Source organism: Mercenaria mercenaria, chromosome 3 (genome assembly GCF_021730395.1).
Source record: "Mercenaria mercenaria strain notata chromosome 3, MADL_Memer_1, whole genome shotgun sequence".
In the NCBI taxonomy this organism is placed as follows: Eukaryota; Metazoa; Mollusca; class Bivalvia; order Venerida; family Veneridae; genus Mercenaria; species Mercenaria mercenaria.
The window spans coordinates 74,861,758-74,976,653 of record NC_069363.1 but is presented as its reverse complement, the minus strand read 5'-3'; the positions used below and the strand labels follow the sequence as shown (position 1 = coordinate 74,976,653).

General features: G+C 34.9%; 3 protein-coding genes and 2 long non-coding RNA genes across 7 annotated transcripts; 2 read left to right on the top strand and 3 right to left on the bottom strand.

Moving 5' to 3' along the window:
* Positions 1 to 20,854: 20,854 nt before the first annotated feature.
* On the bottom strand, positions 20,855 to 55,114 carry LOC123543436 (steroid 17-alpha-hydroxylase/17,20 lyase-like). The gene is made up of 8 exons (XM_053538917.1): positions 54,978 to 55,114; positions 54,526 to 54,595; positions 40,713 to 41,100; positions 24,677 to 24,815; positions 23,599 to 23,767; positions 22,865 to 22,966; positions 22,363 to 22,542; positions 20,855 to 21,221 (listed from the first exon to the last, which is right to left on the bottom strand). Exons 2-8 carry the CDS (start codon positions 54,586 to 54,588, stop codon positions 20,901 to 20,903), a joined length of 1,362 nt encoding a protein of 453 aa, XP_053394892.1. The 5' UTR covers positions 54,589 to 54,595; positions 54,978 to 55,114; the 3' UTR covers positions 20,855 to 20,900.
* Positions 55,115 to 58,919: 3,805 nt separating this feature from the next.
* LOC128555713 (uncharacterized) lies at positions 58,920 to 61,815 on the top strand. 3 transcript variants are annotated; one of them, XR_008370283.1, is made up of 5 exons: positions 58,920 to 59,349; positions 59,508 to 59,581; positions 59,874 to 59,929; positions 61,038 to 61,210; positions 61,498 to 61,815. It is a non-coding gene; the product is annotated as an uncharacterized LOC128555713 (long non-coding RNA). The 3 variants fall into 3 exon arrangements; XR_008370281.1 differs by having other exon boundaries at positions 58,921 to 59,349; positions 59,874 to 59,949; XR_008370282.1 differs by lacking the exons at positions 58,920 to 59,349; positions 59,508 to 59,581; positions 59,874 to 59,929 and adding an exon at positions 59,957 to 60,449.
* Positions 61,816 to 73,967: 12,152 nt separating this feature from the next.
* Positions 73,968 to 77,929, bottom strand: LOC128555712 (uncharacterized). The gene is made up of 3 exons (XR_008370280.1): positions 77,486 to 77,929; positions 76,716 to 76,823; positions 73,968 to 76,109 (listed from the first exon to the last, which is right to left on the bottom strand). It is a non-coding gene; the product is annotated as an uncharacterized LOC128555712 (long non-coding RNA).
* Positions 77,930 to 96,554: 18,625 nt separating this feature from the next.
* Positions 96,555 to 101,188, bottom strand: LOC128555931 (uncharacterized). The gene is made up of 4 exons (XM_053539760.1): positions 101,167 to 101,188; positions 98,245 to 99,288; positions 97,713 to 97,814; positions 96,555 to 97,305 (listed from the first exon to the last, which is right to left on the bottom strand). The coding sequence occupies exons 1-2, from the start codon at positions 101,186 to 101,188 to the stop codon at positions 98,342 to 98,344; spliced, it is 969 nt and encodes a 322-aa protein (XP_053395735.1). The 3' UTR covers positions 96,555 to 97,305; positions 97,713 to 97,814; positions 98,245 to 98,341.
* Positions 101,189 to 103,224: 2,036 nt separating this feature from the next.
* LOC128555930 (uncharacterized) lies at positions 103,225 to 104,340 on the top strand. The gene has a single exon (XM_053539759.1). The coding sequence runs from the start codon at positions 103,225 to 103,227 to the stop codon at positions 104,338 to 104,340; it is 1,116 nt and encodes a 371-aa protein (XP_053395734.1).
* Positions 104,341 to 114,896: the final 10,556 nt, after the last annotated feature.

The window sequence follows — 114,896 nt, the reverse complement described above, 5'->3', positions numbered from 1 at the left end:
AAGACTGCGACTACAGTCTGAAAGTACATACAATTATCTGCAAATTGATATGCATAAGGCTTACGTTGAATATGAATTAAATTCAACACATGAAAATTGCAAAATCTAGTCGAGATGTCACAGCCGTGAAATTAATGTAACGTCAACGTTACGTTTGAAAACTAAATAACGTATACGTATTACACTTGTATCTGAACATCGCAATATAATTCACTGTCTGATAAATAATTTGATTGAATAAATATTATATGCACATCTATATCAAATATTTCCTTAAATATCGAAACAACATGATTTATGAAAACTGTAGTCCAACCACCCCAAGTAACCCCTGTAACGTCAAAACGGCTAAAAACGACAATAACGTCAATTACGCTAATTACAACAATGAGCGTAACGTCTGGTCGATAACACTAAGATCTCGCGCTTTTTGATATTTCTGGAAAGACTTTCTCGAGGTGTTTGCAAAAAGAAATCGACAGAAAAAGTTGATCCAGACGCGAAGGAAACAAAGCTTGAAGATATTGATAATAATGCTGAAGACGATGGAAGATTTTCACCTGTGGAAGATACAGATGAAGCAGCCCCTTGCATATGGATGATGGTTGTTGCAGCCATTGATAAAATTGCTTCTATTAAATTTTCAGTCGTTTTCATACTGGGTACGACTGTCTTCCTCTGTGTCATGGCTTTGGGACCAAATTAAGTATCACACTTTCGTCATGTTTCTTATTAATAACATTTTTAGTAAGTTTTTGTCGTATTTTGCCTTTGATAATGGCGTTTAATATATGTATACTTTAATCTAGCCGCGATGTCACACGTGTCAAAAAATGCAAAACATAAAATTGCGAAGTTGTTACGTCCCGAAATATTTAAAAAAATATATATTTGTTTACAAGACTGCGACTACAGTCTGAAAGTACATACAATTATCTGCAAATTGATTTGCATAAGGCTTACGTTGAATATGAATTAAATTCAACACATGAAAATTGCAAAATCTAGTCGAGATGTCACAGCCGTGAAATTAATGTAACGTCAACGTTACGTTTGAAAACTAAATAACGTATACGTATTACACTTGTATCTGAACATCGCAATATAATTTTTAGACTTAAAATTTTGACTTCATATACTATACATTTGTTTCTGGTTTAGATACTTTTATGTACTTTGTTTTAAAATATCTGTAAATATTATGATATAATTATAAGTATGCTCAGAACTAAAGGTTTAGATACTCAATGAAAATCTTTCTTATGACTGATGCTAGTCAGTGAATAAATTCATATCAAGTAAATAAAAACATATCTTTTTTCAAAGAATGCATCAACTTTTTGTTTTACAGAAACTATAACTGTTGTTAAAGTAAAACCGTGTGGAAAAGTTTTCACACTAATTAAACTTCAAAACTATCTGAGTCTTTACCTATTCAAATTTTTGAGCCGCAAATGAGAAAACAAACATTGTACATTTGCGACCAGCATTGATCCAGACCAGCCTACGCATCCGCGCAGTCAGGTCAGACTTCATGCCGTTCGCTTTCAAAGCCTATTGCAATTAGAGAAACCGTTAGCAAATTGCATGAATCCTGACCAGATTGCGCTGATGCGCAGGCTGCTCTGGATCCATACTGGTTGCAAATGCACTATGTTGGTTTTCTCACGGTGCGGCTCAAATACATTTTAGATTAAACAAATATACCACAAGAATGTGTTAAACTGTCAAACGAATTTGATTTTATCAAATGTTCCCGTACCTAGTTTTCCGTTCTTTGCAAAAATTGATGTTTCTGATTAATTTTGAAATGTTTATGGACATCGCAGAATATTTTGTTCTAACCGGCTAGTTCTAACCATTTATTATGATTTTATTCCTAGATCTGTGTGTTTGGTTTAGATTCTGTCTGCGATCGAGTTACCTTTATATCTTATGCTTCCTGCAATATAATTATTATGTTTCTGATATTATAAAAATCAATTTATGATCGAAAGATCATGTTAAATATTGCTCAATAATATTTTAGGCTTCTCAGAGTGATCGTAATTTAGCCGACGTAACGTAAAAAAGTATGAGGAAGTTAAAAAAATTATTGTACTTTAAATAGTCTTTTGTTCTAGTAAAGCTTTAAAGCGAATAGTAGTCCATACATAATTGTAAACACAAACTTCAGCGTGCATTTGTTCAGCCATAAAAAATGTTGACACTTATGAAATTGTGATTAAGCATGGTCAAATGGTGCGCTTTTCGTGAGTATATTCTTAGTTTAAACATAGTTTATTTCGAACAATAGTAGCAAAATTTACAATTCATGATACATGGTACAGAAGATAATTCTTGTAAAAGGATCAGAGCCGAAAGCAAAAGGTAGAGTACGACAGTGTTTATGATCTTGTCTGAAATATTATCTTTTAGAAATATAATTAAATTGATTGTTTAATCAAAGAACTGTAAATTAGAACATTGTGATTAAATGGATACTAAAGTAAGCCAAGCACACGTGTGGCAAGTCAGTGTGTAAGTTGAAAGTGAGATAAGCAGAGGAAGAAAGAGAATAAATCAAAGGATTAAGAGTTATTCGGATTGTAAAATGGTGGCAGCAAGCATGTAATATTATATAATCTTATATAAGCTCATGAAAATTTTCTACTTTTCATCATGTAGTTTTGAACCGCTTGAAATATTTGGATGTTAATATCATCGCTGAGATTCTGGTCTTCATTCAGTAAGGCGTGAAGTGCTACGGTACAATAGATGGAAGTAGCCTCAAGAAGATGGACTCTGATGTTAATATAACGATAACATTCAACGGAGAAATGATGATTACTCTCCGTAGTACCACATTGACAAAGAGGTGATGGATAAATGTTTTTCTAAATAAGTGCTGGTTTAGGGAGCTGCATTCAGTACGGAGACGGGTATGATGGACTTGCCATTTCCTGTCGCCTGCGTAGAAGTATTAAGGACATTTCGATACGTTCTGTTTTAGCTGTGTTTTGAAGGAGGCCAGGCACGGTGAATTTTGTAGCTCCATTGGAAGTTCGTTCCAATCTCTCAGAGCCGATGGCAGAAAAGCGTGATAGTAAATGGATGTTATTGTGTGGAATAACTGGATGTCATCAGGTTCTCCAAGAGATGGTGGGACTTAGGACGAGAGATAATCAGGAGTTAGGCCGTTTTTCATTTTGTATAGTAGAGTTAGTTTGTGGTTTTGTCTTAGACTGTCCAGGCATTCCAAGGAACTTCTCTGTTGAGTTCATTGAGGAAACTCACTGTTTAGTGCGGATCATGATTTTTGCATTATCTTACTTATTTTATACCTTTATTTTATCTTTAGTGAAAAAGTGTCTAGTAATGATTATTTCAATTATAACTGAGTGGTCTTTTAATGTAGCTGATCCGAAATGATAATTGCCAATTATCGTTGTAAACTTATTCGATATTCTCCGGGGGTTGAAGTCCCGTCTATACATATCGATATGAGCTAGATCGGAAAATCGGAAAAAATATGTATATTTCGTGAACCAGAATCAACCACTCTGCAAAGAAAAAATACGTTCGAAAACAAACATAATGACAGTTTTTATTTTGGGGTCGAGTGACATAAAGAGCGAAACTCTAGTACATATACTGAGTACATCTAGAAACGCAACATTTGGTCCACGGTCAATATTTTGCAACCTGATAATTGACAAAAAACTGCACTTACTTGATTTTTTATGGATTTTGGTTTTGGATGATGATCAGTTTTCTACTCGATTTTGCAATACTACTACACAGACTTCAAATATACATATACAAGGAAAGTATGAAAAAATCGAGGGGATTCTGGATGTACTGAGCAAATATTTACAGTTGAAATCAGCACGCGGACCTTCAAACGTAAACATTATCAGTCGTTACATGTAAGACTGTATTTAAATACAAATAAAGTTGCTGAATGTAATACTTATATTGCAATTTTCATTACTTTTATTACACATCACTTGTTTTCTATCAGACAAGTAATTCTGCGGAATCTGAGTTATAATCTATTTTTATTACGTTGAAATGCGCATGCTCCGTGGGCCATGTCATAAAGTTATTTGTCTTTCTCGGGATGCAATATCAAAATCTAACGGTAGTAGTAATTTCTCGTAATTTATGCTTTTTGGACCGATTTTGACTGCATTTTCAATAAAGAAGGAAAGATGGACTTACAATGGAACTTTATTTGATATTGTTGATAATTTCAATTATCTTGGTGTTGTTTTTGATTCAAATGGTAAAGTTAGTCGCAATGCTCAAATGCTCATAGATGAAGCATAAAAGAAATGAATTGTTTGTTAGCAAATATAAATATATTACACCAAAATCTATTTTAGGTTTGTTTGATTCATTTGTTTCATCTATTCTAAGTTATTCAGCAGAAATATGGAGCTATTCGTAGAATAGAGATATTGAAAGAATCTAATTGAAGATCTGTAAAAGGACTTTTAACGTAAAACTTTCAATGAGCAACGTTGCAATAAATTGCGAATTATGTCGCTACCCTTTGTATATTGATAGATATGTGGAATGTCGAAATACTGGTTTAAAGAAATTAGAGCTAATTATTGCAGTAGAAGCACTGTATATGAACTGCTGAAAACTGATATGTTTAATAATAAATAAACTGTTGTTGCTATGTAAAGTATATGTTATACGTTAATGGTTTTTGTTATGTATGGGAAATGCCAGCAGTAATAAATGTTAAACAGTTCCGATGATACCGTTTACACAAAGGCTTATTGACAATTTCATACAAACCTGGAGAAACAGTGTACAACGTAGCTATGTGCTAATTGTATATAAGCATTTGAAACAAGACTATGAATATGCAAGTTACCTTAGTATTGTACGTTATAAGAGATACCGAACAGTGTCAACCAAGTTCAGAGTCTCGGCACATTGTTTAAAAGTTGAAACTGGACGTTATGGTCAGAACAGAACTGGCAGAAGCGAACGAACTTGAATGTGATGTTTGTGGTTCTAGTGATATAAAAGATGAGTTTCATATGATACGTGTTTGTCCTCGTTATATGATATGTGTTTGTCCTCGTAATATGATATGTGTTTGTCCTCGTTATACAATGTTGAGAAAACGTTATTTTGATAGATGTTACTACGAACGACGAAATGTGTGGAAATTTATTAAACTTTAATCATGTACAAACGAAGAAACATTAAAAAGATTTAGCCCGTTTTATTAACTGTGCTTTGAAAGTAAGAAGAAATACGTTAGATAAATTAAATATTTATTTCAAATTGTGTATGTCCAAGTGCATATTATTTCTCTATACCTTCAAATACCTTTATCTTTAAATTGGTTATATTGTGTTATGTATTTCTGGCACATTAATTGACATTTGACGTATGAAAACAATATGGGTTTGCGACACATATGTGCGTGCCAGTCTATATGTGTTCTTAAAGCTACGGAATAAATTTTAGAATGGTTGATATGCCAGGTGGTTGATGCATGGCAAATTTGTTTCTATGGACTATTGTATTGTTTCAATGTTAGTAAATAGTTTATTTGATGATCTGGTTATATGATGTATGTGTAGGATGAGCTCATTGTTCAGATCTGAATAAAGCTTTCCGTGCTTTTTCTGTATAAACAATACTTGAACGAATATTCAAAATATTTGCTTTTTCAATAAATACCTTAAGTTATATATAAATTGGTTTCATCTGTGGAAAGAAACTTTAAAACATGACTATTTGTAACGGTTGAGAAAGCCAAAATCGTAAATGAAATGGAAGTTGCTGATTGTGATTACTGATCCACTACATTCACCAGCTGATATTTTATACATGTAAATAATCACCGAATTTTGATGTTGATTTTGTTGTTGTTGTTGTTGTCGTTGTTCATTATTGCAAATTAAACGGAAACAGCTGACAAGCTTTGTCTGTGTAAGCCCCAAGAAAATCAGATCAAAATTCCGAAAAGAGTTATGAGCATATTGACTGGGAAGCAGTATTGTTGAAATATTAGGTAGATAGGTAGCACATTACACATTATGAATGGATTACCGGATACTGACAACATAACGTATACCGATGATTGTTTGAAAATATGTATATTATTACCTTATTACCACGCGACGTAATTTGGGGAAGGACATTTTGAATTTGACTGTACACCAATATACAACTATACGAAGAGACAGTATGTCTGAAGCAGGGCAATTAAGATTGGGATAAGAGTGCTAATTGTAATCCCCCTGATCATCCGAATATATTGAAAGTTCAAGTTAGTGCTCAAATGGAGCTAAAAGCTTTGAACTAAAGTTATTATGGTTAGGCAAAATTTAATTTTAAGATTCTCTGACACTCCGCATTCATTTCTATGCACCGGATTTAATTTTGCACATCTTCGAAAAAAAACAGATATAAGAGATATTATGCCTATATACGCTGTGTACAAGTTTAGTGAAAATTTGATAAGGACTTTTCTTGTCAGAGAGTGGAAAAAAACTGTGCAAGTCGCCCGTCCGAAGCCAAAGTGTTCTTATAGAACGTCCTTTGAACATAGGAGTATGAAAGACGACTTTCATTTAATTCATAATTTTCAGGTAGCGTATTTCATTTATCTTCGTTATTTAAGAATTCCTCATCTATTTTATCATTTTATTTGGCTTTTTAAAATTATTTGTGTTTAGCTTGCCCCGCTTTTTCGTTTACTAGTACTTGTTAATTTGAGAACCAGGCCAATGTAGAGGACCGACAACGGTTAAGGTTTCTTGTAAGCATGTATACATGTATTGCTTAATAATTTTTAGGAAGAAAAGTCCACGTAATACCACGGGTGGTAAACGCGCAATCCAATTCCCGCCGGGAATACGCTTAAAATGGGTTGCGCAACGTCCGGTGTTGGTGTTGCGCGTAAAAAATGACGAAATTGCGGTATGTGAAGTTATGATTTTGCTTAGTATGAGACAAGAATAAATTTTCTTGAAAAAAGCAAAATGCTATTCGACACAAATATGATAATACATCATATATGTGAAATATCTGGTTTGTAATTTACGATTCGGCTCTATTATCACAAAAACTCGGGCGACACGAAGCGTGAAAAAAAGTATGAAATCAACAAAAATGGAAGTTTCTGACCTCATTTGCCTAATCTGAGGACATCTGATGCTTTTTATGATGACTCAACTGATATAAAGTAATGAATATCAAAAACATTTGCTTCAAATCCTGCTTACGGGGACATAATAGACAAAAAATCATCGGGAATAGGGTTGCGCACCGGGAATGGAGTTGCTCGTATACATCATAATGTATATAATGTATACGCGCAACTCCATTCCCGGGGCGCAACCCCATTCCCGATTATTTATTGCCAATCTTTCCCCCAAAAGCAAACGTTAATTCAAGTGTATGTAATATTCATGACTGTTTTACACGCGTTTGATCATTAGAATCGTCACATTTCCAGAAAGAAGGCACAAGAGTTATAAAATTTGCATTTTTCATGATTCCATGTTTTTTTGACAGCTCGAGCCAGCAGAGTTTTCGTGATAACAGAGCTGATTCTTAAATTAATAAGTTAGAATTTCACACATATGATCTTTATTCATTTTTGTGTCGAATAGCATTTTGCTTTTTTTCGAAAGCACTTTTAAATGTGTCATTGTTTACAAAAACAAAAACCCACCTACCTCGATTTTGTATATATTGATGCGCAACACCAGCACCGGAAGTCGCGCAACCCATTTTTAGCGTATTCCCAGTGGGAATAGGATTGCGCGTTTACCACCCGTGAATACTGGATCACCAAGTGTAAAAGATATGAAATGACTACCACTTTGGCACGGAATTACAAGAGTAACCTAGTATATACACCCGTATCATAAATTCATGGCCCAATTAGTTTTGGCATTAAAAATTCCATGAAACTTGTAGCTCAGTGTTAGAAACAGATAAAGCAACTAGCAAAAGTATGCATTATTACCTTATCAGTTATCAGTAAAACACTTTAATATGAACTTATAAATGATCAGAGTGCTTATGGGTAGAAATGGTAAAAAATGGATTCTGCTATGCGTATCAAATATTCAACTTTTGAGAAAAGTATTTTGAAATACGAGAAAACTATTATCGAAAACGGCAATTTAAGGTTTAGGAGTATATCACCAAAACACAGAAATTTTTGATAAACGAACAACATCGATCGTTACCAATATTTTAGCTGACCATTACATGTTCTGTCGTACTGTCCCGAACTTAAAATATTTTGAAAAAGTTGTCCCCCTTTGAAAATGAATGCCATTTGTAAATAAATAAAAATAAACAATTGCTGAAAACTGTGTTCCACCTAGTTATGTGAAATTTCAACACTCGCACGCTATATTGCAATGCATTAAAACAAACATGCGTAACAGTTCTTTGAAAATGGTGAGTTTTTGAAGGCGTTTGACTGTCCGGAAATGGGGCCCCTTTAGGCAGTCCTTTTTCAGAATTAAATGTTTATATCAGTATACTGACACTGAGATAAATATAGACTGTTTTGATATCTAAAATGTGGCAGTCACACTATATTCTAAGTCATTATGTTATAGTATTTACCGATACAGTAAGTATTTTAGTAATTGTGAGGAAACCATTTTTTTCCTATTTTTGTAACAATGACCCTGACTTTGACACCAGTAACCAAACTGTATATTTCAGTTTCCAAGGAAACTACGCAAGCACTATGCCTGGTCGCAATATATCACGGCAAAATAGACCTATGCTATTTGCCAAAAAAAAAAAACCTATGTAGAAAGAATTATATAAGTACTAAGGGTCATAACTCATTTGTTCCTCAAGCAATATCATTGAAACTTGTAGGGTGCCTTATTACAAGGTTTTATTGTAATACTCCTAACCATGTCTAAAAGAAAAATGGCAATAACTCTTATCTTCTGGCAATCGTACTGAAATTTTTTAGGGCTACGTTCCCTACTTAACATTGCAACAATGTCTTAACTACTAGTATGCCTTAATGGAATGATACGATCATAAAATCGTATTTATTTAACTACTGACTTTTGAAAATTAAATAAGATTAGATCGTAAATTGACTAATATTGTTCGATGTTATCGAAATTTTGCAAAATTTCAAAATTTTATTTTTTTAAATTAGTAATTTTAGTAGTGCGTCTGAAGATTTTTTCAGGATAGATAATAGTGAAACGAAACATATTGATGGTATTGAAACAAAAACCAGTAATTGAAAAATGGCAACATGTCAGACGATGATTAAGTAGCATTTACCCAGTTTTCTGAGCCAATGATGATTTTTTACCTAGCTTTAAATCTTGTTTTAAGTCCAACAGAGTTTCACATTGTTTACTTTGGTTATATGGCCACTTTTCCCCCAAAACTCCTGCCTGTTTATATTCCCCTTACTTCCCTTTCTTGTATTTTGCCGTTTCAGTTTCCACTTGTTAAGGGCCTAATTTGCGATACATGGCTCTATGTCTGTGTTTGGAGTGCTCTGTACTTCCGGGAAATCTACCCTTACCTTTCATCTTTTACTGCATTTACAGGGTTTTTAATTTAACTAAATTATATGCAAATCTCTCCAACATGAGAAAATGAGGATCCTATTTACTTGTTGTGTTAATGGTATTTATATGATGAAATATGATGGCTTGCTACAATGCGGTACCTTTGCAAGCTGCTTAAAATCCGTAACAGCAAACGCCGAGTCTGACTCCTTTTATAACAGCAAAACATTTAGTGAAACACTCTCGGGGTCTTCGCCTACATTTGTGTATTTCACACGGTTGTATTGAAATGGGTTATCATCTACTGAGACGATGACTAAACAGAAATGAGCGGAGAAATTAGAAATAATTTATAAGACAAAAAAGACATGTTCCCGCCCAACAGCAGGTACAGGGTGTTTTTCAGGCAGCGCCGATATGTTCAAGCTTGTGTACCTTTCTGAAACACACCTGTATCTTAGATTTATACGTAACACGTTGAAACTTGAACGTAAAAAAGACAGGAAAGACAGGAAACAATATTGTGCGTAAACAAGGTGGTATGAGGAAACCGCCGTTACAACGTCAGAAGCAATGTCCGCCATGTCTTACAAGTTTGAATCATTAATTGTGGAATGTAATTAACACGGTCGTACACGAAAAGGGCATTTATATAGTTAATGCATTCAGCCGTCAGTGACTTTCACATGCGATGTCTGTAGAGATTCACATTAATATGGAGTTGGCTCTTTTTGTTTTCCTGAATCCTCTCCACTTTGGAGTTTGTGGATTCATAAATGAAGGTAATTTGTTCTCTGCTTTAACTTTTACTTCAGCCTATAAACTCTATATATAGTCTTTAACCTGGTGCACAAACAAGCACTAATCTTTCATTAAGTTATGTGCTCGGTTAACAAAAGAAAATTCCTATTTTTAAAGCAAGTCTTGGCTACAACATTTACGAACTCAAAATAGCATATTTTCCATAAGTAAGCGATATCTTTAGAATAGTGTTGTTTTAATAAGCGTTGTTTTGTGCGATCATTTAATGTAACAGATATCTCCGGATTTCTAGCTATAGTTTTAATTAATTTCTGCAAAAGTAACACATGATTCGAATAGCTGTAGACAAATAACGAATATGTACAGGTCATCCGGAATTCGAACTTGTGATCTCCTGATTGAAAGTCGTGTTATCAACCTATTTAGCTAACATGGGATATGAAATATAAGATTTAGGTCAACCAGATTATTTGTAGATACCCTAGGTAAATTGAATTATGAAGAGTAGTGTTTAGGAGTAGGACTGTTTGAAATAAAACCTAGTTCAGTCAGAATATCCAAGTGATAAATATATACGACAATGCCATTATGGCAAACTGGTCTTTTTTCCTGTCATCTCATAGGGGTGATTACCAGTCTGAGAGCAGATCAGTGTACTAATCATTTCCATTTGTCAACAATTGGAAGATTACTCCAAAATTTTTGAAACATTGTTCTGAGTGGCGGAAGGAATATTGCCGTTTATTTACATCTGCAGGTTTTGCACAGTATGGCGTTGAGATTGGCGTGTTTTCCGGACTTCCAGCCCGTCTTGGATTTTAGACAGGAATAACCCTCTCTAACTCCGGATAGCGGCTAGAATCAATAGGGCAAGGTCAACAAGGTCAGCCATCTATATACAGATAAAATATAGTGTATGCACACATTCTGCGTAAAACATATCTGGCATTCATAAATCTCTCCAATATATAGTAGTGTTTCAGTAATTTCGTTCAGAAATTTTATAGGAAGATATAATTGACTCGGTTGCGAAGTAGTTTGATGTTTGACTCCTAAACAAGTAGCCATAGGTTCGAATTTTGGGCTATGAATGTTTTCTTTCTTTATTTCAATGTAATATTATTTTATCTAACTTAGTTTATATTTTAGTTGAATCTTCTTTTTCCCTTTTTCCTAATAATTCTTGGATACGCTGGCGATAAGGAATATCCCTTTTAGATCTTAGGTGTCTTAAGATTTGTTTTAAATTTTCTGCAGTAGTTCGCGTGTACATTGAGAATGCTGGAAAAGATCTAGTATTTCTTCCAATACATGAACATTCCAAAACCCATGCTGAACGAGACATTCCTCTCGCTACTAAGTTACGCAGATAAAGCATGAAAAATAATATTTGACATTGCCAGACATAAAACTCGGCTCCACAACCCCAATTTTGGCAGCTAAACGCTTTACCCACCAACCACTGCTTGTTAGATATACTGTGCGCAATTTTCTAAACTTAGCCTTGGTTTTGCATGTTTATCATGACTGCGCTCTCGTGTTTTGAAAGGTATCATGTGTCACGGTACGCACTTGGTCACGTAAGGGGAAAATATGCGCCAGGCAGCCTTTTCGCTCAGTTGGTAGAGCACTCGCCATGTAAGTGAGGGGTCCCAGGTTCGAGCCTGAGCTGACTGCACATTTTTTCTCAACCTTCGACATTTGACGCTATTTTGATGGATCAGCCAAATGCTTGTTGGAACGAGTCGTCTGGTTGGTTCAAATAAAAATAGATTTGCGAAAATAAAAAAAGTAATATCGGAAGTTCAAATAATATATAGAAAGATGAATCTGAATAGGTCATCCTCAGATCCTCGTTTAGAAGATCAATTGCAAGTACTTTAGTCAGATTGGTCATGTGGTCTTAATACATGGGTGATCTTGTTATTAGATTTTCCTTTATGAACGTCATGTACCTATAAAATGCAAATTTATGTATGTAGCTTCTGACAGCATGTAGAAATTAATAAAATGCTTTATTATTGTTTTGTTGCAAATTATTTTGTTGTCAGGAAACAGAATAGTAATTTATAAATGAAATTTACTTTGATATTGTCCCGAAACCAAAATTATTGTAAAACCAGTTAAGATCCATTTTATACCAAGCCTTCAATAATAAAAAAATAATAATTGAATATTTCATTCTGTAATTTGTTAGTATTTGTGAATCTGTTCAGGTTTGTTAAATCCAAAACGCTGGGGAAAATGAAAACTTTACACATAAACTGACTTAATCTTTTTTCTTTTTTTTTCATTTTATTGTTTTCTTCTCTACAATATTCATACTAAATAAATTAAGTTAAACACAACATCGTCCTTGCTTGCACTAAACGCAGGTTCACACCATTTTACAATACACAGGACGTTTTGAGCGTTATTAAGTCAAACAGTGGTCTTAACAGTACATGTATGTTTTAAGCGAACAGCTTATGGTCTTGTTAAAGGCCACCGAAATATGTAATTTTTGAACACGGTGATCTGTAAAGTGTAATGGTCTTGATTCATTGGTGGCCTTTAATACGAGATGCGAAGTTTTTGGAGTGGCTATACCTAGATATGACATTAATTTGTGATTAATGCTCTACATACACAATTTAAGGTTAGATATGACATTAGCTTGTGATAATTGCTATACATACACAATTTAAGGCAAGTGTTTCAAAGCAAATTTAATGTTTCTGAGGATAATTTCCGATCTTATGAGAAAATACTGTGTAAAAAAGCATTGCCTTTACTTTTTTCATTACATCATAATACCACGCCGCTAACAAAACCCTAGCTTGTTTCAATCCCCCCCCTCTACACACACACCCAATTAAGGTTAGATATGGCACCAACGGCCCCCGCCTCACATTCTGTTTGATTTCATAATCTCCAAAGTAAAGTTCAGGTCTTGTATATACTGCAGTTAAACAACATTTGTATCAGTTACATAAAACATGTTTGTGAAATTAAAATTTTAAAATTAAAACATTTCTTTTGCCGTTACATTATTTCATATCGCAAATAATTCCTACCTTCCCATCGAAACGCTTGTTTTTCTTTTGTTTTGTTTTTTTATCATGTTGTTATTGTTGTTGCTGTTTTTGATTTGCTAAAATAAATTGTTCGTGTAAAACGTTGATATGTATGTTTTTCAAAGGCGATATCAGTACAACTTGTTTATAGCGATGTTTAATTGATGTGTAACAAATTAAAAGGTGTTGTGCATAAATTTCAAGACGTGACTGTTAGGTCTAGCGTTTTTTTTTATCTGAATCACGTATAATTGGAGACGTCAAACAATTTCCTTGTCCAGATGAAATGGACGTAGTATAACGATCAACTCGTGTCTAAGTCGTTTTAAATAAATAACATCAGTTCCGCGTATCAGACCATAATTATTTTCTTCGCTTAATTTATTTAGACAGTGTATAAAATATATACAGCATTTTTCTGCAATCCAAACCAAAAGATACCTTAAATAAACAGAGCTATTCAAGATGAAATCTTGCACTAAACTTGTGGTTGACCGGCCGCGTATGAAGAATAGTCTTTGAATGGCCGTAAACAGGTCAAACTAGCCCTACTTAAAGACATGTTATGTGTATTCTGGCGTACTAATTCCATCAAATTTTAGATGTACCTACTATAGGAGAGATCGCCGTGACGTCACACATTAACACCTGTTTATCTGGTGGTGGCCAAAACAAATGTTCTTACATCGTTTTTGTATAGGATCGGAATTTTTAATTTTTGATAACTTTTTCGCTCATTTATGGATTTTAGAAATTCAAAAAGTTTTGAAATGCTTACGATTTTCATATTTTCTGTTTTAAATATCTTTTAAAATGAATAACCATTTTAATTGACATATGATTTTAATAGTGGCGTAGCGATGCTCCAAACTTTTAGAAAAAAAAACACTGTAAGTTAAGCGTTCAAAATTAATCCATTTTACTTCGAAATAATAATTAAAAGTAATCAATAAATTGCTTGTTTTATATCCTTTTCATTGATCAAAACATTATTGATATCACTTGTGTTTTAAGAAGGTTTAAGCCGTAAGAAAAACATCACTAATTACAAAAAAAAAAAAAAAACAAAAAACATGGACGCTCGGCGTCTGCCCACCCGATCTTTGTCTTATCAGTTCTAAAAATTGAAAATACAAGGGATTTGAATACAAACACGATCTACTCTATATAATATCTCAGTCCTCAAACATGTCATTTTATTGCAAGGGCAAATAAGTATGACTTGGTGCCATTTGTCTAATCTTTATTACATTCAGGATGAGCGAAAAGCTTGGATACAGTGGTTTCGTCGTAGAGATGAAAAATCCATTCGGACAGCGAGTCTTCAACACAGTAGGTGCTAGCACAAATCCTCGGCTAGAGTTGTTGTTACTAAATTCATCACCTTATCCAATCGAAAAAGCCGTACGGCGTCACGTGATTGACACCGTCAGGAAATCGGTAATGTATCGGCGGAAATCATTTTGATTATCAAACTTTGCATGAACGAATTGACAATAATAAAATGTAAGGACATTAATGATGCCATATCGTTAAATATTCATTCAAATGAAGTGGTTCAGGATCATCATGGTGCATGTTAATTAAAAATATTGCGCGTAAATTTGAGTCTTATTGATCATTATGGTGTTTTGTAAAAGGTTTAGGCAAATATTTTCCATTCTTCTTCATATAGAACCACAAATTGTATATAATAATGTTAGTTTAGACTAGGTAATTATCATGTATACTTGATTTTAGAAAATAAGGGCACTGACCTCCAGATCATTCGAAAACAATACAAAAAAGGGATAGTTTAGATATCTGAAAAATAAATGCTGTATTCCTAAAGAATGCTTTGAAACTTAATTTCTGAAACACTTTATTTTACGGAAACACATGAGCATTAGTTGTTTTATTCAAGTTGCGGTCAATTGTCTTGATTATAGATATCCATGTTTAACGCGCATTGAACACTAACTCCACTATAGTCTTATTAGTAACGACAACGGAAAACTTCTTTATTGCATCAGGGGTCCGGGCTCGATTCTCGCCGCTGTCATCATTCTTTTCTTGATTTTGGCATCTTTTAAAAAAAGATTAGAAACAAAAAATCATATTTTAATGGTTATAATAAAAATTATGACCAAACTTCAATTTGAACTTTAAATTTTGTTTTAGCCTTGCTGTTTTGATATAAATGACATATAATGTTTCATTATCAAACTCAGCTGAGACTAAAAATGTTTTGTGAACACGGGGCGAGGTCAATACGTGAGAGCCCCCTGACCCCCTAAATTGAGGGGTGTACAGCCACCAGCAAAAGCACCAGAAGCCACCATTTCATACCTGTATTTCAAACAATTTCCAGGGGGAGAACCCCCAGATCCCCCTTACATGGGCAAAGACACACTCTCCAATATCTACCAACTGTCAGCGCTTGCTGTACTCCTCGGTGGTGACGTCTTCATTCTAGACTGGTGACCTCCCCTCTTCCCCCCCCCCCCCCCCCCCCCACAACCCTCCATCACACCAGTAAAAATTTTCTGGATCCGGGCCTGTTGTAGTTTTTGTATTAACAGCTATTAACGTAAGCATTGTAAATTTAATGTTAATAACCTCCTACGTTTCCTACTTTTTTCTGCAAACCTTCTGTTTTTTCCTACCTTTTTGTGTAGGAACCTCCCACTTTTTTCTTTCTTTTTTGCACGGCCATGTTGGAAGGCCTGCGTCAATGAAATAATTCATTTAGCCAGGTCAGTACGTGTCAGCTATAACGTCAATAACAAGAGCTGTCCGTAAGACAGCCAAGCTCGACTATTCGAAATATTGTCACAGAAGCAGGAAATTATTACCCAAAATGTTAAATATCAAAAGAGTTTAAGTTCGAAAGGGGACATAATTTGACCAAAATACATATCAAAGTTATGGGACTTGATGCTATCAACTAGTTTTATAACCCCGAAGAAACATGTTAGGTTTAAATTCAATATCTGCATTAGTTTTGGAGATAGTAACTTGCACGTAAACTTTAACCAGAATTTTCTAAGTCCAAAAGGGGGCATAATTTGTTCAAAATACATGTTAAGAGTTATGGAACTTGACCTAGTGAGGCTGGTAATTGACCTAGAAAAGGAATAAATAAGATTCAAAGCTATATGCCTTTTGGTAATAGCTGTATGTACTTGCACGCAAAACTTTAACCAGAATTTTCTAAGTCCAAAAGGGGGCATAATTTGCCCAAAATACATGTCAGAGTTATGGGACTTGATTCTATCAACTAGTTTTATAACCCCGAAGACACATGTGAAGTTTCAATTTAATATCTATATTAGTTTTGGAGATAGTAACTTGCATGTAAAACTTTAACCAGGATTTTATAAGTCCAAAAGGGGGCATAATTTGCCCAAAATACATGTCAGAGTTATGGGACTTGTCCCAGTGAGGTAGGTAATTGATCTAGAAAAAGAAAAAATAAGTTTCAATCTATATGCCTTTTAGTAATAGCTGTATGTACTTGCACGCAAAACTTTAACCAGAATTTTCTAAGTCCAAAAGGGGGCATAATTTGGCCAAAATGAAGGTCAGAGTTATGGGACTTGGTGCTATCAACTAGTTTTATAACCCCGAAGACACATGTAAAGTTTCAATTCAATATCTGCATTAGTTTTGGAGATAGTAACTTGCATGTAAAACTTTAACCAGGATTTTCTAAGTCCAAAAGGGGGCATAATTTGCTCAAAATACATGTCAGAGTTATGGGACTTGACCCAGTGAGGTAGGTAATTGATCTAGAAAAAGAAAAAATAAGTTTCAAATCTATATGCCTTTTAGTAATAGCTGTATGTACTTGCACGCAAAACTTTAACCAGAATTTTCTAAGTCCAAAAGGGGGCATAATTTGGCCAAAATGAAGGTCAGAGTTATGGGACTTGGTGCTATCAAATAGTTTTATAACCCCAAAGACACATGTGAAGTTTCAATTCAATATCTGCATTAGTTTTGGAGATAGTAACTTGCATGTAAAACTTTAACCAAAATTTTCTAAGTCCAAAAGGGGGCATAATTTGCTCAAAATACATGTTAGAGTTATGGAACTTGACCCAGTGAGGTTGGTAATTGTCCTAGAAAAAGAATAAATAAGTTTCAAAGCTATATGCCTTTAAATGATAGCTGTATGTACTTGCATGCAAAAACTTAACCAAGGTGTGACGCCGACGCCGACGCCGACGCCGACGCCAGGGTGAGTAGAATAGCTAGACTATTCTTCGAATAGTCGAGCTAAAAATGATTCACTTAGCAATGCCAGTACGTGTTAGCTATTACGACAATGAAATAGTTCATTTAGCCAGGTAAGTACGTGTCAGCTATAACATCAATGAAACGGTTTATTTAGCCAAGTCAGTACGTGTCAGTTATAACGTCAATGGAATAGCTCATTTAGCTAGGTCAGTAGATGTCAGCTATAACATAAATGAAAAAAAAAATCATTTAGCCAGGTCAGTACATGTCAGCTATAATTTCAATGAAATAGCTCATTTAGCCCGTTCAGTACGTGTCAGCTATTACGTCAATGAAATAGTTCATTTAGCCAGGGCCAGTACGTGACACCTATAAAGTCAATGAAATGATTCACATAGCAATGTCAGTACGTGACACCTATAAAGTCATTGAAATGGTTTCCTTAGCCAGGTCAGAACGTGTCAGCTATAACATCAATGAAATGGTTCATTTATCCAGGTCTGTACGTGTCAGCTATAACTTCAGTGAAATGATTCATTTAGCCAGGTGTGACAGCTATTACGTCAATGAAATAGTTCATTTAGCCAGGTCAGTACATGTCAGCTATAACGTCAATGAAATATTTCATTAAGCCAGGGTAGTACGTGTCAGCTATGATTTCAATGAAATGGTTCTTTTACCAATGTCAGTACGTGTCAGCTATGATGTCAGCGAAATGGTTCATTTAACCAGGTCAGTACGTGTCAGCTATAACGTCAATGAAATGATTCACTTGGCAATGTCAGTAAGTGTCAGCTACATCGTCAATGAAATAGTTCTTTAAGCCAGGTCAGTACGTGTCAGCTATAGCGTCAATGAAATATATGCAGCTATGACGTCAATGAAATGATTCGCTTAGCAATGTCAGTACGTGTCAGCCATAACGTCAATGAAATAGTTCATTTAGCTAGGTCAGTACGTGTCAGCTATGATTTCAATGAAATGGTTCACTTAGCAATGTCAGTATGTGTCAGCTATTACGTCAATGAAATGGTTCATTTAGTCAGGTCAATATGCGTTAGCTGTAACGTAAGTGAGGAAAGAACATGCTATAAAGCTATAACCTTGGTGTGCTTTACGCAGTCAGATCAACGGAACGTGTTTGCCAGTGATCTGTTAAGTGGTTTACCTAGACATATCAGTGTATGTAAGTATTACGTCCACAAGGTGGTTTGCCTCGGCATATATGTTTAACTATGCTACACAGAGACTGACACAAACTTTTGCGAATACATGTATGTGTTCACGTAACATCACACTCATGTTTTAATATGTTAGCTATGATGTCACTTGAATGGTTTACGCAGTCAGATCAGTGGAATATGTTACATAGTGATCATTCATTGATTGGTTTACCTAGGCATATCAGCATGTTTAAGTATAAAGTTCATAGAATGGATCCCCTAAACATATCAGTATGTGTAAGTTTAGAGTTCATAGAACGGATTACCTTAACATATCAGTATGTGTATGTATAGAGTTCATAAGTTCATAGAATGAATTACCTAGGCCTATCAGTGTATGCAGTATTGCGTCTTCAGAATGGATTACCTATACATAACAGAATGTGTACAGTATAACGTCCACAGAATTGATTACCTTGACATATCAGTATGTGTAAAGTATAGTGTCAAGGGAGTGGATTCTCTTGGCATATAAGTGTATGTAAGTATAGCGTCCACAGAATGGATTACCTAGACTTATCAGTATGTGTAAAGTACAGCGTCCGTAGAATAGATAATCTAGACATATCAGTATATGTAAGTAGAGCGTAGACAGCATGGATTACCTAGACATATCAGTATGTGTAAAGTATACCGTCCACAGTGCGGATTACCTAGACATATCAGTATGTGCAAAGTATAGCGTCCACAGAGTTGATTACCTTGACATGTCAGTATGTGTAAAGTATAGCGTCCAAAGAAAGGATTACCTAGATATATCAGTATGTTGAAGTAAAGCGTCCACAGAGTGGATAACTTAGACATATCAGTATGTGTAAAGTATAGCGTCCACAGAGTGGATTACCTAGACATGTCAGTATGTGTAAAGTATAACGTCCTCAGAGTGGATGACCTTGACATGTCTGTGTATTTCATTATAACATCTACAGAATGGATTACCTAGGAACATCAGTTTGTGTAAGTATAATGGCCACAGAGTTGATAACCTTAACGTATATTAAGTTCAGTGTCCACAGAGTGGATAACCTAGATATATTAGTGTATGCAAGTAAACGACCAGAGAGTGGATTACCTAGATATATCACTTTGTGTAAGTACAGCATCTGTTGAACGGTATACCTAGACATTTCTGTTTGTGTAAAGTATAATATCCGTAGAGATTACCTTGACTTATCACTGTATGTAATTATACCGTCCACAGACTGGTGTACCTGACATAAGAGAACTTCCACAGAGAGGTTTACCTGAACATTTTGTGTGACTCATTCCGTTAATCTCAAGAACGCTTCATAATATTGTGTCGCCATGTTAAAATGGGCCATAATGCTGTATGAAATTTATTTGAGCATTATTTGTGTAAAGCTAACGTCATGAAATTTTCACATACTTTTTACGCACGGATCAACTGCAGAAACGGTTATCATCATTAACAAGTTTAGATAAAAAAAGACAAGTTCAATACTTTAGTATATTTTTAGGCCGCGCGTCTGGTCGAGATTTCTCCAGACCCGTGACAGCCCGTAGTGTTCTCAGCGCCACATTGCGTGATGGTTTGATTCCACTGCCCTTCTTCAACCCAAGAATGTTCCCGGGAATATGTTACATAGCTTTGGCCATCTGGCCGTTCACAGACTACCATTTCTACCGGCTAGCAGTAATATGCTTTGGTCCCATAAGCCTGGTAAAACCATGGTTAAGAATACCGACAATAGCGGTGACCTGATTGTTGACCCTAGACTTGCCGACAGAGGACAATATACAATATTTGCTGGTTACCTTGGAAACCATCCCGGTGTTAGGGTTATTTAAGACATGCAATGCACAATCATGTTGCTTATCAGTATTATTGTAATTCGACGGGTTATTATGTATGCTTCTCGCTTTACACATTTAAATTTACACGTCTGATTTATCTTTTCTCTATATTTTTTATTAAAGTTAAAAATGAAACAAAATAAAACTAAATAATTTTAGTTCGTTTAAACAACAGCTCGTATGTCATAGAGGTTAAGTGCATTACAACGGCGCTGATCTCGGCATTGAGAAAATGAATAAAATGAAATAAAGACAATCAAAAGATAAATTTTCTGAGATTATTTCAATACAAATTATCTGACTTCAAACCGAAACAGCAAGTCTTTGTCTGGATGAACAACAGCGTGAGCCCAGTCTGTCACAAATCTGAGGGTTCGAGTCTCTTGAATCTTCGAAATATTGAATCTATGAAGCATGACAGCTGTGGCAATTTTAAGTTCCAACCAGGCGAGGTGCTGGCCTATGCACACTCTCGAACCAGCGCCAAATGGTATGTACATTTTAGAGGATACCCGACTGGAATTGTCCAAAAACCTAAACGGAATGAATTCTTTCGATTTCGACCACTGATTCTTGGAGCGATGAATACCCCATGTGAACGCTTTAATGTCAGTCTGCAAAATATGAAATAATATTTCTTTGATAAACCGGGGCTTCTGGCAATCAGATATTAAGCATATCACACAGAAGATTTAGGAACCCATTAATGAAAGGTGCGACAAAATTCTGAGCTGAGTTTGTTTTGCCTCATTACCCATACTTGACCCAACATTTACTGTCATTACTGAATACTGAAAATCTGACAACGTTGCAGTATTTCTTGGTGTAATTTTCAGCAGAATTCACATAATATTATTATATAAACTGCCCATGTGAATGATGCTGTTAAAAAATTTGTTGGCACTACAACACGAAGATCACCGCTTCGGACCCTAATGTGGTTGCCACTTAGCCTCAAAAATAAGCGCCGATACAGTGCTGTTTTCCGAGGCAAAATCAACTTTGCTGCAATCTCTATGCTCGAACAGGACTTCCAGCCACAACAGCAGCCTTTAAATATAATATGACTCAATACTGTTTACATTTCTGGTCCTTTTGGATCACGGAGTCTATTAAGTATGTTTTATAATAGAATTCCGCTCAAACGGCTCTAGGTGGCATGGGCGGTGTTGCACATTTCATTGCCTTTCATGAACAGACTTCGTCAAACTGAGTCTGCTATGATTTTGCTCGATTGTGTTCTATGCTTCCAAAGGATCCTCCTACAGCCAAACCTGTGTTAAAGACCATCTCTGAACAGAGACCACCTGCCTTTATAGACCACATGTTTTGTTTCCGATTTGAACAGTTACAGTGTATTTTAATCTGTGAATAAAGACCACCCCCCAATAAAGACCACATTTTGCCTCTCCCAAGTGTGGTCTTTATAGACAGGTTTGACATATTTCAGTAGGGACGATTCAAATAACCGTCATCAAAACAAGTCAAAGTACTCGATTAAGGTATTGAACTCGTAATGATATTCGGCCATTTTCGTGTTATCACATTTTTATGTATCCTCCTTCGGCATTCTTCGGCGGTCTCAAGAACATTTCGTACCTGTTGGAAAACGCCGGAATCACATCCGGAGGAGATATTATGAAACGTAATTTGCCGATTGTTATTACCAGTGCACTGCTACCTTAAAGATAAGTATCACATGGTACGTTTTACTTATCCAAGAATGTCTAGTGTGAGTATCTACATATAACGTACATTTGCTTCGAATGTAAAATCTCCAACATTGACCTCTTCAAGCGTCTGTCTGCTGATGAAAGGAGCTATAGGGTATACACGTAAAACTTCTTTCAGGACGGCTTCAAGTTTTGGAAGTGCCAGTGAGGGATCTTTATACAGAGCGTCGATATTTTCGTTAGCCTCTGCCCGCAGTTCCTCCTACAACAGTTTAAAGTGTAAAAATACTGATCACTGACAAAGAAAATCTTTCAAACGACTCGTTTTTTTTATATCTTATTAATAAAAACATTGAGGTGAGGGTTTGTAATACACTAGGTCCTGCAGCATCTGTTATATACATTCTGTCCTCGTGTGAGATACGGAAGCAATGGCTAACAATTCCAACAATTAATTTTCATTTGAGTTATTTCATGTGCATATTGTTACCGGCGACCTTCTATCACAAGTCAGATATTATTCATATCTAGATAAAAACTGAATTACCGCATTTTTTTCTTTGTTAATGCACCAATAGTATTACCTGTACATCTGTATATGTGGTTAGCAGATAAAGCAGCACTGGTATTGTAGCAGCAGTAGTTTCAGAACCTGCCATTAGGAACAATTTCATGTTGTCTCGAGCCTGTCGTTGAAAACAATATGTTTAAAGGTATTTTGGTCAAAGATTTGAGAAAAGTCTCTAATTATGTAATAGTTTTCCTTTAAATTAAGAAATGATCATATATTTTAATCATAAATCATTCTATATATCTCAATGGGTGTTAGCATGGTCAAAATGCCTTTATCCTTTAAGAAATTTCCCGTGCAAAATTTTAACTCATGAAAATACCGCTTTTTTACATGAAAAGGTAAAAACTGAAATTAAATTACAATAATAATTAAATTTTGTTGTCCAAAACTACTTAATTTTCAATGGAAACAAAAACACTGCCAGAGTGATTTATTATGAAAAAATAAGAGATCAAAAGGAATCGATATAATTGAAAAACTAAACAGTTCTTATCACCATTATTTGTTTTTGCTTTTTGTTATTTTAAAATTCCCAGATTTGTACGCAATAAATGTAATTCTATTTTTGTTGGGTTTACTGTTACACAGACAACAAGGGTAAAATATTTCAGATTTAACGGTAAAATTCTGTTTCAGATTTATAAATGAGTAAACCCACCGGCATTCTGCAAATCAGCAAACTGACTTCCTTGCGTGTAAGAGTCAAACATGATGAATACTAAGTATAACTGATACTATACTGACCAAGTCAAAACCACACGCCTCGTGCAGTTTAACTACTAATCGTTTCTCATCGTGATGATCTTCTATTTTTAGAGCGTCTGCTAGGATTTTCGTTGTAAGTTTTTCAAATTTGTCGTTTGCTTCTTTGAACTCCTTACTGTCAGCAGTTATCTCGCCTAACGCGTAGCATCTGCAATTATTGTTTAATCTCTGTTAAACGACACTTGTACAAAGCGAATACCTCCCTTAAAAAGGCAGACAATGCTAGTTTATTTACAAACCAACCTCACCAGAAGAAAAACATTTGTAAAGTTGATATTTTTGCGAAGACGATTAAGCTTTCTTTTTAAATTAACTTCTTAAGAACAATAACCTTTGTACAAAAATACATTTCAGTTTTCAGCGCAATTTTTAGCTGCTCTGCAGAATATGCATTGTACATACATAATTTGTATTTTATATAAAAATAAAACAAGCTCCTCTTTCAAACAAAAACACAAAATCAGATGAATTGAAAAAAAAAACGAAAGGTACCGTCTCTACAAAGACCATGGGGTTCACATTTAAAAAGATAATGATGCATAATGGGCAGCAGCTGACAACAGATAATAAATCTAGTTTTGGTGTACTGGTACAGTCAAGCGTGCGAAGCGTACAGGAAAATACTTTTTTTCAAGAAAGACCTGCCATTCTGTCAGAAAGAAAATGCCCAGAGTAACTGAATGACTAAAAGGCATGAAAATAAAAATGTTGAGGGAAAGATCATACTCAGAAGTCAGAATGAGCGATTCTAGGTCTTAACCTCTTGTGTGTAAAAAATGATATGTACTTAAAGACGCACTACGCACAAATTAATGTCGTAAACAGAAATATGTACGAATATCGTTTTTTCATTTACTATAAATTACCATAACATCAGATCAGGAGGATTTTGAGGTCCTAATGCTGAATATAAAATGTTAAAAAAATCATAAGAAATCTCAGTTGTCATACCGCAAAGAATTATGCTGTCTCCGGTCGAGGTGGGGGATCGACTTATGCTGTAATCACTACATTTTCGTTACCAGTAGTCTTAAACATAAAACTGGCTGTACCCTACCTGTGTAATATTGTCATAAGACATTCCAGTAGTAGCTGTTGTTGTCCCTCAAGCGCGTGCATGTCTAACTGCAACAACATATGTCCTACAACATCCATGGCCATCCTTAATGACCAATCCGTAACATTCACAAGCTGGCCTGTTAAAATTTATTTAGTTTTTCTTAACTAGAAAAAATCTAACAAATCTTACACTGCATGAATTGAAGTGAATGCGTAAGTTTACCTTACAAGTAACCTAGACACATACTACTTAAAATACATATTTAACTCAGATTTACTAAATGACAATGTTTGATGAATTCTACGTGTTTTTCTTATTTTCAAGCAATATAAATATCATCAAGAAAATGAAAATATTATACGAAGAAAATTGTAAACAGATGTACGCTTTTCAAAATGTACCTGTACGAAAAGTCCAGACGGAAGGCACGTTATTGGGCAAGAATTGAGCAGGAATTGCAATATATTCCGTGTAAAATTGACACGGACAAGGATTTTTTCTGGAGTCTGTACGGAGACTTTCATTTTTCCGTGCGGAAAAATCAGTTTTCCGTGCGAACTCTCATTATTTTCCTGCTGCAACCCACACATCATTTTGGTAGACACGGACTTTTTCGACTTAGTCAAATTTTGTAGACGGACTTTTTCCACTTAGAAATTTGTACACTCCTACAAGCCCCAAAACAAGAGTAAAATGAAGTATGGATACAAAGAAATAATGAAAAACATTACTTTGAAATCTAGTCAAGTTTTAGTCTATATTTGATCGCCCTTAGCTAAGATTTCCGCACTGCATTTCAAGAAGCGGAGAAAATACGGAAAAGTTGCGGAAACCTTCAGTTTCTGCGGAAAATAATTTTTGTTTTACTGAAAACATGCAGAATAATGACACTTAAACATTTCTCAATTTCGTAATGCGGAGAAGTTCTACTTAGACATTTTCAGTTGCGGAAATTTTGACTCTGACTATTACATAAGATAGAGACATTATACTTTGAAAAAAACTTAGTGGTCAATTTGACTTTTTCTGATTTTTCTTTTAAATAAATTAAATATTACAAGATATTTTTGCAGTAAATGTTGGCGGACCTCTTTAGGAACAAAAAGAGTTTCATTAACTTTCTTTCAGAAATTAAAAAAAAATGTGAAATAAATTTAACTGGTTTGCTGGCTAATGGAAATGTTTTGAACAATCTTGGTAGAGGATCACACAAGGACCATTTGTGTAAAATTATTGTAAAATCTGGCTAGCAGTTTCACACAAGATTTCTTGTCACTTGAATATTTTTCTTTGTTTAGATATCACAGATATCTCTAAAAATTTAGATTTACCTAGTTAGTTTCTAACGTGTATACTTTCTTTTAATGTTGTTAACAGCAACTGTGTTATTTTTTTAATGGGTGCTGTGTGAAAGGCTCCAAAGAGGCATATTCCAACTGATTTTACTCCAAGATCCATTTTTTCTCCAACTAATCATGTTTTAAACCACCCAGTGACCCTTATGAAATAATGAGACGTACTACACCTGATTTTGAGGCGTAAATCAGGCGTAATGGGTTGTTATGTGACAAGAACCAGGCGTAAAGGTGCAGGACAGGTAATTCTATTTTACTTACGGACGTAAATCGCAAGAAAACCAGGCATAATCTTTAAGATATCAGGCGCAACCAATTCATGTAAGACAAACAGAGGCGTAAAGTTGGACTTAGAATTTTTGTTTCTTCGTGAGAGGCGAAAGTTTGACTTTGAAATTTTCTTACTTCTAGAAAAAGTTTGACTTAGAATTTGTTTTCGCTTAAAAAAAAATTTAAAGCAGACAATTTGACATTTCTTCAGATGATTTTTTTTGGAAATCAATTAGATATTACAAGATATATTCAAAATATTTAAATTGGAGTAAATGTTGGCGCATATCTAATTATAAATCTCAAAAGTTTTTTTGTTTGCTTTTTTTGTTTTGTTTTTTTGTTCTTTTTTTAAAGCAGACTTGATCAAAAAACTTAACTATTAGGTGTGATGCCATTGCTGTCGTGAGTATGACTATGCTTTAATTATTCTTCAAATTCATAGTATGCTGAAAATGAAATAGAAAATAAATGAATATTAAATTACAAATATTGATCATGTATTCCTCGGAAAAGCTAGGATAGTCGATAAAACTTGCCAGTTTATTTGTTTTTAACTATTTTGTACACATTGTATAAAAACAATGTTTAAAAGGCAGTATGTGTAAATTTCTACATGGAGAGTCGGACCAACTGTCAAAATGGGAACGAGTTGAACGGGGACGAATGAATCGTAAGACAACATTAATAATTTACGTGTATCTTTTTCGGACTTGCGTCAACTTTACATATAAATATAATCAAGAACAGTAAAACTGTACCATTTAAAATGAAACTTCATATATGTTACTACCAGTTTTAATTGAAAACGCCTAAATATTGAGAAAGTACAGTCTCCCGATTGCTATTAGATCACATGCACCGCCATGTTTGTTTACCGAAGATACCTCAGCCAATCAGCTTTACAGGAAGTTGCTGGTTACCTGTCGAATTATTCAAAAGTTGGCAATCGCAGGAGATCATTTTGTATTGGCATATTTGATTTGTTATTGTAAGACCGAGGGTCAACTGATTCGAGTATTTCTATTGGTTTCCAAAGCTGCTGCAGTTATGCGCCATCTTTAAAAAATTTGTGAGATGTTTGCTGTGACTATGTTTGTGCCAAATTGTGGTACTGTAGTAGCATGTACCATGCTGACCAAAAAATTCAATCGTTGAGAAATCCTGCGTCTAAATTCCGGAAGCAAATGAATATAGGTAAGGGTAGACTTCTTGGGAAAAAACAAAGCCCCAGAGCCACGCATTTGCAAAGTAGGCCCATAACAAACAATTTACAGTCAACTCGCCCCCTAGTCAACTCGTCTCCCAGTCAACTCGTCCCCGATTTGGTCATTTCGTCCCCCTTGGCGGTTTCAAATTGGTCATTTCGTCCCCCTTTTTCGGCCCCCCACCCCCACCCCCCATTTTCAAACGTATTTTTGGGGAAAAAATCAAAACTTGATAAATAAAGTCCATTTTTTTGTTCATTTGTTCATTTCCTTTTTTAAGCACACACTGATTTTGTTTACTTGAATTTGCCTCTGAAATCTGAATACAGGCTGTAGCACCTACAAAATTTTGAGTATTTTTCCCACAGGCACGAGTATCGGACCTCGGACAAAAAATATGACCAGATTGATAAAAATCCTTGTTTTCATCCTAAATGTGTCGAAAATTAAAAATATATACAGTAAAATATGAGTCCCCTTCAAAAGATACATATGTCAACAGTAGACATATGTATCTTTTGAAGGGGTATCATATTTCACTACATATTTTTCATTTTTGACTCAGTTTGGTCATATATTTTGTCACAGGTCCGATACTCGTGCCCAGTCTCTTCAAAATTTTACACACGATTGAAATTTACAAATTTAGTTTAAATTTACCTTAACATGATCTAACATGTAACTGTAATTTCAGGCTTATTCTATTTGTTAAAATGCTTTCTAAAGAATATTTAACACTTTGATTTTGTAAATTTTATTTGTTTTTCAGATAACTCACAGTGCTGGATATATTCTCAAATGTCTCATAAACCGCAAAGATCAATAGAACCTTGTTGATGGAACATTTTAAAAATAGAAAATGGAAACTCCCCAGTTGCCTTCAACCAGACAAAATCGCAATTGTACTGTGTTTGATGAGCCTTGTTTCCTGGGACAGTAGTGTAAATGCAGCTCTTGCCCCCAATGATCAAGAAGATAAACAAGTCAAATTGTTTCTTCGCGTCAGAAATTTGTACAACAAAAACCGGACAGAATTGCGATTGGTCATTTTGTGCATGGAAAGAAGCGTTTACTCATAATGTCGCATACTGCCAGGTAGTAGGTTACCATGCACGTACATCGAGGCCAATTTTTCTCAAGGGGTCCGAGTCCCCTGCCCATCCCCAACCCCCCCCCCCCCCACACCCTGTAAAATTTTTGAATTAGCACTTTTCATTTTTGCATGCTGTGACAGTTTTGTTGACTCACCTGTTTACATTTGGGAAATTGCTAAAACAAGCTTTTCTTGAGGTTAAATTCTTAGTTTTCTTTTTAGATCATAATATTAATTATGTCGGGGGGTCGTATGTTAGCAGCAGCCGCATATACTCCTTACATGCAGTCCTAATGTTGCCTTTTTCGAAAACATTTTCTTTCCTTCTTGTCTTCTTTTCCCTTCCTTTTTAAAGTTTTCCAGAGGGGGGTCAGACCCCCGGTCCCCACCCCCCCCCCCCTGGATCCGTCGCATGGTGACATATCATGCTTGTTCTGTTTATGCAGTTAAACTTGTGTTTGGTTAAATTGTCTGAACAGTGTACAAACTCTTACTGTTTTTTTCGCAATGGGGGCAAACAAAAAGTGGTAGACAATGAACGCAGTAACATTTTTTTAAAAAATAAACAATGAGACACCTTTCACCATTTTTTTGGAAGTTCAAAAATCCCATGTTAACATAATACGAATACAGCCGAAACGCGTGAAATGTTCCGAATGGTAAATCGGGTGAAGTAAGCGCTCTATATAGGCATGAGGGTCAATTAGAGCCGGATATGCCTCGTGTTCCACTCGAATGTAGTTCCATATCAATATAAGTGCAATTTTCTTCCTGCCTAGTAAAGGGCCATTTTCATGCCAATCATAAGCTTATTGTGCTGATTGTAAAAGGGAATTCCGCAGATGATTTAAGAAGCGACGTTTATGCTTCCGAAATGATTGGAAGCTGCCTTGTAATGACAGTGAAAGTAGATAGTTCCTGACTGTCTACCTACGCAATATTAACGTTTTCATCACGTGTCTCAGTCGTGACCATGGTTTTCACTGCATTATGAGTCAACCCATATTTTTTGGGTATCTTTTGATTGCCTAAAGACAGACTTCAATACAAGGGTAGTTCTCGCAGGAAGTGAAGGCCTAGAAATCTTGATAAAAGATGTTTGAGTTCTTTAATTTTTAATATCGAAAATAGCATCGTGGTGCTTTAAGATACCTTCATACCTAAAATTAAAAATTCGCACTTCGGGAGAATGCTTCAAACCGATGTACAACTTGTATTTTCTGATCAGAATTGAGCATAAAAGCACCATTTTAAGACAAACATGGCATACATTAGTTGCATATTTTTGGGTCAAATTTGAGATTTTTTCGGAAAGTAGTTTCGGTCATTTGCTTCTTGTCTTTGTCTCTCGCAAAATTCGATTTTTTAATTAGCAGGTGATTCCGCCTCTTCCTCATGTACCACATTTGGCTTTCTCAAGTTTGCATCAGCGTCAACCATTTTAGGTAAGAATGACAGAAACTCGATTATTTTCGTGTACTTTTCTATATCTCCCTGTTTCTTCTTGCAAACAACTATAATAGGAAATAAGGATAAGGAGGTGCGGCCGTATGATACTATTTACTGAAAATTGGTAATAGATCTATGCCCCTGACAACGTTTTTTTGCAGGTGTGGAGAACTGTCTTCTGAATGGGGCATAATTCCCAACATACCTTTCTTTTCAAACTGAAATTGCAAATTTGTTGACAATTGACTTACGTACAATAATGACTGCAAAGAACGATTTTGAAAACTTTGATATTTCTTATAGGCATGACGGGGGCAACTTAGCCCGGATATTCCTCCGTTTCCCTCGAATGTATTCCCTATCCTACTATATATTCAATTTTCCCGCCTAGTAAAGGCCATTTTCCATGGGCCAGATATACACTTGTTATTTGTGCCTTGATTGTAAAAAGAATGTCTCGCAGATGATTTTAAGCTACGTTCATATGCTCTTCAGAAGATGATTGGAAGCTGGCCCTTGTAAAATGACAGTGAAATTCGATATTTTTTCCTGATTCTACCTACGCAATAGTAACGTTTTCATCACGTGTCCTCAGTCACTTACCATGTTTCACTGCATTATTGTCAACCCCATCTTTTTTGGGTAGATTTTGATTGCCCTAAAGACGACTTCAAGACAAGGGTAGTCTCGCAGGAAGTGAAAGGCTAGAAATCTTGATAAAAATATGTTATAAGTGTTGTTAATTTTATATAAAAATAGCATTCGGATGCATTTAAGAAATTACCTTCATAACATACCTAAAATGAAAATTCTCACTAGCAATTATTCTTCGTGATGAATGCTTCAAAATCACAAACCGATGTAAAACTGGTATTTTCTTATCAGGAATTGAGCATAAGCCCCATTTTAAAGACAAACACTGGCATATTTTTGCACATTTTGGGCAAATTTGAGATTTTTTTTTTTTCTCGGAAAGTCGGGGCAAACTTCTGATTTTAGGTGATTCCCCCACTCAGTTTTGGGCATCCGTCCCATTTTAGGTAAGAATGACATGAAATCGATTATTTTTCGTGTACTTACTTCTATTCTATCTATCTGTTTCTTGCAAACAAATAATAGAATAAGATAAGGGAGCGTATGCTACTATATTAATGAAAAATTGGTATAATCTATGCCCTGACACGTTTTTGCAGGTGTGCTGTCTGTCGATGGGGCATAATTCCAACAGTAGCATTCTTCAAACTGAAAGTTGGCAAATTGTTGACTAATTTGCTTACTTACAAAATTGACTGCAACAGAACGATTTTGAAAACTTTGATATTTCTTATAGGCATGAAGGGGCAATTTAGCCGATATGCCTCCGTGGTCCACTCGAATGTATCCATATCATATATAGTGGCAATTTTCCTGTCCCGCCTAGTAAAGTCCATTTTCATGCCAGTATAAGCTTTATTTTGTGCTTGATTGTAAAAGGAATGTCCCGCATAGACGTTTTTTATAGCTACCGTTTATAGCTCTCAGAAGATGAATGGAAGCTTGCCGTATAAAATGACAAGTGAAAGTTAGATATTTCCTGATGTCTACGCTACGCAAATTACGTTTTCAAATCATTGTCTCATCACGGGGACCATGGTTTTCACTGGGATTATTGTCAACCACCAATATTTTTTTGGGTATATTTTATTGCTAAAGACAGACCTTCAGAACACTTGGAGTCTCGCAGTAAGTGAAATTCTAGAAGTCTTGATAAAATCTGTTATAAGTTGTAATTTTATACGTAAAAATGCAGCGGATGCTTTAAACCTTCCATACCTATATAACAGTTTTAGCATTATGCGCTAAGACGATTAGCACGGGCGAGTCTACTTACTTATTTACGTAAGGATGAAAACAAACGGTTTTAAATGTTGCTCTTAAACAATGGGTGGCGTTAACTACTGAAAGTACATAACACCAGTTAATTCACAACAAAATCGTACGGTCTGTTTTTATAAATGCAGTAAAGCTAAGTCGTTTTTAATAACGCCCCCCCTTTTTTTTATGATACCTGTTCAACCCACAGTAAGATTGCAGGTCCATCATGAAATATTTCCCCCGCGTACAAATACTTGTCATCGCCCGCGATCAATAAATCGACATTCACAGTCACTGGGAATCGTCATCATACATAAAAAATGTGTAATTAGTTAACAATAACTTGACCCGTTTAGGACTTTTTTGATTTTGTTGATCATCTGACTACTGAATTGTGTTTTCAACCATTTTTCACGAATAATTGTCAACCAACAACTTAATTATTGGGGCATTCACATTGTTCTTACATTTAAAAGGATGGTTGAATTTGTTCTACAGAGCAGCATGAATCATTGCCGATTTGATATGTCTTTGTAACAGCTTGAGACTTTGGCTTAGATAACATCTTACTGGTTTCAGATAAATAAATTTAGACTACTGTATTTATCATCATATTAGTCTGTTTATTTTGCATTAAGTATGCCTATTTTCTAATTCATTTATGTTTTTAATAATACAAATTTCAGGCATTAATATGCTTCACTGTGTATAGCTTATGTGTGAAAATATATTTAATTGCTAATTAAAATTGAAGAAAGAAATAATTTTAAAGATTTTAATATGATATCCGCTCCATTAGAGGCGAAATGTTTTTTGGCAAGCTATTGTGACCACCCCTGAACCAGTCATCAAACTTTCATTCTAATTCAAGCTTGTCATCAGTGCCGTAAACCAACCTGAAAAAAAAAAACGAGGCAGATATTTTTTCGAGAAAGAGTTGTAGACATAATACTAATCGTATTATCACCATGGGTTATAATGACTTATTGTTTTGTTCTTGATTTTATGACTTTTGATACTATCTTTGAAAATCCGTGATTCTAGTTTATAGACATAATATAATTTGCATTTAAATTTTGTCTTAAAGGTTCTACATGTAACCAATAGTCGGATCACGCATTACTCGCTTTTAGAAGTTGTGTAACGACATATGATATCTGGAGTGCTCCAACTCAGTTTCTTAGTAACCATTTGTCTTAAATCCCCTCACGTATGGTTTAATTCATATTAAATTTTTACAGAAGAGTAATATGTTAATTAAGAGACGTGATATATATGAATGTCTATCAAATTAATATTCTAACTGGTGTATACGTGGGTGTGGGTACTATCCTGTTAGCCACCAAAGTAGGATAAAACACTAGAGCTGCTTTTGAATAAAGCGCATGTCTCGATCGACTACCTCATCATCTGAATAGTAAAAAAAAAAACACTTAGGGGAGGCGTAAGTTTTAGGATGAATGGGTAAGTGTTTAGTGAGTCCTAGGTAGCTAGGCTGAATGGTTCGATAATGTTTGTAGCAAAGTTTTAGGGTGATTAATGTCCCTTATTTTTATGATTCTAGTGATGTTAGGTGGCGCGGGACGTCATGTCATTAGATACTTCTGTGTTTTTGGCAAGTTTTAGAATGAAGCTTCAGCATTCTTATAAGTCTAGGTAATTAGGATGAATATTCAGTAATTATGGTCAGATGGGCCATAATTCCAAAGTGCCCCCTGCCGATTTGGCTGCTTATCGAACTTGGCCGAGGATTTATGGTCACACCATTTGTTTGGTGAGGATCGGGTGAGACCACATTGTGTGCTTTCCGTTGCTCCTGTGCTACCTTCTAACCTAGAGTCTCCCACTAGTCACTCTCACCTATGCGTGGTTCTTCGCAATATTGCCTCAGTACTGTTCTCTATCGCGCACAATTATGTCTCGACGGTACTCTTTACCCCTCCTTTCTGTCGCCCGTCTATGTCCCTCGCCTAAACGGGACGGAACTTGTTCTCCTACCGACGCCCGGTCTCGTGCGCCGAGGCAGGACAAGCACCCTCAGCGTCCTGAGCTCGTCGGGTTCCACAAACCGCCGAGATCGGCCTGGCTGGATCATACATCGCCCCGGTATGACACTAGCTGTGACAGACTACACAGGAGCAACGTAGATGGCAGGGTGGCTGCGGTGCTCGAGCCGTTGGAACACACATACATGTGGGTGCAGCCGAGTGTGCGGGGGCATAGGCTAAAGGCAGGGTGACAGGGGGCCAAGCCGAATAATGTAAAGGCGGAAGACAAAGGGGGCAGTGTAGGAAAAGCAAAGGTAAAAAAATGAACAAAACAGTGGGAAGGTACGCAAGATGGGAGTACAGCGAGGTCCGAGGCGAACCTCCGGAAAAGAGGGGACACAAGACAATATAGAGCGTGCGCATTCAAGCCGAGGGCACAGACAAAAAGCTGAGCACATCAGAGAAAAGACACGCACAACACGCTGGGCCTAAGTGGAGGGAACACATAGTGGCTGGGTTCGTGGGTCCTCCCCGAGAAATTATGCATTTAAGCCATCCTTCGACAACATTTAAGCAAATAAGTCAAAAGTATGGCACTTACGCCGCAGAAGAAAATACAGTAAAGAAGGGTTTTTTTCAAAATATCCTCTCCGAGAAATTTTGATTATAACAAACAAAGCTGCAATTGTAAAGCATCCTCGAACATCTGAGTACAATAGGTTAAAATGTGGCACTAGTCGTCCCTGCATAATTGGAATACAGGTAAGATGGTTGTTTTCAAGGTCCTCCCGAAGAAATCAGTTTTGAAATTATAAAGATAAACTGGTGGCATTTTAAGATTCTTTGATAAAAACAGTCATCTGAGAGATCGGGCTGAAATGTAACATTACCCAGCCTGCCTTCAACTCGAGTACAATGAATCTGAGCAACTCAGGTTACAGGTTTCCATACTAGACGGTGCTTGAAGAACCGGCAGTGGGCTCAGAACTTGTTAAGTTCTACAAGAAAAATGGGTACATTATTCATTTCACATTAAGACATAAATTTGTTAAGCAAGACGTAATGTGAAGCAAAATTTACAAACATTAAGTGCTTACTTATATAGAAATGCTTGGACATGTTAGGGAATATGTTACATATTTATGAGTTACCTGTTAGATTCACATCTACCACCACACAGAACAAAACGCACTGTCTCTTCTGTAGTCAGTATAACAATAAATCACATCTAGATTGCAGTTCCACAAACTAATATATGTTTGGGCATTTCTTAATGAGACACATCAAAATGACTTTTTCGTACATACAGAAATCCTAATATAGACAAAGCAATATATACATTATTACAAAGGTAATTCCACGAAGGATTTGAATAACAATTTATAAAATAAATTTGCGTCATCGGACCTCAATTTCCTATAAGAATATATGGACTAGATCTCTGCTAGACCTAGTAGTCTCTACTGCACTTTCGAGAAGACAGAAACAGAGGACAATGATGGTCCTGAATCGCTCACCCTTTCCACATGACCCAGTTTTGAGTATGACGGGTCGTTTTTCTAGTTATGTGACATCGTGACCCTAGTTTTTGAGCTTCATGGGACCCAGTTTTTGAACTTGACCTAGACATTATCAAGATAGAAAAATTCTGACCAATTTTTCGTGAAGATCTACTTGAAAAATATGGTCTCTAGAGGAGGTCACAAGGTTTTTTTCTATTATGGGACCTATTGACCATAGTTTTTTAAGGGCACGTGACCCAGTTTCACACTTGATCTAGATATCATCCACAGGTTAACTGGTTCGACCGAATTTTCATGAAGACCATCAAGTATAGGCCCTCTAGAGTAGATCACAAGGTTTTTTCTATTTTAAACCTCTGACCTAGTTTTTGACCGATGACGCCAGTTTCAAAACTTGACCTATATTCATCAAGATAAACATTCCTGCCACTTTCATACAGATCCCATGAAAAAATGGCCTCTAGAGAGGTCACAACATTTTTCATTATTTGACCTACTAACCCTAATTTTTTAAGGCACGTGACCTCACTTTCGTAACCTGACCTAGATAATCATCAAATGACACATTCTTGACCAAATTCTTTGGAGATCCTTCACAATATGGCCTCGTAGTTAGGTCCCCAAGGTTTTTTCTAGTTTTAGCAGACCTACTGACCACCTAGTTTGCCTCACACATGACCCTGTTTGACGTGACCTAGATATCTCAAGATGACATTCAACCAACTTTCATACAGATCCTCATGAAAAATATGGGCCTCTAGAGAGGTCCACACAGGTTTTCGATTATTGTGACCTACTGACCTATTTTTTTTGACGGCACGTGACCCCTTCAACTTGTCTAGATATCATCCAAGAATGAACATTTCAGGACAAATTTCATACAGATCCCATGAAAAATTATTGCCTCTAGAGTGCACAAGGTATTTTCTATTATTTGACCTACTGACCTAGTTTTTGATGGCACGTGATCCCGTGTTCCGAACTTGACCTATATATCATCAGGTGAACATTCTGACCAATTTTCATGAGATATCATGAAATATATGGCCTCTAAGAGAGGTCACACACAGGTTCTTTCGTTATTTTTAGACCTACTGACCTAGTTTTTCTGACCAGCACCGTGACCAAGTTCGAATTGACCTTAGATAATCATTAAGTGACAGTCTGACCATTTTTATGAAATCCATTCATAGTATGGAGCTCTAAGAGAGGTGTCAACATAAGGTTTTTCTATTTTTTAGACCTCTGACCTGTTGGGTTGAACCGCACGTGACCCATTCCGAACTGAACCTAGCATATTATCAAGATGAACATTCAGACTAACCTTTCATACAGATCCCATGAAAAATAATGGCCTTTAGAGAGGTCACAGAATGTTGTTCTATTATTTGACCTACTGAACCGTACTTTTGATGCCCTGACCAGTTCGAACTTGACCTAGATTCATCAAGGGTGACACATCTGTACCAGTTTTTCATTAAGATATCATGAATATATGGCCTCTAGAGATTGTCCAAGGTTTTTTTCTATTTTGACCTACTACTGCGCTAATTTTTGACCGCAGCGTGACCCGTTTCGAAACTTGACCTAGACTATCATGCAGGTGAACTTCTGACCAATTTTTATGAATGATCAATTATAGTAATTGGCCTCTAGAGAGGTCACAGGTTTTTTCTATTTTGACCTACTGACCTAGTTTTTGCCGCACGCTGACCCTCAGTTTTTCGAACTTGAGCGTAAGATGATTCTCAAGGATTAACATGTCATGATCCTAACTTTGCACACTTTTCATACAGATCCCATGAAATATGGCCTTTAGAGAGGTCACAAGGTTTTTCTATATTTGACCTACTGACCTACTTTTTGATGCACTGACCCCAGTTCGACTTGACCTATATATCATCAAGGTGAAATTCTGACCAATTTTCATGAAACATCTTGTGGAAATATATTGCCTCTAGAGAGGTCACAAAGGTTTTTCTTTTTTAGACCTACTGACCTAGTTTTGTGACCACGCACGTGACCGCAGTTTCAAACTTAACCTAGATATCACAAGGGAACTTCTGACCATTTTCATAAGATCCCAGAAAAATGTGACCTCTAGAGTGTCACAAGCAAAAGTTTCGCACGGCGACGGACGGACGCACGGACGGACGACGGAAGCGCGCGATCATACGAAAGCTCACCTCCTTGCACTTTGTGACCAGGTGAGCTAAAAACATGTTAGATATTTTTTCAAATTTATCTGTTTTTGTTTTATAGCGGAACATAAAATTATGTAAATTTTATTTATATTAAAATGTAACAAAAACAATTGCTTAAAAAACAAACCGAGGCAGCTGCCTCGTAGGGCCGCAATGTAGTTACGGCACTGAAGACATTTAGAAATGAAAATCTCACATTTTTTCCCAGCTACTTCACATTCTGATTAATTGCTGAGATTTCCTGCGATCATTCTACTCGGCAATCCCTTGATTGCAGAACTTTTCGATACCTGATTTTCTCCCAATGTTCTGCATTTTTTTCCGCATTCGGTGGCTCCATACTCTCATTAATTGCGGAGCGTTTTCCGATTCTAATTCCCAATTTTCTGCATTTTCCGCATTCGGTGGCTCAATTACTCCGCATTCCGCACTGATTGGCACTTTTCCGATAACCGGCTTTTCTCCAACTTCCGCAGGTTTTTTCCACCTTGCAGATTGTTGCGGATTTCGCAGCTCAATACTCCACAAAATTCCGCATGCATTTGTCGGAGATCTGAGCTAATTAATGTATTATATTATTATAAGCAATACGTTTATTGATTAATTTAAATAATAATTTCCCAAGTTGGTTTATCGTAGAATAACCCGGTTTTTTGAGTTCTTATTTTCTGCATAATTATGTTCGCATAGAACGAAAAACTAGGGTTATTCTAAGATAATCACACTTCAATGGAACTGTTATTTCGATCTACATGACATCTTACAAACATTCTTAGAAACACTGGTAACTACTTTTTTTCGACGTGCTACACACATACACACATGATCTATGACCGTCATTTACGCAAGTGTTTATTTCAGAAAACCCGAGATATATTTGCTCTACATGTAGTAGGTTTTTCGCTGGCCGTTTTGGAATATATTACAGACAGCATATTATATACAAGAATATACAACCCTGAGTGAGGCTGGAACCGAACCCATCGATGAGAGGCAAGTGATTTTGAGTTCGCAACCTAACTACTTGGTCACTGTGTATGGGTCCTAGACTGGTTGGTCCATAAGCATATTGGGCCTGCCATTGTCTAGAAAAAAATGATTGCATAAAATACTTCCGCACGGAATCCAAACGGAATTTTGTTCTGATTCTCGTCTCTTTACATTCCAAATACCATTTCCTGCCCATTGACTTCGTACAGGCTGCTGCTCCGCACGGAATTTTTTTTTTCCTGCTAATTAAAATACTTCCGTGCCGATTTCCTGTCCAATGACGTAACTTAAAGCTGCTCCTCCCTTGAATTCGCGACGGAATTTTTTTCCTGCTAATTAAATATTCCGTTCCCTTTTCCTGACCGATGATGTGGCGAATCTGTTTTATTTAATATCTTAATAAAAAACTGATTCCCGCCTGGAAAACTGAGCATTGCCGTCTCTATCCGTGCCATTTACTGCGTAAATTTCGCATAGCTGATCTTGTTCAACGCTTTTTAAAAACTTTAAAATGAAACTGTTCGAAGGTGACCGCCTGGTCGCCGCACACGGAAAACCAGCGTAAACTTAACCCAAACCAGGCATAATGCAGTATCAGGATCATAGAACCAATCGTAAACAGGTGTAAAATCAGGCGTAATTGAGGCATAATATGCAAATGAGTACGCCAGGAAAAATCAGGCGTACAAAAACTTACGGACGTAAACCGAGACCAGGCTAAAGCGGGCCATGATGGCCTATAATCGCTCACCTGTTATCATTTCAACTTGAGGACGCAGGTCTTCAGAAAAAGATATCTAAGTCCAAATGACAGGAACAACAAAGGGGAAGAAATTTAAACCGAAAAGAAAAAATTCTTACAAGTTTAGATATGTCAAAATACACCTAAAAGTTGGGGGTACACCATGTTTACCACAGAAAAGTGGTCTCGGTTTTTCCCTACAGCCAATAATAAAGAGTTACTGGAAATAAGCTATTTATAGTAACTAAAAGGAAGTAATTAAAAAAATATATTGTAATTTAACAAAAAAGGATCTGCCAAAAAAATCTGTTGACATAATGAAATTTTTAGATCAGTATCTTCACTAGTTACGGAGATATACCCATTTTAAATTGAAATAAAGGGGGGTAAATCTGCATAAAATCAGTCATAGTTTTTCTACCCTGACTCCAACTAATAACAATAATGAAATTTCAAATAAGTCCTATATAGGGCCTACTGATATAAATCCATTTTGATTACATCAGGGGAAGTAATCAGATATAAAATAACTCTGGAACCTACGATTGGATCTGATTTGTCATGGAATCCAAGATTTATTGTTGTTGAAGACATTTTGGAAGTTTGTATCAAATAAAACCAAAAATGAAGTCTCTATATGGCTGCAAAAGCCAAAATAGCTAATTTTGGACCTTTAAGGGGCCTTAACTCTGGAACCCATGATGGAATCTGGCCAGTTCAAAAAAGGAAGTAAGATCTTGTGGTGATACAAGTTGTGTGCAAGTTTGGTTAAAATCAAATCATAAATGAAGCTGCTATTGTGCAGACAAGGTAGTCCAACTTTACCATTATTGTTTAGGCCTTTCAAAAGGGAAAAAAAATCTAAGTCAAACTTTAAGCCTCTTTCTAGAAGTTAGAAAATTTCACAGTCAAACTTTACGCCTCTCACGAAGAAACAAAAACTCTAAGTCCAACTTTATATACGCCTCTGTTTGTCTAACTTGAATAGGTTACGCCTGGTATTTTAATGATTACGCCTGGTTTTTCTGCGATTTACGCCCATAAGTAAAATAGAAGTATGTGTCCTGCTCCTTTATGCCTGGTTCTTGTCACCTAACAACCCATTACGCCTGGTTTATGCCTCAAAACCAGGCATATTACGCCTCATTACTTCATACGGGAACCTTTTTGTGACCGCACTGTTTTATTTATCTGGTGCCAAAAAGATCTGGCACTACAATTCAACTCATCTAAGTTCAGTGTCGAAACAAGTTAGTGCCAAAATGACGACTGTAGACCTCTTTAAACACCATTTGATGGTTAAACAACTAAATTACACAAAAGTTTATACAATAGTTTATAATACGTTACGACTTACCTGCGTTAGCCTCTTCTGCTATATTATCACATAATTTCTCCACATCTTTGATTATCAAATTTCCTTTCTCTTCAAGAACAGATTTTCTGAAGATAGTCGCTATTGCCCGTCTGACTTCCGGACTCCGATTTGTTGAACCCAGTATCGTGTCTTTAAGCGGAGAGTTTTCTAAATAATCTTGCGCCCCTTTCTCAAGTTTGTTAATCACAGTTTGTGTTAATTTCTGATCGAAAATGTATATCTTGTTATCGAAGCGGAATAAACCAAAATCTTCATAGAAATCTGTCAGAAATTCTAGTTTTAACAGGTTGTCGTCTTCAAATAACAAATCTAATAATTTGTTTAAGATAAATCCTGCCTCTGGAATTGTTCCTTTTCTATGTGGCAACTACAACAGCATATATAATAAGCTATATAAAATCATCTGATTTAAATTTTACATGGATTCAAACAATGACCTTACGTTATGAGCCTTACCTTAGATATTCATATGCAACATTGATACTTTTCTGTTCATGTAATTATGAATATTCCCTAATTGTACCACTGTTTTATATGTTTCTAATACCTGAGCCGCGCCATGAGAAAACCAACATAGTGGCTTTGCGACCAGTATGGATCAAGACCAGCCTTCACATCCGCGCAGTCTATAAAAAGTCAGGATCAATGCTGGTCGCTAACAGTTTCTCTACCCTAATAGCCAAATGTAATGGTTAAAAAAGCATTGAAACTCCATTAAAACCCCATTGAAGTACCATTTTTTCAGAGAAATCATTTAAAAACCATTTATCTGGACTGATTTCAATGATTTTTAGCTCATCTGATTTTTTGAAAAAAAAATGATGAGTTATTGTCATCACTTGATCGGTGTCGGCGTCGGCGTTGCCTGGTTAAGTTTTATATTTAGGTCAGCTTTTCTCCTAAACTATCAATTTTGAAAGCTATTGCTTTAAAACTTGGAACACTTGTTCACCATCATAAGCTGACCCTGTACAGCAAGAAACATAACTCCATCCTGCTTTTTGCAAGAATTATTGCCCCTTTTGGACCTAAAAAATATCAGATTTCTTGGTTAAGTTTTATGTTTAGGTCAACTTTTCTCCTAAACTATCAAAGCTATTGCTTTGAAACTTGCAATACTTGTTCACCATCATAAGCTGACCCTGTACATCAAGAAACATAACTCCATCCTGCTTTTTTGCAAGAATTATTGCCCCTTTTGGACTTAGAAAATCAGTTTTCTTGGTTAAGTTTTATGTTTAGGTCAGCTTTTCTCCTAAACTATCAAAGTTATTGCTTTAAAACTTGCAACACTTGTTCACCACCATAGAAAATCAATTTTCTTGGTTGAGTATTCTGTTTAAGTCAGCTTTTCTCATAAACTATCAAAGCTATTGCTTTAAAACTTGCAACAGATTTTCACCATCATAAGCGGACACTGTACATCAAGAAACAAATTCTATCCTGCTTTTTGCAAGACTGATGGCCCTTTTTAGACTTAGAAAATCATGGGTAGGACAATATTTTTATTATACAAAAAAATCAGATGAGCGTCAGCACCTGCAAAGCGGTGATCTTGTTTCTACATTAGAATAGCATTTTTTCAAACAAGAGGACCATGATGGTCCTGAATCGCTCACCTGTCTCCACATGACCCAATTTTCATGAGGATCCGTTGAAAAATATGGCTTCTAGAGAGGTCACAAGGTTTTTCTATTATTTGACCTAATGACCTAGTTTTTGAAGGCACATGACCTAGTTTTGAACTTGACCTAGATATTATCAAGGTGAACATTCTCACCAATTTTCATGAAGCTCTCATGAAGAGTATGGCCTCTAGAGAGGTCACAAGGTTTTTCTATTTTTATACCTACTGACCTAGTTTTGACCACATGTGACCCAGTTTCAAACTTTATCTAGATATCATCAAGGTGAACATTCAGACAAATTTTCATGAAAATCCATTGAAAAATATGGCCTCTAGAGAGGTCAAAAGGTTTTTCTATTTTTAGACCTACTGACCTAGTTTTTGGCCGCAGCTGACCCAGTTTCGAACTTGACCTAGATATCATCAAGATGAATATTCAGACCGACTTTCATACAGATCCCATGAAAAATATGGCCTCTAGAGAGGTCACAAGTTTTTTTATTATTTGACCTACTGACCTAGTTTTTGACGGCACGTGACCCAGTTTCGAATCTGATCTAGATATCATCAAGATGAACATTCTGACCAATTTTCATGAAGATCCATTGAAAAGTATGGTCTCTAGAGAGGTCACAAGGTTCTTCTATTTTTAGACCTGCTGACCTAGTTTTTGACCGCAGTTGACCCAGTTTCGAACTTGACCTAGATATCATCAAGATGAACATTCAGAACAACTTTCATACATATCCCGTGAAAAACATGGCCTCTAGAGAGGTCACAAGGTTTTTCTATTATTTGACCTACTGACCAAGTTTTTGAAGGCACGTAACCCAGTTTCGAACCTGACCTAGATATCATCAAGGTGAACACTCTGACCAATTTTAATGAAGATCCATTGAAAAGTACGGCCTCTAGAGAGGTCACAAGGTTTTTCTATTTTTAGACCTGCTGACCTAGTTTTTGACCGCAGTTGACCCAGTTTCGAACTTGACCTAGATATCATTAAGATGAACATTCAAACCAACTTTCATACAGATCCCTTGAAAAACATGGCCTCTAGAGAGGTCACAAGGTTTTTCTATTTTTAGACATACTGACCTAGTTTTCGATCGCATGTGACTCAGTTTCGAACTTGACCTAGATATTATCAAGATGAACATTCTGACCAACTTTTATAAAGATCCCATGAAAAATGTGACCTCTAGAGTGGTCACAAGCAAAAGTTTACAGACGGACGACGGACGCCACGCGATCACAAAAGCTCACCTTGTCTGACAGGTGAGTTAAAAATGGAAAAACAATGGATGAAATCAATGATCAGAGTAACACTTTACCATTTAATCACCATTGTTTTTCATTGCAGAATATACTTAATCTTTTGTGTCAGTTGGTCCATTGTTTTTCATTGACACACCATTGTTTTTTATTACAGAATTTGCTTAAAGTTTGTTCAATCAGTTTGTACCATTGCTTTTCATTGAAAAACCATTATTTTACCATTTCTAAATGTAGTAACTGAATTTCATAATTTGTAAATAAAATAGCACCTGTTTTGGCGGAAAAATGATGGTGTGGAGTTTAAAATTCTGGCACAGATTTATGTTAATAGCATGGTATCAGCTACAGTGAGTGTCTTTATATAATTCGAGGGGTGAATGCGACAAAGTGCTAAGTGCATGATTTCATGAAATTTTACAGGAGAAGGAAAAAACATTCCTGTTGCTTTATAATTCTGGCAGCTGTTGTAATATTTTTAAATCTGATTGAAAACAACTTTATTTTTTTAAATCTAGTGGAATTTTTAAAGAAATGTCTGACAGAAAAGAAATTTTAATCAAAATGTCACTTAGAACTTTTTCGCACTCCAAATAAATACAAATTTGCAAAAAGGTAAGCGCGACAAAATTCTAAGTGATTTATACTTTATTATTAAAGGGACATAAAATTCATCATATTGTACCCAGTTTTTTTTAGTGTTTGAAATCATTGAATAAAATGAACCTTACTAAAACCATGTCACTTAAAAAACTTTTTCGCAGTCATTTTTGTTTCCTATTATAAAACTTTGTGACTTCGAAAAGAGTCTAAGTGACATTATAAGTAAGCCCTTAAAATGTATAGGTCATCTAAAGTTCTTGTTTTTGAGCTTATTTTTCTTTAGAAGGAAATATTTTTCATGTATCTAGTAAAAACAACATGGTGGACACAAGAAGTGGGCCCTTTAATTTCTTTCACACTATCAAAAGTAGTATTCACTGTACAGAGCATAGCATAACGAATGAAACTGCTTTATCTGCTGATTATCTTTTCAATAATACATTAAAATATTTATCACATTAAGAAACAACACATGATTGTTTCCATTTTATTTTTTTAAAGCTTTCAAACTTCAGTAATTTCTCAGACTCACAATTACACTGAACAAAAATGGCTATAGCCAATCAAAATGTATCTTTATAAATTATATTCTTTGGCTTAGTTAGTGTATCAGTTTTAAGAGAATTATAAAAACTATTTCAGACATGATATTTTTCCTCAGAGTAAAAAATGAATTCTCATACAACTAGCAATGCATTAATCATCACAACGTTATTATGTTAACGTCATGTCAACATGATATTTAGCACCATGTATGCATCTAGAAATAGTGCTTTCAAATTTGATTCAGTATTTTACTTAATAGCATTTTTAAAATGAAATGTAACACTGCACAAATGTCTAGATTAATTTACACACATACTAATCTGGTAAATTCACTTTACAGAATAATTTGCCATCATTTTTGCCCAAACTGAACTCTTCCGCAAGACGTATATTAATTACCATTTCCAGTCCTGGTGTGTATAAACAAAGGAGCGTGATGACACGTCATGCATATACGAGGAAATAGTTTCATAATATAATCGATCTAAATTTTATGACAAAGACATATCAGAAACGTACGGTGGTATGTTTAGGACATAATATTATGTTATTTTTTTAAGATTAAATTATCTCGTGCGCACGACATCTTATCTTGAGGGATCAACATCTTATCTCGTGCACACGACATCTTATCTCGAGCGATCAACATATTATCCCGTGCGCACAACATCTTATCTCGAGCAATCAACATATTATCTGGAGCAATCAACATCTTATCTCGAGCGATCAACATCTTATCTTGAGCGATCAACATATTATCTTGAGCGATCAACATCTTTTCTCATGCGCACGACATCTTATCTCGAGCGATCAACATGTCATCTTGAGCGATCAACATATTATCTTGAGCGATCAACATCTTATCTTGAGCGATCAACATATTATCTCGAGCGATCAACATATTATCTTGAGCAATCAACATCTTATCTCGAGCGAACAACATCTTATTTCGTGCGCATGACATCTTATCTTGAGCGATCAACATCTTATCTCGAGCGATCAACATCTTATCTCGAGCGATCAACATATTATCTCGAGTGCTCAACATATTATCTCGAGCAATCAACATATTATCTCGAACGATCAACATCTTATTTGAGCGATCAACATATTATCTTGAGCGATCAACATATTATCTTGAGCGATTAACATCTTATCTCGTGCGCACGTCATCTTATTTCGAGCGATCAACATGTCATCTTGAGCGATCAACGTATTATCTTGAGCGATCAACATCTTATCTTGAGGGATCAACATATTATCTTGAGAGATCAACATCTTATTTTGAGCGATCAACATATTATTTCGTGCGCACGACATCTTATCTTGAGCGATCAACATCTTATCTCGAAAGATCAACATATTATCTCGAGCGAGCAACATATTATCTCGAGCGATCAACATCTTATCTCGAGCAATCAACATATTATCTCTAGCGATCAACATATTATCTTGAGCGATCAACATATTATCTGGAGCGATCAACATCTTATATCGAGCGATCAACATATTATCTTAAGCGATCAACATCTTATCTTGAGCGATCAACATATTATCTTGAGCGATCAACATCTTATATCGAGCGATCAACATATTATCTCGAGCGATCAACATATTATCTCGAGCGATCAACATATTATCTCGAGCGATCAACATATTATCTCGAGCGATCAACATATTATCTCGAGCGATCAACATCTTATCTCGAGCGATCAACATATTATCTTGAGCGGTCAACATCTTATATCGAGTGATCAACATATTATCTCGAGCGATCAACATCTTATCTTGAGCGATCAACATATTATCTTGAGCGATCAACATCTTATATCGAGCGATCAACATATTATCTTGAGCGATCAACATATTATCTTGAGCGATCAACATCTTATATCGAGCGATCAACATATTATCTTGAGCGATCAACATCTTATCTTGAGCGATCAACATCTTATCTCGAGTGATTAACATATTATCTTGAGCGATCAACATATTATCTTGAGCGATCAACATCTTATCTCGTGGGCACGACATCTTATCTTGAGCGGTCAACATCTTATTTCGAGCGATCAACATATTATCTCGAGCGATCAACATCTTTTCTCGGCCATCTTATCAATATCTATTAAGGAACTTTGTGTGAATTCAGATCATTAGTAAAAACATACGGCTGCCACCGTTTTTGTTTTTATTTAGATTATACTTATAACCGTTTAACATGTTTGCAGGGTTAGACATTTAAATACGGAAACTGATAAAAAAAGGCAGCAAAAAATCAGTGATGATGCAAAGAAATAAATTTAAGTCCTAAAAGACAAAAAAAATAGTATGTAGGCTTCGCTATGGAAGCCCTGGAGGGACAATTGATTTCCGTACTTCCCACTTTTGACTTCTAACTTTTGCACTTCTCACTTCCAACTTCTTGACTTCCTACTTCTAACTTCCACACTTCTGACTTCTTTTCGTGCGCACGAAATAAGATGTTGATTGCTCAAGATAAGATGTTGATCGCTCAAGATAATATGTTGATCAATTTTGTTATAAATTCATTTAATGACTTGCTATAATCTTGATATTTTTACAGGACATGGGTAAGGTCATAAACAGTTGATATATGAAAAAAAATGATTTTTTCAAAAAATGTCACTTAGCACTGTGTCGCATTCACCCCTCGATATGTTGAATACACAAGAAATTTAAATGAATAATAAAATGTGACCTTTTTTCTGTTTCTTTGATTCATATAATTCTAGTCAGATGCAGTCATATTTTTGTCATTGGTTTTCATGACTATTATTTTTATACATGTTTGATCAGTTTTTGATTTCCATGCTTCTTACTTTGTCAAAATATGTATTTTTGTGCCCCCACTATGAGTGGTGGGGGCATATGATTTAAGTCTTTTTCATGCATCTGTACATCCATCCGTATGTGTGAATGTGTGTCTGAAAAAAAAAAGTGACGCGCCTAGCTCTAAAAGTATTTGATATAAATTGATGAAATCTTGCATAAGTCTTTAACATGATATGAACTTGTGCACCTCCTATTTACATCCCCACAAAACGGAGTTTTGGGGTGGTATATAGGAGTGAGCTTGGCAGTCGGTGTGTCTGTTGTTTTTCATGGTTACCGGATGATAACTCAGGAAAGTCTTGACCGATTAAAATAACATCAGAAAATACAGGTCAGGTTCGACTTTGGGGTCAGTAGGTCAAAGGTCAAGGTCACAGTGGCGCTGAACAGTTAAACGGTTTCTGATTGATAACTTGAGAATGCTTAGGCCTAGGATAATAAATTTTGGTACACAGGTGTAACATCAAAAAATACAGGTCAAGTTCGACTTTGAGATCAGTAGGTCAAAGGTCAAGGTCACAGGGATTCAGAACAGGTAAACAGTTTCCGGATGATAACTTGAGAACACTTGGGCCTAGGATTATAAATTTTGGTACACAGGTGTAACATCATAAAATACAGGTCAAGTTCGACTCTTACGTAAGTAGGCCAAAGATCAAGGTCACAGTGACTTGGAACAGTTAAACTGTTTCCGGATAATAACTTGAGAGCGCTTAGGTCTAGGATCAAAAATTTTTGCACACTTGTGCAACAAGATAAGATATGGGTCAAGTTCGACTTTGAGGTTAATAGGTCAAAGGTCAAGGTCACAGTAACAAGAAACAGTCAGACAGTTTCCAGATGATAACTTGAGAATGCTTAGGCCTAGGATCATGAAAATTGATAGGGATGATATTGAGGTCAGTAGGTCACATGTCAAGGTTATATTGACCCAGAACATTTAAACGGTTTTCGGACAATAACTTCAGAACGCTTGGGACTAGGATTACGAAACTTGATAGGAGGCTGGTCATGACCAGCAGATGACTCGTATTGATTTTGAGTTCCAAAGGTCAAAGGTTGAAGTGACCTGGAACATTTACACCTTTTCCGGACAATAACTTGAGAAGCTAGGGCCGAGGATCATGAAACTTCATTGGGAGGTTGATCATGACCAGCAGATGACTTCTATTGATTTTGAGGTCAGTAGGTCAAAGGTCAGGCAAGCTCGGCTTTGAGATTGGCTTTGTTCTGTGACAAGGCGATATTGTAGGATTGTAATTCGTCACTCCAGGGTGACAACTCTAGTTTTCGTCTGTCTCTGCCCCCTATTTCTAGAGTTATGGCCCCAGAAATAGTCAAAAATGCACATTTTTATCTTACAAGTGGCACACCAAGCTCAAAAAGTTTTTGATATAGAAATTTGCAGGAGTCTGTATTATAAATCGTGCACATCCTATTTTCCAACTCTAGTTTTCGTCTGTCTCTGCCCCCTATTTCTAGAGTTATAGCCCCAGAAATAGTCAAAAATGCACCTTTTTTATCTTGTGGCATACCAAGCTCAAAAAGTTTTTGATATAGAAACTTGCAGGAGTCTGTATTTTGATATGACCTCATGCACATCCTATTTTCCAGCTGGCACCATGCCCACCTCCCAATTTCCAGAGTTATGGCCCCTGAAATAGTGAAAAATGCACATTTTCATCTTGTGATGATGCACTTACCTCAAAAAGAATTTCATATAAACCTTGAAACCATGCATGAGTCTTTAACATATGAACTTGGGCACCGTCTATTTAAATTTTGTTGCTCAACCGCCTATTCCCAGAGTTATGGCCCCATAAATAGTGACAAAATGCACATTTTCACCTTGTGACTCACCTAGAATCTTTATCATAATGTAAACTTGCACATCTCCTTTTTTACACATGACATCAACATCCAATTAAAAGCAGCATTGCAAGATTTATCATGTATATATTTACCTAACGCAAAGATTTAAGTCATTTGATAAATGAATATCCACTGAAAGACAGGGTCTATATTAAAAGTTGCAAGGGTAGGCCACTGGCGCCAGACCAGAAAGAAAATGCCTCTGTACAATGTTATACCCTACCCCTAGGTATTCTATAAGAACCATGGTCATGAAGGGGAAAATATACTAACCCATTTCAATCGCGCATTTCATACCTAAAGCACGCAGTTCGGTAAATGTGTACTATGGATATCAAACAAGTCTTAATTTATTTTCCATTGTGTACTGGTCACATTTCTTCAATATTTTTTATCTTACAAAAACAACGCATAGTTTATAGTTTTTTCAACGTTACACAAAAAACTTGCTTGACCTTCCCTGGTGAAGTTTCGTTCTAGATTACAAAACCATTCTGATTGGCTGTTGTGAAAATGTATGTCAATCGTCATTTTACTACACGTGTTCGCTAATATGTGAACATGCAGCATAAATATTCAAATGAATAAAATAAACAAACAGATGTAGACCAATGTATGATTTCAAATTAAAAATCATATACAAGATGAATTTCATTCATCATTTTGAGTTTTAATTGTGATTTTTTTTTTTAATTCTGTTTTTGTTTGTTTACGTTTCGCCTAAAATGTGCACAATGCCGTGACCTCTAGACCGGATGTTCATTAGGGAAGGTCACGCAAGTTTTTTCTGTAACGTTGGCGAAAGCATAAAATATGTTGATAATCTCAGCAATATGGAATATTGAGACAATGTGACTGGTGCACGTTGGAAGATAAATTATCGCTTTTTCAATATTCACCGAACTGCGCGTTTAAGTTGATAAATGTATGATTGAAACGGGTTAGTATATTTTCCCGTTCATGACCATGGTTCCTTATAGAATACCTAGGGGAAGGGTATAACATGTACAGAGGCATTTTCTTTCTGGTCTGGCGCCAGTGGGGTAGGCCACCTGTCAGAATAGTTATCTGTCCAGTGTCCCCTAATTGCCCACCATGCAGTTGCAGTGCATTATTCACCATTGAATTTCATTCTAAGATATCATTAAAGTACCATTTATATTCATTGATTTACCGTTGATTTTCATTAGATATCATTGAAGTACCATTTTTTTTCATTGCCAATGTACCATTGAGATACCACTTATTTTCCATTAGAATTCCTCCATTGAAACACCATTAAATATCATTAAAATTTCATTTTTTTAAAGAGAGCTCATTTGCATATTTCGGCCCATTTCAATGGTAATTTAATGGTTTTTCAATGGTGTTTCAATGGTTTTTCAATGATTGCACTATAACATATATGCGAATAAAAATGGTATTTACCAAAGAATAAATGGTAACTCAATGATGTTTCAATGCCATTGCATTTCGCTAAGGGTAATTGCAACAGACTTTGAAAGCGAATAGCATGGATCCTGACCAGGCTGCGCTGAGCGCAGGCTGGTCTGGATCCATGCTGGTTGCAAACGCACTATGTTGGTTTTCTCATGTCACAGCTCAAACATAAAATAAAAGCGCTATGGAACTTTGAAATAAATATAACAGGAAATAAAAAAAATACTAGGATAGTCTTTCAAGTTATACTTCTTCAGCAATAAACTGCATTATTTGATAACCCAACACAAAAGTATTATGACCCCTTTTCACGATATTTTGTCTTTGACTTTTCTAAGCATATATTATCACACACACAGCGAATTCAAACCTTCAGCTTACATAAGTGTATGTCTTTATTTATTTATTTTTTTTTTTAGCTCACCTGTCACATAGTGACAAGGTGAGCTTTTGTGATCACCCTTTGTCTGTCGTCAGTCGTCAGTTCGTCCTTGCGTCCGTCAACAATTTCTTGTCTGCATGATAGTGGTTTCATTTATGATTGTATTTTAACCAAACTTGCACACAACTTGTATCACAATAAGATCTCAGTTCCTTTCTTGAACTGGCCAGATCCCATTATGGGTTCCAGAGTTATGGCCCCTGAAAGGGCCAAAATGAGCTATTTTGACCTTGTGTGCACAATAGCAGCTTTATTTATGATTTGATTTTTACCAAACTTGCACACAACTTGTATCACTATAATATCTTGGTTTCTTTCTTGAACTCGCCAGATCCCTTTATGGGTTCCAGAGTTATGGCCCCTGAAAGGGGCAAAAATAGCTAATTTACCTTGTCTGCACAATAGCAGCTTCATTTATGACATACATGCCATATTTTCAGACGGTCAGTAAGGGAGATTTGCCTCAGCAGGGCTTTTTTTAAGGGAGATTTGGGTAAAAATAAGGGAGACTTTCATTTGCTCATTTTTTACGCGCTAAATAGCCGTTTTCATGAAAAAATCATCAAGTTTTTTACATTGAATTGATGAGTGGAGCCAACAGTTATGTACAGAATGCATTATTATTACTTATAAATAGCACTTAACTTAATCCAAGGAAATTCAGAATTCCATGAAAGATTGAACCAGGAACTTTGTTTTTGATGTGTTGATGCTTCTGCATCTGGAGAGAGTGATCTTTTTGACATGTTTAAGCATACAATACTCAAAAGATTGCGGGAATATCATGTCAAAACAGTCTTTTAAGGGCAGTCATTTCTTTTCATAAATGAAGTTGTTAAAACCAAAAAAGTATAAAATATTTTTATAGCTCTTTGTTAAAACAAAAATGACAGTCGTTCTTTTGCTGGATTGTCCATATTTAGATTAAAACTACATGTATTTAACCTGGGAATTCTTCTCCCGTTAATTATTGCAACATGACAATATCACAAAGGAATGGCAGTCAATTATTCGGGCAGTATGAATTGCAATTTATTTAATAAAATTCACTTATCCGAATTCATGTTTGTCCGAAATTCTGTGTAGTCTGACATTAACTGGACAATTTTGTTAAGTCGTTGTTGATTTTTTGCATGTTGTGCAAGCATTTAAATTGAGAAGCATAAACTCGGTGTTAGCACTAACCTGTCTTATCCTCTGATGGCTCGATAAATATGGTAAAAGAGTGTTTCCCGATAAATATTGAGGTCAGCGAAAACGAAAGTACACTTTGGCAGGTGGCGGTAAAATGACGTAATTTTAAGACTGGTTTACATATTGTTTTGAAAAACTACGGATCAGTGGCTTTGATGTTATTGAATCAGTCTAAAATCTCGCATGCACATGTTTACAATTGCCTACGGGTAAGATTAAATGGTTAATTGTTTGCAGATGGTGACAGTAGGTGGTAAGATAATTAATGCCTCAGGCGTGTATCTCTCGATTAACAAGCTAGGGATTATAGACAACTATGAAAATTATGTTCAAAGAGTATTTCCGGGCTACTCGATATTAAATTTCAAGTACTTTCTAAAGGTCTACATGTGGTCAGAGATACGATTTTTCGACGGAGGACTTTTTTTCTGAATTTATTTTTTTACGGGAGGTTTTCATGTCCCGGCAGGAGACCGCGAGATATACTGAAAATACGGGAGAAATAGTCTCCCGGCGGGAAATATGGCATGTATGTTATGATTTGATTTTAACCAAACTTGCACACAACTTGTATCACCACAAGATCTTGGTGCCTTTCTTGAAATGGCCAGATTACATTATGGGTTCCAGAGTTATGGCCCCTGATAGGGCCGGAATTAGCTATTTTGACCTTGTCTTCACAATAACAGCTTCATTTATGATTTGAATTTATTCAAACTTGCACTAAACTTGTGCCACTATAAGATCTCGGCTCCTTTCTTGAACTGATCACATAATGAGTTCCAGAGTTATGGCCCCTGAAAGGGACAAAGTTAGCTGTTTTGACCTTGTCTGCACAATAGCAGCTTCATTTATGATTTGATTTTAACCAGACTTGCACACAACTTCTATCACCATAAGATCTCGATTCCTTTTTATACGCCCGAAGGAACGTATTATGTTATCGCCTCGGTGTCCGTCTGTTGGTTAGCAATTTCCCTTCCGCTCTGTAACTCTTGAACCCCTTGAAGGATTTCAGAGAAACCTGACACAAATGTTCACCTCATCGAAACGACGTGCAGAGCACATGTTTCGGATGGCTCACTTCAAGGTCAATGTCACACTTAGGGGTCAAAGGTCATATGACTTTGTTTTGTGTGTATATTGCTCTGCATTTGCGTTGCATTGCAGTGCTCTTGTTTTTATTTGGCAGATCCTTCTTTTTTTCGCTTACAATATTTTTTTTAATCACTTCCCTTTTATGTTACTATAAATAGCTTATTTAGTAACTTTTTTATTATTGGCCGTAAGGAAAACCCGAGACCACTTTTCTGTGGTACAACATGGATGGTACCTCCAATTTTTAGGTGTATTTTGACATATCTGTACATTGTAAGAATTTTTTTTTTTGGTTAAAGCAACGGTATTCAGGTGAGCGATATAGGGCCATCATGGCCCTCTTGTTTAATGTTATTATTTATTCTCTTTATACCACGGGTCTTGTTATGTTTGTTCATGGCTTTTGCGAAGGTCTGCTCTTGCAAAAATTAGTAATGAATTAATATCATAACTTTATCATGACATCACAGTACATTAGGTGTTCTAACTGGCCAATCAGAGAGCTGCATTTTCGAGTACCTGCCAGTTTCCACTTTGGTATAACAAAGTATATTTACAATGAACATATAGTGACTTTAAAAATAAATATCACACTATTTTAGAAATCAAATTAAGATTTTTCACTGCACATGCCCCAGATGATGCTACAAACTACAAAACTTTGAAGTTTCACTGAAATATCATATCGATTTAAAATCTTTTTTTTTAGTTATAAGTTTGAGATTTTTCACATGGAGTCTATGAAAAAGCCCGAGTAAGATGTAATCAATACCACAGTGAAATAAGTAATTTCATGATTAGGCTCCTATCAATAAACATAAAAATGTGCATGTATACCATACCAGACATTGAAGAAAACTGAGAACTGCGAGGATGCATCTAGCCAGTACGCCTACTAAAGACATTTTTCACCTGAAAATGAAAAGAAATAGCCCCGAGATTGAAAACTAAGATAAATGTATCAACGTTTATGCAATCATGCGGTAAGTATGTCACATGTATTGTGAATCTCACGGATTGACTTGTATCACGATGCACAGACCTGAAGTTATTTATGTAAAAAAAGTTCATTAATAGCGGTAGCTTGTCGCATTTAGATGTCCGATGCACAATATTCACCACATTATAGATCAACTTTATGCGGATCTGCACTTTTAGCTCATATAACAATACAGCGGTAAACGCCGAGGATAGCGGATAAGTCACGCCTCACTTACTGACGTTGAAATATCTGGACAGTTTAAATGAAATAGGATACATACGACAAAAAAGTTGCACAAATATGTGTTCTTACCTGTGCCGCGTGAATCCTGGTGTAACGTTTGTATTACAACATTGTTCTTAAAGACTTGAATATGGATCTGTGGGAATTCGAGAATGTGAACTTTCAAAAAAACTGTGCAAATATTTCACAGCTATCCAACAGTATGTTTACTTCCCACGCTTGATTTGCAGTTGTCATAGCAGTTATATTTAGACACAGCTGACCTAGGTACACAAACTTTTAACTGAAGACGTGGAGGACTGCCTGTCTTACGCATGATATTGTTTTCAGGTCATTGCCGTAATAATACGTAATATCAAAGCTTTATCTTGGATTTCGATCATCCACTTACAGCCGAATCTTTAGATATATTCAAAAGGGATTAGTGGCTTGAAATTTATTTTTGAAAATGAGTGACCATAAAAAAGTTAAACCTGAATCAACAAAGGCGATTGCCACTTATGATGGAATTTTCAAAGGCATGTATGACGACCAGTTGCAAGAAATGTTCCAGGATGGCCGTCGAAAGTTTGCGAATGGAGACTGGAATGCTGGGATGAAAACATTTGAAAATATGTTAGAATTATCACGCGATAAACCAAAGGATATGAAAACTCTGAAAGAGATAGTGAAGGAACTGAAAAGATATGCACTGTGTAGAATAGAACCTGGAACTCAGCCGGCACAAACCGTGGACTGGTCAGCTGTCGCGGACAGACCATTGGAGAGGCTTGATGAATCATTGTTCGCGCTACCGCAAGGCGTGTTCTTCCTTGACATCGGTCGCCCCGGGAAACCTGGTTTTGTGCGACTGGTCGGCAAGAAATTATTGTCAGACAATTTTCTAGCATTCAAGATTCCAGAACTGTTCTGCAGTTTAGTGAAAGCCGATATGGTTTTAGGTCTATATGTAGATCAACGCGTCAGTGACACGAATATAACAATTTTCTATCATCCAATCGACAAGTCTGAAAAACTCTGTGTTATGCAAAGCATTATGTCTAATGGAGGAGCAGACGCAGAACTGATATTTCCGTTTCCGCTCATGAGCAGTACGACAAGGTGCGAATGGGGATCTCCGCCAGAAGGATGGGAAGTCGATGACTCGTATGATATTATGCTCGGTTGTGGCGAGGAACGAATCCGGGCTTATTCAATTCAGTTCCTGCAATCTGCCAGGCTAGAGAAACCAATACTATACGACCCAGCATGTTCCACGGGAGTGTTTCTGTCTACCCTTCAGCAAGCTATTTCCGGAAGTTATACAATCGGGCAGGATCTCAGTAAGCAGATGGTAAACTTTGCGAAGGATCGGGTCGATGAAGCTTACTGTGCAAACGCAATGGATCCAAAGATCGAACTTGGAACCGCTGATGCAGTATATGTGAGGTTTCTGAACTCGGAGGTGATTAAAACTTGCGAAGCTGAAGAGCTGTTCTTGGCATTATTACCGACGGTTAAAAAGGGCGGGTACATCATCACATTCGGACATACGCCCGTGCTTCTTTCGTCATCAAACTTTCGGCGGCTGGAAGGATTTCAATTTAAGCAGTCGATCGGCGTGGCTGTTGATAAGTGTGGTATATTTCAGTACTATGTGATTCAAAAGACCTGATTATCGTTTTTATATGCTTAGATGCACGTGGTGTAAAGACAATTTTGGCAATTCGGTATTTTTGACTTAATTAATATGTAGCTTTTCTGAAAATGACATATACTGCTTCACATTTTCAAAAGGACTGTTTGTTTTAGTCAACAAAATTAAAAAATTGACTGCTTTCCTTTCAGTTTTCTATACTAATTACTTAGAGGCGTCACACTCGACCAATTTAAGGTTTCAGTTAAAGTTAGTCAGTCACATTTTAAGCAACATTATGTTTCACTGTTATCCAACATGACCCAAACAAAAAATAATTTAACAAACAATTAATTCCATATCAATTCTATACTAATTCTATAGGCTGTTTAGTATACTATTACAGTATAGAATTAGTATAGCATTGTATTGTATACTATTTGACCATCAATAGTATACTCCCTCATAAACAATGATGAGTATACCATTAGTATACTATAATACATTGTACCCTGCTTGTGTATATCATTAGTATACCATTATACTTTGTAAACTATTGAGTATACCATTAGTATACCATTATACTTTACCCTGCATGACTTTAGAAGAATCTGATCTTTTTCATACATATCCCTGGTAGATTATGTCACGGGAAAAATTGTAGAAATAAACAGTTATTTTTGGTCATCTTTGCTTTGTTTTATTACAGACAGAAATTTACAGCCTTCTGTAATTAAGGGGTTGCTAGGATATTTATTATTAATGTGGGGTCTGAGTGCATTCTCTAATAAGTTTTATAAGGATTAAGATGTTAAACTGTGGTGATTCAAATGGATTTTAAAGAAAACTCATGCAGGTTTGATTTATTATCTTTTTAAAATTGTTATTATTAATCTTCTAATTAATGCAACAGTTTTTGTTGTTGTTGTTTTAGATTCATGCATCTTTCTTATTTTCTTACAGCAGTAAATTTTGGAAACATTTACAGCAATGAATTTTCATAAGATATTTTTCAATCAAAGAAGTATAAAATACATTTTTTTTAATATTAACTATGTTTAAATGTACAAGCTGCAGATCTCGAAATCTGACACCAGCTGACGTCGAGGTAAACACCCCGGATACCTGTAGGTTGTAGCCTAAACCTGGGAAGAAGATTGTTCCAGCTGAAACTTTTTCATGTAAAATCATCAAATTACACTAAATCAAAACAAAATATTCATGTTTGAAAGGCTAATAAAATTATTTACAATATGTATTTTATTTGTTCTTTTATTGCCTTATTACCGGATTTATAATCTTGTTTTCTAGCAGCAAATTGCGAGTACACATGTCGCTTGCAGAATGACTGGTAATAAAGTATAAACAATCGAGCTATAAATGTTAATGACTTCTTATCCAATCAGAAAGGGGGAATTTGAATGCCTTATAACTTGTGGCAATACAACACTTCTACGCAAAGAAGTAGCCCCCCTAAGTGTCACCTGTTTTTCTAAAAAATACGAAATTTTCAGACATGCCTCACATATCAATGCAAAATATACTTTCTTAACTTTAATTTAGTTCAAAACTTTTGTTTTGGAAACACTATTTACCGGGTCGCATCTGTTTCTGAAAATAGCAACTTTCGGAAAAACCCAAAGGTCGCGCACGTTTTCAGGTCGGCCGCCATTGAAAGTGTCTACCGACACGACCGTCGTGCCGATTTTTTTTCTTATCCGCACGACGGTCGTGCCGATTAGTATTCTTATCCGCACGACGGGTGTTTCGGTGGCATTTCTATTTTTGGCGTAATATATCCTAGTTAAAAATACTAGCTGTAACAGCATCATGTTCATTATTTGAGCTATCAAATAAATAGACTTTGATTGGATATTAAAACAACCATTATTACTAAGTCTATTTATATAATAATATTAGTAAATATTAGTAATTTTGTAAAATTAATTGAATAATTCATCCATTGCAAATAAATCAAAAGAATGCAAAGAACATATCTTCTTGCATAATTAATAATAGTTAGTTAGCATAACTTCATGCCGTTATTTCATTTTTTATATTATGTTTTTAATTCAATAAATCGTGTGTAAGGCAAAGGTAAAGGTAAATTTTATTTACCGTCGCTTTGTGAAACAGTTAACATAAGCTCTATAGAGCTTTTGAGCGATCCTATTTTAAGAACAGTTAAAACCAATTATACCTTACCCCCAGCAATTTGTAAGTGATTCAACATAATGCGAGTAGGTGCATGCATGCTAAAATTGTACTTTATGGAGATCTGATAAGGCTTTTGAAAAATTATTTCCGGTAACCCCCCCCCCCCCCCACCCCCCCCCCCCCCCCCCCCAAAAAAAAAAGGGTAGGTAGATCTAGATCGGATTTTTTTTTAAGTGCGACTTTTCAGAAATTATTTATGTGACAAAAATGAATACAAATAAGGGGGTTATGTCTTTCGAGCGTCAGTAAATTGATTTCTAACATCACTGACCATTGTGTAACCGGGTTGAATTTATTACATTTATATTTATTAACTCTCGGTTAATACTTAATCATGTTCCTTTCCGATTAATCCCTGTTTGTCGTCTTTCTACTTTTACTTTCGGTTTTGTAGTTATTTTTTTATACCTTTTTTATTTTTAGTTCCCGCGCTTTGGTCATGTGATTAGTCATGTGGTAGTTTTATACCTGTTGTACGTCATTCTTTCGCTATAACTGGCAGAGGTCAGACATGTTTTATAGAAAGAAGTGAAACGTTTGTCTTGAGTTTTCTAAACTCGGCTAGCAGTGTGAGGTGTAGCATTTTATCCTTTTGTAAAGTAGATACAGGTAATTTGTAATGACTGGAATGATTTGTTTATGGTCTCATATTTATAATTTCGGCTTCGAAACATATTTCCATTGTTTTGAAAATGGCGGTCGATTATCTGTTCTTCTGTCATTGCACATAACCCAGCATGTATTTAATATGTTACGTTTGTTCGCAGTAACCGGAGCAAAGACAGAGAGACGTGGTGTGTGTCATGTATTGTTACAGAAAGGGTTTGATCCCATCAGATCAGTAAGTGTTTAAAATGTCCATTGATGTGTATGTTTAAAAATGTATTGATCAGCTGTTTATTTACATGTATAATTTTAAGGTTTCAGACCACTGTACTATGAATTTGATATGTTTTACTGTTTTATTAAATATATGTAATACTTGAATGAATAGATTTTAATGTAATTGACTAAGGACAGAATTATTGATAGGTTTGATGAATTACCGTATTTGTTCTAATTAATTACCGTATTTGTTAAATTAATGTATTTTGGTAATTGTATTAGGATATGTTTGGTATGTTTATTTTCAGACCTGAAAGGTTTTGGTATCTGTCCATAAGAAGGAATAGTATTTGGAAGAGTGCTGGTATTAACTGTTATCAACTGGTATTAAATACAATAAAGTATAAAAGATCGAACAAGTCTTCTTGGATGAGTTTGGCCATAGTATATAGTCGCAGATCCCAAGATTACATTTAAAGCATAAAAAGTGCAGTATTGCAACTTTTTGTTAAAAAGTTGAAAAAAAAATCTCCAAGGAAAAAAGGGAAAACTTCAGAAAAAATTAACTAAATTTCACATATGTATACAGTATTTTTAGTTGTATCAATAACAAAAAAACCGACTTTCCAGTCATGTCAGCAGATCGTCGTGCGAATAACGAAAATATTCGGCACGACCGTCGTGCGTATTACGAAAATCGACACGACGGTCGTGCGGATAAGGAAAATTATCGGCACGACCGTCGTGCGGATAGCCTCAGCCGCCGCCATTTTGGAATTTGTGAAAACAATAGGATACACAATATCGTCAAAAATCAATATAACTGTTGATTCAAAAGCTTGGAAACGATTAAAAATGAAATGATTGTTTACTTATAACAGGTGGTGAGTGTTTTAAGTTATTTATTATCATTCAGAATTAAAACCCATAGCGAGAAGTTTACAAATCTTTTGTAGCTTAACAGAAGGTACGAAAGATCGAAAATTATTACAGCGCCGGTAGCACAAAGAAAACGAGTTATTCTTTAGTTTAAACACAACTATTTGACTTTAATTCAAAATATTATTACATATTATATGTAACAATATATCATTTCTTCCGTCTGTATGCGAAATAATTAGCTACACTGCCCAATATTAGTCCGAAACATTTGACCGTTTTGTCCCCCACGGATTCGTACTTAAGAGGATTGCTTTTAGATTTGAATTTACAAAGGTAAACGATTGTTCAATAGTAGTTTTTGTATGTAATTTTGATTGATATTTTTAACATCGTTTAATGTGTTACAGCTTGTGTAAAATGAAATCAGGAAAGTAGATTCCTTGGAAGCACCGTGAAAAATGCAAACTGAAAATTGCAGACTCGGTTGTATTATTTTCTATCATCTGATCATTTTACTAGGTGAGACATGGTCTCATATTTATTTGTAAATAACAGCTGCATCAATTGTCTTATCTATTTGACTTTTGCAGATAAGACTGATCATCGATAAGTGACCTGATGGCCGACCGGACAATAAATTATCAAGTGCTGTTTTCATATCGGAGGAGATGATTGCATGTACGGGCATTGGGCTGGGAAAATCAAACCCTGGCGATTAAACACCGACTACCCTAAAACCTGATAAAAGTGGAAGACCTGAAAGGTATAATAAATATTTCATATTACGCTTGATAAATTCAGGATTTATTTTTGTTGGTTTTACAATTTTTGAACATTGACTATGATGAATATTTACATTTAAAATCCACTGAACTTTATGTGGAAGTAACGGCTAATTATCTTAAAGACCGATGACATAATGAGTATTTTGGTAATGTTGATTACAGTTACAGTGCAATTTTCTATTACCACATTAAACATTTTACATTAAATTAAGACATATTATGATATTGTAAATGTGGCTGTTAGTTTGCTCTTTCAACTTTTCAGACTATGTGACAATGTGGTGTAAAAAGAAGTATGGTGCAGCGAACTGATGCTAGGCGGAATCTGGCAATAACAGAAAGAATTGGATATATGTCAATAAGTTTGCCAAATAAGAACAAATATTCAGTGAAAATGACTTCAGTGTATACTTCTCTAGTGTTAAATGGCATTTAATGGAATAATTCTTATTTTGAATTTTATATATATTTAGCAGATTAGAAAGCTTCAAAGGTATTTATATCATTCGTTTCTAATTTGTCATGTAAAAATCATTTTCATGTTATTATTTTGAATTCTGTGAATTAAATAATTTACAAAGAATTCTCCGCTATATATCATCTTTTTATGTTTTGAGTTGAATACTTATAGTGGCTTTTTTACTACTGTGAAATAACCATTTAACAGTATACAATTAGTATAGTATTAAAGAGTATACAATTGGTATAGTATTTGCAGTATACAATTAGTATACTATTAACAGTATATAATTAGTATACTATTAACGGTATATATTTAGTATACTATTGACCATCCGTGGCAATCAATTTGCATATCATTACACAGTTTGATTAGTAATAGTATCTTGAAAGTAGTTTGTTATAGTATACTTTTAGCTCATTTGCATGTGAAATTTTTACTAATTCTATACTAATGGTATACTGTATACGATTAGTTGTTTGTTATAGTAGTTTGTTACCCTGTTTTTTTCGTTTATTATATCGACTGTTAAGCAAGATTATATTTCACTGTAACATACTCTGTAAGAGATCTACTTAAGGTACTAAAAGACACAGTACATATAGTTATATACCTCTTAGAAGTAGATATGTTAATGTTTTTTTATATAAATTTTGTAATTACGCCGCATTTTATTAAATAAGTTTCTTTTCTTTGCCAACACTTAATGAATGACATGAAAATAATAAATAGACTGTTAAGAAAATTGGCTATGATTTACGGATAATAAAACGTAAATCCAGATAATTTTTGAATGAAAAATAGACAATTTCAAAGTATTGCTTGAACATACAGTCACAAAGTAACGTGTTGGCGCCTCTCTAACATAAAAAAACACACACTAAAAACAGCGCAAAACCTCGCCTCTAAATGTTGTTTTAGCATAAACAGGCACAACGTCCGTCACCCTATATTACTTCTATGCTTTGATTTAGATATTTGTTGCATTGCACATATGAAAACACTCTCGGCATTCAGAATATTGACTTTTAATAACTGTATAAAGGAATATTGTTTTATTTTATTACAATACAAAACTATTTTTGTCACAGGCGATCATTTCATGTTTGAGTTCTAAAGCTTTGATTTATAGCACGCTGATAAATACGTAAGTACGGTAACCTATAAGCCAAATTTTGAAAGAAAAAAATTATTTAAAATAACATTCCCTGTTATGTCAAGTATCTTAGAATAAATTTCATTTCCTTATGTCAACGACAAAATCTTTTATACCGGTGAAACATTATTTATGTCTCACCGCCTCTGGGGGAGACATATTGTTTTTGCCCTGTCCGTCCGTCCGTACGTCACACTTCATTTCCGAGCAATAACTGGAGAACCATTTGACCTAGAACCTTCAAACTTCATAGGGTTGTAGGGCTGCTGGAGTAGACGACCCCTATTGTTTTTGGGGTCACTCCGTCTAAGGTCAAGGTCACAGGAGCCTGAACATTGAAAACCATTTTTGGTCAATAACTAGAGAACCACTTGACCCAGAATGTTGAAACTTGATAGGATGATTGATCATGAAGAGTAGATGACCCTTATTGACTTTGGGGTCACTCCGTCAAAGGTCAAGGTCACAGGGGCCTGAACATTGAAAACCATTCCCGATCAATAACTAAAGAACCACTTGACCCAGACTGTTGAAACTTCATAGGATGATTGATCATGAAGAGTAGATGATCCCTATTGATTTTGGGGTCACTCCATCAAAGGTCAAGGTCACAGGGGCCTGAACATTGAAAACCATTTCCGATCAGTAACTTGAGAACCACTTGACCCAGAATGTTGAAACTTGATAGGATGATTGATCATGAAGAGTAGATGACCCTTATTGACTTTGGGGTCACTCCGTCTAAGGTCAAGGTCACAGGGGCCTGAACATTGAAAACCATTCCCGATCAATAACTAAAGAACCACTTGACCCAGACTGTTGAAACTTCATAGGATGATTGATCATGAAGAGTAGATGATCCCTATTGATTTTGGGGTCACTCCATCAAAGGTCAAGGTCACAGGGGCCTGAACATTGAAAACCATTTCCGATCAATAACTAGAGAATCACTTGACCCAGACTGTTGAAACTTCATAGGATGATTATACATGCAAAGCAGATGACCCCTATTGATTTTGGGGTCACTCCGTTAAAGGTCAAGTCACAGGGACCTGAACATTGAAAACTATTTCCGGTCAGTAACTTGAGAACCACTTGACCCAGAATGTTAAAACTTAATAGGATGATTTGTCATGCAGAGTAGATGACCCTTAACGATTTTGGGGTCACTCTTTTAAAGGTCAAGGTCACAGGGGCCCGAACATTGAAAACCATTTCCGGTCAGTAACTTGAGAACCACTTGACCCAGAATGATGAAACTTCATAGAATGATTGGTCATGCAGAGTAGATAACCCCTAACAATTTTGGGGTCACTCTGTTAAAGGTCAAGGTCACAGGGGCCTGAACATGAACATGAAAAACCATTTCCAATCAGTAACTTGAGAACTTCTCGACCCAGAATGTTGAAACTTCATAGGATGATTGTTCATGACCCCTATTGGTTTTGGGTTCACTCTGTTAAAGGTCAAGGTCACAGGGGCCTGAACATTGATAACCAGTTCCGATCAATAACTTGAGAACCACTTGACCCAGAATGTTGAAACTTCATAGGATGATTGAACATACAGAGTAGATGACCCCTATTGATTTTGGGGTTAGTCTATTAAAGGTCAAGGTCACAGTGGCCTGTTCATATAAAATCATTTTTTGGAAATAACTTGAGAACCACTTGACCTAGAATGTTGAAACTTAATAGGATGATTGGACATGCAGAGTACATGACCCCTGTTTATTTTGCGGTCACTTGATCAAAGGTCAAGGTCACAGGAGCCTGAACAGTGACTTGAGAAGCACTAGGCCAAGAGTGTTGAAATTTAGCGGGATGACTGGACATGCCAAGTAGATGATTCCTATTCCAGCCAACCATCAGTGTCTCTTTGACTTTCGCTCCTGACCCCTATTGACTTCTTGCCTATAGGATTTTGCATTGGGGGAGACATGCGCTTTTTTACAAAAGCATTTTCTAGTTATCATTTTTTTTACCTGAATCCCTGTCTGAAAAGCGATTAAAACTCGAACGTGTAAAGGGGTTTTGTTATTAAAATGTGCGTTGGTGAATTTTGTTGTCATACATGTACTGACAAAACTTACACAGTTAGTGATACAAGATTTAATACCAGTTTGATTAAGTACAACATCGGTATTTTCTGTATGACAAAAACTCGCGTTTAGTGAAAAAAGCTTATTAGAGACATACTACACAATTTTTAAAATCGTTTTATGCCACATATGATATAACAGTTGTTGTATGCTTTTTTTGTAATTTCATATTCATAAGATAATATCAGTACTTTAGTCTCCATTTATGAAAAAATGTTAACAATATGATACAAAATGTAGTCTTTAAATTAGCAAAATATCTGTTTTTATGTACTACATTAGACTGGCAGCAGTCGTTAGAGTCATCAAATGTAAAGCACTGGCCATAAAATCAATCCTCTCTGATACCACTTTCTGAAAAAAAATTACAATATCTCTTGCCTCTGTCTCTAACGACTGGACAATTGCGATTTTGAACCAGACAGATTTCATACCCGCTAGTTATCACCATCTCATTACGATCATTGCAAACCTGTTCATGATGTAATGTAACCTTTGGCCGACTGCCCCAAGAGTTCAATAAGCAGTGCTTTGCTTTTATGACTTGGTAAGTAAGATAGAGAGAGAAATCAATTTTCACTAATTGTAAAAGATCCCAGTAAGTATAAATAAATTACAATTTAAATTTGAAAATGTATGTATCAAAATACTGTCAATTTAATTCTAAGAGGGAAGAGACTGGAAACTGAAAAAAAAAAATCAAGATACCTTCAAATCATTTTTGTGAATGAATTAAATACATTTTATTCAATATATCTGCAAAGTGTTTTTTTTACTCACGTTAGAGGGTAGATTAATCTCTGCAATAAATCACAAAATTATTTTCCTTTCTACAGTCCCCATGCAGATTCATGTTAATCAGACAGTGAGACTACTTTTCCTAATATTAACCGAGATGTGTTACGTGTACACCTTTTCCTGCTAAATTTCTATAATGAACATATCCATCATTCAATTTAGACGGAACCATTTCATGTTAAAAGGGGTGCTTACCAAAAAAGATACTGACTGAATGGCAAACAGTGCAGATGATGATCAGACTGCACGGATATGCAGGCTGATCATGATCTACACTGGTCGCAAAGGAATAATCAATTGTGTCCAGCATGATAAGGGTTAACTGGATTCGCGATTTGGTAAAATGTTTCTGTGCAAAAATAATCACGTCTGCAGTATTTGATAAGCAGTATTTTTATGAAATTAAGTTCAACTATTGACAGAAATAAATGAAAATTAAGCGGTCAAAAAAACTCATGCAAGAAATATTTATATTGTAAATACACATGGTTTTAAGGAATTTTCATGAAAATATGTTATAACACAGGATCTTGCTCTGCATTAAATGCCACCAAAATATTATGACATACACTGTTTCGGGTAAAATTTCATACTACCGGTACTTGTATTTCCATCAACTACATCTCAGGGTATCAAAAACATGTCCATGTTTTAAATGACCACAGTAATGGTTATGCCATAATATTTGATTTGAATTTTTAAATTGCACAGAACGCCTGGCTACATAGATTTGCCACTGTTACTAATTAGAAAAAGAAATTGATAGTATAAAAATAAAATTGTTCTTTTGTAAATTGAATGAGTAAATCGTAAGTATAATGCGCAGTTTAAACTATAAGTAGTTTTAAAGGTCCTTAATGATTTATTATGAGCCTTTAATTATTTTTTATTAACTGTTACAGGCAGAATTTGTAAACGACAGCCCTTGATTGTTATGATGCATCAATTTCCTTTTTTGAAAAAGTAATTTTCATTTGTAATCATTTCTTAAAGTCGAACTAACTAGCGATTTCTAAAGCAATTTTAATGATATTATATTGAAAACATAAGCTCCTGTCATATTTTCTACAATAATGTAAACAATTAAAAAAAAAACATTTCAAAATATGTGAATGTTAAAATAAAGTTCAGCAGCAGCTATTCAGCAACTATAAATGTCTAACCAAAACAGGAAAAAGGCTTTACTTTCTTTCAATTCCAGAGAAAAATCAAACATCTGGTACAGGTCATTTGAAATAGTTCATTCAATTAATCTTGTTGTGTCAGTTGGAGGTGGCTATTGACAGGTGCTACTAATGGCTCTTCATAATGTTATATAACCTCAGAATCGCATTTTATAAGTCTGTTGAGATGAGTCTAGAAAGAAAATGTTTTTCTGAGAAAATATCAGTGTCAGTATGAAGAAACTAATATTATTACAGATTATTTGATCTCAACAGACTTTGTAAGTCTAGTACTACATCTGTCAATATCGATTCATGTTTTGATTATAGCAAACGTATTAGTAGATCATTTTTCCTTGTACCGTTAAAACCGATACCTTGTGATTCATTAAAAGAAGGCCGTTCCTTACGAGTTATCAAAACTGTTTACAATAGTTAAGCTATTGAATTTCACATACTATACATACGTCGCGCCGCGTTGTCTCAAACGTCGGTGATTTGGATCATTAAATCAGAAATGGATAACCTCCAAATAAAACTTAAAAGAAACAAGTGACCCTAGCGTAATTACACCCGATTTTCTCTCCTGGGAAGGTATTCATTTTGTTATAATCGACGAAGTTGTCAAGTGCAATCTTTATTTAAAAAAAAAGCTTTGAATATTGTCTTCAGTAATTGTTCTTTAATAGCTGGTTAAGGCCAGAGCTTGCAAAAAGTTTGTTAATTTTACACATGGTATATGTAATATTCCAGATATACTGAGTACATCTAGAAACGCAACACTTTGGTCTTCAGTCAATATTTTTTAAACCGACTTTGTCTTGCATTGGTAAATGCAGTTAAATGTGTGCGTGTTCAAACGTGAATATGGACCCTTGGTATAAATTATATATGCATGTACACGGTAATTAGAAAGGAAAGTATGAAAAAATCAAGGGTAAAAACGTTGCGTTTCTAGATGTACTGAGCATATTTATATATGGGTGTAAGGTATTATTGGTTCTAAAAGGCGAGCATGATCAATGGGTCCTGGAAGCTAATTACTTCAAATTCTGCAGTTAAAATAGTACTTATCAGTGCCGTAACTACGTTGAGGCATACTGAGGCAGCTGCCTCGGTGTTTTTTAAGCAACTTGTTTTTTGTTACATTTGATATAATTATATAAATAAAATTTACAATTTGTTTCCGCTCTAAACAAAACAGATATATTTGAAATAAATATCTAACCTTTTTTTTTCTCCCTGTTTTCACGGAAGTGCAGTAAAGACCTACTAGGTCTAGCAGATCTAGTCCATATATTCTTCTAGGAAATTGAGTCGATGAAGCAAATTTATTTTCTAAATTGTTTATTCAAATCCTCTTTGTGGATATTACATTTGTTATAAATATTTCTTTGTTCATTTTAGGATTTCTGTGTACTGAAAATTCATTTTGATGTGTCCCATTAAGAAATGCCCAAATCATATATAGTTTGATGGAAATGATACCTAGGTTTGATTTATTGTTTATACTGACTTACGGAAGAGACAGTGAGTTTTGTTTCTTGTGTGATGGTAGAATCAACGGTAACTCCTAAACATAGTCACACATTTCCCAATCCCTCCAAGCATTTCTCATATTTATAAGTAAGCACTTAATTTTGTAATTTTGCTTCACATAACGTTTTGCTAACAATTTTATGTCTTAACTGGCTGAATAAACGTACCATTTTCTTGTAGAACTTAACAGTTTCTTAGCCCACTGCCTGTTCTTCAATTCACCAGTCTAGTATGGTAAACCTGTTAACCTGAGTTGCTCAGATTCATTTGTACTCGAGTAAGGCAGGCGGGTAATGTGTACATTTCAACCCGATTCTCTCAGATGTTTTTTTTTTTTTATCAAAGAGAAATCTTAAAATCTTAAAATGCACCAGTTTATCTTTATAATTTCAAACTGATTTCTTCGGGAGGACCTTGAAAAACCATCTTTACCTGTATTCCAATTATGCAGACGACTAGTGCATACTTTTTAACCTTATTTACTCAGAGGTCACATTTTTGGCCCAATCTTAATGAAACTTAGTCAGAATGTTACCCTTAATAAAATCTTGGACGAGTTTGATATTGGGTCATCTGGGGTCAAAAACTAGGTCACCAGGTCAAATCAAAGGAAAAGCTTGTTAACACTCTAGAGGTCACAATTTTGGCCCAATCTTAATGAAACTTGATCAGAGTGTTATCCTCAATAAAGTCTTGGATGAGTTCGATATTGGGTCATCTGGGGTCAAAAACTAGGTCACCAGGTCAAATCAAAGGAAAAGCTTCTTAACACTGTAGAGGCCGCATTTATGACTATAGCTTCATGAAACTTGGTCAGAATGTTAATATTGATGATCTTAATATCCATTTTAAATCTGGTTCATGTAGGATCAAAAACTAGGTCACCCGGTCTAAACAAAGGAAAAGCTAGTTTACACTGTACAGGCCACATTTATGACCATATCTTAATGAAACTTGGTCAAAATGTATATCTTGATGATCTATAGCTCAGGTTCAAATCTGGGTTAGGTGGGTTCAAAACTAGGTCACAAGGTCAAATCACAGTAAAAGCTTGTTAACAATCTAGAGGCCATATTTATGACTTTATCTTCATGAAACTTAGTCAGAATGTTAAACTTCATAATCTTTAGGACAAATTCGAATCTGGGTCATGTCGGGTCAAAAACTAGGTCACCAGGTCAAATCAAAGGAAAAGCTAGTTAACACTTTAGAGGCCACATGTATGACAATATCTTAATTAAACTTGGTCAGAATGTTAATCTTGATGATCTTTAGGTCAAGTTCAAATCTGGTTCATGTGGGGTCAAAAACTAGGTCACTAGGTCATATCAAAGGAAAAGCTTGTTAACACTCTAGAGGCCACATTTATGACTGTATCTTCATGAAACTTAGTCAGAATGTTAATCTTGATGATCTCTAGGTCAATAGGTCAGGTGAGCGATACAGGGCCTTCATGGCCCTCTTGCTTTAAAATCTGAAATAACTTAAAATCACCATTTTGTCTTTCAGAATTTAAAATTCTTCTCAGGATTGGCCACTGTAACCCTGCCTTAACATATGCCACAACTGCATATGATTTTTATAGATAGAAGAAAAAATGCTGAAATTAATTGTCGATCACTTTACAATCGTAGTTTGTACCTAACTACACCCGTGATCGTATAGTTACTAAAATTTTAAGTCAAGTTATAATTATGTCTAATTATCACCTAATAAGAAACCTGATGTAGCACTCATATATATCATATGTTGTTTACAACTTCTAAAACGAATTCATGATCCGGTATATTGGTTACATGTAGAACTTCAAGACAAAATTTGAATGCAATATATGTATATAATACATGTAACACGATTTGAATAGACATCAAAAGTCAATAAAATCAATAACAAAACAATAATTGATACACATGTTATTTTCCATGACCGCATTTTTCATATTTTAGTTACAACTTGAAAATTGCTAATGAAGCTCGAAAATTTTGGTAAAAACACAATTTGTGTGTTTTTCGCTGTGAGGTAGAATGGTACAAAAATGAAGTAAAAGCAGAATATGACATTATCATTGTTTTTTATTGAATTACAGATTACCAAAATTCGTCGCTTAAAATGCAAATTAAACTTAAAATGCATAATGCAAAGACTTTAAACATAAATATTTATGTTAAGGTGAATATGATTTGAGCCATGCCATCAGAAAACCAACATAGTGGGTTTGCAACCAGCATGAATCCAGACTGTCAGGATCCATGCTGTTCGCTTTTAAAGCCTATTGGAATTGGAGAAACTGTTAGCGAACAGCATGGATCCTGACCAGACTGCACGGATGCGCAGGCTGGTCTGGATCCATGCTGGTCACAAACCCACAATGTTGGTTTTCTCATGGCACGGCTCATTTTGTTTCAAAAGCTCAAACTTCACTATCATAACCATTAAGCATTACTGTCAAACATATCTATTTATCATAGACAAAATTTTCATTATAGAGGAACACTACTCGGTCTGTTTTGAACACTCAGATGTAACGTAAATATCAAACAAAATGTTTGATTTAAATACTCTGAAAACTGTTGCATAAAGTACAATACATCTACTATAAAGTTTAAAACTATTCCATTTTCGGCCAGCAGACATTTTAATAGTATAAGTTAGATTACTTATCTGCATGTAGATATCTGTTCATGTCCGTTTCAGACATAGTGTAAAAATATTAAAATTAGTACTTCCCTCTGTTTTCATTCGCCTTCCCATTAATACCACTGAAAAAATCAAATGACCGAACTTTCTAATTTTTTTCCCGCCACAAACTTTCAAAAAAATTGCTGCCCGGTATTGCAGTATGCCTTACTATACAAATGGTGCATACAGCTATATGAGGGAGAACTCGGCACGCACGTTTTACTCCAATATCAACCTTTTAGATAAATCATGTATCGTAAATATCGGTAACGTAAATATTTTTTCAACGTGTTTACTTATTTAAAAATTATTCATCGATGAAACATTGAGTTTAATTTATGATATATGATGTCTGAATCCACCAAGCTTTTAGCTGATATAAAAATCATATACAGTCTAGTTGTGGTAGTCTAACTACACTAAGTCACGTAAATATTGCAGAAAAATGTCCCTTGCAAAAAGGAAAAACAATACCCTTAGGAAAAAGGGAGGCAGTAAAACTGCAGTTTTTCAGCATTATATTTCAGGGCATTCAAAATGCAGTTTTTAGCAGTTATTTGTCTTCAAATGCCTGCATTTACATATATAATAGAAAAGCAGTGAAAATGTAGTGAAAAGCAGTTAAATTGGCCGAAATGAGTAAATCAGCTAAGAAGTATAATGATTTCACAAAAAAACTGCAACAAAACTGCAGGATCAGTTTTATGCAGTTAAATGTCATCACAAAATACTGCAAAAATACTACAATTCTTGCTTCAACCATTTAAATGACATCACAAAAAAAAAAACTGCAGAAGAACTTGCATCAACTTGTCCAAGGGGAGTAATTCATTCTATACTTTCTTTTGAATATTAAACTGTCTGTGATGATTTAACCAGCCATAAAATGTACAATGAGCTGACTTTCTATTTAAATACAAAACCTCAGATTCATTTATACAAGTTATGAACTGGTTTGTCCTTTTATCTTGTAAATCCTTTGAATTTGCACATTTTCACCAGTTTCCACCAAATGACTATAAATCCAATCAGTCTGTGCATGAGTTTCACACTTTAATACTGCCTTATTAGTTAACTCCATTAAAACAGTTGTTATCAATTATTTAACTATTTGTGCATCATTTTGTGTTAAACATTGTTTTTAGCTCATCTGATTTTTTGAAAAAAAATGATGAGTTATTGTCATCACTTGAGCGGTTGTCGGCGTCGGCGTCGGCGTCGGCGTCGGCGTCGGCGTTGCCTGGTTAAGTTTTATGTTTAGGTCAGCTTTTCTCCTAAACTATCAAAGCTATTGCTTTGAAACTTGGAATACTTGTTCACCATCATAAGCTGACCCTGTATAGCAAGAAACATAACTCCATCTTGCTTTTTGCAAGATTTATGGCCCCTTTTGTACTTCGAAAATATCAGATTTCTTGGTTAAGTTTTATGTTTAGGTCAACTTTTCTCCTAAACTATCAAAGCTTTTGCTTTGAAACTTGGAATACTTGTTCACCATCATAAGCAGACCCTGTACATCAAGAAACATAACTCCATCTTGCTTTTTGCAAGAATTATTGCCCCTTTTGGACTTAGAAAATCAGTTTTCTTGGTTAAGTTTTATGTTTAGGTCAGCTTTTATCCTAAACTATCAAACCTATTCCTTTAAAACTTGCAACACTTGTTCACCATCATAAGCTGACCCTGTACAGCAAGAAACATAACTCCATCCTGCTTTTTGCAAGATTTATGGCCCCTTTTGGACTTAGAAAATATCAGATTTCTTGGTTAAGTTTTATGTTTAGGTCAACTTTTTCTCTTAAACTATCAAAGCTATTGCTTTAAAACTTGCAACTCTTGTTCACCATCATAAGCTGACCCTGTACAGCAAGCAACATTACTCCATCCTGCTTTTTGCAATTATTATTGCCCCTTTTGGACTTAGAAAAATCATTTTCTTGGTTGAATATTATGTTTAAGTCAACTTTTCTCATAAACTATCAAAGCTATGCTTTAAAACTTGCAACAGTTTTTCACCATCATAAGTGGACACTGTACATCAAGAAACATAACTCTATCCTGCTTTTTGCAAGAGTGATGGCCCTTTTTAGACTTAGAAAATCATGGGTAGGACAATATTTCTATTATACAAAAAAAATCAGATGAGCGTCAGCACCCGCAAGGCGGTGCTCTTGTTGAGCAGTTATAATCCATTTTTACCTTTCACATGCTTTAGTTTTCACTGTAAGCGGCCATCTTTCGCACTGCATTATGGGACATCAGGAAGCAGTATTTAGCAGTTTTTTAATACTGCTGTTCATAAAAGATGCTAAAAATACTGCTCTTAGAAAATAACTGCTTTAACTGCCCGTAAAACTGCTTTTTGTGAAAACATTTACAAAAACTTCAGAATAACTACAGAAAACTGGCCACCTCCAGTTTTTCAATCCTCCAGTTATATGCTATGCAGTTTCTAAAAAAACTGCTTTTTACTAGTCATTTCATGCTGGAAACAGTTTTAATAACTGGCAAAGAAGGCAGTTTTTCTGAAAAACTGCTGTTTCACTGCAAAATGACTGCAAAATTGAGCAGTTTTTTCCCTTAGGGAACGTACAAGATTTGCTTAAAAAATAATAGTGTTTTACTAAATATCTAAATTACATTACAAATTGGTATCTGTAATCGTTTGTTTAAAGTTGAGACAATTTGTATTTATCGTTTAAGTTATTCAAAATTTATTGTGTACCATTACAATTTATTTTAAATTTTTGCATATTGAAATGATGAGACACCGTTTTGATTCGCTGTTATGGAAATATGTTATCTCTCTGATTGGTGGAAATACCGATCTCATAATCTCTGGTAATTTCTTATTAAAGATATATAACATCAGAAAGCAAATACCTATCTACCTCCCTTTAACATCAATTTCTAATACTTCCCTTGGCTTTGAGACATCACGTAAATATCGTTTTTGAGCATAAATAAAATATTTAATTAATTTTGTTCATTCACAATAATGTGTATATGAACTGTAGCTATGATAATATAGAATAGTACTATTACTACTGTTTGCAGATCAAATTGCCCCTTCAACTTGAAAGAGCTGAATGCGTCTTATGTTTTAGCTCGACTATTCGAAGAATAAGTAGAGCTATCCTACTCACCACGGCGTCGGCGTCACACCTTGGTTAAGTTTTTCGTACCAGTCCACATTTTGACAAAGTCTTTTGAGATAAAGCTTTGAAACTTTCAACACTTGTTTACCATCACCATGGCCAGTCATAGGCAAGAGCACATAACTCCATCAAGAATTTTAGCTGAATTATGACCCCTTTTGACTTAGAAATCATGGTTAAGTTTTTCGTACCAGTTCATATTTTGACAAAGTCTTTTGAGATAAAGCTTTGAAACTTTCAACACTTGTTTACCATCACCATGTCCAGTTATAGGCAAGAGTACGTAAATCAATCAAGGATTTTGGCTGAATTATGGCCCTTTTCAACTTAGAAATCTTGGTTAAGTTTTTCGTACCAGTTCATATTTTGACAAAGTCTTTTGAGATAAAGCTTTGAAACTTCCAACATTTGTTAACCATCACCATGGCCAGTTATAGGCAAGAGCACATAACTCCATCAAAGATTTTGGCTGAATGCTGGCCCTTTTTGACTTAGAAATCTTGGTTAAGTTTTTCGTACCAGTTCATATTTTGACAAGGTCTTTTGAGATAAAGCTTTGAAACTTTCAGCACCTTTTTACCATCACAATGTCCAGTTATAGGCAAGAGTACATAACTCAGTTAAGGATTTTGGCTGAATTATGGCCCCTTTTGACTTAGAAATCTTGGTTAAGTTTTTCGTACTACATGATTTTCATATTTTGTGTAAAGTGTTTGACATATGGCTTTGAAACTTTTATCACTTGTTCAGTATAATAATCTCTATCTGTAGGAAAGAGTACACAACTCTGTCTTCTATTTTGGCTGAATTATAGCCCTTTTTGGACTTGGAAATTTATTCTGTTTTTTTTTATACAAGTCCACATTTTGTCAAACTATTTGACATATTCCTTTTAAACTTGTTTATCATCATGATTGTCATCTGTAAGCAAGAGTACATAACTCTGATAACTATTTTGGCTGAAATATGGCCCTTTTTGGACTTTGAAATTGGTTCACACATTGCCATTTAGTGCAAGACTTATCGAAATCCACAAATATAGGAACATTGTTTGTCTAATTAATTTTTTACTTCTGTCTGAATATCTGTGGTAATATTTTCACCCCATTCTTCAATCAGTTCTTCGAATAGTCGAGCGCGCTGTCATCAGAAAACTCTTGTCTTTATCTTGACGTCACACAAAGCGCGCGCTCTGACTCTATCTTTCAAGCCCAGTATCGCCGTACTTGCATACATTGTAAATTACAATAAAGTGATAGATCTAATGGATATGTTGTTTTAAAAGTAGAATATAGAAAATTCAACTACTAATAAGCTTTGATAATGTGGCAGTTGAGTCCAAAAAGTCCAGGGGTGTTGAAAGATAATCCGTCATAGATCCATTGTAAAGCAAATATTGGATTTACCTGTATTGGAAAATAAACAGTGTCGATTGTATTGAGGTCACATTATCAAAGTTTATAAGTACGTTCAAATGAAAACAGTGTTTTTTTGTTTGTTTGTTATGACAATTATTATCGCACGCAAGGTAGAGCTAGCTTTATATAAGATTTTATAGAAAGGAATCATTGAACCAACACTTGTAGATCTAATTGTCATATCCATTTGTTATATCAATATTTTCCACTTTTTGCCATGTTTTTTTTTTAACAATCTTCTGATGTATAGTCAGTGTACGTAAGATATGCTATTGCTTTCAACTGAATGTCACTATTGGTTGAGAAATTTTCTGTTAATGTTAGCCACCATCAGTGTAAAATGCCACAGTTTTTCACTAACTGCCACAAAGCAATCATTTGCCACCATTCGTCTCACTGCAAAACCTGTAGATATAATAAACCAAGAGATATTAAAACATAAAAGCAGTTTCTTCGTTATAATATATATATATATATATATATAGTTTTTTTCCTTTGTTTATAGTTTCAAAATTAAATTAATATCATACATGGTAATTTTTGGTATTCAAAGTAGTGCATCTTCATGATACAGGCAACACTGGAGATTTAAGCAAGTATTAATTATAACATTACTTGTTATATTTTCAAGAAACTGTATTTTTAATTTGATTTCAACTGTTGATATAGAATAAGGTTTCAAAGATGGCAGACAGATATTCAATGTTTTGGGTTAGTGATTAATAGGTTGGACTTATGCATTGCTATTACCATTACCATATTGTATCAACAGTAACTTAGTTTAATTTCTGCCAGTTACCTGCACTTACACTTCAAGTTATGTTGACTGTTATGTGATTACTTAATTTGGTATTTTTAATTATTATATATATTGATTTGGAAATAAGTTTTAAAATTGATCCATTAAGTCATGTTCGGGGGAAATTTTTCAATTACCCACATTCAATCAAACATACAACTATGGTAGTGTGTACATGTATATATAATAATATATAATGCCAGTATACTTACATCTTTTTGAACTGCTGGATTCATTAAGTCTTCTTTGAATACAATACGTTGACTAGGTCCCAATTCATTCATGTGTGCCATACTTAATATACACATATGGTGCTATACCTGAAAAAAAGATTTAGTTTAAAACTTAAAATATTCATAAAAAATTTATGGTTTATTACTGGGTATGTCAATGACCTAAAATTTAAACTGTATACATTGTGATGAAAAATGGGGCCAAAAAATGTCACCAGCAGCTTCCAATTTTAATTTAAGTTCTACCAAATGTATATCAAATAGAGGGTTACATTAGTCTTAAATAATTTTCATTTACCTTAACATAAATGTGTGCAACACCAATAGACTAATTAATAAGTAAAAAAAAAACAGGTTAAAAACACTGATTTTAAAGCAAAATATTATTCTCTGAATTTACAGAATGAAGTAAACAGTGCCATGGTAAGCAGACTGGTAGCATTGTTTACCCTGTAATTGGGGAGATAACTCTACAGGTTTAAATTTTTTGTCTCCGTTTAATAATTTCATTTAAAAATATCCACTTTTCCTTTTAGTAAATTAAAAGCATGATAAACTAGAAAATACAGCTGCTTAATATATATTTGCAAAACAAAAGCATATAAGCAAAAATATATGTGAAGCAAAAGTCATTTGTGAATGCTACACAAACGAAAAGTAAACAACCTGCTTCCAGTTTGAATCCATGATTTACTAGTTACAGGTAATCTAGATTACTGTTGGAAAATGAATAAATTATGTTGACTCACCATTTGTATTCTTTTCATTTCTCTTAAACTTCCATGTTAAATATAAACTGCACATAGTAAACAAAGAGCTATACAAATAAACTTCTTTGTAGTGAAATAACTCCATCCTGCTCTCAAAGAACTTCCTGTTTAGATTTGAAATTTTGATATTCTTGGGCAAATGTGTCATTTACAGTCAGCTAATGAAGGATACATCTTGGATGTTGAAACTATTTCTGTACTAGAGTAAGATTTTATTCCATTTAGATACACATAAATTTTAAAGATTACTCTGATAAAAAAAGTTAAGGATTACTTTTTGTGGTACATGCACAGCCCCCAGAAGTAGTTCACTGACTTTATTTTCATTGGCTGACCTCTTGGTAGAGTTTCTAAATATATAGCAGGCAGGATCTTATCAGTCTGTGGTAATCTCCTGCTGTGAGACAAGCAACATGTACACTGCAGTGGATTAATTTATCACCCCTTAATAGACAGGTGGAAAAAATTGCAATATTATCTATGCAACTACTGTTAGTGATGTTCTTTTTGGTGTTACTCTAGGAGAAAAAGTAATGATAATTATTTCAATAATTTTTAATTGGTTCAAAATGAACTTTTCTGCAAGGTGAATATATATATATATATATATATATATATATATATATATATATATATATATATATATATATATATACAAGTTGCATTACAATAAATGTTTTAATCTCATTTGTTTTGTTACCTATCTAATTAAGTTAATTGTAGTTATTGGTCATAAAAATACTTATCCACTAAAATATTCTATGTTCACAAGAAATACCTCCCAAAAGTTCTGTGACTATAGTTTCCATCACAAAAGCTTTCATGCTATTTTCCATTCCAAAATTTTACTAATTAAGTCCAACTTCCCAAGACAAAAGCTCCTGTTTCTATATGTCAAATGAGATACCAACACAATATAGCATGTAAAATTTAAGTGTAATGAAACACTAAGAAAACATGGTTTGCATTCTCTAAAGTGTAATAAAACATCAATAAAACATTACAGATATAAGAAAACATTAACAAAATACCAAACACCTAAAATTTTGGAAGTACAGTATTGGTGTTTTGTTAAATGCTGTAGTAACAAAACATCCTAACAAAAAATTAAAATATGTTTTGTTGATGTTTTGCTAGTGTTTTGTTAAGTATTTTTTTCGTTTGGGTAACTCCATTATAGATGGTATTTTTTTGTTGGGGTTTACGTGTACATGTGGATTTATCTACTATTTATTTGAAGTCGTTTTAACACTATTTCAGTTATTTACAAACTGGCAGTTGATAAGCCTTATCTGTGTTCATGGGAAGAACCAGTTATAGACTCACATAAGTCAAAATAATTCGACGTTTAGTTTGTTTTATCTAAAGGGATCAAAACTACAGTACACCGTCATGTAAAGTTATATGGCATGTGTAATGTTAATCGTGTAAGTACATACACGTATAGGTTTAAATCTCCAGAAATTTAGTATTTTGGGGAATTATGATAATTTTTACATAAATTAATGACGAATAGAATCCCCCTTTTCATTTGATACATGTAAGTTTTATTTGAATTTATCTCATATTCGATTAAACCCAAATCCAGCGATGACAATTTCTTTCGAGTGGAGAAAATAACTCGGTAGATCTAACTGTTTCCTAGGATTGCGTCAAATTAGTCATACTAAGACTCACATATTCCGTAAGAAATTACTAACTTTTTCAACTAAAGAGGCATGGTCGGTTCCGTGAATCGAACTTAAAATTAATGCCCTTCAATCAATGATGAGCGAATCCAACAACTCGACCATGAGTCAGTCGCGTTCTATAATAATTGTGAAAGCTAAACACGAGATGCATTATTTAAAAGAAAAGTCTGCAGCAAAAGGTAATGAAATTTAGGCAGAAAATGCCTCACATCCACGCTACCTAAATGTAGTGTGCATTGTGGCAAGTTTCATTTTAATTTTAAATGAAAATTAGTACATTTGTTACATTCCGGTTAAACACCCGTTCCAACAGTATTTAAATCAGCATTTTATCTTGTTAAATTTTCGGTCATGCAGCCAATGTAAACAAGTTCATTCAGTGTGTTTTTTACTCGTATCGGAAAGGCGGAGTTACCTGTATAGACGAGATCCTAAAATAGCTTCATAATCGCTGCTTTTGTGACGTAAAGGTAAAAGTCTATCGATTTAAAAAAAGGCTAAAGGGCAATTTGATCTACAAACAGTAGTAAATGTATAGGAAATATGATCTTAATACACAAATAGTCGTTTCAATTAATAGCTATGAAAATGAGACACGGTTTACACTGAATTGCGGCATTTTATTGAGATTGGCTGAAGATCAGGGAAATCAGGTTTCTGGGATTTGACTAAGTCGACTCGTGGCTGAGTGGTTAGTGTATTGAATTTTTACCTGTGTTATCCGGGTTGAAATCCCACCTAAGGCAAATGGAATTTTATATAACGAAATTCTATCCTCTTCTATTTCTGTTTTGCCTTGAAGTCGTAAGATGGGGTTCGTCTGGGATTTAACAGACTTTATCTAGTGCCTAAAATGGCACTGTGTATGCCAAAATGGCTTTCACATCACATATGATGATTCCTTTGAAGAGGGGCAGTGTTACCGTCGCTTACGCCTAGCCAATACGTCTGACAACTAGGTCAGAGAGTCGACTCATTGGCTCAGTGGTTAGAGCATTGGACTTCCTCCCGTGCCAGGTGGGTTCAAATCCCGCCTCAGGCACTTGGGAATTTTTCATTGTAAAAGTATCTACTCTTCAAGTTTTAGCTCATCTGATTTTTGGAGAAAAAAATGATGAGTTATTGTCATCACTTGATCGGTGTCGACGTCGCCGTCTGCGTCGGCGTTGCCTGGTTAAGTTTTATGTTTAGGTCAGCTTTTCTCTTAAACTATCAAAGCTATTGCTTTGAAACTTGCAACACTTATTCACCATTATAAGCTGACCCTGTACATCAAGAAACATAACTCCATCCTGCTTTTTGCAAGAATTATTGCCCCTTTTGGACTTCGTTAAGTTTTATGTTTAGGTCAGTTTTTCTCCTAAACTATCAAAGCTATTGCTTTAAAACTTGCAACACTTGTTCACCATATTAAGCTGACCCTGACCAGCAAGAAACCTAACTCTGTTTTGCTTTTTGCAAGATTTATGGCCTCTTTTGGACTTAGAAAATATCAGATTTCTTGGTTAAGTTTTATGTTTAGGTCAACTTTTCCTCTTAAACTATCAAAGCTATTGCTTTGAAACTTGCAACACTTGTTCACCATCGTAAGCTGACCCTGAACATCAAGAAACATAACTCCAGTCTGCTTTTTTTTTGCAAGAATTATTGCCCCTTTTGGACTTTAAAAATTAGTTTTCTTGACTGAATAATGTTTAAGTCAGCTTTTCTTATGATTAACTATCAAAGCTATTGCTTTAAAACTTGCAATACTTGTTCACCATCATAAGCTGACCCTGTACAGCAAGAAACTTAACTCTGTCCTGCTTTTTGCAAGACTTATGGCCCCTTTTGGACTTAGAAAATATCAGATTTATTGGTTAAGTTTTATGTTTAGGTCAACTTTTCTCCTAAACTACTCAAGCTATGGCTTTGAAACTTGCAACAGTTGTTCAGCATCATAAGCTGACTATGCACATCAAGAAACACAACTCCATCCTGCTTTTTGCAAGAATTATGGCCCTTTTTAGACTAACAAAAAAAATCAGATGAGCGTCAGCACCCGCAAGGTGGTGCTCTTGTTTGTCAAGCACTTAATTCGTTACTCGTACGGACTTTATCTAGCGCCTATAATTGCACTTTCTTTGCCAATATGGCATTCACACAGGGCCGTCGCCGGCTTCGAAAAAGTGGGCCGGCCTTCGGCGTCCCGCGAGTGCATAAGGCAGGAGAGGGGGAGAGCAGGAGAGGGGAGAGTTGAGATTTTTAGTCAATTTCATGTTATTTTTCAAGGATAAATAATTCCAACATTTGGATAATTTTAGCAGATTGCTATACATGTTGACGTATTTTCTTCAGAGTTGAGATGTATGTCGACATTTCGTTTGATTTAAAGCAATTATTTAAGATAAATAATCATATTTTAAAATAGTAACCAAACAGCGTCCCGCTAGTGGCGAAGGCAGGAGAGGGGGAGGACATGAGAGAGGGATTTCCCTTCATTCCCTTCTCTCTCTTATGGGGGCTTCATGGGGTTTCGATCATGAAAAATTTGTGATTTGGGATGCTAGTAAGTGCATTTTCTTGCATCTTGAAAACATATTCTGTTAAGATTTTCAGTCAGTTTCGAGATATTTTTCAAGGATAACTATCCAACATTTGGCCAATTCTAGCAGATTGCTATAATTTTTATGTATTATCCTTTAGAGTTTATATGTATGTCGGCATTTTATTTGATTCATAGCATGTATCTAAGATTAAATCAGCATGTGAAGTTTGAAGGTCCTGGGTGCAGTGGTTCGCGAATAAAGTGCCTTCATGCAAAAAGTTAACGTTGTGACAAACGAACGAACTAACGTTTGTTTGTCCGTCAGTCTGTCCGTACAAGGTTAACCAAATGGGACCGTTTCGTCTAGCATCAATACCCCTTACTAGAATGACTTGAAACTAATGCAGATGTAACCTGTGACCATTCCTCATCTTCAGACATCACCTTACCTCAGTTTGACCTTGACCTTGACCTCATTTTGGACTAAGGTTGCTTTATATGGGCCATCTGTTGGTTAATCAAATGGGACCGTTTCGTCTAGCATCAATACCCCTTACAAGAATGAATTGATACTAAAACAGATGTAACATGTGACCATTCCTCATCTTCAAACATCACCTGGCCTCAGTTTGACCTTGTTTTGGACTTAGGTTGCTTTGTATTGACAAGGATGCCACCGGGGGCATCAAGCGTTCATTGAACGCAGCTCCTTGTTTCAGGAACTATAATTTGCTGCATCCAGTTATTTTGCTTGTTTTGATATGGATTTGTTGCAACTGCCAGATGTTGTTCTGATTAACTTTCTCCAGTATGTTGGAATACAAGAGACAGTTTTGAATGTTTCAAGAGTGTGTTGGTTCCTCAACAAGCTTGTTCATTCACATTCAGTTGTGTGGAAACACAATAATCTTGAAGACAGATTATGTCCTATAACCTTTACCTATGAGCAGCAAATTGTATCTTTGTTTAAACATGCATAATGTGTTCATTGTTTTGATACTCCAGCTATAAGTATTATATATCCTTTAGTAGGTGTTTTTAATCATTGTCTAAAAGACAATTTGGTCAAAAGTTCACAACTTGTTTAGCTTGACTTAATTGGTAGTCCAGTGTCAGATCTGTCATTCCTAACTGGTTGCCATAATATGGAAACATTATTGTTAGCAGAGTGTGTTAATATTGAAGATGAAAGTTTCAAGCGCCTGTCTAGCCTGAAAAACTGTTTTTATTTAGATGCAGGATTTACACAGTTGACTGGAGAGACTCTTTCTTTAAGTGTGCATAAACCAGTTATGCACCTTAAAGTGTGTTGCATTGTGTTGAACTTGACTGAATTAGTTAGAATTTTACAGAATTGCGAAACGCTACAAACAATAACGTTTGCATTGGATAGTCCCCAGGAAGCACAGTAACGTTGTGACAATGTTGTTACAATGTTGTGCTGTACGTTGTGACAACGTAAAAGTGTGGAGTCGTGTCAACGTTGCGACATAACGTTGTGGCATAACGTTGTGTTGCGGTTAGATACAACGTTGTGATAACGTACAAATGTGGAGTCGTATCAACGTTGTGACAACGTTGTTGGTTAACGTTGTGAAACCATCAAAATACAACCTTTTTCTGACAGCTCATGTTTAAATAAATAAGCAAAACAAAATTTCAATTACATATATTTAATTCAAGATCTGATTATAAAATTTACTAAAATATTCGTTAAAAGTCAGTTCAGAAACAACGAAAGTAATCCCTTAAGCAGTATATGGGAATACTTCACCCCTTGATAATGCAATATAGTTTAAAGCATACACAACAATTATTTAAATCCATCAAATACAAAAAAGCTTATGTAGTTTATTTATAACGATAATTCAAATCCGTCAAATACAAAAAACTTATGTAGTTTAACGATAACGATAATTCAAATCCAAAATTATAAAAAGATTATGTAGTTTAACGATAACAATAATTCAATTTAATTAAATACAAAAAGCTTATGTAGTTTAACGATAACAAAATCTAATACAATGACATGCCCACAGGAACAAGGTAAATACGGACTTCATGAGCTGCAAGTTCGGCAAAGGTGAACTAGAAGATGATTTTGAAGAAAAATTTATGTCTCCTAAAATGCATAGTCGTATAGGCAAGAAGTCAATAAGGGCCAGGAACAAAAGTCAAAGAGACAATGATGGTTGGCTGCAAAAGGGATCATCTACTTGGCATGTCCAATCATCCGACTAAGTTTCAAAATTCTGGGCCTAGTGGTTCTTAAGTTATGAAATGGAAATTGTTTCTCATGTTCAGGTCCAGTGACCCCCCAAAATAAACAGGGGTTATAAACTCTGCATGTGCAATCATCCTATTAAGTTTTAACATTCTGGGTAAAGCGATTGAAAAAAACATCTATGTTGTACCAAAGGAAAGTGGTCTTGGTTTTTCCATATGGTTAATTATAAAAAAGTTACAATGTATGTTATTTATAGTAACAACTATGGAAAGTTAATCCGTCTCATGATGATGAACAATTTTGCCAAGTTTCATCAAAATCCCTACATGCATGAAGAAGATATGCTCCGGACAAAGTTTTCATTCTTGTATCCTTTGACTTCTAAGTGTGACCTTGACCTCAGAGCTAGGGACCTGGTTCTTGCGCATGACACTCCGCCTCATGATGGTGAACAATTGTACCAAGCTACATCAAAATCCTTCTATGCATGAAGAAGATATGCTCCGGACAAAGTCATTCTTGAATTTGACCTTTAACCTCTAAGTGTGACCTTGACCTTGGACTTAGGGACCTGTTTCTTGCGCATGACACTCCGTCTCATAATGGTAAACAATTGTGCCAAGTTTCATATAAATCCCTACATGCATGAAGAAGATATGCTCTAGACAAAGTATGTGGACGCCGCCCGCCCACCAGGGGCGTTCCCATAATACGTCCCGTTTTTCAAACGAGCGTATAAAAATTACGACTAGTACTGCAAAAGTTGCAATATAAGATATTTATAGTAACAACAAATGGAAGTAATTCTAAAGAAGGGACATGTGCATGACACTTTGTCTCATGATGGTGTACAATTGTGCCAAGTTACATCAAAACCCCTCTATGCATGAAGGAGAAATGCTTCCGACAAAGTAATTCTTGTATCTGAACTTTGGCCTCTAAGTGTGACTTTGACCTTAGACCTAGGGACCTGGTTCTTGCGCATGACACTCCGTCTCGTGTTGGTTAACATTTGTGCCAAGTAATATCAAAATCCCTCCATGCTTGAAGAAATGCTCCAGACAAAGTTTTCATTCTTGTATCATTTGACCTCTAATTGTGACCTTGACCTTAGACCTAGGGACCTGGTTCTTGCGCATGACACTCCGTCTCGTGGTGGTTAACATTTGTGCCAAGTAATATCAAAATCCCTCCATGCTTGAAGAAATGCTCCAGACAAAGTTTTCATTCTTGTATCCTTTTACCTCTAATTGTGACCTTGACCTTAGACCTAGAGACCTGGTTCTTGCGCATGACACTCCGTCTCATGATGGTGAACAATTGAGTTTCATCATCATCAAAATTCATCCATGCATGAAGAAGAAATGCTCCGGACAAAGTCATTATTGAATTTAACCTTTGACCTCTAAGTGTGACCTTGATCTTTGAGATAGGAACCTGCGGTTTGCGCATGACACTCCGTCTCACTGAGGTTAACATTCCTGCCAAATATAAACGAGATTACTCCATGCATGTCAAAGTTACAGTCCGGACAATCAAATCCGGATGCGCGCACGCACGGATGCACATACACTGAACAGCCTAGTGACCTGGTTCTTGCGCATGACACTCCGTCTCATGATTGTGAGCAACTGTGCCAAGTTTCATCAAAATCCCTCCATGCATTAAGAAGATATGCTCCGGATGTCACCTGCCGGCCCGCCAGGGGCGTCCCCATAATACATCCAATTTTTCAAACGGGCGTATAAAAAGGGCAATAATTCTTAGAAAATTATCCTTGATAGAGTTACCTCGTCTTGTCTAACAAATTGGGTCATCACAATAAATTATGTCTTGTATCATGTCAATACCTATGATGAGATATTGGGTAATTGGATCGAAAAAAAGACAACTGAAAATTTAAGGTCGAAAAAGGGCAATAGCTCAACAAAAAAATCATTGAAAGTCACCTAGTCAACAGAATGAGGTCACCACTGTAAAGAAGAAAAATACCTTGTTACACTGTATTGAGAAATTGAAGACTGACAGACAGTAAGAGGTATTAACTCTGTAAAAACAAATCACAGGGTTACCTGCATTGCAGTGAATAAAATGTGTAAAAGTGAACAAGTTTTCCAAGTTTCATATGGTTACCTTTGATAGTTTTTGAGAAAAACAAAATTTAAGTAACGCAGACGATCAATAATTTGATTTGCTGATAAAAAAAATAGTAAAAGAATAAACAAAGAATGTGTTAGAATCAACTCTCTTTTGACCTTTGACCAAAGTGTGACCTTGACCATGGTTATATGGATGCGACTTGTGTGCAACACATCAGAGTGAAGATTTGCGACAACAAATTTGAAATTCTCTAAGGGGTCTCAACAACAAGAGCTGCCCGTTAGACAGCGCGCTCCACTATTCGGCGATTTGACAGTAAAATGAATATATGTCTCAATAGGAGACCTCTACTTTAAAAGGAAGATACATCAAGGTGCATAATTCTCTCAAGAACACAAATTAGAGTTATTGAGATTGCTACCATACATGCAGATGATGATGATAAAGATACATTTCAAGTTTCAAGTCTTTATCTTATATTGCATTAAAGTAATATTCAGAAAGCAAAGATTGCAATACAATTCGAGTGAGCTGTGTGAAGTTGGCTATTTAACAAACGACATAGGACATTCGAAAATTTTGAATGTTGTCCAGTGCGCGACATACGACATTCGAAAATTTTGAATGTCGTTCATTGCGCGAAATACGACATTCGAAAATTTTGAATGTTGTTCATTGCGCGACATACGACATTCGAAAATTTTGAATGTCTTCGATTGCGCGACATACGACATCCGAATTTTGACCAAAAAATGTGAATGTCGTTCAGTGCATGACATACGACATTCGAAAAAAGTTGAATGTTGTGCAAAAAACGACATTGGACATACGACATTCGAACTTTGACAAAAAAATTGAATGTCGTTCAGTGCGCGACATACGACATTCGAAAAAAGTTGAATGTTGTGCAAAAAACGACATTGGACATACGACATTCAAACTTTGACAAAAAAATTGAATGTCGTTCAGTGCGCGACATACGACATTCAAACTTTGACAAAAAAAATTGAATGTCGTTCAGTGCGCGACATACGACATTCGAAAATTTTGAATGTCGTCCATTGCGTGACATACAACATATGACATTCGAAATTTTTGAATGTCGTCCAAAAATCGACATTGGACATACGACATTCGAACTTTGACAAAAAAAAATTAATGTCGTTCAGTGCGCGACATACGGCATTCGAAAATTTTGAATGTCGTCCATTGCGCGACATACAACATATAACACTCGAAAATTTTGAATGTCGTCCAAAAAACGACATTGGACATACGACATTCGAACTTTGACAAAAAAATTGAATGTTGTTCAGTGCGCGACGTACGACTTTCGAAAATTTTGAATGTCGTCCATTGCGCGACATACAACATATGACATTCGAAAATTTTGAATGTCGTCCAAAAAACGACATTGAACATACGACATTCGAACTTTGACAAATAAATTTGAATGTCGTTCAGTGCGCAAGATACAACATACGACATTCTTGAATGTCGTCCATTGCGTGAAATACAACATATGACATTCGAAAATTTAAATGTTGTCCGTTGCACGACATACGACATTCGAAACTTTTGAATGTCGTCCAGTGCACGACATACAACATTCGAACTTTTGACCAAAAGAATTTGAATGTCATTCAGTGCGCGACATACGACATTCGAAAAAAGTTGAATGTCGTGCAAAAAACGACATTCGAACTTTGGCAAAAAAAAATTGAATGTCGTCCATTGCGCGACATACGACATTACAACTTCGACAAAAAAAATTTGAATGTCGTTCTTTGCGCGACATACGACATACGACATTCGAAAAAAGTTGAATGTCGTGCAAAAAACGACATTGGACATACAACATTCGAACTTCGGCAAAGAAATTGAATGTCGTTCATTGCACGACATACGACATTCGAAAAAAGTTGAATGTCGTGCAAAAAACGACATTTAAACATACGGCATTCGAACTTTGACAAAAAAATTGAATGTCGTTCAGTCTGCGACATACGACATTCGAAAAAAAGTTGAATATCGTGCAAAAAACGACATTGGACATAAGACATTAGAACTTTGACAAAAAAAGAAAAAAGTTGAATGTCATGCAAAAAAAACGTCATTGGACATACGACATTCAAATTTTGACAAAAAAATTGAATGTCGTTCAGTGCGCGACATACGACATTCAAAAAAAGTTGAATGTTGTGCAAAAAAACGACATTGGACATACTACATTCAAACTTTGACAAAAAAAAATTAAATGTCGTTCAGTGCGCGACATACGACATTCAAAAAAGTTGAATGTTGTGCAAAAAAATGACATTGGACATACGACATTCAAACTTTGACTAAAAAAATTGAATGTCGTTTAGTGCGCGACATACGACATTCGAAAATTTTGAAAGTCATCCATTGCACGACATACAACATATGACATTCGAAAATTTTGAATGTCGTCCAAAAAAAGACATCGGACATACGACATTCGAACTGTGACAAAAAAATTTGAATGTCGTTCAGTGCGCAACATACGACATACGACATTCTTGAATGTCGTCCATTGCGCGAAATACAACATACGACATTCGAAAATTTTAAAGGTCGTCCGTTGCACGACATACGACATTCAACACTTTTGAATGTCGTCCATTGCGCGACATACAACATTCGAACTTTGACCAAAAAAAATTTGAATGTCGTTCAGTGTGCGACATACGACATTCGAAAAAAGTTGAATGTCGTGCAAAAAACGACATTCGAACTTTGACACAAAAAATTGAATGTCGTCCATTGCGCGACATAAGACATTCGAACTTTGAGAAAAAAAATTTGAATGTCGTTCATTGCGCGACATACGACATACGACATTCGAAAAAAGTTGAATGTCGTGCAAAAAACGACATTGGACATACGACATTCGAACTTTGACAAAAAAAATTGAATGTCGTTCATTGCGCGACATACGACAGACGACATTCGAAAAAAGTGAAATGTCGTGCAAAAAACGACATTGGACATACGACATTCCAACTTTGACAAAAAAAATTGAATGTCGTTCAGTGCACGACATACGACATACGAAAAAAGTTGAATGTCATGCAAAAAACGTCATTCGACACATGACATTCGAACTTTGACAAAAAAATTGAATGTCGTTCAGTCTGCGACATATGACATTCGAGAAAAGTTGAATGTCGTGCAAAAAACGACATTGGACATACGACCTTCGAATTTTGACAAAAAAACTTTGAATGTTATTCATTGCGCGACATACGACATACGACATTTGAAATAAGTTTAATGTCGTGCACAAAACGACATTGGACATACGACATTCGAACTTTGACAAAAAAAATTTGAATGTCGTTCATTGCGCGACATACGACATTCGTAAAAAGTTGAATGTCGTGCAAAAAACGACATTGGACATACGACATACGAACTTTGACCAAAAAAATTTGAATGTCGTTCATTGCGCGACATACGACATACGACATTCGAAAAAGTTGAATGTCGTGCAAAAAACGACATTGGACATACGACATTCGAACTTTGAGAAAAAAAATTTGAATGTCGTTCATTGCGCGACATACGACATTCGAAAAACGTTGAATGTCGTGCAAAAAACGACATTGGACATACGACATTCGAACTTTGACAAAAAAAATGAATCTTGTTCATTGCGCGACATACGACATACGACAATCGAAAAAAGTTGAATGTCGTGTAAAAAACGTCATTGGACATACGACATTCTAACTTTGACAAAAAAAATTGAATGTCGTTCAGTGCACGACATACGACATACGAAAAAAGTTGAATGTCATGCAAAAAACATCATTGGACATACGACATTCGAACTTTGACAAAAAAATTTGAATGTCGTTCATTGTGCGACATACGACATACGACATTTGAAAAAAGTTGAATGTCGTGCAAAAAACGACATTGGATATACGACATTCGAACTTTGACAAAAAAAAAATTGAATGTCGTTCATTCTGCGACATACGACATACGACATTCGAAAAAAGTTGAATGTCGTGCAAAAAAGACATTGGACATACGACATTCGAACTTTGACAAAAAATTTGAATGTCGTCCAGTGCACGACATACGACATACGACATTCAAAACATTTGAATGTTGTACAGTGCGCGACATACGACATTCGAAAAAGAAAGATTTTGTCATTTTTGTCACAAACTTTCAGATTTTGTCATTTTCTATCAGAACATGTTTTTATTTGCAGTTATTTATCCAAAATTACTATTTTATAAGCACTTTTTTTCTTATTTTACGGGTAATAGTTAAAGCCAAAAATAGCAAAGTTAAGCAAATTTTCCCGGCGGCGTGCCCGTCGGTGAAGCAAATTGTTTTTATATTCGATTAGACAATATTTGTAACTACTTATTAAAAAAAAAAACCATCAAGTGGTTCATAGGGAAGGTTCGAGAGTTTGCATAGCTAATGTAAGACAAAATTAAAAACAAGAGATACATGTATGTAAGTTGTAAATGGGCTTTTATTTAAGCCGGTATCAAAAACTTGAAATATAAAATATCAAAATACATTTAATTTGTTGACTAGAATTGTTAAAACATTGATCATATAAATTTTGTTTTATCTGGGAAAAAAAATTCCGCCGAATACCAAGTATAAAACACATCCTATTCGTTGACAACTGAGATCATATAAATTTTGCTTCATCTTGGAAATAAAGTTATGTTCAGCTAACTTAAACAATGAATAAAATATTGATGACAATCAAGTATGAGTGAGAAGAAACATAATACTGACAGTAAAACAAATTAGGAATTGTAAAAAAAATGAAATAATATGGAATCTTACAATTGATCACTTTGGCATATAAATAGCAGCAAACCGTGGTGAAGGAATGGGAGGTGGAGGTTAAACGAATTCTAACATGTAAAGTATGTAAATATTCTGCGAAAGAATGAGAAAGCTTTTTTCTTTGTTTAACGTGAAAGTAGTTTGTGCACATGCGCATCTAGTTTTAGATTATCACGTGTGAAACAGTTAACTGCTGCTTAAGTATACGGTCGTATAGAATAAAATGGAACCATCTCGTCCATAAAACATTTTATACTAATAAAATACATTTATAATGAAATGAAATCGATTAATTTTTCGAAAAAATACGACCAGGATAAGCGTTATACGGTCCCTTTAGAAAGTTTTCAGATCGGACAGACGGACAAAACTTACCTTAAGTTATTTATTTCCATAGAGATGATTGATATTCACCAAAGCGTGGTACGTAAAAGTCTTAGTAGATGTAAAATACTTGTTGTTAGAAAATAAGGTTTATATTCGTGCATGTTTTTGCTTTTTGACATCATGGCACCCATATTTGAGCCCGGACGACCTATAGGGTCCGGTTTGAGCCTTGTGCTTTACCTTCATGAAACAGTTCTTGAAAAGTTCTACAAATAAACGTTACTTTTATTAAGATATCTTAAAACACTTTTGTCCCATTATTTCATTGAAAATGACCAATCTTTGAAACAAAAATATTAAAAACATTTGACCTAACTTACCTCGACATGCGAACATTCCGCGATATTTGTGCGATAGACTGTCGTGAGTCATTGTTCGTTGCCGTGTGTCGCGTTAAATGTCGTGAGTCGGGGTTAAGCATTTAAGTCAGCAGTGAACAATTTCACGACAATTGCACGATATGATGTCGAGTGTTGTTATACATTGTCGTGTGTCGCGTTGAATGTCGTGTATCGCGTTTTTAGGGCGACAAACGACAATCAACACGACACGACACACGACATTCAATGCGGCACACGACATGACACTCGACAATGTACAACTACACTCAAATTTTACTGCAACATTTTTTGCCAAAATCTAGAGTGACAATAATTCATTCAAATGTTGAAACGTTTTTTGTCATTGTGCGTCGCGTTGCAATTTTGTGTCGAGTGTCGCGGTGATTGTCATGTGTCACCCTGAATAAATTACCTCGACATGCGACAATTCCGCGACGTTTGCGCGGTATAAAGTAGAGTGTCATTGTACTTTTTCGTGTGTCGCGTTGAATGTCGTGTGTCATATTCTTAGAGTAACACACCACTATTCAACGCGACAAACAACACGACACACGACATTCAATGCGACATACTACATGACACTCTAGAATTAACAACGACACGCTAATTTTTACTGCAATATTCTTGCTAAAACCTAACGCGACAATGAGACATTCAAATGCTAAAATGTCGTGTGTCGTTGCACATTGTCATCCGTCGCATTGCAATGTCATGCGTCGTGTCGTGTATCGCATTGATTGTCGTGTGTCGCCCTGAAAGACATTAAATTTGGCACTAACCGGATTCCGTACAATACTGCTTCTGATGTACGACATTCAAGCTTTCAAGTTTTACAAGAAAAAATTATATTGCTCATACAGGGCATTACGCATTTAATTTTTGCTATTCCCTTCATCTCAACATGGTTGCACAATTGCGCATCAATAGAAAAGACGTTTATAGAACTGTAATATTTTTCAAATCATTCTGAAAGTGTTGTAAAGGTAGGTTTCTAACACACCTCTATTCAAAAAGATACTGTTTAGCTACTATGGCTTCTTTTGGGCAGAAGAAACAGTAAGAATGAATGTAAGAACTGTTTATTTGTACATTAAAGAAATTGTGCATATTCTTTATGCAGATAACAACGCTTATAATCAATAAAGTGCTTTGACAAAAATAATTATATAACTTGATATATATTGGTAAAATGGTGGACTGTTATTGATAAGTTTTGAAGACCATTTTTATATGTTTATACAAACATTCGTAACAATACACCCATATTTTACTAATGTTACACACATATCGTTAATGCAGAAGCATAATATATAACGGATTACACTTACAAATCTTAAAGACGAATTCTTGTTACCACAGACACATTGAACAATATAATCATTTGACTTCCGTAACATATATGTGTATGCATACATATATGTATATAGCTATCAACACATTTGTTCAAAATAACGAATCATTATTGGTCACCAGGTTATTTTTCAATGTCTTGCACGTTGTAAAATTTGAAAAACCGCAAGATATGTCAAATGTCACTTAATCAATTTAATCTAATGCAATCAGATTGTCTTTTATTTTTTAATTGCAAATAAGGTGGTCTAAAATACTGGCGCACATTTCTTCAGCTTTGGATTATGGTGTTAGAAACGTGGCAATGAAAACTATTGCATTAAATTTTATTGTGAAAAAGCTCCATTTCACGAAAATTTATTTTTAATAAGTTATTGTAAAAGTATTGCTGATGTAAATAAAAATTCATTTAATATTGCTATACGTGAAAAATGTTTATCAAGATACGATTCTTTATGTAATGATCAATAAGTCACTATATCAAATACTACTGAAAAATATTGTTTTGCCATAAACCAGTTAATATACAAAATTAGGACTACAGCGATATTCTAAAGTGTTATAAGTTACGTAATATTATGTATATGTCTTTCCCCCGTGGCAAAACACTGTTTACTGACCTTGTTTTAAGATATCATTCTGTATTTGCTATAAAATTCTACCTTATTCCAGAATATGCTACCGGCATTGGTTTTTGTAATAATTATTGATAAACAGTGTATGTCAGTTATTTTTAGGTAAGATTGTCCTTGATTTTTCCAGAATGTTCTTTTCTTCTTAGTGTTACGTGAAATTTCTGAAACAATATATAGTCAGATTACAGTTATATTGAAACAGAGCCTAAGAAGCTAGACTATTGACGAAACTTTCCTGCATTTCTTAAAAACAAATTATTACTTGGATATTTCATATTTTGAAGGATTATTTGAAGGATTTATATAAAATTTCTGGATTTAATTTTAAAAAAGTTATCTTTGAAGAGAGGACTTATAGATTTGGATATTACTTTTGAACTATGTGAAGCATTATGGAATTTATTCTGAGTGAATTTAAATTTGACCTGTACATGCTATGGACTATTTTTACATATAAGATTGGATTTTACAGCTCTTTGTCATTTTAAATGAATTTGTATTTTTACTAAAATTCATGAACAAAATTTTATTATTGTTAATAATTGCTGGTTTGTCTTTCTGCTACGTTTTTTTATTGTAACAAGAAATTGTTACCCTCTGACGTAACAGTAATAACAATGTCGTTAATTTTCCTTAATGTTAATTCATGAAACCATTAAAAAAATCCAGGCGAATGGCATTCAACAGATAACAATATTGACTTAATCCCTTCAACATTATAATCATAAAGAAAAACACTGTAAAAACGTTTGAATTTTAATGCTTGCATTATCAAAGCTGTTTCTAAGAAAATGCCTACGAATATCTTTATTTGCAAAACGCAGTGTATTTGCTTAAGAAAATGACGATATAATGTTCTATAACTATACATAACACATTAGCACTTCAAACAAATATCATCAAATTAATATGCATTATTTTCAAATTGTTAAAAGAAACATTTTACATTAAAAGAAATTTATTTTGACAATATAAACAGGCGTGTTTACTAAACGACAAAACAGTGTTATACAGGAAGAGAAAAAAGTTATGGACATGTTTTAATGGTATATACAAACGTTATAATCTATCATACAAATTTTAGTCAAAAACTTAAAAGCGGATCGTTTTGACTACATAAAAGACATATATAGGTCTCATGTCAATATTTGTTGAGAAATGCGTGTGTAAGTTCAAACAATGTATGGAAAATATCTCTAATGTTAATATAATTATCTATACTAGAAATATGATAAACATATCATCACAAGACCAATGAAATACACCATCTGAAAATTGTTTCTTATAGAAATTGCAATCGACATTACATGAACTAAAGCAAATTCTAAATATATAATTAGTTATGTATACCCCGATATGGAATGAATTATATGAGGTATTTACACCGAATTATGAAATATGAATGGGATAGATTTCAAGCAGAAACAAAAACATCAATTAGAACAAGAATTCCATTATGCATCAGTCTCACATATTGAACGTATTTTAAATTCAAAAAAAGTATCATAAAAGCGTATGATAACTAAAGGTGCTTTTGAGAAAACCGCTTGTCTCAAACATCTGCCTAATGATCTAGATAATAAATCTGTCTTTTTATATTGTTTAAGGCCTATTTGTACTCATATATCGGAGTATCCTGTCTGCAATGCTGTGTCGTTTTACAATACAGTCCGGCGCTAGCGGAGTGGAGTAACCGTCAACAATGCTGCGCCGGTAGTCGTTGGTTATTATGTTCAAGGGCCATAATTCCGGAGTGGAAGTGTCTTGTCTGATTTGGCTTGTTATTTAGCGATAACGTATGGTTAAACATATTTTGTTCAAGTTTGTTAAAGATAGGATGAGAAATGTTCGACTTAATTATAGTGCGGACAAGCTTTGTGACAGATACACAGACACAAAAGGGGAGTAAATCAATATGTCTCCCACACACCACTGTGTAGTGTAATTCATAAAAAGAAGTACGTTGCAGACATAAACATATGAGCCGTGCCATGGGAAAACCAACATAGTGGGTTTGCGACCAGCATGGATCCAGACCAGCCTGCGCATCCGCGCAGTCTGGTCAGGATCCATGCTGTTCGCTAACAGCTTCTCCAATTCCAATAGGCTTTAAAAGCGAACAGCATGGATCCTGACCAGACTGCACGGATGCGCAGGCTGGTCTGGATCCATGCTGGTCGCAAACCCACTATGTTGGTTTTCTCATGGCACGGCTCATATCTGATGAGAAAGATGCAGCACAAACAGTCATTGACTAAGCTTTTCTGTTCGTTTAGACGTATCAGCTCATGCTGGACATATGTTAAACAGTTTTAAATCATAGATGATGCGTTATCGTGGGCTGCAAGTAATTGAAAGTTGTAAATCAGTTATACAAAACGATTTAGTGAATCACATAATGAAAAGATTTATCCAAAAAAACATCTAAACCCAGATGTGTACATTTTTATAAAGTAACTTAATACAAAATATTTGTAAAGCCGCTACGTTCCCTTTATTCAAAATGTCTCTTGCATAGTATGAACTAGTGAACAATATTAGATTAAAAGATGACAAGACTACATCATATAGCAACTATAGGAACGACTTTATCAAATAATGAAACACTGACTTCTGGTACAATATACAAACATTTCAAATATTCGTACCTAGTGATATTATATATTACACACGCATGCATGCATATCTATTATTCAATATATATTTGCACAGCATTTTTATGGTTGGTTAATTCACAAACAATCTAGAGCATTTCAACGAGGAAGAAGCATGCTTTGATATTCAACATTTTGAACCAAACGCACCAGCACCAGAACAACAATATCGCGAACCTCATTAAAACCAAATGAAGTGCTTTACAGTTCTCTAATATCTACCCCCCCCCCCCCCCCCCCCCCCCCACACACACACACCTTAAAATGCTCAGAAAAGAAGTTTTGATAACCTCTTTAGTTCCTTTAATAATTATCAACATTTCATTTAGCTCAATCTTTGCTTTTAAATAATGTAACAAGACATAAATATTTGAATACCATTGGTGTTTGTAGAAAATATGTTTTAATAAATATGAAATTATTTTCATTTGCATGAAGGGCTAAGCATTGGTTGGACATTCATTTTTCTTTAATAATACACTTAACGTGAAAAGCACAAATTCTCCCCGTGTGCATTTCATCATCAGCACCATTTAATTATAGAATGTATATCTGTTTGTGATTTTTTTCATCAAGATTTATCATTTTAGTCAATAATCAAGCAATATGAATTTTCCATAAGTTTATTTGATACCTATCAAATGCTCCGTGTAAACCGTTAACTTTTTAGTGTTTCTACCTGTGGGTACGAGTATTTTTCATAAACATTTGCAATTGACTTATTCTATATGTTTCTGCTATGTCACATGAAAACTTAAACAAAAACGACGATCTTATTAAGCATTTATGTTTCAACTTTTAATTTCCAACTCACATACAATAATGTATATATTGTATGAAAGATTAATATTAAAAAAGTTAAAAATACGCGAAAAGCCCTGATGCAGCTCGTAATTCAACAGACGATCCTCTGAGAATTAGTCCAAAAGTTATTCTGTTGTGAAGGCAATGCTCATACACACGAACAACAAGAATTGGAGGGTAATGGCCAACTATCCGCTTTACTGTACGTGTATCGTCGCAATGGTCATCAGATCTGCTTAATTAAAAAGAAAAACATTTATTTTGTTTGAATAAAATCAAATGCCTTCTAATGAAATATATAGTAGTAGCTGATAACTACTTACAAGCTGCAAAATATTTGTTGTTGTTTTCTGTACTTTTTTAAGTTATATCCAGTATCTGAAGTACATAACAATATTAATTAATTTAAAAAATTTAAAACCTATATTTATGGATTTAACAGCAGATACAATTTTCATTATGTTGATATTTGTAGTGATTTACATACAATAATATAGTATCATAATTACAGGAAAAAAGTTGCGCTGACAGAATTAAGCTATGTAGCTGTCAGATATTTATAAAGGACTAAAAGTTCAATGTTTCCTTAAATTTGTTCAAATTGTCTCTTCAAAAACATGAAATATAGAAATATCATACTCGCTGTTTGAATTATTTTCTTGTCCTTGGTTTTCACAAGGCTGTTCTTGTTCCATCCAACTATCTATCAATGCTTGTATACTGTCGAAAGGTTCTCGCATACTACAAAGGATTACATCAGAATTACAGGAAGATCAAACATTGTCAGCACAATTTTGTTTATTATCATTGATTTTGTAAATAACTCGCTCAAAATCTTGTGCTGATTTGGCGTTAGTAAAAGGTAGTCTTATTTTGAGCTAGTAATGGGTTTGGTTGAAAGTTATAATAATAATAATAATAATAATAATAATAATTCATACTTATACTGCGTTGACTGACTGCTTAATACGTGTAATTATATTGCCTGGAGGTTTTTAAAAATGTTTTTTCTCGTCTGTGTTATCATTATAGTATTATTTAAGCATATGCATAAATTTGAAAATCATACTTTGCCTTAGAAATCATATGAATATAAAAGCAAACGTGTTATATTGTAAAATATTTACACTGAAAATACAAACTTAGCCACAATTCATATGTGTATATTTACCAAATGAATATTCCACTTCTCTCTCTTGACTCCCTCATACATGAGACACAACCTGCATTATTGCAAACCGACATTGTTTTGGATTTCCATTGATTATTCAGGTAAGAGACAATGTAATCGTTTCATCTCCAAACAAATTTACTACTTTTTCTATTGGTTTTCCTGTAAAGTTTATCCAAATGAGTTTAGCTTCTTCAAATTTTTCTTTCGTCATTAGAGAACATACATTCTTGATTGTAGCAGATAAGGGGGTGTTGTCTTCTTCCAGTAAATATCTGAATTTCGATTTTTTTGTGTACTTTTGATGTAGAATTGTTAACGTATTGTCAATTCCGCACGTGTTAGATAAAGGTGTATTTCCGTATGTTCCAACCCATTTCATGACTTTCTGATTATTTGTTGAGACTGTTTCCGAAAGTTTTCGTTCTTTTGGTGTTTTATGGTAAATATTTCTTTTCTTCTTTGGTTTCCAGACTTCTTGAGTATTTAGGTAAATGTCGGATTCGTTGCTCTTTGATACCTTTGCCTTAGCAGATTTTGTTTTCCTAGCTCCCTTGAAAACATGTTCTCTCGATCTAGCCTCTATTGCCTCTCTTATTTCAATAACAAACGTGTATGGTCTGGCATGTTTTGGTAGTTTTATATCTGATTTTATGTATTTGAACCAGTTTTCCACTGGACTGTTCGTGTCCCTGCTAATGTAATAATCAGGACTTTCATTTAATGTGGACACTGAGCAAAGTGAAAGCACAATCCCACTCCACAATGATACAATAGGCATAAACTTGTCCAGCAAGCACTGTAATGCCTCTGGACAATAAAACTTATTACTTTCATCCAGATTTTCATCTTCACTTTGGCTAGAACTGATACTTGTAGCAATTACGTCGAATATTTCCGAAAACGGAGAGGCTTGTCTTATTGTCTTTTCTTCAACATTTTCAATACAGCTGTATTCTTTATCACGGTCTTCTTCTTCGTCATCTTCCTCCAAATTTAGTGTGGATACAAATTTTTCCTTTATAGATTTCAATGCATTTTTCACTTATAATAACAGTGACAGACTGCTCAGAATGATAGCTATGTTTTTAAAGTTTACTTTAAGTTCATTTAATGATGTGCTATTTTGAAGTGCTGCAAATGCCTGCATAACAAAATGTCTAACTTTTGACTTCATCTTTGGCTTGTATTGTGTTATTTGTCTGCTGAAATCCTTTATCATATGAGCTGCGCAGAGATGGTGTACAGTGAAGTTTTGGGGCTGTTCTGGACTTTTTATCATTTTCACGCTCTCTATAAGATACATTTTTAGGCTCATATTATTGAATGTGTGTAAACATGCCTGAATAAGTGCAATGCTATAATCAGTTTCCACTTTCTTCACATTCAGTACCTTACCTCTTTGGTTAACCGCACGTTTTGTAGTTGATAAAAAAAAGTTCAATTCGTGGAATTGTTTACTGTGTAGTAATCATATCTGACAAGGATACAGACGGAAGGTCTGGATCGGGTTTAACAACAACTGAGTATAGGTATGGACGTTTTTGACCTACTATTTTTGAAAATATTGAACCTGTTGCATCCATACACAAATTTAAATTGTTTTCAGCAGAAAGATTTTTCAGCATATCGATTTATCTGTCTGAGAATAAGATAACACAGAATGGATCATATCCAATATCTCTTATATACGGGTTTGCATCTTTTTCATATTGTTCTTTTAAAACCTGAAGTTCAGCTAGGATGTTACTATGCAATTGTTTTTTCTGTACGATTTCTGAAACTATCTTTCGTAAAACTGTTTGATTAGTGACAGACGTGTAATTCCCCTTGTCCAGTTCGTCACTGTTTGCTGACAATAGATTATGATTGAAGACTTTTGCAACCGATTTCTTTTTTATTTCTATCCCGATATCGTGTCTTTCTATCCCGTAATATTACGTCTGTTTACATCGTCTGCACAATGCTTAAGTAAGCCACTGATCTCGTAATGGACAGTTATATCCGTTTGTTCATCTGATGGTTCAGTCTCGATTGAAAACACATATTTACCACGGCAATTTTTGCCCCGTACAATATGCAGTGGCGAGTAGAAACCGTCCACTTTTCTTTCTGCTCCCAAAAGTTTTTACATGATGTGTTTTCATTTTCAAGACACATTCAGGATGAAATTTGCTGGCATGCTCCTACAACAAGACATTATTAAGTATACAGTTAATATGTACGAACATGGCAATTTGAACATGAATATTTTGAAATTAGAATTGAGCTTCAAAGTTAGGCCAGCTCCCGTATCAATCATTTTCATATTTCCACTCATGAATAGTTCGTAAAATGGTGTACAAAACAACATATTATTATAAAATTTGTAACAGTTTCATAACAAATGTTACGCATTTAGACAAATAACAAATCGACAATTGAGTGAAAATGATCTAAAACATGTATTCTTTTTATCAAGAAGACAGTTTACCTTCTAACCAGGGTAAATCAATGTTAGCTGAACCGAAGCAAATTATTGTTGTTCGTGTACCATGTTTTAGGTGATATAAATCAAGTTCATTTATCTTTGTCACGTCAAGTTCAAATTTTATTCATGTTGGAATAACATATTGAAGGTTTTCAATGATTTTACATGTATGTAAACAACACGGAATACTAGTATAAGGTTATTATTAGCAAAACAAACAGTTTTCATAGTACCTTAATTATCTTAACGTTTAAAGTAACCACCGCAACAAAGATGTCTAAACTATCTTATACATTGCTACTTTATAGCAAAAACATGCTAAATAAAATTATCTTTCTAATTTAATGTCGCTTCAGAACATTTCATTTCTAAAGTTGGTAATATTTTCGTGTTATTAGTATTTACTTATATAATAAACAAAATTCAACACTTGAAAGACTTAAAACACTTACAGCAGTGCTTCTTGTCTGACATTTTAATGGAAAATCATTGTGCTTGCAATTATAATTTTCACAGATAAGTGTTGAAATACAGATAAAAACCTGTGTTGCTTAGATAGATCAATGTCAACGCCTCTGAATCCTGCATTTAGATAAGTTTATTTAAAATATTGCATTAGGTCTAGAAATATGAGTTTCTAATATCCATTTCAAGATTGTCCCAGAGATAAGAATGGAATAAAAGATAAATTATTTATCTTTATTATATATCTAGCAATATGTTAACTATTATTCAGAGCGAAAGACTCATCAGAAATAAGGAGGTAAATAATGGCTATTAAAAATTGTTGAATATACAAAGTGTTCAGAATTACGTACTTTCGAGATGAAAGCTATTTATTTTAAGAAGTAACTGACACGTAACGTCATTTCAAGCCAACAATGTTTTGTAGCGTTTCTGTGGTTATTCAATATTTCAGTATTACTAAACCATTGGGTATCTGATTAGAGACATGTTAATCAAGTTTTTCAAGGAGAATAAAGATACACATTAAGTTTTTTTGTAAATTATTGAACGCCGGGACTGTCTGATGTGATCAACTGTAGTTTTATTATGTTAACAAACAGTATTAACTTGTCTAAAGCTGTGTAAACCTTGTTAGTTTGCTGTACCGTCTTGCCTATTGACCATATTATGTTGTCAAACGGACATGCCATTATGATTACGTACAGTATTATCCTGTTTAAAGTTGTGTTATTTTGTCAGTTTGCTATTCTGTCTTGTCTATTTGAGTTTTGTGCATTTTCTGTACTGTCTTGTCTACTGGCCATATTATCTTGTCAAATAGACATTCCATTACGTTATTTTACAGTATTAACGTGTTTGAAGCTGTGTTATTTACTTCTTTTCTACCGACTATATTATTTTGTCAATTTGACGTACCATTATGTTAACATACAGTGTTAACTTTTTTGATACTACATTAACTTGTTCAACGCAATGTTATTGTTGTTGACACATTATGGTGACGTCATCAGTCCGTGTCGATAGAGTGCGAAATGGACTCCATTTCACGAAATGTACTTTTATTACTTAAATCACAATTTTAATGTCAATGAAATCTGTATTTTCTTAAATACATATGAAAGATAAAAGTTAAATCTACATGCTGGTTATTTTCTATAATATTGTTTTCCAAATTATTACGAAAATCTTAGTATTCCTTAAGCCCGCATCTTACAAAATGGACAATTTCTTGCAAGAAGTGTTACGAAATGGACTTTTAGTTTTTAATTGTGGCATTAATTTTACAGATATATGTAATTTCTTAAACTACATGTTGATGGTCATTTTAAGGATATATTTATCCTATTTATAACCGAAATGCTACTCTTTATTCAGACCGCGTCCTACGAATGGACATTTTTAAAGAAACTACCAATATAATTTAAATTAAACACACAATTAAGTAAATACATGTCCGTTTCGTAGAAGTTTGGCATAAAAATCTCCATTGTGAAGGACGCGGTCTTAATAAATTCCAATATTTTTGTTATGAATTAGATATGTTTATGTGACCATTATTTAGCATTTCCACTTATAAACATGATCTGTAGAGAAGACAGGATAACAACTTGACATAATAGCACAGCTCTTAACAAGTTAACACTTCTGTAAACATAATGATATGTCCTTTTGCGAAAATAACATGATCAGTAGAGAAGACAATATAGCAAACGAACAAAATAACACAACTTTAAACAAGTTAATAGTGCAAATTAACATTATGGCATGTCCGTTTGACACTATAATTGTTATATTTAGCGCGCACCTATTTAACGGTATTGGCGTTTATCGTTTGGCGCCTTTTACCGCGACGTCACTTCTTGACGTACTTCCTGTATACTTGTTTGTATTTGAATTGAGTTGATGTAATACAGTCATCGAAACCGAACCTGCTTTTAGTATTGATGTCAATCCCGACATTTTGGTCCCGCGAACCGGATTCACAGCCTACAAAGAGAAACTTTTAACAGTTCAAGAGTAGATTTACAGCTACAGCCGCAAAGATGAATTTGACGAAATTACGAGCTCTTATTAAGGGAAATAAAGCCGCAGTTACAAAGCTAACGTCAAAGTTCAATGCAGACGATTCGGAAATCAATGCAGAAGGAATAGAGAATATTCTCCATTCTTTAGAAGAGAAGCAGACGACAATTGAAAGTCTACACTCACAGGTTCTTGAAATTCTACCACAGGAAAATGAAGAGGAACTTGAAGAGGAGGTGATCGCACAGCACGACTACAGCTATTCTCTACAGTGTACATTAAACAAAATCAAGAAAACATTAAAGGTAAGAAATTCAAATCTTAACGCCGCCGCAGAAGTATTTAGTAATAGCTCCACAGAAACGCAATACAGTACCGGAAGTGAAAACATAAATCGATCCAACAGGGACGCAATTAATTCATGCAGTACAACACGAGAGCAATCAAGGATGATTAACAGTTATGATAATGTTCAATGTGTAAATTCTGGAAACAGCTATCAAAGATTGCCGAAATTAGACCTTCCCATATTCACCGGAAATGTAATTGACTGGCAAGCCTTCTGGGATTCATATGAATCTGCAATACATGCAAACTCGTCACTTACGGACGTACAGAAATTTAATTATTTGAAATCGTTCCTTAGGGGAGAGGCTCTTCAAACAATCGCAGGCTTCGCGCTTACAAATGTAAATTACCAGAAAGCAGTCGAGATTTTACACGAACGTTATGGGCAGAGGGAGAAGATAATTCAGACATACATGACAGCATTACTAGATTTACCGGCGCCAGTAAACAATTTTGCAAGCCTTCGCCATTTCTACGACGAAACAGAGACACATATCAGAGGTTTAGATTCCTTAGGACAAAGTGAAAATGCATACGGTTCATTGCTAGTTCCCGTCATACTGGCGGAAATGAAAAAGAACATGACCCGTGAACATGGTTCAACAAAATGGAACTTAAATGACATTAGACGAATGTTTCTGAAGGAGTTAACCATTATGGAAGCCGGTAATGAACCTCAGCCTTCGACCTATCCAGCTACATCAGCGTTTGTGACCAATAATAACAAATATAAATCAAGTAAATCGGACAAAAGGCATGAAAATCCACATAGATCTAGTTTTCAGTAAAAAAATGCGAAAGGGTGCGTTTTCTGCAAAAGACCTCATTACAGTGCAGATTGTAATACTGTGAAAGATTATGACTCAAGACTCGATATAGTTAAACATGACAGACTGTGTTTTAACTGCCTTGGAAACCACAGGGTCTCGAATTGCAACTCTATGTCTAATTGTAAGAACTGTGCTCGAAGACACCATACCAGCCTTTGTAAGGACAAGCTTAAAAGTCAGCCCCTGTCAGAGAAAAAGTCAACACAAGAAGAAAACACTGAAAAAAAAAAGATACAGCAAAGCTGCATTCCTCACATATACATGTATCATGAAGCCAAATCACTATGTAATACTTGTAAATCACAAGATAATAAATTACGAATGAAAAATGCTAGTAAAGAGTATAAACGTGTAATGAATTATTACATTAATAAATATAAGCATGACAATACTAAGAAATTACGTAAAATGCAATCAAAAAATCCTAAACAATACTGGAATTACTTGAAAAGGCTTAAGCCAAAATCAAATACGAAGCCATCTCCGTCAATTGATGAGTTTTATGAACACTTTAAGACAATTAATAGTAATCCAAATGATGACCAAGATATAACTTTTGATCAAACGTTTATTAATAATTCAAACCTATTCATTAATAAAGAATAAAGATAACCCATGATGAAATTTTAAAATGTATAAATAAACTCAATAACGGTAAAGCTTCAAGTCCAACAGATAAGATACTAAACGAATATATCAAGTATACAAAACACATGCTTTTACCTATCTATAAACAGTTATTTAATATTATACTAGATTCTGGCCATATTCCTAAAGTTTGGTTAGAAGGGTGGATAATTCCAATCTATAAAAACAAAGGTTGTCCTAAAAGTACTAATTCATATAGACGAATCACAATACTATCATGTCTTGGGAAATTATTTACAGCTGTTTTAAACACTAGGTTAACCAACTATATGGATGAATTCCAATTACTGAATGAAAGTCAAACAGGCTTTAGAAGTGGCTACTCATGTTCTGATCATTTATTTACCTTGCATTCATTAATAGAAATATTAAAAAAGCGTAAACAAAAACTTTTATGTGGATTCATAGATTTTTCACAATGCTTTGATAAAATCTGGAGATTCGGATTATGGCATAAACTACTCCAACATTTTGTTAATGGTAAACTTTTCCAAGTCATACTTAACATGTACAATAATATTAAGTCTTGTGTTTTGCACCTAGGTGATAGCTCACCATTTTTCATTTCAGAAATCGGGGTACGTCAAGGGGAGAACTTGAGTCCGATTTTGTTCTCCATATATCTAAATGATCTCCAAACATACCTAGATAATGAAACGTGGCTAAAATTACTAGTACTTCTCTACGCTGATGACACTATAATATTGTCTAACTCTGCAGAAGATTTTCAAAATTGTTTAACATCATTCAGCTCATATTGGTCTGAATGGAAACTCAAAGTAAATGTTGATAAAACCAAAATAGTTATCTTTGGTAGTAGGAACGCGAGAGATAGATTTAATTTTACTTTGGATGACGAACCGATCGCTATCGTTGAATCTTATCATTATCTTGGTATGACATTTACCAGCAATGGGTCTTTTGTATCTTGTCGTAAACATGTTACACAACAAGCCAATAAGGCACTCCACTTGTAATATTCTAGATGTAGTAATGCAGACTTGCCTATTGATCTCACATTGAAACTGTTTGATCACACAGTACTGCCTATTCTAACCTATGGGTCAGAAATTTTTGGATTTGAAAATTTAGACCTTTTAGAAAAGGTCCATAATACGTTTTTAAGGAGAATAACTTATGCCACAAAGAGCACTCCAAATTATATGTTGCTGGGTGAACTTGGAAGATATCCAGTTTCTGTCACAATCAAAACCAGAATGATTTCTTTCTGGGTCAGTTTATTATTAGGAAAACAGAGTAAAATTTCCTATATCCTATATCAATATATGCTTAATAATTATGACCAAAATTTTAAATGGATAAACAGAATTAAAGATATACTAAATTCGGTAGGCAGACCTGACTTATGGGTGAATCAAAATAGCTCTTTGAATAAAACTACTCACTTCGGTATTAAGATTAATTTAATTGATCAATATAAACAACAATGGCATGATCAGATGCAACTTTCGAATAAAGGAAAAGTTTATAATAGTTTTAAAAAATCTCTTTGCTATGAAAAATATTTTAATATTTTACAACGAAACGACTATCTGACACTTTTTAAGTTTAGAATTTGTAATACACGAATTCCGTCAGAAACAGGTCGTTATAATGGCACCGCTTTTCTTGACAGAATCTGCCCACTTTGTCAAACGGACTCTCCCGGAACAGAGAGCCATTACATTTTAAAATGTAGTTACTTTGTTAACCAAAGGAATTAACTCCTTTATAATCATAACTTGACAATCGAAAACGATATTGCATTTGCAAAGATTATGAACTCGATAAAAGAGAGAGATCTAGTAAACTTATGCAATTTAAATACATTGAATATTTGATCAGAAAAATATATGAATTCCCCTATCATATGTATCAAATTTTGATCATGTATGACATCATTAACGCTTGAATTTGTGCATCTATCTTTATGTTTACTACTGGATATATACTGTTATGAATAACTTTATTAGAAAATCCCCATATTGTTTATGTAAATGTATACTTGGGTAGTAATAAAGAAATCTGTCTTTCTGTCTGTCTTACTGTGATATTTCTCGCTAAAACTAATTTGTTATGAATCACAACTGCGTAACTTACTGTGACATTTCTTGCTAAAACTGGTTTGTTATTTACACCTCTGCGTAACTTACTGTGACATTTCTTGCTAAAACTAGTTTGTTATGGATCACCTCTGCATAATTTACTGTGATATTTCTCGCTAAAACTAATTTGTTATGAATCACAACTTTGTCACTTACTGTGACATTTCTTGCTAAAACAGGTTTGTCATAGATAACCTCTGCATAACTTACTGTGATATTTCTCGCTAAAACTAATTTGTTATGAATCACAACTGCGTAACTTACTGTGACATTTCTTGCTAAAACTAGTTTGTTATTAACACCTCTGCATAACTTACTGTGACATTTCTTGCTAAAAGTAGTTTGTTATGGATTACCGCTGCATAATTTACTGTGATATTTCTCGCTAAAACTAATTTGTTGCGAATCACAACTGCGTCACTTACTGTGACATTTCTTGCTAAAACAGGTTTGTCATAGATCACCTCTGCATAATTTACTGTGATATTTCTCGCTAAAACTAATTTGTTATGAATCACAACTGCGTAACTTACTGTGACATTTCTTGCTAAAACTGGTTTGTTATTTACACCTCTGCGTAACTTACTGTGACATTTCTCGCTAAAACTGATTTGTTATGAATCACAACTGCGTAACTTACTGTGACATTTCTTGCTAAAACTGGTTTGTTATTTACACCTCTGTGTAACTTACTGTGACATTTCTTGCTAAAACTAGTTTGTCATGGATCACCTCTGCATAATTTACTGTGATATTTCTCGCTGAAACTAATTTACTTATGAATCACAACTGCGTAACTTACTGTGACATTTCTTGCTAAAACAGGTTTGTCATAGATCACTTCTGCATAACTTACTGTGATATTTCTCGCTAAAACTAATTTGTTATGAATCACAACTGCGTAACTTATTGTGACATTTCTTGCTAAAACTAGTTTGGTATGGATCACCTCTGCATAACTTACTGTGACATTTCTTGCTAAACCTACTTTGGTATGGATTACCTCTGCATAACTTACTGTGACATTTCTTGCTATTTTGAAAAAGATATTTTGTTAGGAAAGTGCTTCCAACTTTCTGTCAAATTGCTGAAATCATTTCCTCAGTTTTTCGGACTTTGAAAATCTGCGGCCATTTTGGTGAATTGAAACCGTAGTGATTATAGCTTGAAGAATACATTTTAATATGTTTATTTGAAATATTAGATATATTTATGTTTGCTTGTATGAGAACTTGTCCTAAAAAAGTTTTAAATATGACATATAAAATAATATTTTTTTTTCTATTCTCACACAATAACGGCACAATTGTTGTTAATGGTAGGGCGACAATTAGGCTATTCAAAAAGTTGAACCCGGACCCAATTTTTAACAAGGCAAGTTATATACCAAATGTTCGTAAAGATTTGAAGTTTATTAGGCTGCCGGCATAAATTGGCATAAATGGTGGCGATCTGAGAAATCCAAGATGGCGTCCAAGATGGCCGCTACAAAAGTAATGATGACTTTAATGTTTAAACACACCATCATGTCTACATTTTCATATAAATTTTTATTATTTTTTCTGTTTAATATTTTACTACGATATGTCAGATTTTATGAGTTTCTTTTTGACATAAATTGCCTAAAATTATTATGCAGAGTAAAGGTATCAAAGTCAAATAATCAGGAAACTCAAATATCGGCAGTACTCACGGTGCCGTAAAAACTACTCAGTGAAACACTACTCAGTGAGTAGTACTCACACTATTCAGTGGTTAGTACTCATGGTGCCGTGAACACTACTCGGTGATTAGTACTCAAGGTGCCGTGAACACTACTCATTGAGCAGCACTCACGGTACCGTGAAAACTATTCAGTGAGCAGTACACAAGTTGCCTTGAACACTACTCAGTGGGAAGTTCTCACGGTGCCGTGAACACACTTAGTGAGCAGTACTCACGATGTCGTGAACACTACTCAGTGAGCAGTACTCACGTTTCGTGAAAACTACTCAGTGAACAGTACTCACGGTATTGTGAACACTACTCAGTGAGCAGTACTCACGGTTACGCAATCACTACTCAGTGAGCAGTACTCCGGGTACCGCGAACACTACTCAGTGAGCAGTATTCACGGTGCCGTGGGCACACTTAGTGAGCATTACTCACGGTGTCGTGAACACTACTCAGTGAGCAGTACTCACGTTTCGTGAACACTACTCAGTGAGTAGTACTCACGGTATCGTGAACAATACTCAGAGAGCAGTACTCACGGTTCCGCGAACACTACTCAGTGAGAGGTACTCCGGGTACCGCGAACACTACTCAGTGAGCAGTACGCACGGTGTCGTGAACACTACTAAGTGAGCAGTACTCACGGTGTCGTGAACACTACTCAGTGAGCAGTACTCACGTTTCGTGAACACTACTCAGTGAGCAGTACTCACGGTGCCGCGAACACTACTCAGTGAGCAGTACTTCGGGTACCGCGAACACTACTCAGTGAGCAGTACTCACGGTGTCGTGAACACTACTTACTGAGCAGTACTCACGGTGCCGTAACACTACTCAGTGAGCAGTACTCATGGTGCCGCGAACACTACTCAGTGAGCATAACTCCCGGTACCGCGTACACTACTCAGTGAGCAGTGCTCACAGTGCCGTGACACTATTCAGTGAGCAGAACTCACAGTACCGTGATCACTTCCCAGTGAGCGATACTCAGAGAACAGTACCGTGAACACTACCCAGTAAGTAGTACTTACAGTCCGTGAACACTACTAGATGATCAATGTTCCATGAAAATGACTCAGAGCTGTGATCACTCCACACTGATCATTAGCAATGATCACAGAGAAATTGTAACCCAAGTCCTTCCCACTGAACATCTCTCACTACACTAAAAAGGGACACCGTTGTAAAAAAAAAATTGAACACGCATCACGGGATCGATGCCCCTTTCTCTAACGAAAAGGGGCGACATTTTTGTCAACTTCCGGTCCCTGGCCTTTTTTCCACAATGGCACATCTAGTTTCACAGTAGCCCGAGGGCACTATAGTTCTTTTAAATATGGTGTGCCATAAGGCGATATTGGCATACTAGGCGAGGTATTTGCCCATGATCAAATTACAAATGTATGTTGTAAAGCGTCATTGAATATTTCTGTAATGCAGGGGTCGTCAACGTTGATTATTCCCTTGAAAATCCTTTCAAGTAAATAGCTATAAAATCAGATTTTCAGAATCAAGTATATTCTGTTTAAATAACTATCCCAAACTAATTTAAATCAGCTATTTGTTTAACGTTGCTCATTTTGCTCATATATTGAAATGTTTCAGGACTTTCTCATTTTGTTTTAGCAAATCAACCTTATAAAACTGTCTTTCCTTAAATGTAACATGAACCGTATCAATGTCTACAGATTCACATTGATTCTTCTCTCACTAGTGAAACAGAAATCTCCACCCCATCCCCCTCAATAGTTTCCACTGGTGCCCATATATATATATATATATATATATATATATATATATATATATATATATATATATATATATATATATATATATATATATATATATATATAATACAAAATATATGTATATATATTATACAAAAAGTAACAAACATTATCTTACCTGAGTGTACTTGCAAGAAACAAAGGATAAATATTCCAAATAAGAAAAAAGTCTTAATCATCTTAACAGCTGGATTTACGGACTAACGAGTAAACCTGCCCGGACAAGGAGTTATAAAAATAGTAAAAGTTTCATGTTAAGTAAATTGTTGTACTTACTTCCTTGTAAAATTACTAGTACATGTTCTTTGTTAAAGCATGATGAAGTATTTGTTCTTAAAAAGGAATGAATAATGTGCTAGTTATATTTGTAAATTTTCTATGAAGTTAAGTTAAAAATTTGTTGAATATGTGTTTGAAAAATAAATCATTTCTTGCATAAAGTATAAAGCGGTCTTCCCAATCGAGCAAGTTATAGTGAAGTCATTTTTTTCTTATCGAGAATGAACCTCGTATGTCTCACTTTTTAATAGCTTCCAGCTAAATTTTGTCAAACATCATAGGCCTAAACATCTTAGCGTTACGCTCAGTGAAGGTGCCAAAAGTTGGCATGAATATAATATATGTAGTATCTAGTCCTGGCTTCCAAAACTCTAAATGCCGCTTTTTTATATTTTTTTTTCATAGTTGCGGCTTTAGAGTTTTGGACCAGGCCTACTATGAAACCATACCAAAATAAAAAGTTGTCCAACTTTTCATCGCAAACGTAGTCAACTGAAATTCTGAACGAAGACGTATGGGTATCTTGATAAAGTAATCACTTCTACATCAGTTAACACCATTTATCAAATTCTGCAAGCAAATCTTACAATAAAATCGCCGATTTTTACAAGTCACTGTTAGATGAGCATCATTTCGGCGGCCATTGTTGAATAGATACAACGAGATTTTCGCATGACGTAACCGCGCGAACCGCTAAAAATATACATGTAGAGCACCTTGTAAACAAAAGGAATAATTTATATATACAAGTTTTCTTAAGGATTTATCTATGAAAGTAATAATTCAAATCAATTTCAATAAAAAATAACCATTTTCCCAAGTTTTTTTTGCCACCGGGATGCTGATGCAACTTCAAACACGAAGCGGCACATGTAAGTGCTGTCTTAGAAAGGTCAGTCTCGTATTTCAAAGGAGCAAGATGGTGGCGTAGAGTAAACGTTTCAGACCAGTTCAAAATTGTCAGGTAGTTCTGCCTTCAGTTATGGGTTTTAATGCGTAAAATCTGGCACAATGGTAGATTTTACTATATATTAACTGATTAGAAAGTGCTGTTGCCGATTTCTTTTAAAATGTACAAACGCGAGCGTGTCAGATTTCTGGCACGATTATTGGTATGATTTCCCTACGGAGTACACTTCAGCGCTCCCGTCCAAATCCAGTATATAAACCGAGAGTGCTGAAGTATCTTAAGCTATGTAGTAACATGTCATCTGCTTTTAAAGTTTAAACTCTTTAACCAAATCGATATTCTTTTATGCACAGACAAGGATAATGCATCACTTGAAAAATTACAATATGAAGCTGTTACTAATGTCATGCATGCAGTGACTGGTTTAACCAGATCCGTCTCTTAACGGAAAAGGCTGGACACCTTTGTTAAGTCTAAATACTCTGCTAGATCTATATGGAAAAAATCTGATGAGGAAGATTCAGTTATCGCTTGAGCGAAGGTCCAAAATTCATTACGTACTCTAACCGTTTTAAAAGTATACTTAACCAAAGAGCTAACCCACCATTTGCTATTTTGCAAATAGTTAAACTTTACTGAAAGAACATTTCTTTAATTAAGGGGACAGTTACATCGATTTATCAAATTGAATATTAACATATCTGAACTTTAAAAGTATTAAATTACGCAAAAAAAATATAATTTTATTCAATTTTATTCAGTATAATTACAAGGCACGGTTTTTGTTTTGTTTTAAAAAAAACACAAAAATATACATGAAAATTTTTAGAAAACGAATATGTACAATTTATAGAAATACATTCTCATCCATCAGAGATTTGTCAAATCCCGAAACTAAGGAACCATGGTATCATTGAAGAACAAAAAAAAAATGTTTAAATTAAACCTGTTTAAAGCTGTTTCTTTGAACAACATTTCACGAAGAAGAAAGGAAAAAAAAACAGGCAGAAATAAGATTTAATCACTTACAACAACACAAACAGTTAGTCGACTATGAAATGGTATACGTTGTTAGGTGTTTCTTCTTTCATCAAAATACACACGAGGTACTCTAAATTATGAATCTTCTAATTACTATTGTTTTAGTTAGGAAAAGGGAAGTTGATATATATAAGACACGCACTACATGACTGCTTTAGAGAAATAGGAATACGACCACAGCTGGAAAATATTGTGGAATATGTGCACCAAACGAGGGCGAAATGAGGCAATAGAAGCAATGAAACAAGTCTCTGTTCAATTATCTAAATGGAATGTGAATTGACGAAAACAAGTGAAACCTGGAGAAAATTAATATATCATCAGTGAAGCATTGTGGAATTACCTGTGGTGCCTGTGGAAAAATGTTTTCTTTCTAGAATTCGTCTTGATATATTCTCAAGCCAAGTTCTGAATCTAATATTTACATGTTCTTGTATGTCAAATGTGGTCTCATCATGTAGCTATTGAAATTAGGACAATTGTAATAGGAATGCCACAGGATCAAAGAAAGTAATTACCTTTCTGTGTCATTCCTCCGAACAGACACTTCTGTAGTAAACTGCAGGTGCTATAAGCGGAAAGAAGATCGAGTTTTAATTTACGTACACTAGGACACTGGTTCCCGGCGTATACTAATAGTACACTGTGTAGCAGTCAAGGAGCAAACTTCACTGTAGGTTAAAGGTCACTTATTTAAATCCTTTTTTGTTTCAAATAAAAACGACAACTTAAACCCTGTTAAATTATCTAAATGCAATGTGGATGGATGAAAACTTGTTTTAAAATGAGTTTACCTCTTTTTAAAAAGTGAAAATTGGAGAAAATTGTTGTATTATAAGTGAAGCACTGTGGAAATGTTCAAACGGGCTTTCTACTCCCACAGTTGTTGTTTAAAAACCTTTTCCAATTATATGCATCCCTTTATTATTTCTAGAAGAAACTGATTTTTATTTCAATGCTCTACACCACACTAACCATAGCTGTCGATACAATTCTACAATCGTTATTTTGATTGAAATTCTACAAAATCAGCAGTCCCTCATCAGATTGTACAGTTCTAAGTGTTTACATAAATGGCTAAGACTTGCACTGAACAAGAGTGTGTGGCTGGTAGAGTACAAATGTGGGCTCCTGTCTCACTTGTTGTTTCTAGCCAAATGTGAACACGTAAGATAAACTCATCAGAAAACCTCCGATGACAGCTGAAATCAATTCACCTGGCCATATATATCCACAGTTTCTGGGACGAATCATCTTCCGTCGTGGCGTTGGAACCATCACGTCTGCGCAGGCTATGACCAGTGTGTATACAGTGACAACTAAAAGCGAAACTTCAATTAAACATCAGTGAAATGAAATAAATTAATTATGGTTTTAGAAATTCATCTCGTACGGATACATTGAAACATGTCTCTTAAAAGGCATTAGAAAACACTACCAGGAATTTTTTCCAGGCCATTATCGCCATGTGCAACATGCATTGTTAATCAGCTACAATTACTGTGATCATTCTTATCTTAACGATATGAGGTATGTCTGCAACAGACTGATCTTTTGTTACAATGCAGAGCTCCTTCATGTGTGATACAATTATTATTGAATTTGTTATACAATACATAACATATAATAAGTTTATTAGTTTTTTTTTTTATTTTCATTTTGAACAATAAAATACTAGGACGTATTATAGAACGATGATGTCCATCTATCTATCCTTCAACAATTTCTATTTCCATCAACTTCATCTAATGATGAAAATCTTTCATAGCACCCTTGCATGGCCTGACTAGCAGAAGGTCTGTAGTTTTACAAAGGCACCCACCTATGTCTAAAATAATGCTCGAACGGGCCTCCATCATTAAACCTGATCTGTAGCACCCACGACTTAGATGATCCTTTCTCAGATTTTTTCACTGTTTAAGCTGGGACTAAATCTTGATGCACAGCAGTTGTCGGCGTTTAATTTACATTGAATTATTTGTGGAAAACTTCTCCGCGAAAAGAGTGAAATATTTATGTCGTAGCGTTGTA

Coding starts and splice junctions, on each gene's coding strand:
- LOC123543436 (XM_053538917.1), bottom strand. CDS start 54,588: ATGTCTTTAGTAGGCGTACTGGCTAGATGCATCCTCGCAGTTCTCAGT. Junction 23,768..24,676: donor CTTATGACAATATTACACAG/GTAGGGTACAGC, acceptor CAATAATTGCAG/ATGCTACGCGTTAGGCGAGA. Junction 22,543..22,864: donor CCACATATACAGATGTACAG/GTAATACTATTG, acceptor AAACTGTTGTAG/GAGGAACTGCGGGCAGAGGC.
- LOC128555931 (XM_053539760.1), bottom strand. CDS start 101,188: ATGTCAGACAAGAAGCACTGCT. Junction 99,289..101,166: donor GTCAGACAAGAAGCACTGCT/GTAAGTGTTTTA, acceptor TGTTATTATAAG/TGAAAAATGCATTGAAATCT.
- LOC128555930 (XM_053539759.1), top strand. CDS start 103,225: ATGAATTTGACGAAATTACGAGCTCTTATTAAGGGAAATAAAGCCGCA.